Source organism: Protopterus annectens, chromosome 13.part0 (assembly GCF_019279795.1).
Source record: "Protopterus annectens isolate FY-2018-M chromosome 13.part0, PAN1.0, whole genome shotgun sequence".
NCBI classification, from domain to species: Eukaryota; Metazoa; Chordata; order Ceratodontiformes; family Protopteridae; genus Protopterus; species Protopterus annectens.
Window position 1 is genome coordinate 846,789,561 of NC_056747.1, and position 144,179 is coordinate 846,933,739.

A 144,179-nucleotide genomic window follows, 5' to 3' on the forward strand; every position below is an offset into this window, starting at 1 on the left:
AGAATGATACCATAGTACAAAAAGAAAATGATGGATTTCAACAATTGGCAAGTTTCTGGTGACATTCTAAGGGGATATAGGACCTGCTTGGGCTGATATGATTGGCACACCTCAATACTTTGCCAGAGATAGCCTGCATTTGGTCTCCCCTGGGCTTCCAGATACTGGCCAAGGCACCCGACACCCCCTATCGTACCTTTTTTTAGGCAGTGTTCCAAAGACCAAATTACTACCGTAACAACTACAAACAAATGCAATCTGAGGGTCATGCTGCTCAATGCTAGAAGTCTTTTTAAATCTCAAAATGCACTCACTCAAAGCACTCCTTAAAACAGAGAACATCGAGATTTGTGCTGTAACAGAGACCTGGGTCAAGGCAGCAGAAAGCACCCCTACACTACCAGGGTATAACTCTTTCTACATCTTTCGGCCCTAGAACTTGGACCGAAGCTACAAAGGTGGTGGTGTTTCCATATTCATAAAGGATGCACACCTCCAGACTGGTAGCCTAGCATAACACATCAGAGATACTTGAGGTGCAGCTAACAATGGGTAAGACAGTGATTCATGTTGTAGCCTGCTATAGGTCCCCAACCATGTCCCAAGACTCACACTCCACGTTCCTATGCACCCTGGAAAATATTAGGGTCTGACTTCAACCATCTTTCCATTAACTGGGAAAACTACTCATGTACCAATACACTTGCCCAACATTTCCCAATGTTCATTAATTCCAATGCCCTGGACCAGTTCATTCTTACCCCCACTAGGGATAGCAACATCCTTGACCTAGTCATTACTAACATGAGTCACCATTGCTCTATACCAATAGTCAGCTCCTCCCTGGTTAGACCTGACCAAAAACTAACCACCTTGGAAATTCACAACCCCCACACACAAAGGTAACCACCATGAAAAACTTCTCCAAAGCTAACGTTGGGCTCCTTAAAAACAGCGGTGGCTAACTTCACAGCACCCATGCAAATGGAGAATAGATGCATGACCGGAGTCATACACCAGTGCACTGTACATACACGTACACAAATGCATGTATCTTGCCATACCCAATAGAACCAAGACACTCTCCTCCACACACACACAAAAAAAGCCAAGCTGGTGGTCCCCTGCCATAAACAAACTCTACAACAGGAGGAAACTGATACCAAATAAGGTGAAGTTCCAAGACTGGAAAAACTCCCTTATCAACCTCAAGAAAAAGTTGAGATCCCTCACCAAATCCTCTAAAGCTAGCTATGAAAACAGAATTGCAGCAGATAGTAAAGACAACCACAAGGCCTTCTATCATTATGTAAGGCATCTCCATGGCAATACCCAGATTTGCTCTGAGCTACTCCACAATGGTACCTCCCATACCGAGCCAACAGATATTGCCAATATACTGGCTGACAGATTCATGGCCAACTTTATCCCTCCGCCCAGGACCAATAGATTGCCAGGCACCCAGTATTACTGCTGCAGAGTTTAAAACAGCACTATCCAAAGCCAAGAGTACAACTTCGATGGGACCTGACAATATCCCTGGCTGTGTTCTACATAAACTACAGAGTGAAGTGGCACCTCACCTGTGTGCCCTGTTTAATCACATCCTCACCTCAGGCTTTGTCCCTACCGACTGACGCACTCCTACAGTCATCCCTCTCCAGAGAGGAGTGACTACAGACCCTGGGATCTATTGCCCCATTAGCCTGATATGGAACACATCATCATGGACCTAATAAACAAGGATATAGGGAATCTCCAAACTCTGGATCCAACACAAGTTTGTTTTTGTGAAGAGCAGATCATGCCTGTTCAACTTGGTTGACTTCGAGTCAGTCACCAGAGCTGTGGATGAAGGCTAGGTAGTTCATACAGCCCTACCTTGAGCTGGCTAAGGCCTTTGATACCATTCCCCACTCAGAAATCATAGAAAAATTCACTAAGCTAGGCATCAACCCCTATATCACTAAGTGGTTTGCAAACTGGCTCACAGATAGAGCCCACAGCATGAAAGAAGCTGACTCCAACTCACAGACTGCCAACTTGTCACGAGTGGAGTCCCACAGGGTTCAGTCCTGGGTCCTCTCCTGTTTGGTATCTACTTCTCTGAAGTCCAGGCCAACAAGAAGGGACTCTGGCTGACAAAGGTCACTGACAATTGCAAGTTGGGAGCTATTTTTAACTCCACAAGTGATGTTGACATCCTACAGAATGGCCTCACTGAGACCAATGACTGGTGTCAGAACCATGGCCTTAAGCTCGATGCCAAAAAATGTGTCGTCATCCCCTTTGGGAAAACCCCAGTTCCCATGAATTACCACACGGATGGTAGTTTACTCAACAAAGAAGGCATTCTAAGAGATCTGGGAACACAGGTTGACAGCAACCTCTCTTTTGATCACCATATTGCCACCGTGGTCAGAAAGTCCTTCTAAGTGGCACATCTCCTTAATAAGGGTATTGTATCCAGGAAGAAAGAGGTCATGGTCTCCCTCTATTCTTCCCTCATTAGGCCAATCATAGAGTACAATGCCCCATTTGGCATGCACCTCACTAGGCACCTGGAAAGACCACAAAAGTACTTCACAAAGAGGATCCTAGGCCTTAAACACTTGTCCTATATGGAGAGACTCAATAAACTCCAACTATTCTCTGTCTCATATAGTCTACTTAGAGGCAAGCTCTGCTTGACTTACAAAGCCATGTCTGACCCAGCTCTGCTAGAAATGCTATATCTACAGAAATCCTAATCCCTCTGGATCAGATGCTCCAGAGACCTCAACCTCATTACCACAATCAACAGAACATACTGGAGGGACAGGTTCATAACCCACAGACCATCTATGCTACGGAATAGACTTCCCATACATGTCAAGCAGAGCACCCTGCTGACCCTCTTCAAGAGAGATCTTGATGAGTGGATGGGAAATAGAAAATTCACCCCAGGGATAACTCCAGTGGCTCTACTCAACAGAGGCACTGGGAACTAAGGTCAGGGTAATCCTATGGCCAGGCTTGTAAAGGTCCCAGGGCCATCAGCCTAGTACACACCTATGAACCTAAATAAACATGTTTTTGTGAGTCTCTGTGTGCAGCTCCTGATCTATGTAGAGATATTTGAGAGTACTTGCATATTTATTTGATCACACTGTGTGGGCAACTCCCAAGAGCCTTGTTCTTGGTCAAACTACCATTTGCATTAATATTAGTATTACACAGTAGGACTGGACATCCTTTAAGAGCCTTAAAGTAGCTGATAAGGAGCGACGAGTGGCAGTAGAAAAGTACAGTTTTGTACCTACCATAAATGTAGATGTCCGAGAGGAATGCATCTGCAGTCTTTACAAATGGGTTGTCCTGTCGTCAGGCAGCCCTTCGGTCGGCCGGATTCCAAAGTCTGGGTCTGGCTTTGGCTGGTGTCGCACTTCACCCGACGTCATTGCGGCAGTTATTCGGGTATAAAGGCATCAGCCGACGCCATTTTCCTCAGTGTTTCTTGCCCCAGATGCCAGGTGCCCTCTTGGATGGCTAAATTTGGATAAATGCCAAAGTTTCCAAATAGTAGAGAGCAAACACATAAAATAAGCATGTATGTACATATATACAAACAAATACACCATAATAGATCCCCCCAAGCTAGCTGTAGATTGGCAAATACCCTAGGAGTACCTCAGAGGGGAAGGAGGGTGGGTAATCCTGACTGCAGATGCATTCCTCTCGGACATCTACATTTATGGTAGGTACAAAACTGTACTATGTCCTTCAAGGATGCATCTGCAGTCTTTACAAATGGGTAGAATACCATAGCTAAACTAGGGGAGGAGGAAAAAAGAAATTATGGTGTAGTTAGGATCCCTTGCAAAACAGCAGTGGCAAACCCTGCTCGGGATCTAGAGTATAAAGGTAAGTTATAATGCTTGGCAAATGTATGCACGGAGGTCCAAGTAGCAGCCTCTACAATGTCCTTGGTAGCCACTCCTCTTAGGAAAGCTGTGGTAGTGGCTGTAGCCCTTGTAGAATGAGGCCTTATGTTCTGTGGAGTTTGCTTTCCATGGTAGGAGTAGCAGAATCTGATGCAATTTTCTATCCACTTGGAGATTGTCTGTTTTGAAATTGCTTTTCCTTCCCTTCCTGTTGCATATGCTACCAGAAGCTGGTCAGTTTTTCTATTGCCCTTGGTTCTGTCCAGGTAGTAGCGTAACTGTCTATGTACATCCAAAGTATGCAGCAGTCTTTCCCCCCTGTTCTGTGGATTGGGGAAGAATGTAGGTAGGTGGAAAGCCTGGTTTAAAGACACTCTGGATACCACCTTAGGCATAAATGTAGGATTTGTTCTCATGGACACTCTGTCTTGATGGAAGATTAGGAAGGGTTGTACTGCCATTAAAGCCTGTAGCTCAGAAACCCTTCTTGCTGAGGTAATTGCCAGCAGGAAAGCAGTTTTCCAGGATAGGTGTTGAAGTTCTGCTGTTGCTGCTGGTTCGAAAGGGGGGAGTGTCAATTTAGTTCAAGTCCCATGCTGGCAATGGTGGTTTCCTAGGAGGTTTTACATTTTTAATTCCTCTCAGAAACTGCCTGAGTAGAGGATGCGAGAAGACAGGGGGATCGAAGCTGTATTCTGCAGAAATAGCTGATGCATGTATCTTGATGGAGGAATAGGACAGGCCTGTATGGAAAAGCTCTGCCAAATACTCCAGAATGTTGGCCATGTCTACCTTTGACACATCTTTTCCCCTTTCAGTACTCCAAATGAGAAATCTTTTCCATTTTCCTGCATAGTTCCTTCTTGTTGAAGGTCTGCGGGCCTCAAGGATAATGTCTTTAACCCTTTGGGATAAATCTGGGTTAGTTGTTCTTATGTAATGTTCCAGGCAGTCAGCTGCAGAGTTTTCGGGTTTGGATGCAGGGTGTTGTAGCCGCTCTGAGTTAACAGCAATGGAATCAGGGGTAGTGTCCACATTTGTCCCCGAGACATGCTCCTCAGTAATGGGTACCAATGTTGTCTTGGCCAGTCTGGAGCTATCAGAATGATCCTTGGACGTTCCTCTTTGATTTTTAATAGCACCTTGTGCATCAAAGGAAGAGGTGGGAATGCATATGCTGTCAGGCTTTTCCAACTGAAGGATAGAGAGTCCACCTTCCAAGCAAGTGGGTGGTACGTTCTTGTGCAGAATTTCTTGAGCTGGTGATTGAGCGGGGATGCGAATAGGTCTGTTTGTGGTAGTCCCCATTTCCTTGTGATGGCCTTGAAGATGTCCGGGTGTAGCATCCATTCGTGAGCATCCGAGGTAGTTCTGCTTAATATGTCTGCTAGGATGTTTTCTTTTCCCGGTACAAAAATTGCTTGTAACTGAATGTTGTAGCTCAGAGCCATATTCCATAAGTCCAGTGCCATCCGGCATAGAGGGTATGAATGAGTGCCTCCCTGTTTGTTGATGTACCACATGACTGTGGTGTTGTCTGTCCTTAACTGCCCTTCTTGGAGGAATGGTCTGAAATTCTGGATCGCCAGTTTTACTGCCAGCATTTCCTTTTGATTTATGTGCAGGTGCAGCAGATCTTGAGTCCATAAGCCTTGTATGCACTTGTCCAGCATGTGGGCCCCCCAACCGAGGTCTGAGGCGTCCGTTGTGATGGTTTGGCTTGGTTGAATGCTGTGGAAGGGCAAACCTGGGTTTGACTGACATGCCTGAGCCCACCATAGGAACTCTTGTTTCAGGCATGGGATTAGTGGTATTTCGGTTTCTAGGCTGTGCCTGTGTTGAGACCATAAATTCTTCAGGTACCACTGTAGCTTTCTCATATGTAGTCTGGCATGAGGGACCAGGATTATGCAGGATGCCATGAAGCCCAAGGCCTGCAGTACTTTCCTTGCTGTTAGTTGGTTCTGCTTTGTTAATGCCAAGAAGTAGAGAGGAAGTTGTTCTTGTTTTTCTGCAGTTAGGAATGCCATCTGTTTTGTTGTGTCCAATTCTGCACCTAAGAAGGTTATTCTTTGGGATGGAATCAGTCTTGATTTTTTTATATTGACTGTATATCCCAGGGCTTGCAGTAAGTAAATGACTCTTTGTAAGTCTTCTGTTAGCTTGTTTCTGTTGTCCGCTTGTATCAGGCAGTCGTCCAGGTATGGATATATTTGGATTCCCTGAAGCCTGCAGTGAGCGATTACTGATGCCAGGCATTTCGTGAACACTCTGGGCGCAGTAGATAAGCCAAAGGGCAATGCTGAGAATTGATAATGCTCTGATCCTGCAAGAAATCTGAGGTATCTTCTGCAATTTGGTCGTATGGGGACGTGCAGGTATGCCTCCTTGAGATCTAGAGTCACCAGCCAAGACTCCTTGCCCAGCATGGGAAGAAGTTGCTGTAGGGTCAGCATTTTGAATTTTGGAACAATGATGAATGTGTTTAAAGCGGACAGGTCGAGAATAGGCCTCCAATTTTTCTCTTTTCTTGGTACCAGGAAGAGTCTGGAGTGAAATCTCTTTCCTTGTTCCATAGATGGTACCCTTTCCACAGCTCTTATTTTTGCTAATTGAGCCATTTGTTTTAGAGCTTTTGTCTTTTGATTTGGTGGTAGGTTTGGCATTCCTCTTTTTGCTGGTAAAGTATGGAAATGAAACCTGTAGCCTTGGTCTATAGTTTGCAAAATCCACTTGTCTCTTGTGATGCAGTGCCAGTTTTTTGAAAATAAGGCTAACTTTTCGCCTAAGGGTGCTGCTATTTGTTCCCTGGTAGGCGGTGCCAGAGCCAAGTCACTGTGATTGTCCTGTTGCAGTGGTAGTAGTTGTGTCTGTGCCTCGCTGGTTGTTACCTTGCCACTGGCGTCCCTGTAGGCACCTCCTCTGGATTGGTTTCTGCCTCTTGAACGCCTATTCCTGCCTCTCTGTGTTTTAGAGGAGTCTGGAAAGGACCAATTTTTGGAAGGCCAGTTCCTGCTAAACCTTGGAGGCTGAACCTGTAAGAAATCTTTCACTGTTTGTACAGATTTTGCCTTCTCTTCCATTTTCTTCAGTACCTGCTGAGCAGGAGAACCAAATAAATTGACCTTATCCATAGGAGCATCTAATAGTTTTGCTTTAACATGATCCGGCAAGACCTGTTCTTTCAACCATGCATCCCTTCTGATAACTGTGCCAGTCATGGCTGATCTAAAGGAAGCCTCCAGTGAATCATAGCCACATTTTAAAGAATGGTTACTAACCTGCTGAATGTTATGCACCATTTCTAGAACATATTTCTTATCTAAAGAGTCATCAGAGGACAGTTTCTTAGTTAACTGATCAAGCATAAACTCCTGGTATTGGATCATATGAAACTGACAGTTCAATGCCCTAGCTGAGAGAGTAGCAGAGGTGTATACTTTTTTACCCCATCTCTCTAAGGACCTGGATTCCCTTTCAGAGGGGAGGGGATTTTTAACTGAGGTCGAAGCTACTGCCTTAGGCCCCTGGGAGATAGTCTCGGGATCTGCAAAAGGGGCCTTGTATAAATGGTGATGTGTGTCCGGGACCCTGTTGAACCTATCGGGCTTAGCAGGGGCTGGAGGCAAAGTATCAGGAGCAGTGCAAGCATCATTAAATGCATCATCTACAACAGAAAGAACTGGAGGTATAGCTAAAGGCCTATGTTGTGGTAAATGCAAAAAAGTCCTAAGCCTTTTCCTTGAATCTGAGAAATCTTGCCCCTGCCATTGAAATTGCTCCCTCATGGCATGTAAGGTTTCCCCAAAGGAAAATTCCTCTGGTGGAGAGGCAGAAGGAATCGATTCCTCAGCATCGGAGTCTTCATAAGGAAAAAAAGGAGCCTCTGGATGGTCTGTATTGTCTGGAGAGGCAGAAGGAATCGATTCCTCAGCATCGGAGTCTTCATAAGGAAAAAAAGGAGCCTCTGGATGGTCTGTATTGTCTGAATCATCAGAAGAATCATCTGAGGACACTGGCTCAGGGGGCTCTGCTCTAGGTCTCTTTTCTGGAGGAGGTTGAGAGGCCCTGTCTGATGAGGTTGGGATCCCCTTATTAAAGAGATGAGATCCTCTGCCAGAGTAAGCATTTGGGAACTGGAGCTGGGCCTGTGAGAGGGGGGCTTAACAGGCACAGACTTAGAAGTTTTGGCTGCTTTAGCCCTGGCAAAGGCCTTTATGGACATGGCTGCAGGAGGCCAAGCAGCACCACGTGCAGGGGTTGAAACATCCAAGGGGATGGTGTCCGATAATTCTTGTGAAACCACAGTAGCAGGTTGGATTTCAGAGGCCGATTCAACCAGGTTAGAAGGGGCCTCGGTAGTAGTCATGGATTCGGCTGAAGTTAGAACCGCTTGCTCGGTTTCGGCCGAAACAGAGACACGGCGGTTTGCTTAACCGCGGTTTCGGCCGAAACCGCGGACCGCGAGTGTCGGTCCTTTTCTTTGCGTTTCTTAGCAACTTGTGAAGTCAGAGGATCCGACGGCATAATGTACGCGAAATCTGAGCCGAAAAACTGTTCAGCAAACTCCGACCGACGTCTAAGCGTCCGTCGGTTGAAAGAAGCACAGGCTAAACAAGCTGCTACGTCGTGGTCTGGGCCTAAACAAGGTAAGCAGTAAGAGAGGAAATCTTTATGAGGTATTTGTTTCCTACAAGTTAAACAGTTATTCACTTTTTCCTGACATCAGCTGAGGCAAGAAAGAGTCCCCAACGGGGTACTTAGCTTTTTAGAAGTCTTCGAAGTAGTATTCGGTAGTAGTAATCTCTGGATCTGACCGACCGGCACTTGCGAACAGCTTCTGCTTCGGGCGCCACGCGGCAAGAAAGACTGGGGAAAATGGCGTCGGCTGATGCCTTTATACCCGAATAACTGCCGCAATGACGTCGGGTGAAGTGCGACACCAGCCGAAGCCAGACCCAGACTTTGGAATCCGGCCGACCGAAGGGCTGCCTGACGACAGGACAACCCATTTGTAAAGACTGCAGATGCATCCTTGAAGGACATCTACCTTACAGTCTGCACAGGAGGAGGCATAGCTAGTAAACTTGTGCCAGCCTTTCCCAGGTGTGTGTAAATCAAACCTCAAAACGTGTGTGTCTCAGCTGCTTGGGCAGGGAGATGAAGCACTGGTTGGATAGACATGGTGCTGGAGGTCTTGGCTTGATTGCTCAGCTAAGATCTCAACTCTGGAGGCCAAAGAAAATGAGAGACTGAGATGTTTGGAGGCTGAAGAAAATGAGAGGCAAGATGAAAAGAAGATACTGACTCTTTGCCAGGGTCATTGAATAACCAAACCCCAGAAGCAATAAAGGTCAGTATACTTCTTCCACAATTTACAGAGTGATAATTTTATTCATATATTTGAAGGATTTGTAACCAATATAATGCTGACCAAGTCTCTGGGTATGGTGTCTGACTCCCTTACTCTATGGTAAAGCTGCAACTCCTGCTCTAAATTGTCCAATACTGATTGCTTAAATTATAATACAGTTAAAAATTGGTTATTGGAATGCTTTAAGTTTAACACCTGAAGCTTGTAGAAAAAAAGTTTCATGAGCCTAGACACAAGGCAGATGAAAGTGTGTGAATATATTGCTAAACTAAGCACTTATTTTTATAGGTGGGTGAGTGGGTGTCAGGTCACCACTTCTGAAGTGCTGGAAGACCTTTTGGAGAGGGAATAAGCCCTTAGCACTTTGCCTGAGGGCATGAGAATTTGGTTGGCAAATAGGTAATGCATGATCGCAGATGAGTTGGGGGGAAAAAGCAAGACCTATACCTAGCAAGCTGGGCATCACTGCACTGGAAGGGGATACCCAGTGCTGCTCACTGGTCTAAGAGAACCCAAGGAAGGCAGCCTAAACCACCCCCAATAGAGTCCACCAGTAGCAGGGGAAGCAACTGGTTCAGGTACATGGCCAGGATAAAGAAGTTACGTACCTACCATAACGTTCCAGGTTAGTTGCCTTCATCTCACCTTCCTTCTTGCTGGTTGGGATCGGAGCCAATCCTCAGCTCAGACTCAGACATCTTCAATAGCTCGAGAGCTGTTTACTGGCTCAAGGCTACCCCTTATCCCATAACGCCTAGCAATAGCTACCCAGATCTCATTTGAAATAGCTAACTCCAGACATAACAGAATAAACTAGTAAAAATAAAAATCAGTTGACTATACCTGCCATATTCTCCAAGTCAATAGAGGAAACGAGAGCAGCCAGTGAAACAGAAAAACTCCTCTCTGTCCACTAGGACAGGGGGACGGAGGGTGGAAGGTGAGATGAAGACAACTAATATGTTACATTATGGCAGGTACATAACTTCTTTATGTTAAGTTGTCTAGCTCACCTTCATTCTTGCTGGTTGGGACAGCGTCCCTAGCACCTAAAAATCCTGGGTGACTCAGTGGAAGACTCTTCAGAAAGTACAGTTGTGTACACTTACCATAAATGTAGATGTTAGAGTGTCTTCACTGTTGCAGTCATGACTGTAGGGTTCTCCTCTGCCAGCAGGCAGTCCTCGGTCGGCCAGAATCCCAAAGTCTGGGTCCGGCGTCGGCTGTTCAGCCATGCTCCCTGACGTCAGAGCGCCAGGAGTACAAAGCTGACAGCCAACTCCATGTTCTCCAGTTTTTCTTGCCCCAGATGTCAGGAGTTCCAAAATGAGTAAGATCCCATACCCTTTGCAAATACACCTCAGAAGAAGGGTGAAAAAAGGAACCACACAAAAGAAAAAATAAGAGGGAACAGGAGGGAGGGAAACCCAGACTGCAACAGTGAAGACACTCGAACATCTACATTTATGGTAAGTGTACACAACTGTACTATGTTCATCGTGTTTCACTGTTGCAGTCATGACTGTAGGGTCGAATCCCAAAGCAGAATAAAAGGGAGGTGGTCATAAAGTAGAGGGGGTGGCTAAAAGGCCCTGCAAGACTGCAGATGCAAAGCCTGCCCTAGACTTAGAGTAAAGAGGTAGATTGTAGTGCTTAGAAAAAGTATGCACTGAACTCCAAGTTGCAGCTTCCAAAATGTCCTTGGGAGGAACCCCTCTGAGGAAGGCAGCAGCTCTGGTAGAGTAAGTCCTTATAGTCCCTGGGATTTGCTTTCCATGGTGTGAATAGCAAAATCTGATTCCATGAGCAATCCATTTGGAAATGGTCTGTTTTGAAATAGCTTTACCTTGGGAACTTGAAGCATAAGAAACAAACAATTGTTCTGATTTCCTGATGTCCTTGGTTCTGTCCAGGTAAAAACGTAGTTGTCTGTGTACATCCAAGGAATGCAAGATCCTTTCCCCCTTATTTTGAGGAGTGGGGATAAAAGTTGGCAAGTGAATAGTTTGATTTAAAGCCACTTTGGAAATCACCTTAGGCATGAAAGTAGGATTAGTCCTTAAAGACACCCTGTCTTGATGAAAGATAATATAAGGTTCCACAGCCATGAGAGCCTGCAACTCCGAAACTCTCCTGGCAGAGGTCAGAGCTAACAGGATAGCTGTCTTCCAAGATAAAAACTTGATGTCAGATGTGGCAGCAGGCTCAAAAGGAGGTAAGGTGAGTTGTTCCAAAACATAGTTGAGATCCCAAGCAGGAATGGGAGGAGATCTAGGGGGCCTTAAGTTCTTAGCTCCTCTAAGAAACTGTCTCATGAGCTGGTGGGAAAAGATTGGAGGGTCTGTATTATAATGAGCAGAAATAGCAGAGGCATGCATCTTTATGGACGAGAGAGAGAGACCCTTATGTAAGAGGTCTGTCAGGTAAAGTAAAATCAGAGGAATGTTAGGAATAAGAGGATCAAAATCCTGAGCCTGCATCCAGGAACAAAATCTTTTCCATTTTCCTGCATAAGATTTTCTAGTGCTAGGACGTCTGGCTTCTAAAATGACATCCATAACCTGCTTGGGTAGGAGAGAATGAATCAAAGACCCTGGATTAACCAGGCCTCCAGGCTGAGAGTTTTGACATGGGAGTGCAGAACCTGACCCTGGCGTTGGGACAGAAGGTCCAGAGTCTGTGGTAAAACCCAAGGGGGCTCCAGACAAAGGTTTTTCAGTGTTGGGTACCAAAACTGTCGAGGCCAATTTGGGGCCAGCAAGATTATCATGTTGGGCTTGTCCTGTTTGATCTTTAATAATACCCGTGGAAGAAGCGGAAAGGCATACCCAGAGAGGTTTCTCCAACTGAATGATAGTGCATCCACTTTCCAAGCTAGTTCGTGGAATGTCCTGGTGCAAAAAATCTGTAGTTGATGATTGAGGTGGGATGCAAAGAGGTGTATGTGAGGACATCCCCTGACTGCTGTAATCATCTTGAATATTTCAGTGTCCAGCATCCATTCGTGTGGGTCCGATAGGTTTCTGCACAGACTGTCTGCCAGGAAGTTTTGCTTCCCTGGTAGAAACTGAGCTTGAAGGTCCAGTTTGCAAGCTAGAGCTGTGTTCCAAAGATTCATGGCTAGTCTGCAAAGGGGATGGGAATGAGATCCCCCCTTGCTTGTTTACGTACCACATAACTGTGGTGTTGTCTGTCTGTATCAGTAGTTGTCCTGGTTGTAGAAGATTCCTGAAGGCCAATAGAGCTTTCTGAACGACTAACATTTCCTTTAAATTGATATGCAGGTGCTTCCGATCCTTTGTCCAAAGGCCCTGCAGACAGTTGTCCTGAAAATGGGCTCCCCATGCATAATCCGAGGCGTCCGTGGTTAGTATCGGAGTGGCAGGAGGCAGACAGAAGGGTTTTCCTTTGTTTAGAGTACATGCCTTGGACCACCAAAGGAATTCCTTTTGAAGACAAGGCAGGACAGAGATCTGAACTGTGGCAATGCTGAGACCATACACTTTTTAGGTACCACTGTATTTTCCTCATATGTAGTCTTGCATATGGTACGAGAAGGATGCAGGAGGCCATGTAACCCAAAGCCTGCAGGAATCTCCTTTCAGATAGCCGAGTTAATGTTGCCAAGGTTTTGAAAGTTGAAGCCAGCTGTAATTGTTTTTCATATGTCAGAAATGCCATCTGGGTTGTTGTGTTTAGAGAAGCGCCCAGAAAAATTATCTGTTATGAGGGTGTCAAATTTGACTTTTTTATGTTTACAGTGAATCCCAGGAACTTGAGAAGATTCTGAACAAACTCTAGATGCTGGAGTAAGGCATCCTTCCTGTCTGCCTGAATAAGACAGTCGTCCAGATAAGGGTAAATTTGAATTCCCTTGAGTCTGCAATAAGCTACTACTGGAGCCAGGCATTTGGTGAAGACCCTGGGCGCAGTAGACAATCCAAAGGGCAGCACAGAGAAATGATAGTGCCTCGATCCAGCCTTGAACCTGAGGTATTTTCTGCATTCCTGCCCGATGGGAATGTGTAAATATGCCTCCTTTAAATCCAAAGTTACCATCCATGCATTTTTGGTCAGCATTGGAAGTAGCTGATGTAGAGTAAGCATCTTGAATTATGGTGTTCAAGACTGACAGATCCAGAATAGGTCTCCATGAATTTTGCTTCCTGGGGACTAGAAAGAGCCTCGAGTAAAAACCTTGTCCCATCTCTGAAAGTGGAACTAGTTCTATGGCTTTCATAGCCAAGAGAGCTTCCACCTGGTTTAAGGCCTCTAATCATTGATGTTTTGAAAGATCTGGCCATCCGCTTGGTCTTGGTAGGGTATGAAAATGGAATTTGTAACCTCTTGAAACCACATCCAGAACCCACTTGTCTTGGGTTATACGAGTCCAATTTAGGTGAAAAAGAGAAAGTTTTCCTCCGAGAGGGGCTTCCAGGCAAGAAGTTCCTGCAGCCCCACAGAGGGAGTCATTGAGTCTGTTTTCTATGAGCTTGCGACCTGTCCTCTCCTCCCCTAGGGGTGGAAGCAGTCCACTGTCTTGGTCTATAAGAGGCTTGCGTTTGAGGCCTTCCTTGGGAGCATCAGTATCTACCTCTCTTGAGGCCTGTCTGAATTGGGAAAGGACCAATTTTTTGTAGGCCAATTCCTACTAAATCTGGGTGGCTGTACTTGTAAGAAATCTTTAACTGTTTGCATGGATTTTGCCTTGTCCTCCATCTTCTTTATCACCTCTTCAGCTTTAGATCCAAACAAAACCTTATGCTGAACAGGAGCATCCAATAATTTAGCTTTTACTTGATCTGGCAAATTTTGTTCCTTTAACCATGCATGCCTTCTAATGACTGTGCCAGAGGCAGCAGCCCTACAAGAAGCCTCCAAGGCATCAAATCCACAGTGTAAACCATGCTTCCCAACTTGTTCAGTGGCATGCATTAAGTCATGTAATTCCTTATCTGCACAGGCGGAAATGGAAGTTAGCTTTAGTTTTAAAACAGACAGGAGAAATTGCTGGTATTTCAGCATATGAAACTGACAGTTTAAAGCCCTAATAGATAAAGTAGCAGAAGTGTACACTTTTTTGCCCCATCTTTCTAAAGATCTGGAATCCTTCTCAGTGGGAATGGGGTTTTTAGCAGAAGCGGCCTTAACCCCCTTAGGACCCTGAGAAATGGTTTCAGGGGCAGCAGTAGGATTCTTGTATAAAAACTGGTGGGAATCAGGAACCCTATAATATCTGTCTGGCTTAACAGGAGCTGGAGGAAGAGTCAGGAGTTAAGTTAGCCTCCAAAAAAAGCATCATCCACAATATCCAAAATAGGAGGAATAGCCAGGGATCCATGTTGGGGAAGAAGAAGAAAATCCCTTAGTCTTTTCTTAGATTCCGAGTACTCCTGTCCTTCCCAGTCAAAATGTCCCCTCATTTCATGCAAAGTTTCCCCAAAAGAGAAATCCTCAGGGGGAGAAGCTGAAGGAATGGATTCCTCAGCATCAGAATCCTCACAAGGAGGGAAAAAATATTCCTGGTCAGAAGAAACAACTGAAGAAACAGAAGCCTGATCAGAGGAGTCGCAATAAACTTCCTGCCTTGGCCTTTTATCAGGAGGGGGATGTGAACCCCTAATCATAGTAAGTCCTCCGCCATCAAGTAACTGTTTCTGAGACTTGGGTGCTGGATCAGAAGAGGCCTGGGCTGCAGTCTTTGTTTTGGAAGGAGTCTTTGGCTTTGCCTTTATTAGAAGCTGAGTAGGCCTGAAAACCCCTTCGGAAGCCGGTACCTGCACAGCGGCTGCGGACCCATCCGAAGGTCCTGCAACAGAAATAGGCCTAGTTGGCTCATCGTGGGAGTCCGTTTCGGCGATCGGTTCAGAAATGGCCGACGACAGGGCCTGCAAAAGCACCTCACTGACGACGGCCGAACCTGAAGCTGGCTCTGCTTGTACAACATCGTCTGATTTGGACCTCTGAGGCCTGTCTTTATCCTTGCGTCATTTGTGAACTCCGGTAGCCGGAACCGTATCAGACGACATTTTATAATTAAAACGCCTACCGAAGTAATGAAATGCAAAATCGTACCTTCGTTTAATCGTATGTTGATTGAATCTAGCACAAAACCGCCAACTAGCTACTTCGTGGTCAGGGCCTAAGCAAGGAATACAGTAAGAATGAAAATCCTTATGAGGTATTTGCTTCCCACATGAAATACAATTATTAACTTTTTCTGACATCGGACTGGAGCAAGAAAAAAAAGTTTCCCCAACGGGGTACTTAGCTTTGAGTAGGAGAAGAAAGTCTTCGGACTGAAGTAAGTTTATAAAAAATTGCCAGGAGTCAGCCGGCCGGCACTTGCAAACTGCTATCACCGCACGGCAATAAAGACTGGAGAACATGGCGTCGGCTGTCAGCTTTGTACTCCTGGCGCTCTGACGTCAGGGAGCATGGCTGAACAGCCAACGCCGGACCCAGACTTTGGGATTCTGGCCGCCCAAGGACTGCCTGCCAGCAGGGGAGAACCCTACAGTCATGACTGCAACAGTGAAACACGATGAACATCAGTGGAACCAAAGTCAGCTCTGCTCCTGGAGACTATATCCAACTTGTAATGAGAAATAAAGGTATGAGGGTTTGCCCACGTGGCAGCTGCCCAGATGGAATCCATGGGCAACCTGGACTGGAAGGCTACAGAGGTGGCCAAGGCCCTAGTAGAATGACCTTTCGGTTTAATAGGTAACACTTTGTTCCGTAACTGATAAAAGAAAGAAATAGTGTGCGACAACCATCTGGACAAGGTTACCTTGGAAACTGGGAGACCTTGTTTGCCTAAGGCATAAGAAAGGAATAGTTGGTCCGACTTCCTTACTTCTGTGCAGGTAAAAACGCAATTGCCTACGAACTTCCAATTGGTGTAGTTTGTACTCTGCCTTGTTGGTATGATTAGGGAAAAAACACAGGAAGATAGATTGGTTTAAATTGTTTTCTGAGCAGACTTTAGGGAGAAACGAAGGATTAGTCCTCAAAGCAACCCTGCCCTTATGAAAAAACAAGTATGGAGGACGAACACATAGCGCCTGAAGTTCGGAGACACATCTGGCTGAAGTAATAGCTACCCGAAAGAGTGGCTTTCAAAATAGAAACTTGATAGAGCAGGACGCTGCTGGTTCAAAAGGGGGCAGAATTAAGGAGGTTACGACTAAATTAAGATCCCAAGGAGGAGGGGAATCTCTCATCGGAGGCCTAAGAAGAGTTGTCCCTCTCAAAAAAGCTTTACAGAGCTTATGAGACAATGTTAGAGTTTGAAAAACCAACATGAAAGTTAGAAATGGCCACCATTTGTACCCTGATCGTAGCAGAAGCGGACCCAGAGTGAAACAGTTGTGCTAGGAATTCCAGGATTTCATGGACTGGGGCTGAAAAGGGATCCACATTCCTAGCCTTTGCCCAACAAGAAAAACGTTTCCATTTGCTAGCATAAGTTTTTCTCATTGTAGACTTGAGAGGAGACTATAATGTTACAGACTGCTGGGAAGCCTGGCTAAGGTTGGAAGTGGAGCAACCAAGCTGTGAGCTGGGGAGTTCTAGGGATTGATGCAACCCGCCTGACTGATGAACCAGGAGGTCTGGAATTGGGTCCAGGGTTGATCGAGAAGGTAACAGTGCAGGAACAGGAACCATATCTGTCAAGGCCAGTAGGGAGCAATGAGGATTAATTTTGCAACCCAACGATATTGCTTTCTGTATAGCTTGGGTAACAGGGGGAAAGGCATAAATAAGTCCCTGGGGCCAATCGTGGACTAGAGCATCTCTGGGAATGTGACGCAGGAGAAGTAGTTGCTGCATTTGCTGTTGAAGGGGGTGGCAAAGAGATCGCGGCAAGGCTGTCCCCATTTGCAGAAGAAAAGATTTGCAACTTCCTGATTCAGAGACCACTCGTGAGGCATGAGGATAGCTCTGCTGAGCCTGTCCGCTACGATGTTGGATCTCCCAGGGATGTAAATCGCAATCAGAAAACATTGGGAGGAAATCACCCACTGCCAAAGTATGAGTGCTTCTTGACACAGGGGGGTAGGATCTGGTTCTGCCCTGCTTGTTGATGTACCACACCACTGACATGTTGTCTGTTTGAATAGCAATGGTCCCAGAAGGAAGAGAGTATTGAAGGGCTTGTGCAACACCAGGAGCACAGCTCTAATTTCCAGGACATGTGTGCAGATGGTACTCATGAGGTTGCCACGTGCCTTGGACTGTCCTGCCCAGATAATGCCCCCCACCCTATCAGGGAGGCATCTGGCATCACTGTGGCTACTGGAGGGGGTTGTATGAAAGGTCTGCCCTGAGTGTAACTAGTGGGGAGACCATCCACCAAGAAAGATGTCTTTTGCATGCATCCGTGATCATGAAAGTCATGGGTAGCTCTTAGAAAGACCACTGCGTAAACAGAAGCCACTTAAGAATTCTCATATGAAAGCACACCAGTGGGATAAGGAGAATGGCTGCTGCCATGGAACCCAGAGTTTGAAGGATGTACCTGACTTGGATTCTTTTGCTCTGCATCAGAACCTGTACCTGCTGACGGATTGCAGACACCCTTTTTAGTGGTAGCCTTGTGTCTAAGTCTGCTCCTGTGTAAGTGATAGATTGACAGGGCAACAAGGCAGAATTTTCAAAATTTATTGTAAGGCCGAGCTGGGAGCAGATTGTGTAGTCCTGTGCTTGTATGAGTTGATGCCAGGTGGTAGCAGTTAAGGAGCCAGTTGTCTAGATACGAAAACACCTGGAATCCTTGACACCTCAGGTGAGCCATGACCACTGCCATACATTTGAACACCCTGGGGGCTGTGGTGAGACCAAAGGGCAGAGCTCTGAACTGACAATGACTGGCCCCCAGCCAGAAGCAAAGATATCTCCTGGAGCGCCTGTCCATCTTTATATGGTAGTACGCGTCCTGAAGATCCATCTAGCACATCCAATTGTCCTGAGCCAGAAAGGGTAGAATGGACTGTAGAGTGACCATCCGAAACTTTGTTCTTTGCACAGACCTGTTTAGTCTGCTGAGATCCAGAATCGGACTCCAGTCCCGTCTTTTTTGGTACTAAAAAGAACCTTGAGTAAGTTCCGGATCCGTGCTGGTCTGCCAGGACTTCCTGGATGACTCTTTTTCTAGCAGTTTTGAAACTTCTATTACTGCTTGCTCCTTCAGATTGGGTAGAACATCTGGAAGGGTCTTCCTTGACTGTAAAGGGGGTTGATGGAGGGGAATTTTGTAACCTCCGGATATAACTGACTGTACCCATCTGTCTTGTGTTAAACTTTGCCAGGCTTTTGGGTACAGCAAAAGTCTTTCCCCGACTGCCTCCAGAGTTGAGCAGCCGGGCAACCCTTCAGGGATGCTAGAAGGGCTTATCAGAAGGATTCTCTGTTGCCCTGGTTCTGCGGACCCCCTCTGCCATGAGGGCAGCGTCTATTATTATTGTTGTTTCCCCCTCTGCCTCTGGCAGAAAAATCACTACATGCGTCAGGCAAGGCTCCCTGAGATTTACGGAACCGCATCTTCCCACTCTTCTGACCCTTGGGGTAAGGTCTAGAGGGAGTGGAAAAACGGACTCCCACGGCAGAGAGAGTCTTGCCTTCTTGCTCACACCTAGTCAAAGTGTCTCACCTGTGGTCCAAAAAGAAAGGAACCACCAAAGTGAGTGTTGGTGAAGGACGCTCGAAAGGGTTCCACAAAGTTACACAGCCACATCCACGCATGCCTCCTAAGGGCCACCCAGGTACCTGCGGCTCTACTCGCCCCATCGGCTGCACAGGAAATGAGCCTCATGGAAGAGTTAAACACAGAATTAAGCGTCGCTAGCTGGGAAGCTACCTTGACTTGTGCTCCCTCAGCTGTTGGATCTTGGAGGGCATCTCCGTGCTCTTTAAGGAGATCCCTTTGAAGTTGGGTAAAATGACACAGGTAGTTCAGTGACCTCATAGAGAAGGTTGCTGAAGTGAACATTCGCTTCCTGTCTCTGTCCATCGTCCTAGACTCCTTATTAGGGGGATGGACAGACGAAGAGATCTCCACTAACTATTTTTTGGTGGCTACTGCTGCTACCACCATAGCATCAACAGGGACACCTTTCGAAAGGAACTGCTTATCCTGGGGTGCTGTAATGAATTTACTAGGTCTCCTCGGAGTTGGTTCCACTGTATCCGGAGCTGACCAAGCCTTTCGAGCCATCACCGTAATAAGTGGCTCGAAAGGCGGAGACACCTAGGAGGTGGAAGGTCGGGAACCGAAGGCATCCAGAAATCAGACTCATCCCCAGAAGGGGCTAGGGGATTCCAGTTCCCCCTCTGCTTAAGCATTTCTAGGATGTCAGAGAAGGAAACCTCTTCAGAGGGGATGTCTGGGACCCTTCCAAATCATCCAAGTCTGTATCAGAAGTGACAGACTCGGGGGAATCAATGTGCTTCCTCTTACACTTTTTATTCTGAGGGGGCTCTTCTGAGTGATCAGGAGAGGCCTCAGAAGAGAAGGAAATACCCAATGGGGTGTCCTGGAGCATTGGTTCCCTACGCTTAGGGTCTAGAGAAGGGGCAGAGGTTGGCACAGGCACTACAGGGGACGGAGCCGGTGGGGCTGATAGTGGAGCTGACTCAGGGGACAGCACACACCGCATGACATTGAAGGCGTCCCTGCCACGATGCAGAGAAAGCTCCAGTTCCGAAGAAATAGGAATCTTTCTCAGCACTGAGGGGGACGGCTCCAAGGCCAATGTTGGAGCCAAGCTCACCTGCGCCGAAGCTCCAAGAGAGAGAATGGGGTCGGACAAGGGTCCGATGCCACTTGCCCCCTCAGAGCAGACGAGAGAGCCCCGTCGCCCAGATCCCTCAATGGAAGGTACCACCGAGGGGGTCAGAACCGCAGGAGATAGAGTAGTGGAACTGTCGGCTCCGATAATTCTAACCCCAACGAATTGGAGTCGGAGGAGGAACATCGACAGAAATGGATGGAGCCAGACACCTGTTGAGGACTGGACAACAATTTATCTAGTGCCTGCACCTTTAGTAACCTACTGACCACTCTCTCCACATCATGATCAGACAGTCTAGAGGATCGAGAGGGAGTGAGAGGATGGGTGACTACGCTCGCTCTGAAGTAAAGGAGACCAAGGAGTCGAATGCACAGACTCTAGTGAAGGGGGCCTCAGCCTCTTGTGGCTCCGCAACAGCTCCGAAGCCTCTGATGGAGCCGACGGGGAGAATGTCTTGTCGGTGCCAGCCGGAACCGATGTAGAAGGTAAATCCTGAACCGAAGACAACTCCGAACACAGAGCCGATGGCTTAGTGGATTTAGGGGATTTCACTGGCTGTGAGCTCTTGGCCGGTGAATCCTGGGGTTTTGAAAAGACCCCTAAGAATCAGCTTATTCTACCGCTCCTGCAGGACTCTTGGACTAAAGGCATGGCAAATAGAACAAGAGTCCTGCAGATGCACAGCGCCTAAACAATAGATGCACGAAGTGTGCCCATCTGTCAGAGACATTTTCTGACAGCATGAGTCACACTTCTTGAACCCAGAAACCTTGGATTCCTTTGACATACTTTATAGTAGAAAGAAAACCAATTATGACAACAATAACTAGAAGCAATATACAGTCTACAAAAACACACCTACTAGAAAGACTATAGCTAAAGGTTTTTTTTTTTTTTTTTTTTTAAAAGATAATAGGAAAGCCTCTAATTTAAACGGCTAGCCTAGAAGAAAAAAAAAACAGAAGGAAAGCCTCCAACTTTAACAGCTAACCTGACAAGAAGAGGAGGGGGGGGGGAGAACTCTCTAAGTTAAACATGTTCTATAAAAAAAGGGATACTATAAGATAAACAATTATCTATCACAGAAACAAAACTATCGCTAATAATAAAATACTAGAAAAGTTAAATTCTAGTGAAAAAGTTACACAAAAAACTCTATACAAGCCTGAGCCAGAAAAACGACACCTCACAGCTGAAGCGGCAAACGAGATCTGGGTAGCTATCGCTAGGCATTACGGGATAAGGGGTAGCCTCGAGCCAGTAAACAGCTCTCGAGCTATTAAAGATGGCAGAGTTGGAGCCAAGGATCGGCTCCGATCCCAACCAGCAAGAACGAAGGCAAGATAGACAACTTAACATCAAGGGTTAAATGTTTTAAATGTAAACCAGTGTAGCCATGTAGCATATAGACGTCCACAGAGGCAAGGTAGGGGGGGGGGCAAGCATGTGGGAATGACAGAATGCCAGGGTACCAAACTACCACAAGAGGTTATATCCTATCTTAGTAGACGGGAAACAGGCCACGACAGAGACAGCCTCTTACCTAACCATTGTGAAGCTTGCAATGGTTGAAGAGGAGCACTACTTGCTTTGGCAGTCTACTCCAGTCAGAGCTTTAGGAGGACCCTATTCCAAATACCTTTGGCTACGGTTCACCTTGAATGGGAGGGTGGAAAAGGAAACAAGCAATTAGTTGTGTTTGAGGATATTCCTGCAGATGTCCTACTAGGGAATGATTTTGATAACTGCATGCACACAAGGTACAGCATTACACACAGTCAGGCTTGGAGGCAGGCATGTGGGTCTGGTAGCCTGGGGGGACCCAGACAGACCACATACGAAGCCAGGAGTGGTGAGGTGGCTACTTCATGAAGGGAGCTATCCTGTAGCAGTGAGACTCAAGGTGAGTCACAGTTGCTTGTGGGTACTGATATTCATTTGGATAGAGTGACTGCAAGTGCAGAGGTGAGTAGTAGCACCCAGGCTGACAGTGAGGCACTGCTGTCAGAGGATATTAGACTTCCCGTGGAAAGGGAGCGGAGAAGGGTTACAAAGAGAGAGTTGAGACAGGCTCAGCTCTCAGCCCCTACATTACAAGGCTTGAAGGAGGTAGCCAAGGAGGCACCTGATTCTCAAGGGAAGGGAGAATCTCTATACTGGGACAAAAGTTACTGTATACAGACTGGACCCCTGAGGGAGGGATAGTGGGTGAGAGCATACAGCAGTTGGTAGTGCCCAGAGCCCATGACATTCCCCTTTTAGGTCATATGGGAATAAAGCATACAATGCCATGCTATTACACAGAACTTTTATTGGCCTGGGATTTCCAGGGGTGTAACAAGGTACTGCAGAACATGTGAGCAGTGCCAAAAAGAAGGCAAGGCGGAAGACAAGGTCAAAGCTCCTTTGATCCCTCTGCCTGTGACTGAGCTGTTTCAGAGGGTAGCTATGGATATTGTAGACCCTGAGTACCCCCAGTTCCACAGGAAAGAAGCACATCCTAGTGGTAGATTATGCTACCAGATACCCTGAGACAATGGCTCTGCCCTCCATTAAGGCAGAAAAGGTGGCAAATGTTTTGTTAGAGATTTTCAGCAGACTAAGTTTCCCAAAACAGTTACTGGCTTGTCTGTGGGAGTGCTGTGGGTGAAGCGCCTAAAGACCACCCCTGCCACCCCCAGACAAATGGTCTGGTGGAGAAGTTAAACTCTACACTAAAGACCATTCTACTGATATTTGCAGATGAGTTTAAGAGGGAGTGGGACAAATATTTGCCCCATATGTAGTTTGCTTACAGAGAGGTGCCTCAGAAATCCACAGGTTTTTCACCCTTTGAGTTGCTGTATGGGCATAGTGTGAGGGCACCTTTAGATTTGATTAGGGATGAATGGGAGGGCAAGTGTGAATCCCACAAGGAGTCTGTTGTGGCATATGTCCTAAACCTCAGAACAAGGCTCAGGAGAATCTGGCAGAAAATGGTCTGGTATGACAGGAATACTCAAGCTAGAGAGTATGCTGTGGGACAGGAGGTTATGGTTCTCATTCATGTCAGATACAACAAGCTGCAGGCAGCTTGGGAGGGACCCTTCTAAATGGTATGGAAGGTCAGTGATGTTAACTACATGGTAGAACTGCTAGGCAGGGGCACAAACTGTGCCATGTTAACATGATGAAACCTTACCATGATAGGGAGCCCCGGGTGCTAAGTATTTGCGGCAGGAGGAGTCTGAGGGCTACAGCAAGCCAGACAGCAAAACCCAAATTACTATGTTGGAGCCTAGGGTTGCATATTATATGACAGTGCAGCACTGTAAAGGGGTCAGAAATGCCAAGGCAGCTGGGATCTGAAGACAGGAAATAGGGTAATGCATTCCCATACAGGTTCATCCTTCTCAAGCAACATTAAGGGTCACTTGAAAAACTAGCTCAACTCTTTGAAGGGGAGAAGTGTGACAAAGGAGGTACTGCCAGCACAGCTTGCTGGAATTTTGTAAATTATATGCAATTTGTGAACAACATGATTTACATAAGATGTTTGTGTTACAGCTATATTAGAACTGTATATCAAACTGGTTTGTACAGACGTGCGTTGAAAAGGTAGTTTATAGTGTTCATGTTTGAAATGCATCCACAGTGTGCCCTACTTGAACAGAACAGAAATGTACATGCACTATTGTAACTGTTTAAAAGTATATGTTAACAGAGGAAACTGGAAGGATAACCAGTCCAGCAAACTTTAGACAAAAAAATGAAATGAAATTACTTTATGGCTAAGCCATAAAGTATGGAATCTTTCAGTTTTCAATGCAGCAAGAGACAACACTGCCTGTACTAGGAAATGTTCTGTATTGTTTTTAGAGTTAACTATTTACTAGTCTTGAAAGCATTAAGGAATGCAATTGTTTTAGGACTTCCAGCTTCTGCCAAAGATCTGAGGTCTATGTATTTTACAGGCACATGCTAAATACTGACAGCTTCATCAATACTTGTTTTGCCTAGAAACTAGAAGTCAGATGACAAGAAGTAATGTCATTCTGTAAGGTATCCCCCAGCAGTAATATTTTAGATATTATTTTCAGAAGTTTCTTAGTGAGACAGCATTTTGTATTCTGTCTTGAACCTGATTAACTAGAAGATCCATTCACTACATCTGCCTTGCTCTGTAAGATCTTAAAGTTACAGTAAAATTCTCAGATTTAGTCAGGAATAAAGTGAAGCTTAGTTTAGATATTTTTATTTGAGATTGTCCTGTAATGTTTTAAATATTTCCTGTGGTTTTGAACTCTGCTGTTACTGTGAATATATATTTAGTATTGTTTTGCCCTTTTATTATTAAATATATTTAAATCTTTCATTGTGGTGGATCTGTGTAGAGATATTTAAGTTTTGGGAGTACTTGCATATTTATTTGGTGACACTGTCTGGGCCACTCCCAAAAGCCTTGCTCTTGGTCAAACTACCGCCTGTATTAATATTAATATTACACAGTAAGACTGAACACCCTTTAAGGGCCTTAAAGTAACTGATAAGGAGTTACAGGTGGCAGTAGAAACTACCTTACAGTCTGCGCAGAAGGGGACATAGCTAGTAAACCTGTGCCAGCTTTTCCAAGGTGTGTGTGTAAATCAAACCTTAAAGAGAGTGTGTCCGCTACTTGAGTAGGGACACAAAGCACTAGTTGGACAGAGAGGGTGCTGGGGGTCTTGGCTTGGTCACTCAGCTGAGATCTCAACTCTATAGTTATGCCAGTGGGGAGTCTTATTATGGACTTCGAGAAAGAGGGAGAAACTAGCCCCAAACTGACTGTATGCTCTTAAGGGAAACTGCACTGGATGCAGAGAGCTGCATCTGGAAATACTGTGTGTGCACCTATCATCCTACCAGTGAACATCCCCCACTGTTGCCAGTGGTGAGGATTGAGCCTCCTTGATTACTGGTTGCCAGTGGAGGGTTGTCACATCACAGATCAGGTGCATGGGAGCTGTATGCAGCATGCATGCTATCCGTGTTACTAAACTTGCATTTGGGACTGTTTTTGAAAGACTTCAGGAAGCACGGGCATCCATTACATGGCGAGCCTGCTGCTTTCTTGGCTTTACCAGATAAAGACCTTGCTCACTATTCTGACACAAGTACTGCAGGTGTGGTAAGGGCGCAGTTTTTTTTTTTTGGAGACTCGTGACTTCCTAAACTAAGAAAGCCTGTCTGGTGGCAATTTTGCCTTCTGGTTCAGTGCATGCATCTGGCAACTAATGGATCCAGATGGGGATTTCTACACTGACAATGATCCCCACAGACGGAACAAATACTTGCTGTGAGAATTTTCCACAGAAGGTGCTGCCTTGAGCCAGTTATCCAAGTAAGGGAAAGATCTTAACTCCTAACACACTGCAACTGAAACCATGTATTTGGTGAATGCCCTGGTGGGTGGGAGAGTACAAATAGCAGGGCTTAAAATTCGTAATGACTGGAAACACCTGAACACGCAGGAATCTCCAGGTTGGCTTTGCTATTTTGATGTCTAGGTACACATCTTGGAGACCCAGAGAGCATATCCAGTCTCCTGCCTGTAGATAAGGTAAGGTGGACTGTACTGTGACCATACAGAATGACTCCTTTCCACATCAAATCAGGCCGAGGATTGGTCTGAGGTTCTGAGTCTTGTTGGGCATCAAGAAGAATAGAGTAAAATTCAGACCCTCTCTAGACTGGTAGAACCTCTTAGATGGCCTTTTTTTTTTTTTTTTTGAAGGAGGTTGTATACCTCCTGTTTTGCTGGCCTCCTCTGAAGCAGGTGGAATTTGTGGTGGATGCAAGGATGTTTGTTTGAGCAGTGCTAAACAGTACAGAGTAGCCTCTGGATAAAAGGCTCTTTTATCCACTTGTCCTGCATGACGGACAACCATGCAGCCAGATACTGAAAAACATCTTCCCAAACTGCCTCCAGAAGGGGAAGTTGGGTAACATTTCATATAAAAGAAACCCTTGAACTCTTGCTGGTGTGAGCTACCTGTAGGGTAGCAGCAAGATGAGAATTCACCTTTATCATGGGACTCTCTCTTGTACTTCATTTTTGGATACTTTTTGGTTTCTTTGAAAGGACTTTTGCAGGGCTGAAAACTGAACTACAACAGCCGATAGCATTTTGCCCTTTATTTCATGTTGCAACAACTTATATTTGATGTTTTGCTCAAACAAGGAAGTTCCATCAAAGAAAGCACTGACAACAGCTGTAGTGAAGTGGTCTACAAAGTCAGACAGGCCTGCCACTGCATTACAATGCATGAGCCCACCACTCCAGCTGCTCTATTCATTGCAGCATGAATCAATCTAAGACAAAGACGAAATGGTTGCTACCTGGGTCTTGAACTATGATCTCATCTCAGTTGCATGCAACTGCTTCAGAGGATCAGTTTTTTTCCCCTCTCTCTCTCCACCAAATCCCTCTGAAACCAAACCATATGCACCAAGTACTTCAATGCCCTGATTAAGATGATACTGGATGCATATACATGCTTTCCCAGTCTATCCATTATCAAGGATTCACTTTTAAGAGGATGGCTATCATAAGCATTCTTTCAGAATGAAAGCTTTATGACAACAGACACCACTACAGAATCTACAAGTGGTCTTTTACTCAAAAACACTGCCCATCTTTGTGGATCCACAGCACTATCTAGTTTTCTGGGAATTGGCTCAGCTACATCCATTTTTTTCCATACTTTGGGGCACACCATATCAACAAGTTGGTCTGAGAGTGGCACGACCCAGGCTGCTAGGAGAGCAGATTTTACAGGTTTCCTACAATTTCCTCCTGCGTGGTGGGGTCTTTACTGGCCAGGATCTCCTCTTCCTGAATCTCTAGGATTTCACCAAATAGGGTGTTTGTATGAGATTTTGGGGAATTTCTCTTTGTTGAGACCCATGTCTGGGTTGGAGGAGGACTCTAAAAGGGGGAAACATGTGCTTCCTTTTGCACCATCTCTTCCTTGGAAGGCTCCAGTGGGGTAATTATCTGACCTCTCTTGGGAAGATTTGTACTCCAGACCTCAGTAATTCTGCCCTAAGAGATTCTGTGTCCTGAGGAAGTTAGGCTGACATACAACTGAGGGTTCAGACTCCACGGTGCCAGGGACAGTACCAATGGAGCTGGTACCTGCCACTACAAAGAACCAGCCTCAGATCTCTGGGTTGATATACTGAGGTATTTGTGTTTGAGAGTACTGAAACAGATTGCATCAAAGTTATCATAAGATGTATACTGCTTCTGAGTGCCGGCACCAAGCTCTCTGGAGCAGAAATGTGAATGTAACATTAAACTTCTGCACTGTGTGGCTCATGTCCAGACAGCAAGCTAAAGTGTAGAAGGAAGAGAGCGGGTTGAATACTGCACACCTTTGCAAACATGCTCTTCAAATCAAAAGTCCACCTGTATCCTGTTACCCACCCAGTGGTATAGAGATGGGCTGTTATGATAAAGTGCTAGTTGCAACCATCTGGGCAGTTGTACAACTACTGTAAGTAGCAGTATCAGTGTATAACAGACACTGGGAAAAGGATAGGGTATGAAATAGAGTGCAGCACACACAGTTCTGACTCTAAAGTACCCCTTCATCTCTCCCAACTACGGCCTCACCACCCAGGTCTTGGCAGTTAGGAGAAATGTTTTCACAGTCTCTTGAATAAAGACCAAACTATGTCTGTACACAGTACATAAGAATTAAAAGTAGTGACCCTCAAGTCAAAATGAAAATAAAAAAGGAATAGTACTGTTTCCTCTCTACTATACTAAAAGTAGAATATTGCCAGAACTCCCAAGACTGACTAAAACTTTGATGAAAAATAAAGTTCTTGCTGCTTCACAAAGAAATCAGAGAAAGGGAGCAAGAATAAATTCTCTTTCATGGAAATCTGTATCCAACTGCGGATTCAGAAATTGCTGACAGCATGTTTCACTTGAGATGTTGTTTAAGAGATTCAGGGATGCTTTTTACTTATAAACAAATTCAAAATGCCTGAACTGTGAATAACACCATACAATGCCTCCTATGTCTTTTTTTTTTTTTAAGCTCACTGTCTCAATGTCTGTAGATAAGCAAAAGTGATTTCCAAAATGCATACTAAATGAACAAGCTTTTTCCAAATGTGGTACATGCGATCCAAAATGAATAGTAGTTGGAACTGAAATTCCAATGCATGTTTTCTCAGCACTTTTAGCACAAAGCATACAAGCAAAATCAGAAATTCAACTTTTCAGTTAAATGTGTTTTGTCCCCCCCAAGAGCTATGACATTTACAACTATCAAAAAGGAAGCATGCCATCTTTAACTGTGGTACCTTTTAAAAATCTGTGTCTGTTGCGAAAAGCCCTGGACAACAATAATGCACATTATAATGTTGTTTGTGGATCCAAGTACAGGATAGTGCCCACCTGAACAAATTTGCAGTTAAACATTAAGCAAAAGCAGAGTCATGGAAATATGTCAAATTATTTTTACAAACTGTATGCCATCATGAATGAGTGTTTTTCACTGCAATCACATCCAGTGCAGCTCTTGGCCCATCAGAAAAGCAAAAAAGTAAAAAAATACTAAAAGTTCTGCAAATTCCTTGAACCCAGTGTAACGGTTGCCTTTAGAGAAACGTATTTGCACTAGTCAGATGCACAATAGTGTCACAAAAATATGGCAAGGGTTACAGTTCTCTCCAACAAACGGGAATCAAAAGTCATCATCAGACTCAGTTGATACTGTGCTAACATCTGGAGGTTCAACTACTTTCAGACACTGGTCTGCAAGTTCCACGAATAATGGTTCCTGCATGGCAGCTTTCATTATATGATCCTTGTCCTCAGCCTGGTCTACATCTAGCAACACCTGCCTAAGGTGAGGGTTGTGAAGCAAGGCTTTCAGTTTTTTAGACTGTCCTGAAAAACAAAAAAAATAGAGATTATACATGGTTCAGGTTATTTTCAAATGTGCACGTTCCGAGGAGCAAAAACAAAACAAGCAAAAGGACAGGTTGATCTACAGGTAAAATAAGGATTTGGTGAAAATGTTCTATCAGCTCAAAATGTCCCTAAGAAAAGTCCCTTAAGATTTTTCCAGAAAAATCACAACAGACGCACAGACAGAACATTTAGTATTTCTGTGTAATGTGAAGGCTCACCAGCTAGTATTTGTTTTCTACTACAAACATGGAGATGTTAACAGTTTTTATTATCAAAACCATTTCTCGTTCACAAATTGGATTTATGCCTGAAATGCCAGCATCCCAACACTGGAAATGGACTTCTTTTACTACCAGAAGGAACACTTACTGGAAGCTTGTCTTCCTAAGGAGAGGGCAGGGTGCACATATATACTGCTGTGAATCATAGCAGAGCATGAAAGTAGGCTAGTAACTTTTTTCATCACCATATTCTCTGTGTCAGAGAAAGGCAAGGGGAAATGGAAGCATTGTACTCTACCTGGCAAAGGACTAGCAATCGGTGACCTTTAGCCAAGGTAACAGAACACAGCACCTGCCAATACCTGCTAGAGACATACAGCTTCAAAGCCCACTGCAACACAATTGAAGGTTGCACTCATGAAGTAGAGGATCCATTAGAGAAGCAACATAATTGGAAATTGTAGTCAAAATCACAAAGCCCTAGAAATAAAACATCTGTGACAAGAGTACAGCATCTGGTAAGTCTTACAGCAGCAAAAAAGGCAGGCAACTAGACTTAACTCTTCTGTGACCCTACAAAAAATAATCCTACAGTGTGATGAGACTAAGATTTTATGTTACTTTGGCTTAAGATTTACATTACTTTCTAAAACTAAAGCTACACCTTCTACTGAGAAAAGAGGGTGATGGGCTGGAATACTGCCAAAATTTCAGAGGACATAAGCAACATTAAAATGGTTTTGTTTATATTTTTATGCAAGTAAAGCAAAGCTAGTTGGGAAACTGACCACCCCACGTTACTTCACATTAAGTGAAGCAAACCAATGCAAATTACACAGGGATACCCAACAAACCACAATAAAGGGTGCTAAAGACGAGGACCATGCTCCAATTATAGTTACTAATTCTCCATCTCACAGATATCCATTATTCCTTAAAGGCCTCTGTAAAGATGTACATAAAGCAATAACTGCTAATGTGGATAAATCACAATATGGCTTCCATACTATGAGCCACCATTTAAGAATGCATTTTATCAAGTGTAATACATCACATATCAACATTTTTCTCATACGAGTTTGAAAACAAAATTGCATAATGTCAAGCAGTATATTCTCTGGCTGTAAAATACACCACAACATATTTTTCTTTTCCAATTAGCTAAAATGATCTGACCAGTCCATTTTCTCTCATCCAGACAGCTTCAAAAACTCCTCTCTCCACAGGAAGAATAAAGATGAAAGGGAAAACATGCAATTAAGAATAATCCAGGAATTTATTCTGAGTTAAATGTTTAAAACACAGATCAGCTAAAATAATATTAGCAGGGTAAATGCACACTCCTGTACTCATTAATCCACAAAAGAATGCTGATCTTTATCAGGTAACTACTGCTGGCCTTTTTAGAGAGATATCCTTCTAGCCACCACTAGAGGTTTCTCCTGCAGCACAAACTCACATGCACAAAGGAAAACTACTTCAGCTATTCAGTTTTAACTTAAATTTGGTGACTCACCGGTGCCCACATTACCAATCAAACCCAGATCAGCAGCAACATAGATTCACATAAAAATCAATCACTTACTCATCAGCCATATGTATTTAATTTTTTTTTAATTTGGAAACATACCTAAAAGTTTCAGGACACGTAAAGGCACTCTGTCAGATTCCTCATCTTCTGACTCCTGCAGAATATCATCCACAGACCAATCTCCTTCTAGATAAAAACAGAAAGGAAATATAACCTAATACCCATACATATATTTATGCATTACACTCACAGCATGTTAGCACCCAAGCTCCCCCATCACTTACCGAAGGAAATTACATCACCTGTATACTATGCTCTTAGTCTAAGGTGACAGACCATGTGTACTCCCTACAGGGATTTGAGACCTACTTCATCATATCACTTCAAAGAAATTTCTTAAGCTAGCCTTTGGCTTCACAACCTCAAAACAGATCACATCATTTAATAGGGTGCAAGGTGTTGGATAACTAACCGTATCATGTGCAGCTGTCTTTTTAATGTGTTTTAACTGTTTTACAATCAGGTCGATGCAGGATACTTATATACTAGGCATCCTTGAATGTACAACTGAAACGTACAATACAAGTTCTGCTACACCAAGGAATATGATCAGGGATGGTTACCCCAAGTGCTTAGTACATGCAAGGTACATTCAATGCACATGAACACCTTGTTTGGCTGAGATATCAGCATTTCACATGCCTAGTTATGGAAAAGGGTCATGACAAGAACTCTTGGAGCACCTAAAGCCATTTGCCATATATTAGTAAATAACGTAGATGCCTCACAATAGGCGGCCATTAATTACAGAACTATAAAATGAGTGCGCTTTCTAGTTTTAAAGAAAGTCAGTATGGGACATGCCTGTTTATGTATGCGAAAATGCTGCCCAAAATACGTGTACAAATAAAGCTGCAGATTTTACACAAGGGTACAATGTCCCCTGCATGGGAAGTATGTGGGGGTCTTGCTCACCACCCCAATGTCACCAAATTCTGTAAATACCTTTTACTTTCAAAATTTGATAAAACAGGACATTAAAAATGGTTCCCAAATTAGTGTATCATTATCTGCAGCATGCTTACCACAATCTTAAGTCTTCCTGCCCCCCCAAGAGAAACAGGGAATCTTTACACTGCAGACACCTGTGACAAAAAAAAATGTATCCAGTTGAAATCCTGCTATTTTAGTACAAGTAAAACTACTTTCTCTGGGAATGGTTACCTGTCTCCTAAATCTCTGAAGGTGTACGAGTACTCGTGCAAGTGTACTATTTTACTGTAAACTCATTTACTACTTTACTGTAAAAGGTGAAGGATTCCCTTCTTCTCAGAAAAAAAAAACAGCTGTGCATACTTGGCAATTTCCTCTAGTAGACCCACTCCACAATAGCTACTACCATTAAAAGGTAAGAAAAGCCCAATAAAAAGTAGTATCTATTCAAGTTCTGACACACATAATTGACAGAAAAGATAGAAAAACATTTTCACACCTGATGCAGGACTTCAAAACAGATTATGTAAAATGCCTAACAAGAGGAGCCAGTCTCATCACAGACAAGTCTAAAAAGGAGCCACAACTGGCTGATCTTCCACAGAGACAATATGTTACCACTGTAAGATATCTGGTAAAAAAACAAATGGTACACAAGATGCACTAAAATGGGTAGTGCTCAGTCCCAATTAGAAAGGAGATGAGTTTACCATATTTCCAAATCACAGACATACCAGAGTATGATCCATTATCACCTATTCAGCAATCATGCAGCAATAGGGAAAGGACCGATTGATCCTCATTTTGAATTTCATGTACAGGATTATCCTTGATGAATCCATCTGCATGCAGGACAGAGTTACAATCCCAAGCTCTTTAACCGGAGACAGGAGAAGCAAGTTGTTTTTCTCACTTACATGATCTCCAGCTCCTACCATAGCAGTTGAACTCTAGCATATACCAAGTTCTCCATTATTGGTAGTACAGCACCAACTACTGACACAAAAACAGCAAATAAAATAACTTTACACAAATACAGAAGTTTCACAGTACTGATATGATACAGAGAGGATTTAAATGCAGATTAAGTTAGAGCAGTTTTGAAAGACAGCTCACATAAAAATGCAGAGAGACCACCACTTCTGACCCATCATGTTCACTTCAGTGATGAAGTCAGTACTGTGGAGCACCTCCTCTTCCTACACCTGTCCCAGACACCTACAAATGAAAGGTGTTGAGATGGAATCCTTGTCAACAGCAGCAGTAGTACAGCAATGAAAACCCTCAATACTACCGCCATGAACTGAAATTTTCCAAAGTCAGTCTTGTGTACATTTATTCCTCTTTCTAGTTGCCAGTAATTGGAAGAGGCTGTACATTTCAACGAAGACAATGTCATTAAAACCAAACTCTTCAAAAACTGGTCAAAATCACATTAAACCAAGCAGCATTTTGCTATGGAATTTAGTGACATTGGAATTAAAAGTTAGATTAAGATACAGATGGTTTACTTTTTGTGTATTCCAGTCCAAGGACAGAAGGTTCATATACAAGTAGTAGGCTACCTGCCCTTATCAGTCATTTTACTCATGGCAAATTTCCCTTGGTGAGAATCAAACCATATGCCTCTTACTTATGAGGTAAATACCTTAACCATTATGCCAAATCCCAAACATCTACCTGACACTAAGGAAACAAACTTACCATAATGAAGAGTCAAAAGTCACACCAAAATCACAGACACAAGTCAAGGCTACTGCAACAAGTTGTTCACTGCACATATCCAAACCACCAGAAATACACCTACCTGCAAAGATCCAGAGGTGAAGAAAACCTCAAGTGGTATTCCAAGCAGTTCCAAACCAGCACAGAGACAACCAGGCTGCAAGTCCAACACTTGTTACAAACCAAGACTCTCAAACTCAATATTACAGTTTTAAAGCAATGTTGGAGGGACAAACCCTGCTATCCCTTCGCAGAATGGAGAAGCTGTACCCACACTAACTGCACATGCTAACAATGGGGATCACTGTACCTTAGATGAGAGAAATGCTCCAATAATGTTACACCATGAGAAGACATTCACTGAAACAGCCTCATCATTCTGAGTATCAAAGTTACAGTCCTCCGAATTACAAAGTGGAGTCACTTCACCCATCCCTGCTAAGGCTAATGAACTCTACCATGTCTCATGTAATCTAGCAAGGTGCACACAGTGATGCAAGGTCTGACCATGAGCCAAGACAATCCATTCATGATCAGACGTGGTGTCAGAATTCTCCCTACCAGGAAAAAATGCAAGAAAAAGTGCAAAATATTCTTGAAAAAAGACACCAAGAGGCCCACCAAACCATCCTGGACTATAGGACTAACACATTATTCCCAATTCTTTAAAGTACCAAAATGTTAATACTACCATTTCAGTGTCCGAAATATTGTCCTTTCACATGATCACCTTTTAGTCATACAGAATGCTTTTTTAAATTTAATACTTCCTTTTCTAACTTGGAAACAAAAACTTGATACAAATCCTCTCTACTCTCCCATTTTTTATTTTTGTCCCTCCTGTTCTTTAATTTTGCTAGACATTGTCGAGCATACAGTTTATATTCAATGTGCTACTTTTTGGTGTAAATTTTTCATTCACGTATCAACTACCCACTTATGTCCAGTAAATGGTTGTGGTGGAAGCCAGAACCTATACTGGCACTCACTAGGTACAAGGCACAGAAATAATGCTGAAATGGGTACCCACAGATGAGATGTCTCAACACAAACACACCCACTCATCTGTCTTGTATTTAAAGCATATCCATGTATAACTGGAGGTTTGCCAATTCACCTACAACATTTGTTTTCATACAGAATGATCCAATAAAGACGGACAATGGCATAATGGAGGAGGACATGCTGATTCTGCACAGAAAACATCCCACATGAGACCACAACTGGATAATGCAACTGTTGTGAGGCAGTGACACTAACCACTGTGTAAAGTCTCTCTAATCTAGCATATATATTTTTAACACCCCTACAACTTTTAGTATAACAATGGAGTTTTTCATCCACAAGACAAGGCTGCATTCAATGATGTGGCTTCCTTATTAATGCTCCTGCTTAATGTGACGATTGCTGTTGCTAGGCACTATGTACTGAAGATCACCAATAGTGTAGTCTATAACAAAGTCGAAAGGGTATATAAAATTACGTGGTTATTTCCTGGACCGTCACTGTGTACAGGAACCGCCAATCCTCAAAAACAGACTATAATTTTGTTAGCAGTTCACAAAGCCCATCAGTTATTTCTATGCAGCAGAGGGTTAAGACTATCTGAACTTAGAATCTTACTTCACAAAAATCCTCAGAGCTCCTTTTTCTAACCCGTCCTCTAGTCTCTTACCCATATCTTCAGTACATCTTCAAGATTATCTCTACTAAACATACTGTGTGGACAACCATCACATAAAACAGCCCAAGGTGGATAGCAAAACAATAAAGCCTCAGGAACGAGCGATAAAACAGTTTAATGCACACAAACAAACGTTGCACAAATACGTTTTCATTTATACACTTAATCAGATGTGGGTCTAACTGCCATTATCTTTCTATTTATAACCTTTCTATTTAAAAGCAGCCAATGACAAACATATTTTAATTAATTTAAGTGCTTAGTGGGTGGAGCTTCATTAATCAGCAACGCATTTTCTCCTTTCCTTTGAAAATACAGTTTCAGTACATTAAACTAGTATGGAATTTGATAAAATTAATATGATGCATGTTAATTCTAAACAATTCATTATAAATTTATAAAAATACATGTTAAAACTTTTATTAAATGTGTAAATATATAAAACTGTATTAAAATGTTTAAAATCACCCTAAGTACTATTCAGTAAATTCTACATAACATTGGTTCCCTCTTGTGGTGAAACTAGGAATCACATTCAAGCTGTTCATTATTACAGACAGGGTCATTGATAAGAAAATAGTAAAATGTTATTTTATATTATTTAAAATAACTAAAATGACTTCTCCAAGGTAAGAACGGGTGGAAACATAAATTTAATGTAAACACCAACAATTCATAATGTTTCCATCCTATCACAATTTTGCTGCTCTTAATTTCAATAGTGAACTAATGGAGATGTGATCATTTAAACCCTGGTTTTCTACTAGCCTCTAGGGTTAGCTGCCACCAAAGTTCATAAGCACTTTCATTAAAATATGTTTGTCATTGGCTGTTTTTAAATAGAAAGGTTATAAATAGAAAGATAATGGCAGTTAAACCCACATCTGATGAAGTGTATAAACGAAAATGTATTTGTGCAGCATTTATGTTTGTGTGCATTAAACAGTTTTATCACTCGTTCCTGAGGCTTTATTGTTTTGCTATCCACCTTGGGCTGTTTTTTCTTGGTTTTGGCTGCCCAGTTGGTGCTTTGTTCATCAACAACCATCATATGTTACTACCGGCTATACGTTTAATTGTATGTCTAAATCTCTATGCTTATGATGCTCATGTAAATATCTTTTGTATTTATTTTACATTTGTTTACCGGGAAAGTCCGACTGGACACAGGTCCATTTTCAGCGGAGGCCCGGGGAGAAAAGCTCCAAATACCAGTACAATAAAATAGAGACACAATTAGTCAACATATAAGAAAATATCATACATAGTAATAATACATTAGAGCATAGAGAACAGAGATTAACAATATCTAAATATTCCATAAAAAGCCATATCCATAGATATAAGAATACATGAGTGTGGAGTTACTTATCCTTAACATATGTATAGTTAAGTTAGCATTTGTTCTGGAGCTTTTCTCCTCTGGCCTCCGCTGAAAACAGACAGCTCTGTCCAGTCGGACCTCCCCGGTAAACAAATGTAAAATAAATAAATATGCCCCATTCTCCACTCTGCTTGCCTTTCTCCTCTCATGATATCCTCTCCATTTTGTAGGCACAAGAGTTATATCAGCCTAATCTTCAGCTTCTTCATATTTTCCTCATCTAGCAACTAAACATTGGTCAAGGTTTCTTACTCTCACCCAACAGACTCCAAATTATAACAGCATTTTCTTATATTCATTGTTTAATCACTCCTTAACACGTACCTTTTTATCCCCTCTTATGCCCTTCTTGCCTCATTTTTAGCTACATTAGCTTTCTCATCTTATCGCAGTACATTTCAGATAAATTAGGAAATCTGGAAAAAGTATGAAAATGCAATACATACCAAGAAGAAAGATAAAGAGGGCAAAACCATGAGCTCCACCCATTTACAGTTTTTATTTTTCCGTTTAACCTTCCTGCATTCAGACCAGTGGCCACTTAACAAATCCAGAGCATTACCTACATGACTCAGACCCATTACCAACACGTTTTCAGATTTTTCTATAAAAAGGCATTCTAATAAATGGCCAGGGAAGGGGAGCTAGCCTCTAAATGAAAACATGTTTTTCTTCTTAAATTTATCACCTCCAAAAGAACAGCTGGGTTCTGTGAAGAGATACAATATGCATGTCAACAACCTAACGTCTTAATTCAAGATGGACTCCTGTTCCATCATGTAGTACACCCTGAACAAGTCTGAGACACTGTGGTACTAAACTGTAAACAAATCAAAACATTCCGAGCCAGGATAAAGGCCACATGGGAGATGGCGAGTGCCAGAATAGGCTCAGAGTACAACAGAAAGACACTAATCCCACTCAGGACACCAGTCTATCTTTCACAGAAGTAAACAACCATGGCATTCACACCAATGGGCAAGTTAGAGGATCTACTACTCACCTATGGCATGTATTAGGACATGGAAGAAATACAGAACATCCAACAAAAACCTACAAAGGCACAAGTGCATACAGACTCTCCAAGAAAGCTCCCAAGCTGAGAACCAAACACTGCAAGGCATTAATGCTAGTTGCACCCCCCCCCCCGCAGACATGACATTATGCCCTTAAGTGCAAGCATCAGCAAGCCTGATGCTTCAAGTCACTACTATTACGAGTTATACCTTTGTACATCACCCTACCCTATAATGTAAAACGGGTTCTAATTGATCACAAAATGGGATACGATTGGGACCCCCCATAAAAAAATCAATGGAATCTGGTAACCAGGAAGACTGGTCTTGGCCCAAAACATGCTAAAGTAAAATGAGCTGTAACACAAAATGTAACCCTCCACATGAGGTACTAAGTTTATTACTGTGTCAGCAACAAAAAGCAAAGCATTTTTTATAGAAAATGTGTAACAGATTTGCAAAATAATTGCTTCTAGGGCAGCATAAAAGAACAAATATCAAATATGGTGACACTAAACAGTGGATGAAAAAGAGAACAAAAGTCCATAAAATTTGACAGTTCCTTCTCTAAAAGCCATTTCAATTTCTAATGGCCATAACAAGCCAGTTACAACATGGCAAAAGCTCCAAAAGCCATTACTTAATACAGCAACCAGTATAAATGGACAAGTCATAATGAACTGAAAGGTCTAAATCCTAAAACTGCAAAACAAAACTTCAGAGAGTTTTAGAAAGTCTCACAGAGCACTCACTCACTGTAATATTTCAAAAGGTGTAAGGGACAACTCCCAAAAAGGACACTAAAAGAAACACCAATACATACATATCATCGTAAGTTATATGTTTCTCCCACAAAGTCATTCCAACAAGATGAAAATAATGTTTGAGACAAAGCCTCATACCATCAGCAGCATCCCTTACACTTGCTCCAATGGCTGCATACCAGGGGAATGCCAAGTGAAAATGCCAACTTCAGCGACAAGGCCTAATCTGCACTACAGTATTTGCACAAGCAGCCAACTAAAAGGCATTTAAAAAAAAATCAAACGACTAGAAGCACAACACAACTCTGCAGATACGGGTTGCCAACTAAACAGCTATATTTCTGTTTGGCACAGGCACACAAAAATGTAGCTAAAAGTTTTATTTGCATGAATATTCAGTGCCAAGTGCTCCAGCCTTACATCCTTGGGGAAATAACCATGCTGCACTTTCAATGTAAAAAGCACTGCACTAATGCACAAATGCTGCACACGACAGCTCATGGTCTTGTTAGTTTAACAATATTTACACTTTAATTAGAATTTAATAATACAGTTTGAAGAAAGTGCAAAGTAATTGCTGTAACACAATTTGTAAGGGGGGGGGGGGCAGCTGTTCCTTACGTAGTAGGAGGAGTGTTCAGGTGGGGCACCAATCTCCCTTAGGTTTTCTGTAACACCATTTGGGGTTTACAGACACTGTTGAGAGGGGGATAGGTTTATATTCAGAACAAGTACACATGCATGCATTGTACTAAATGTGCAGTGAGCACAGCCTAGCATTCTTTAAGCAGTGGCCAGACCTTGATGTGCCTTATTGCAAATATGCCGAAAAATCCACAGTGCATGGTCACGTGTTTTTTTTTTCCTTCAAAGTGTGCCATGTGAAACCTCAGTTCACTCCTCTTACTAAAATATGAGATTTTATACTTTCCCTTCACAGTACACACTTAAAAATTGCTCCATCAGGCTGCTTATTTATGGCAGTGATAACCACTGAAAACCCTATAAAGCAGAAACTGCTTCATCAGTAATATTATCACTATCTATGCACTGTATATAATGCCATGACTATATACAGTATGCTTTCCTGTGGGGTTAATGCCCAATGATCTCACTAGAAACGGACAGAGTTCTGCCTACTCGGCTCCAAGAAGGTCATTTCAGAGAAACCAGGTATTTTACTCCTTCCCCAGTCAGCCAATGCATAAAAAAAAAATAATAATCCAGACAGGGTGAGTGGCAAAGGTCCACTTCAATTTCTAGAAGGTCCAAGGAAACCACCCATGCAAGGTTTATGTAAACAGTATACAATAAGTCATTAATACATTCATAGTTAAAATGGTCAGTTATGTAACCATGTATAACCTATAAATACATATGCAACCAGTCTTTCCATCTTGTGGCTATATAGGTTTTATACCAGTGCACTTAACCGGTTACAAATGCAAACTAGCTAATTAGACAAGACATTCTGATCAGGAGTGATGGTAATGTTGTACTTCCTGCTGAATTTAAACAGTCACAAAACAGTTTTCATTTAGAAAGCATGTGAGAAGACTCCTTAGCTCTCCCAAATCACAAAAGCACTACCAATTAATGATGCTACACAGCCACTGGTTGTGGTGGTGGTGGTGGTGGCAGTGATGGGGTCTTGTACACTGTCATGCTGAAATCACTCCGATGTCAAGATATAATTAGATATCTGACCACTCACAAAAGTTAAGCATTTTCCTGGTCCGACTCCAAAAAAGAAAGACCCCCGAGACAGAACTTAACGAAAAGTACAATACAGAATGAGAAAATGAACACCAGTGTCCGTCTAAGAGCTGATGTGTCATGAAAACTATCGAGTATGAAACACTGAAAAAAACAGCTATGGGCAGATAACGTTTTAAGACTAAGCCATTTTGCTGTGTATAAAGTGCTGTATTCATCTTGGACAAAAAGGTCAATTTAAATTCTGGGCACATTTAAGACACCCATGTTCTGTGGTAGCATTTATGACCAAATTTGCAGGCATGACTTGTGCTTTATATTCTATTTCCAAAGGGATACACTGTCCCATTACATGAAAAATACAAAAACAAGAATCCACATCTTACCGCATAAAAACAAGAGGTATATACAACTCAAATGCCAAGATGACACAAACTTAAAAGCAGACCCCCCCCACACACACATTTCAGATCCTGTCCAGAGGTGTAGCCAGGTTTCTGAAGTTTGTACTCCAAGATCTACCATTGCTACCCCTCAGTCATTCTGCAGCCTTACCCCCACCATTTATTCATGCTGCCCCCACCCCCAAAAGGCTGTAGAGTCCCAGATATGTCCACATTAGAACGTAAGCGGCATTTTGCAACTGTGATATAATGCAACAAGACCCTATCAAGGTAGCCAGTCCCACCAGGTCCACTTACTCCAAATATCACATACACTACAGCTCACCTGAAGACTTATTTCCTTTTTGACTAATGGCAGAGCCATTTGGTATTTTGGTTTTGGTTCACTTAACCATCCAATGCAAGCAGTCTCCTGCTTCACTTAAAATAGTAACATCACATTAACAACAAGCAGCAACTTCCCATTCTAAGCAAAAACATAGCGACAGAATCCATTGTCTAAAAGGCTGAAACTCAAACCTGTAACTAATGGGAGGACAGATGTCTTGTGCTATGGTTTTGGTTCATTTAATAACATCCCAAACCATCTGCAGCAAGAAGACCCCCTTTCCAGTCTAACTGGAAAGCAGCCCAAATGGGGTTTGTAGCAATAAAACTTGTTTGCCATTTCAGTTATTTTCTTTAGAGTTAATATGCAGATACAAAAATTACTTGTATGCCTGTATAAGGTGTAGTGCTTTCAGATTACTTTGTCAAAAAGTCTGCATACATTTATTAAACACACACATTTAGTTAATTTATCCTTTTGTTGATGAGGCTAGTAGTCTCTTCAGTGGTAATCTGAGGTGGTTTTCATACTGATTAGGGGAAATTTGGCCAAGGCATTTGAGAAATCTCCCCTAGTACTTTAGATAGGAAATGGTGGGATGATGTGCGGATAGTGAATCGTGAAGTGCAGTGCATTAGCAAGGAGGAAGTAAGGATAGCTATGAAGAGGGTGAAGAATGGAAAGGCTGTTAGTCCAGATGACATACCTGTGGAAGCATGGAGATGTTTAGGTGAAATGGCAGTGGAGTTTTTAACTAGATTGTTTAATGAAATCTTGGAAAGTGAGAGGATGCCTGAGGAATGGAGAAAAAAGTGTTCTGGTACCGATTTTTAAGAATAAGGGCAATATGCAGAGCTGTAGTAACTACAGAGGGATTAAACTGATCAGTCAAAGCATGAAGTTATGGGAAAGAGTAGTGGAAGCTAGGTTAAGAAGGGAGGTGATGATTAGTGATCAGCAGTATGGTTTCATGCCAGGAAAGAGCACTACAGATGTGATGTTTGCTCGGAGAGTGTTGATGGAGAAGTACAGATAAGGTCAGAAGGAGTTGCATTGTCTCTTTGTGGACTTAGAGAAAGCATATGACAGGGTGCCTAGAGAGGAGTTGTGGTATTGTATGAGGAAGTCAGGAGTGTCAGAGAAGTATGTAAGAGTGGTACAGGATATGTACGAGGGTAGTGCGACAGCGGTGAGGTCTGCGGTGGGAGTGACGGATGCGTTTAAGGTGGAGGTGGGATTACATCAAGGATCAGCTCTGAGCCCTTTCTTATTTGCAATGGTGATGGACAGGTTGACAGATGAGATCAGACACGAGTCCCCGTGGACTATGATGTTTGCAGATGACATTGTGATCTGTAGTGAGAGTAGGGAACAGGTGGAGGAGACCCTGGAGAGGTGGAGATATGCTCTAGAGAGAAGAGGAATGAAGGTCAACAGGACTAAAACAGAATATATGTGTGTGAATGAGAGTGAGGATAGAGGAATGGTGAGGATGCAGGGAGTAGAGGTGGCGAAGATGCATGAGTTTAAATACTTGGGATCAGTAGTTCACAGTAATGGCGAGTGTGGAAGATAGGTGAAGAAGAGAGTACAGGCAGGATGGAATGGGTGGAGTAGAGTGTCAGGAGTGATTTGTGACAGACTAGTACCAGTAAGAGTGAAAGGGAAGATCTAACAAGAGGATAGTGAGACCAGCTATGTTATATGGGTTGGAGACAGTGGCATTGACAAAAAGGCAGGAGTCAGAGCTTGACCTGGCAGAGTTGAAGATGTTAAGATTTGCACTGGGTGTGATGAGGATGGACAGGATTAGGAATAAGTATATTAGAGGGTCAGCCCAGGTTGGAAGGTTTGGAGACAAAGCCAGAGAGGCAAGACTACGTTGGTTTGGACATGTGCTGAGGAGGGATGCAGAGTATATTGGGAAAAAGATGCTAAGGATGAACCTGCCAGGAACCAGGAAAAGAGGAAGGCCTAAGATACGGTTTATGGATGTGGTGAGAGAGGACATGCCGGTGGTTGGTGTGACAGAGCAATATGCAGAGGACAGGAAGAAATAGAAACAGTTGATCCGCTGTGACGACCCCTAACGAGAGCAGCCGAAAGAAGAAGACTTTTGATAGGAACTCTTTTGCATCCATGTGAGCTACCACCAACTCAAGCAGGTGGGATCTTTATCATCTCATCTGAAAGATGACACAATCAGGAGGTACAGCACCCCCTTATGCTGCATTCCAGTGTCAGCAATCCATCTACTTTGTGTGGGAATGGAACCCACAGCCTTCTCCACCAAAGGTGAGTGTGCTGCCTTGTTGCCCTACTGACACGGCATGAAGCACAGTATGAGAAACCAGTAATAACCCTCCTCCAAATTACCATAACTATACACAGTTTGACTTGGAATCCCTTAAGCAGGTGAAGCACACTATAAGAAACCATTCCTGACAACCTCATCCCTAAAGTACTCATTCACTACATACATCTGGTTCATGAACTTCCAAACATTTTAATCCATTCAGGATTGTTGTCATAGAACAAAAACAATGCAGGCTGCACATTTAAAAGGTGTATTCTGAAGGACTGTAACCTATTCAGAAATAATGAGCTGCAGAGATAAGTGGAAGCATTTACTTATTCATATACCTCAGTATGTACTTCAGAGAGAAGTGGAAGCATTTACTTATTCATATACCTCAGTATGAAATTCAGAAAAGCCAGTAATGGTTCTTTTCATACAGAACACGTTTTTTTCTTTTAAATGTGCAAGCCCCAGAAGTGTTCAACAGCTTTATATATACAAGTCCAAAACTTTCATGACTGCAATGAGTCAGTTTGAGACAGAAATAAGGGAGCAAACCAACACAGGAAAAAAACAAGCTGTGGTGAGTCAAGACAAACTTGAAAAAATATTTTGACAGCCAAACAAAACAAATGAATTACTGCTACATAAATAAAATTTTTTCAATCCTTAGCAACTCGCTCCTGTGTAACTGGACTACATGAACAACCATAGTTTTTAAAAATTAGGATTTAGAGTGAGAAAATGTCTAAAAAAAGTAGTGGCATTGTTCTGGTACTAGATGACAACTACTACAAAGTTCAACTACACTGTATTTCTTTGATATTATGTTTGACTGTGAAACATACCACCTAAAATGACATTAAAGATACTAATTAATTTAAAAAAGAATTATACAACGACCCCCCCATTAATATTCAAAACGTGCACGCTGAAAAGTCAGCGTGCACGTTGTAAATCAGAGTTATAGTAAAGGAAAAAGTTCCGGTCACCCGGACTTTTTCCATTACTATAACTTTTTTTACAGCAACGGAGAACGCAAGATCTCCGTTGCTTCACACTGTCTCGCTATGTTAAACTCCTTTAACATAGCGAGACAGTTTGTAAAAAGCAAGGTAGATCTTGCTTTCTCCGTTGCTTTTTTTAAAGCTGTCTCACTATGTTAAACCCATTTAACATAGCGAAACAGTTTGTAAAAAGCAACAGAGATCTTGCTTTCTCCGTTGCTTTTGCCCACAGCTCTGATGTACTGTGTAGGCATACGCATGCGCAGTACATCAGAATTGCCGCAGAATACCAGACAGCTGCGGAAGGGCAGCAAGGAGGCATTATACAATGCCATTATTTAAGAAAAGTAATTATTTTTTTTTTTAAATAATGTCATTGTATAATAGCAATAACCCATGCCTGGGTGTGGGTAATGCTGGATTTACCCACGGTTGGCTTTGTTTGGCCACTCGGGCCTACAGCCTAGCACTTGCTCAGACCTAATAGCAAGCACTAATATACCCTGACACTTGATTGCCCAAGCAGGGCAAGGCTCTTTATTCACCCCTCACCAACCAAGCGACTAAGTAGCTCAACCTACTATTCAGGCATGACCAAAGGGCAATTTCAGGTGTACTCTCCAGTCCAGCTGATGAATCTGGGTATCCTGAGGCAATGTTACAACTGCCTCATGTACACAGATAACCCTCTCCTCCTACCACAAAACACTAACATATGCGAGAGATGCAATTATACAGCCAAAGTGGAGGCTAAGCTGTCTCCACCCTCGACTGGAGCAGACAGTCAGGAGGAGAAGGTTAACACTTGCACCACACCTCCAGCCGCACATAGACCTACTAAACCAGCACTGGCAAAAAATACACAAAATCATACTCGGAGGCTTTAAATAAAAACCTGCAAAAGCAGAGAACTCCAAAGCAGACACCCAAACAACCTGCACCTCCCGTCACAAACCAGACAACACATAAAACACAATCATTGTGCCACACAATCACATCCCTTAAGGTGAAATAACATACCTAACACACTAGTAATAGGTGACTCTATAGTCAGGCATACTGACGTCCCACTCACTAGGCTGGATAAGCAGAAGGTTACTGTTAGCTGCCTGTCAGCAGTCAGAATCCGCAACATAACACAAGCACTCAGGTCACTCCAGAACAAGCACAAATATGACTCTGTCATTGTTCGTGTTGGTGTGAATGACCTGAGATGCACCTCCCTGGACTACATGAAGAGAGACATGGAAGAGCTCTCTGATCATGTAGCCCAGGCTGGTAGGACCCTGACCCTGAGTAGCACCCTGCCCTCACCAAGAATGATACCTCAGTATTAAGAAAAAATGTATCAGTTTCAACAATTGGCTAAGCTGCTGGTGTCATTCAAAGGGTTCCAGTGTCTGTCAGCCTGGGATGACATGCTCAACAAGCCTCGTTGCTTTGCAAGAAACGGCTTGCACATGTCAACCCCTAGGCTTTCGAATACTGGCCAAGGCTCTTGCTGCCCTCATAGTGCCTTTTTAGGCAAGGCTCAAAAGTCAAACCTACCTCTGTAAACAGCACAATTAACAAAAAACTGAGGGTTATGCTACTCAACACCAAGAGTTTAAATATCAAAATGCATGCGCTCGAAGTACTCCTCAGTATGGAGAACATCAACATCTGCGCGGTAACTGAAACCTGGTTCAAGGCTCCAGAGAGCACCCCAGCACTACCAGGCTACAACTCTTACCACAAGTTTCAGCCACAGAACACAGACCGAAACACAAAAGGAGGGGGTGTATCCATATTCCTCAAGGATACCTACACCTCCAGGTTAGTGGCACCGCATGATACCTCTGAGATCATCCATGTGCAACTAACATCGGGCAAATCTGCAATGCAAAATTGTGGCCTGCTACAGATCACCCTCCATGACCCAGGACTACCACTCCACCTTTCTGGAGACACTGGAAAACATGAAGGTCTTACCGAAAACCCGGATATTGGGCGCTTTCAATTACCCTACCATTAACTGGGAAAACTACTAGAGTACAAACTCCCAGGCCCAGCGCTTCCTGGAATTCATCAACTCAAATGCCCTAGATCAGCTGGCAAACTCCCCTACCAGAGGTGAAAACATATTGGACCTAGTCATCACCAACATGGGCGACAGGTGTTCCACACCGGAGGTCAACCAGTCAATGGTTAGATCAGACCATAAACTAATCACTCTGGATGTCCACATCCCACCACCACCCCCAACTAAGGAAACCACAGTAAAAAACTTTTCTAAAGCAAACTTCACCTCACTTAAGATAGAGGCGGTAAGTTTCACAGCCCCTATGCTAAAGGATAACACTGCCCAAGATGCAGAAACCTTTACAAATGCACTCTATGAGCACCTACAAGGATGCATGGATCGTGCCATCCTTTGCAAAACAGAGACTCACTCCTCTAAGAGAAGGAAACCAGTCTGGTGGACCCCTGCCATAAACAGGCTATACAATAGGAGGAGGAAACTAGTTCAGAAAAAAAGCAAATCCCAAGAAGGAAAGACCTCCCTGATCAGTATCGGTAAGAAACTAAGGTCCCTCATAAAATCATCCAAGGCTAACTTCGAAAGAAAAATAGCCAAGGATTCAAAAGATTACCACAAAGCCTTCTTTAGCTATGTTAAGAATCTAAGTGGCAACTCGCAGATATGCATTGAACTAGTGCAAAATACCACAAAATATACTAAACCTACTGAAACTGCCAACATCCTGGCAGATAGATTCAGTGCAAAACTTCACTCCCCTCTCACCCCCAAAAGGGCCCAAAGCAATACCGGAAAAGTGTAGTGTCCCAGAAATCAGACGCACAGGTGAAAACAGCCCTTTCAAAAGCCAAAAACACAGCATCAATGGGGCCAGATGGTGTCCCAGGCTGCGTCTTGCATGAACTACAGAACGAACTAACCCCCACCTAAACACACTGTTCAACCTCAGCCTCTCCACAGGCTACATGCCCACAGAATGGCGCACAGCAACAGTTATTCCACTCCACAAAGGAGTGGTCACAACTGACCCTTGTAACTATCGCCCTATAAGCCTGGTTTGCAAGGCTATGGAGCGCATTATCATGGAAATCATTAACAAAGACATTGGGAACCTCCAAACACTTGACCCGACCCAGTTCGGCTTTATGGGCAGCTCATGCCTACTAAACCTGGTTGACTTCGAGACCGTGACTAAGGCCATAGACGAGGGAAAGGTGGTTCACACAGCCTACCTTCATCTCGCCAAGGCTATCAATACCATTCTCCACTCTGGTATTACAGAAAAACTCACCAGCCTGAACACAAACCCCTACGTCACGAGATGGGTTGCCAACTGGCTTAAAGACAGAACTCACACGGTAAGAATAACGGGCTCCAGGTCCGACTCTAAACCAGTCACAAGTGGTGTCCCGCAAGGCTCGGTCCTGGGACCCCTACTGTTCAGCATATACTTCTCAGAAGTACAGGCAAACACAGGAGGACTATGGCTAACCAAATTCGCCGATGACTGCAAACTGGGAGCCATAACTGACTCTCCAGCTGACACAGACATCCTCCAAAAGGGCCTTACTGAGACAGACATCTGGTGTCAAAGTCATGGCCTCAAGCTAAATGCCAAAAAAATGCATAGTCATCCCGTTTGGGAAAACAAAAGACCCATGAATTACCACATAGGTGGCAGCCCCCTTAATACAGAAGAGGTAATAAGAGATTTGGGGATCCAGGTAGATAGTAATCTCTCCTTTGACAATCATATTGCCAAAGTAGTTAGGAAATCCTATGTGGCCCATCTAATTACTAAAGGGTTCACATCCAGAAATAAAGAGGTTATAGTGCCCCCTCTACTCGTCACTCATCAGACCCATCAGAGAGTACAATGCCCCATTTGGGATACACCTCACAAGACACTTCCAACAGCTGGAAAGACCATAAAAGTACCTCACCAAGAGGATTACTGGCCTCAAATATATATCCTATGCAGCCTGACTGTACTCAGTGGCATAATCGCTTACTCAGAGGTGATCTCTGCCTGATTTACAAAGCCATGTCCAACTCAGAGGTGATGGACATGCTCCACCTAAAGAAATCCAAGTCACTGCGAGCCACGTGCTCTAGTGAGCTAAACCTCGCCACAACAATAAACAGAACATGTTGGAGGGATAGATTCCCGTCACATGCTTTGGAACAAAATTCCAAACTACATTAGGCAGAGCCCCTCACTAACACTCAAGAGAAACCTTGATGAGTGGATGTGTAACAGAAAATACACCCCTGGGATCAGTTCATTGGCTCTGCTTGACAGAGGATCAGTTAATTACTCAATGGGGCGGTGAAAGCAGACACACTCTGGCTAGGCTTATAAATGCTCTTGGGCAGATAGCCTAGTATCTACCTATGAACCTATAAACCTATGTATTCCTTCAGTGTTTTTGTTTATTTTAAAAATCGGCTCAGAGTACATTTGGCATTTTTTCCTCTAGATTACTGCAAGTCACGTCTTGCACTGCTTTTTGCTTAACAGCCGCAGAATTCTTCTCAGTCAGCGTTTTTTCCCCCCTGACCTGTTGTGACTGATTTTCTTTCAGGTTTTCTGAATTTCTGTTTTGCTGGCATTTAGGCTGTGCACTTACTATCCAGTTACTGAAATTTACCCCAAAATTTGAGTTTACTGGCCGTCTCTTCTGAATTTCTATTTTCACACTGCGAGAGATGAAATTAAGCTGTTACTCAATGTGCAGCCACCTTGGAAGTCCATGTTTCTACCTGTAGCTTTGTCTGGATCATTTTCAAAGTATCCTGCTGAAAAGGGACAATCAAGCTCATTAGGGCCATCTCAGTCAATAAATGGAAATAAATACACCAATGAATAGATACAAAAAGAACACAAGTCATGTCAAATACTCCTACCATTAGCAGGCTGCAATTCCAAAAGTATTAAGCTGGGTGCTGTGCATCAGATGAAATGTCAGCTGCCTGGAAGTAGAAAGCAGCCGAGCTTGTTGGTGCAAAGGGAAAATTCCTACATGTGAAACTGACATCTTGGGTTTCATTTAGTGGACGGAATGTTAGTTAACTTCTGATGGAAAGGCTGAGCAGCAGAAGGCAAGCTTTCCTTAATCAGAAGGATGGTACGTAGTTTGCTTGTTACACTACTCCCCCCTACTTAGATTTGAGGGCTAGCCTCAGCCAAAGAGTGGTTACTTTATCTGCTTTAGTTGGCAAAGTATATGAAAAATGCTGCAGCATGACAAGGCATGTCACCCTCTTGGAAGTTTCTGGGGGGGGGGGGGGGACCTCTACGTAATGATGGTCAAACTAAGTGACTCAGCCATTCTCCTTACATGTATTTTCAGAGACAGATCACCTTCTCTTCTTTCAGCTGTTCCTGCTATGGGGTTGCTACAGAAGATAACCATTTTCCATTTTTTTCTTGTCCTCTGCATCTTCCACTATCACACCAACCACATGCATGTCCTCTCACCACATTCATAAAACCTCATCTTAGGTCTTCCTCTTTTCTTCTTACCTGGAAGCTCAATCCTTAGCATCCTTTTCCCAATATGCCCAGCATCCCTCCTCAGCACATGTCCAAACCAACACAATCTCACCTCTCTGGCTTTGTCTCCTAACTGTCCAACCTGAGCTGACCCTCTGATATACAGATTCCTAATCCTGTCCATCCCCGTCACACGCAATGCAAATCTTAACATCTTTAACTCTGCCACCTTCAGCTCGGACTCCTGCCTTTTTGTCAATGCCACAGTCTCCAACCCATATAACATAGCTGGTCTCACTATCCTCTTGTAGACCTTCCCTTTCACTCTTACTGGTACTCCTCAGTCACAAATCACTCCTGACACACTACTCAATCCACTCCACCATCCTGTAGACTCTTCACTTCTCTTCCATACTCACCATTACTCTGAACGGTTGATCCCAAGGATTTAAACTCCTTCACCTTTGTCAGATCTACTTCCTGCATCCCCAACATTCCTCTGTCCTCCCTCTCATTCACACACATTATGTCTTAGTTCTGCTGACCTTCATTCTTCTCCTCTCTAGAGCACATATCCACCTCTCCAGGGTCTCCTCAACCTGTTCCCTACTCTCACTACAGATCACAATATCATCCACAAGCATCATAGCCCATGGGAACTCCTGTCTGATCTCGTCTGTCAACCTGTCCATCACCACTGCAAATAAAGGGCTCAGAGCTGATCCTCGATTTAATCCCATCTCCACCTTAAATGCATCTGTCACTCCTACCGCAGATCTCACCACTGTCACATTACTCTCAAATATCCTGTACCGCAGTTGCATCCTTCTCTGCCATTCCCGACTTCCTCATACAGTATCACAACTCCTGTCACGGCACCCTGCCATATATATGCCTTCTTTAAGTCCACAAGACACAATGCAGCTCCTTCTGACCTTCTCTATACTTCCAACACTCTCAGAGCAAACATCGCATCTGTAGTGCTCTTTCCTGGCATGAAACCATACTGCTACTCACTAATCATTACCTCCCTTCTTAAAACTAGGTTCCAGTACTCTTTCCCATAACTTCATGCTGTGACTGATCAATTTTATCTCTCTGTAGTTACTACAGCTCTACACACCACCCTTATTCTTAAAATCAGTACCAAAACACTTCTCCACTCCTCAAGCATCCTCTCACTTTCCAAGATTTCATTAAACAATTTGGTTAAAACCTCCACTGCCCTCTCTCCTAAACACCTCCATGCTTCCACAGGTATGTCATCTGGACCAACAGCCTTTCTATTCTTCATCCTCTTCATAGCTGTACTTACTTCCTCCTTGCTAATCTGTTGCACCTCCCGATTCACTATCCATACATCATCCAACCTTCTCTCTCTCTCTCTCTCTCTCTCTCTCTCATTAATTCATTCATCAGCCCCTCAAAGTAATCTTTCCATCTGCCCAACACACTCTCCTTGTTGTGAGTACACTTCCCTCATTATCCTTTATCACCCTTACCTGTTGCACATCTTTCCCAGCTCGGTACCTCTGTCTAGCCAATTGGTACAGGTCCATTTCTCCAGATCACCAATAATGTAAATTCCATCTGGAAATTCAAGACACAGTGCAGATATTGTGCAAACCCTGTTCCAAATTTCTCTGCTGCAAGAATGAAAACCAAAATATCAAGAATGGCAATGAACAGAACAACTGGCAAGCATACTTTCCAACCTCTTGGTGTAAGAATTCTGTATAAAGCCAAAATAACAAAAAATTAGGGGCAGACTTTAAATATTGCTCTGATAAAACTCAAAACATTGCAGGACTAACAGGCTTTGCATTTGTACGCACTTTCTAAAAGATGTGAAGTCTGAAACTCAATGTATTGCATTATTAAGAGACTTTAATCCTCAATAATTTGCTAGAAAACACATTTTATGAGGGACAGACCAAAATATGAAACAAAAATCTGGGCATTTTGCAAAACTCTGCCAAGGAAAGACATATGATGTGAATGGTCATATTGTTCAGAAAAAATGAGCTGATCATCAGTACATTTATTAAATAAATGGTTTCAACCCATCAAACTGCTGTAACCAATTACTGATTGGATTTGTCAGTTCATAACCTTGGTACCATTTATGCTGTTGTCCTGACTTAGTCTACCTTACCAACGTCAAATAAATGCCAGTTATTCATCCTTCCCCCATGTTATCAGGACATTTAATTCATCATTTACAAAAAAAAAAAAAGCTAAGAAATGAGGAGCGTTTTTATTTATTTATTTATTTATTTTTTAACCCAGGGCAGCAGCAATTTACAGTGAATGGATGTGTTACAACTGTAGAGGTCTTTGAGGTGTGACAGTTTATCACCAACAACAGAAACAGTGGCACTCAGACCTATCATAATTAAAAGCACAAGTCATTATACTTGTGCTACCATTTAAAATAAAGCCCTTCCTACTACACCTGTTCCAATCACCTGATGATCGTGACAGATCGCAACTTTCGTAATACTGGATCACAAACACACTGCATAAATGGGAAAAAAAAAAAAAAAAACAAAAAAAAAAAAGTATATATATATATATATATATATATATATATATATATATATATATATATATATATATATACACATATCTATATCTATATACATATACATTATATATATATATATATATATATATATATATATATATATATATATATATATTCATTCTTCTGCTATCTCTCATTGTCAATTACTTGTGCACTATAGTGTACATTTGCTGACATCCTTGCTCCTGCCCATTTATCAAGCTTTACTCTCTGCTTGCTCAAGTGCTCCACTCTTTCCTCAAGAAAACAAGGGGCCTAACTGCCCATTTATTCCTCCTAGGGGTGGAGGGTCATCAGTGGAGGTGGTGCAGTCACCTGATCTCCTGGACAGGGTTTTTGTGGATTAATCATGCCTACCATACTATGAGGCTTGAACATCTGCTGTAGAGCGGCAGTGTCACTTGCTTCTAAAAGCTGGATTTACTTCACATCATCACATTTCCAGGAGATCGAACACCAGAACATAGAGACCACAACAACGAAAAACTACATTATTGCAAGTTTAAAACACAGAGTTCCAAAACATCAAAAACAGGAATAAAACTGAAACGTAGCACATCTATCCTCCTCCACTTTTGCGGAGGGAGTAGGTTGGGGATGGTGGCTATTCCTCCTGCACCCCTCACACCTCCTGCAAATTAAATATACCAACTTCGAGATCGCACTACTTTGAAGAAAAGAAAACAGTCTAGCAATCAATAAGCAACCACACTACTTACAAAACTGGAATTCCTTAACTGTAAAGCTCCATTCTAAATTAACAAATACAGCAAAAACTCAAACAACTTTTGTTTTTTTGTTTTTTTTAACCTTACATAGGTTCATAGGTAAGTACTAGGCTATCGGCCCAAGGGCCTAAGTAAGACTAACCAACAAGGTTCCCTGGCTTACACCACCCAAGAAAGTTATTTTCCTGTGCCACTATCGAGCCAAGCCAAGCCACAGAAGTGTGGGTGTATTTCCTATTTTCCATTCACTCATCAATATTTTTCTTGAAGAGTGTAAATGAGGAACTTTGCTTGACAAAGACTGGTAGCTTGTTCCAGAGTATGACAAGTCTCTGGGAGAGGAATCTATACCTCCAGCATGTCCTGTTTATTGTGGTGACAAGGTTTAGGTCCCTAGAGCGTGCAGCTCGGAGGGATTGGGATTTCTTTAGGTGTAGCATGTCCAACAGCTCTGGGTTTGACATAGCTTTATATGTTAGGCAGATATCACCTCGGAGTAGGCGATATGCTACGGAGTAAAGCTGGAGTTTTTTTTGAGACTGTCAGTGTAGGACATCTGTTTGAGGCCAGTAATCCTCTTTTTTGTGAGGTACTTCTGTGGCCTTTCCAGCTGCTGCAGATATCTTTGTGAGGTACATTCCAAAAGGGGCATTGTACTCTATAATGGGTCTAATGAGTGTCGAGTTAATGAGTGTCAAGTAGAGGGGAACAATGACCTCTTTCTGGATGAGAACCCTTTTGTGATGAGGTGGGCCACGTAGAGGGATTTCCTAACTACCGTGGCAATGTGATTATCAAAGTAGAGACCACTCTGTCCACTTGGGTCCCAAGGTCTCTTATCACACATTTGAAGTTACGTAGACTGCCGCCTATGTGGTAGTTCATGGGAACAGAGTTTTTACCAAAGGGGGTGACAATGCACTTTTTGGCATGGAGCTTGAGGCCATGGTTCTGACACCAGGCATCTGTCTCAGTGAGGCCCTTCTGTAGGATGTCCACATCATTTGGGGACTCTACTATGGCTCCTGGTTTGCAGTCATCTGCGAACTTCATTAGCCAGATGCCTTCTGTGTTAGCCTGTACTTCAGAGAAGTAGATACCAAACAGGAGAGGTCCTAAGACTGAACCCTGTGGTACTCCAATTGTCACTAGTTTGAAGACAGATTTGGAGTCTGCAACTTTTACAGTGTGGGTTCCGTTGGTGAACCAGTTGGCAACATCTTTTAAAGTACCTAGTTTAGTGAGTTTAGCTATAATTCCAGAATGGGGGATGGTGTCAAAAGCCTTGGCAAGGTCAAGATAGGCTGTGTAAACCACCTTACCCTCGTCTACGGCTTGGCTTTGGTGACTGCCTCAAAGAAGTCGATCAGGTTCAGGAGGCATGATCTGCCTTTCACTAAACTGAACTGGGTCCAGAGTTTGGAGGTTACCAATGTCTTTGTTTAAGAGTTCCATGATGATACGTTCCATGGCCTTACAGACCAGGCTCGTCAGGCTAATAGGGTGATAGTTCCTGGGATCAGTGTTGGCTCCTCCTTTGTGGAGTGGGATAACTGTTGCTGTGCGCCATTGAGTGGGCAGAAAGCCTGACGTGAGGCTATGATTGAACATGGTGCTTAGGTGGGGAGCCAGCTGGTTCTGAAGTTCGTGTAAAACGCAGCCTGGGATGTTTTAGAGTGTGCAGCTTTTACCTGCGTAGTTGGGATTACATATATATATATGGGCCCTTTAGGGGCTGGGGGGGGGGGGTAAAGTTAGCACTGAACCTATCTGCCAGGATGTTGGCAATATCAGTTTATTCTGTAATTTTCATGCCGTTGTGCTGTAACTCAGAGCAGATCTGGGTGGTTCCATTGAGATTCTTGACATAGCTATAGAATGCTTTGTGGTTGTCCCCAGAATCAGTGGCGATTTTGTTTTCATAGTTAGCTTTGTAAAAGGATCTCGGCTTCTTACTGAGGCTGACCAGTGAGCTCCTCCACTCATGGGATTTTACTCTTTTCAACAGTTTCTTCCTTCCTTCTGTTGTAGAGTTTGTTTATGGCAGGGGACCACCAAATTGGCTTCCTTTTTTTTGGAGGATAGCATCTTGGTGCTATTTGGGATAGCACGATCCATGCACTCGTGTAAGTGCTTATAGAGTGTATTTGTGTAGGATTCAGCAGTCGTAACTGTATTTTCCATCTGCATGGGTGTCATGAAGTTTGCCACTTCTGTCTTAAGAAGCATGAAGTTGGCTTTGGAGAAATTTTTTACCATGGTTTCCTTAATGGGTGTGGGATGTGGATATCTAGGGTGATTAGCTTATGGTCGGATCTGATCAACGAGGAGTTGACTTCAGGTGTGGAACACCAGTCACTCATGTTGGTAATGACTAGATCTAGGATATTGTTGCCCCTGGTGGGGGGGGGGGGTGTGGATAAGTTGATCCACGGCATTGGAATTTATGAATTCCAGAAAGCATTGAGCGAAGGAGATTAGTACAAGACTAGTTTTCCCAGTTAATGATTGGGTAGTTGAAATCATCCTTTATTAGGGCGTTTGGTTGAACCCTAATATTTTCCAATACATCAAGAAAAGAGTGGGAATCCTGGGGCATGGCGAGGGATCTGTAGCAAGCTACAATTTGGATTGCAGTTTTGCCCAGAGTTAGTTGCACTTGGATAACCTCAGATGCATTATGTTGAGCAACTAGCCTGGAGGTGTGGATATCCTTAATGAATATGGACACACCTCCACCTTTGGTGTTCCGGTCCAGGTTAGGTGGCCGAAATGTGTGGTACGAGTTATAGCCCGGTAATGCAGGGGTGCTCTCTCTCGAGCCTTGAACCAGGTCTCAGTCACTGCACAGATATCTATATTCTCCATTTTAAGGAGTGCCTCAAGGGAGTGCATTTTTAAGATTTAGACTTCTAGCATTGAGTAGCATTACCCTCAGTTTTTGCTTGCCTGTTCCTGTTATGGTGGTGAATTGGTCATTTGAAACTTGCCTAAAAAAGGCACTATAGTGGCGGCAAGAGCCTTGGTCAGTATCCGGAATACCAGGGGCGACAGGTGCAGGCCATCTCTGGCAAAGCATAGTGGTCTGTCGACCATGTCATCCCAGGCAGACAGATACTGGATCCCCGTCTCAGGTCATTCACACCATCATGGACAATGACAGAGTCATATTTGTACTTGCTGTGGAGTGACCTCAGTGCATGGGTTATGTGGCGGACCCTGGCACCAGACAGGCAGCTGACAGTAACCTTCTCCTTGGTTTAGCCTGGTGAATGGGACATCAGTGTGCCTGACTACAGAGTCACCTATGACTAGTGTGTTGGGTGGCACATCGAGTCTGTGGGCTGTCATTTGGGTCGTGTTGGGGGGTGGAGGTTGCTTGAGTTTCTGCTTTGGAGGTCTCCGTTGCTTGAGCAGATTATTACAGAGAGCCTCCACGAATGCTGTTGTGTTTCTGTGTGTGGATTTTGGTGGTGTAGGTTTAGTGGGACTATGTGAGGAGTGTGGTGTGGTGCAAGTGTTTTTCTCCTCCTGACTGTCAAGTTCAGTCTTGGTTGTAGAGAGCTTACCTCCAGTTTGGCTAGATAAGTGCATTTCTCACAGGCTGTAGTGTTGGGTGGTAGGAGGACAGGGTTGTTGGTGTACATGAGGCAATTGCTACATTGCTCCAAGATATCCAGATTCATCAGATAGACAGGAGAGAACACTGGGAGCTGACCCTTGGATGTGAGGAAAGTGAGTACAAGAGATATTTTTCTCTAAGCTAGTGAGGAAAGCAAGTACAAAAACTGTTTTCCTCTAGGTAATGAGGAAGGTCGAGTGCTGTAATAATTTGTAGCTTATTTAGTGCTTACAACAAGTTCTGAACAAGTGCTGAGCACATATAAGCAAATTCAAGTGCTAAAACTAAGAATCTGTATCTGAACTAGACTAGTTACAGGAAAGAAAAGTGCAAATGCGGGCTTTTAAATCAGAAAGTTGAGAGATGGAAAACCTGCCCAAACGGCCAATAAACTACAATTTCTGGGCCAGAACCACTCCTTATGTTGTAGAGTGCTTACCACTCCCACTGACAAGCTAGAAGGCTTCCCTCCAACACAGAAAGGCTTGGGGGGCTCAGGAGCTTACAAACAGTCCTAGATACAGCAAATCTGTATCTGGACTAAGACTACCGTATTTCTTTGTAAAGAAGACCTAACCAGAGAATAAGGCCTAGCATGGTTTTCCAGGGTGGTCATGATATAAGCCCTACCCCAAATATAAGCCCCAGTTAAGATCGTCAACAACACACGACCGATGTGTTGAATTATAAAACAATATTTATTGACACCCGTTGACTGAGGTTACGCCATTTTCGGACCATTCGGACACCCAACTTCTTCTCTTTGCAGAAAGTCGTAAGATTCTTTCACTGGGAGTCCTCCACGTTTCTTATTGTAACCCTAATCTTCAATCACACTTGACGGTTGAGATCCTTGGCCCATAAACACTGGCAGGTGTACTTTGATCGATCAAAGTACAGATAATGCACGTAAAGCATGCGCACTTGATAACGAACGGCTGCGATCGTGTCTTCTCCTCTTAACTGGTGCCATTTTGTGTTGCCACTCCGGTCTCAAGTCTTCAATTAACCCCCCTTCAGACAAGACGAGTGCAAAAAGAAAGAGCTAGTCCGTTGAGTACAAGAAAGGAATCGTGGAGAACTCCCAGAATCAGACAGCTTTCTGCAAAGAGAAGAAGTTAGATCTCCGAATGTTCCGAAAATGGTGTACAGCGTACAATAACCTCAGGCAACAGGCCAACAAGGGAAATGCTAAGAAGTGCAAGTGTGGATCAGGTTGGCAACCATTATTTCCTGAGCTGGAAGACATCATTTGTGAATAGACTTCTAACAGGAGAGCAAAGGCTTTGGTTGTGCCAGGGCTGACATTCAAGCATTTGCCCTTGCAATGGCACCACAGTTAGAAATATCCCCAGAAGAATTCAAAGCATCACAATATTGGCTGGATGGCTTCCTTCAGCGATATGAACTGTCTCTAAGATGATCAACAACACTGTTCAAAAACAATGAAGGACAAGAAATGGATTAGGAAGGTTGTAAAGGCGGAAGGGACTACGAATAGTGCTGGGGTGGCAATTATAATCAAGAATCAGTTTCAAGGAGAAATTTTGGAGGACAAAATAGATAAAGAAGGCAGATGGTGTTTGGTGGTTCTCAAAACTGAAAGTTTCGATAAGCCGATAGTACTTTTATGTGTTTATGCCCCAAATGTGAACCAACATCATTATATAGCTTCAATTTACTCTATTCTACAGTCATATAACAACTGTTACATAGTGATGGGGGGGATTGGAATGCTTACCAAGATTCTAAAACTGATAAGTTGGGAGCTTGACTGCTTTTAATAAGCAGGCAATGGTAGCGTTGAAAGAACTGAAAACGGATTTCAAACTATATGACTCTTTTAAACACAAACACATACAAGCAAAGGCAGAAAACTTTACTTTCTATTCTAGCTGCCATAAAATGTGGTCAAGAATTGATTTTTTTTTTAATTCCAGAAGTGTTCATTTCACTTGACCCTAGGGTTTCTAATCAAGCTAGACAGCTCTCAGACCATTCTAAAATAACTTTAACTTTAAAGACCGATATTTTGAATACTAAAAATCATGGTGGATATAATTGGTCATTAAACCCATACCTATTAACCAAAGAAGATATAGTACAGGAAGTTAAGGAGATACTTAAACAATTAGTATACAATATACCCGTAATGAACATCCATTAGATATAGAATGGGCTACAACTAAAACTTTGCTAAGCGGATTATTTATTCAGACCGCCACTTATTATAACAAACTCCAAAATAAAGAACAACTGGATCTGGAAACTAAAGTACAATTATTGGACCAGGAGCTGATGAGTAACTACACTGAGCAAACAGAAACTGAGTTGTTAAGATGTCAGAAAGAGCTGTTTCTTATGCATAACAGAAAATTGACACTGTATGAACAAAGAAGTTTAGTTAAATATGCAAATCACATTCAAACTCCCTCGAAAGCATTAGCCCGTATTATTAATCAGACGAAATCGACACGATTAATTACCGAAATAAATCATAATAATACGTTATATACTGATAAGTCAGATGTCATGAAGATTTTTGAATCAATTTTTAATCAGATATATGGTGAGCAACAAACTCATGGGCATGATGAAGAGAGAAAAGAGTTCTTACAGAAAATTAATTTTCCCAAGATCGACGAGGATTCTCAGGGAGAATTGACTGCATTGATTACAGTTGATGAAGTTCTAGAGGCAATTAAGAAACTAAAGCCACATAAAGCCCCAGGACCAGATGGTATGACCTCTGAATTTTATAAATCTTTTAGTGGGATTCTGAGCACCGTACTTTCACAGACCTTTAATTATATCATTTCGAATGGCAGCAATGATCTTCATTTTAATGCCTCAAGAACAATTCTGTTATTGAAAGAGAATAGTGATCCCAAAAATCCAGACAATTATAGGCCCATATCATTGTTGAATATTGATATGAAAATCATGACATCTATTCTAGCTAGTAGATTAAAAAATAATAAACTTGATAATATCAGAAGAACAGGCGGGGTTTATAGATGGGAGACAGACTACAGACAATACATTAACTCTTCATACTTTAATATCTTATGCAAAGTATAAAAATATGAACATATATGCTTTAATAATTGATGCTCAAAAAGCATTCGATAGAGTTAATTTGGCTTATTTATTTGAAACATTATCATATTTCAATATACCTCAGCTTTTTATTTCTATGTTAAGAAATTTATACAAGAATGCATACACTAGTTTATATATAAATCATGAATGTTCCAAAAGGATTCAAATTAAAAATGGAACTCGACAGGGGTGCCCATTGTCTCCCATACTGTTTAATCTGTATTTGGAACCTTTATTTCTTCATATGAAACAAAAAGTTTTTATAATTCTCCTGTACTTCTTGGGATAAAGGTTAGGATGGCTGCTTTTGCAGATGATTTAAATATATACAGTACCACACGGTGTCAGATACGGAAAAATACTAACAGCAATACAAACCTTTGAGAAAATTGCTAATTACAGACTAAATTTTAAAAAAACCAAAATATTCCCTCTAAAGACACCTACACCTTTTTCAATGCTACCATTGATAGGACGAATAAGGACAGAAGAAAGAATAAAATATTTGGGGATTGACTTTTCAACTGAAAATAGAGAATTTTTTATCAACAATATTAAGGCAACTGGAGACCGAATAACAATGGATTTGAAAAGATGGAGTAAGTTGAAGCTACCGATGATGGCAAGAGCAGCGATAATAAAAATGAACGTTCTCCCCAGAATGCTATATATTTTTAGAGCAGCACAACTTAAAATCACGAAATCCTTTTTCAAGCAATTTCAGATAGGGTTGGGGAAATTTCTGTGGGAACCCAGAAAAACGAGAATATCCTATGAAAAACTGATGGCTCCTAAAACGAGGGGGGGGTTGGATTTACCAGATTTTGAGATGTATTATACAGTGATTCAGGCCAATAGGATTTTAAGGGTGTCTTACTTGGATAGTGAAAATAGAAAATGGATACCCAAATGGGTACTGCTAAATTATAAACATATAAAAGGGAAGAGAATTAATGTTAAAGCTGTACCATTTTTGAATATAAAAACATTGAGTAAATATGAGTTAATGGAACTCATCAAGGTATGGGCAGTGGCGACTCAAACTCTGTTTGCCTCCTTGAACCTTTTAAAATATATGATGATGTTTCAACCGTTTGATGGAAATCCTAATATAACTATTGGTAATCAACTGATAGACTTAAAGAAATATCCATTTATTAAGGAATTAACTGTAAGGGATTTATACCCCTTCCTAGGAGTAGCGGTACATGATATCTTAAAAGAGATGAATCTTCCCATCTCTTATTTAATTATAATGAGGCAGTTAAAAGATTTGGCCATAAATTATTTTACCAGTTCTGAAATAAAAAAAGAGGAACTAGTTATTTCAGGTCATCTGTGGGAAGCATTGCAACAAGATAGAAAATATATATCCTCAGCGTATAAAATGGCAAAAGAGAGAAAATATAATAATCATATTCTGTTATCCAAATACTGGAGAGAGAAATTGCCATCCCTAGGCGACAGTAAAATAGTAGAGGCGTTTAACTTAACATTAAAATCCGTATCACTTCAAAAACTGGTCTTTACTCAATTGATGATATTTAACAATGCATATTATACCCATCTTACACTTCATAAATTTGATTCAAAAAAGTCACCTAAATGTCCACAGTGTGTAGATCAGACAGCAGACCTGTTACACATGTTCTGGAGTTGCAAGTGCATTTATAAATTATGGAATTATTTAAAGTTACAACTACAAAAAATGGGTTACCAAAACTCAACACTCTCCTGGGAATTTCTGATTTTACATATTCCACCGGAGAATTTGGACAAAACAAAAAAGATTGTAATTATGAATATTAGTTTACTAATGAAATTATATATAGCCACAAATTGGTTGAACCCAGCACAGGTGTCGTGGCAAAATTTCAGACCGTTAGCGATTAAGCATATATTAGCGCACAAATTGTTAATTAGAAATAATAAGAAAAGTATAAACAGCACAAAAATTTGGGAACAAATCTTTAATATTATTTTGGCGTAGCAGTTCCTATCCACTTTCCGTCAGGACATTCTGTATGTGTACCAACACATTCTTGGATTAGATAGAAAATGTAGAAATAATACAAATTATTGGCTTGAGTTGGTTTATAATCGTCTATTGTAGATGCTTTTATGTTTAATTTTTTGCGATTTTAATTTCCTGTACTTGGTTAAAATGATATTTATTCTTAATGTATTATAGGGAAATTCAAAATGGAACTAAAACATTGGAAGCAATATTGTACATAATGTAAATAGTGTGTGAAATGTATAATGGTTTGGCAAAACAATAAAAATGAGTATTGAAAAAAAAACAACACTGTTCAAGCTGGAAGATACTGAAGTTATTAAACGTGCACTTGCTTTCAAAGTCCTTTGTTGACGGCATCGACTTTTCTAAATACCAACTCTCCAACATTATTGCTATGGATGAAACTGCAGTGTTTACGGGCCAAGGATCTCAAACAATCGATCAGAGGGGTGCCTCGTCAATCTACATTCCCTCCACTGGTTACGAGAGTGCACGTGTTACCTGTATTTTAGTAAGTCGTCTAGATGGAAAGAAAACCCCACCTCTAATCATTAGTAAGGGCAAGAAATACAAGATTGAACATGTTTCAGGCATTTACATTCTTGAAACCGAAAAAGCCTGGTGCACACAAGCAGTTATAAGGAAGTGGGTCAATGTAATGTGGTCACTTGTTTTGTGAGGTGGCGAAAGAGGTCTGCTAGTCTGGGATTCAGCCAGCACTTACCATGCTAAAGAAATGAAGAAATTCCTTGCACGGAGAAGAATAGATCAAATAATGATTCCCACAGGAATAACTGCCCATCTCCAAACTCTTGATACTGCAATAAACAAGCCATTCAAGGACCATTTGCACATGGAACTCAATGACTACATTGAAAATAGAATGTAGAGAAATCAGCATGGGAACTTTGTGAAGCCTAGCCTGCAAGAGGTCATGACTTGGATAAAAAATTCATGGGATAAAATCACTGACAGCTATGTTGCCAATGCACTACCAGCAGGCTATTTGGACAAGCAGTGCTCGTTTAAGGAGAGCTCTATTGCTAGGCATGACAGATTGGGGCCAATGGTTCTACAGGAAATGGAGTCGCAAGAAATTCAGGCCGGAATTCGGGGGTTGGAGACTTAGGACAATGTTCCAGAAGAAGATGACATGATTGTATTTGAATAACTTTTCCATTATAGGGGCAACAGAATGGATTGCTTCTGCTTTCAGTTTTATTCCCCTCCTCCAATACACATGCATTGAGATTTTTCTGCACTTTCTGTTAAGCATGAAATATTGCACTGTGAAAGCCAAGGTGTAGAATCTAAAGTTGAAATTTCTATTGCACTGTTTATGTAGAATTCTCACACAACTGTTAACCCGTTACTTAGAACTGTTGTCCAATAACAGAAAAGTACCAAACAAATGTCAATTTGTGTACAAGAATAAATGTCGATTTTTGTACATGTATAAATAAATAAATGTAAATTATTGTATTATTGGGGTAAATGCATCCCCTGATAATAACATCCAATGCGTATTTCGGCAGGGGAAAGAGTACAAGACCCGGTCTTATTTTCAGGGAAATATGGTAGTTACAGGAAAGGCAGGAGACTAGCGTAATTTGTTTTGTTACAGTTAAGCAGAACACAGGGAGCTTCTAGCAAGTTTTTTTTTTTTGTAAAGGAAAGGGAGAGAGGAGAAACAGAAGATAACTCAAGGTTAGGTAACTAAGTGGGTTGGCCTTCTCAATGTTCTCTCTGTATTAAGTTAATGAGCTAATGACACTAGACTGGGAAGAGTGTCCCAGATGAAATTTACAGTAGGGGCAGGCAACTGCTACTAGCCTACTCTTAGACAGTAAACACTACAAAAATGTTTATCACAGCAGAACAACAGTAGTGAGCCACAAAATGAAAGTTTTAAAACAGATAAAGGCGCCAGGAGACCCTACATAATACTTTTAACTACAAACAAATCAGTTATATGATACACCCCTTGGCAGGAAATCAGAACAAACAAATAGGTGCTTAACAAGTACAGAAAAATTCCCGTTAATACTTTTCACACAGTGAAACTAGCTAAGCTTTACAAACAGTGTGACAGTAAAAACCTTACTTATCATGCCCTGTAAAGGCAGACAATTTTAGTTTAACCATGCAGATTAGTTAATAGCAATAAAATACAGTAAAAAGTATAAAGCAGTATATACCAGAAGATACAACCTTAAACAACTTTTTTTTTTTAAAAAAGCTCAAAAGAACCAATGAGTGCTTACTCCAAGCCCTAGACCATCCAACCTCCACCAACCAGCAGCCTTGGGAGAGTGGCCTAATGGTTAACGTGTTTGCCTTATAAACTCAAGATGAAGGGTTTGAGTCTCACAAGGGATAATTGCCTAGGCTTAAAATAGCTCGCAAGGGCAGTTAGCCTAGTACTAACCTATGAATCTATGAATATACACAATCCTGCCACAAAGGTAAAGGAAGGCCTTTGCTAATTCACATGTACCCAAACTTCTCCAAAGGCAACAAAACCATGCGACGTTAACTCGGCCATAGTTTTTAACGTGCTTACTATAAACCCAATATCGCACTACTAAATCACTGACCCTTTCATCTTTCAATTACAGTTCAATATTTTGCACTACTATCTGCTGAACTTGCAATGATGTTTTTTTTGTTATTGTGGTCTCAATGTTTTGATGTTCGATCTTCTGGAAATGTGATATTATGAAGTAGATCCCGAAAAGCCACAGTGCCTCAGAAAGCAATGCCCACCTCTTGAAGAAGTGCCTCAATGGGGTTTCTGCTCTCCTGGGGATTCTACCATTGGACCTGCACCCTGAACACTAGTACCACCCCCTTGTGCCTTCATGTTTTGTCTAGTCACTCACCTCTCCCCTCTCACCATTCCCACCATTGCCCAGACTGCTATTTGACCTGGGCGGTAGTCAGGGCTTTAAAAACCTCACCTACTTTCATGATGCAAACACAGATGCATGTACTAAAAACAAACAAAACATCCAACATCACAATTACACTGGCTCAAAAGGACCCCTTGACCTTCCACTGAAATGTCATTTAAATCAGTTGCTGCTCACATTTATTTTTTTCTCTCTCAGTAACAGTTTTCTGTAGCTCATACTGTGTCTGAGTTTGCAGCTTATAAACAAGGTGACTGTCTAGATCTAGGGATGTCACTGTCCTTTACTTAGCCCTCGTTAGGCCAGAAATTTATTATAAAGCCTCCTTTTGGCATGCATCTACCCAGACACATGCAACAACTGGAATGCCCACAGCGATACCTTACAAAGTATACAAGGCCTAAACAGTATGTCCTATGGACCAACTCAAAGTGCTGGTCATTATATTCTGTATCCTACAGACAGACAAGTGGCCCATGTCTGGCACACAAGACAATCTCAGACCAAATATTGATAGACCTACTTCACATCAGCAGGTCAAATGGCATCAGAAGTATTTGGTCTAGAGATCTAAATGTTTTCTGTAACATCAGCAGAATGGCTTAGAGAGAGAGACAGTTATACTTTGCAGAGGATACCACTGCTCGAGAAAAGAATCTCAATCCACATAATACAAAGTCCATCCCTGTCCATTTTCAAGATGGGATATAGAAAATTTTACTCAAAGGCTGCCAGCTGTACTACTAATGGACAGAGGCGTCTCCTAAATGTTTTATCCTACACACAGGTCCCCTCAAATTATGTATGGTATGATCCGATCCACTTATTTTCACTATGGGTAACATAAAATTATTGGCCATGGGATACACAAGGCCAATCTAACACCAAACAGGATATGTTAATTCAAGCACAAAAATGCAGGTCTATCTTATAGTATCGAAGTTTTTAAACTTAGAATGCTATATCATCGACCCGTTTTTGTTGAAAACTCAAAATAGTGAAGCCACGGAACTTCGAAATCTTACCTAGGGTAAGACTTTGGTTGTCCGTTCCATGGCTTCGCTATTTACTATACTGTGGTGGGAAGGTTATGGACCGGGGTAAGGTAAGTATGTGAACGGAGGTTACGGACCGGGATAAGGTACGTGTGGGAATAGATCGGGGTAAGGGGAGTGTCCGATAGTTGGGGACATTAGGGTGAGTATGGTGAGTGCGCGGTAGTTAGGGACTTTAGGGTTAGGGTTGTGTTAAGGTGAGTGGATAAGTAGTAGTGTAGGGTTAGAATTATGGTTTTGTTAAGTGTATATGTGTATGGTTTATTTATTTTGGTGTGCTTGTATTGTGCGTTTGTGTTTCGAAACAGCAAAGTTTTTCCCTGGGGAAAAATTAGCTGTTCTGTATGTTCAATATTTTGTGGTTTAGATATTTTAGGTACGAAGAAATAGCGTTCGCTACTTAAATCGTACGATAGGGTAATATAAACGCCCAAAAAGGAAATGGATATGGATTAAAATGGCCAAGAGAGTCAGTTAGCCCAGTATTTGTGAACTAATCTTCTCAATAAAGAAGGCACACCTGCTTTTCAACCATCCCTCAAACTATTATTCTAATACAGAACACAATACTCAAACTTGACAAATGGCTAGGACATGAGCTTAAAAGCAATGAGAGACAGCCATAAAATGTTCACATTTAATGTCAGATGACTACTGTGAATCAAACCTTCAAAACTCTTTCCATGCGGAGGTGATGAATTTTTCCAAACAGCTGGCTTTGTCTTGGGAGTACATTCATCTGTTACACACACACAAAAAAAAAAAGAAGTCTTTATTAGTACAAAAGAAAGTGACAACCACCCAATTTCCACCAAATGATTTAATAAATCCTTTACAACTCATAACACAAATGAAGCAGGTTTGTCTTGGCCCTGCTCATCGTTCAAGTGGCAGTTCTGCAAGACATACTAGGAAATCAATACACTGGTTCAGACTCTATACTGAAAATTGACTATTATGATACTACACAGCTGATGCATGAAATTAAATGTGGTAATTCTTAGGCAAAACTGGATTGGAGACGCACCAGGAATTGGAGAAGCCTGATATGGCATTGATCTACAAAACTATTTCCCTTTGAAAATACTAATGCAGAAAAACATAAAAATGGCAAAAGTTTATGAAAAATTAACGGAAATAAGAGTATTACTAAAATAGTCAGAGCTCCTTTCAAACTCAAAAAAGACTACACAAAAATGCATCAATGCATTATAGGTCTGAACACTCAGACACGGATATCCCAAATTCAGTTCAACCTCAAAAACTGAAAGAAAACAAAAATCTTACCTGATTCTGGTGAATTAGTCTATGGCCATAGACAAGGGTAAAACAGTACATACTGTCTACCTTGACCTGGGCAAAGCATTTGACAAAATTCCTCACTCGGGCATTATAAATAAACTCACAAAAACATGGCATAAATCCCTATGTCACCAGATGGATAGCCAACTGACTCATGGACAGGACACGTGTGGTTAAACTGGGTGAATCCAGATCCAGCAAAATGCCAGTTACTAGTGGTGTGCCACAGGACTTTTCTGAAGTCAAGGCTAATGTGGAAGGCCTCTGAGTGACAAAAGTGTGCCAATAACTGCAAGCTGGGGGCAATCACTGAATCACCTAAAGATATAGATATCTTCCAGGAGGTTCTACATCAGACAAATGATTATTGCTAGAACCATGGCCCAAAACTAAAAAGAATGCATTGTTATACCCTTCGGGAAGGCAAATCCCCTGGAAATTACAACATCAATAGCAAGCCCCTTATAGTGGACTCAGAGGTGACAGATCTAGGTTCACAGATTGATAGTAGCATCAGCTTTGACTGCCATGTGCCCAAAGTGGTGAGGAAATCCTTTTATGTGGCACAATTTATTAAATAAAGGTATGGCATCCAGATCCAAGGAGGAAAAAAAAAAAAAAGAAAAAAAGAGAGAGAGTTATGTATTCACCATAACGGTCCATCTGTGTTGTCTGTTCAGTCTTCATCAAACCTGTGGGACAGAGTCCCCAGCTACACAGACCTGGGAGGCCTATGGAAGGATATCCTGGAGTACTGCAGAGCCAAACACAGCCCTATTTCTGGAAATTATATCAAGTTTGTAATGCAAAATAAAAAAGTGTGGGAACTTGCCCATGAAGCAGCTGTACAAATTTCTTCCAAGGAAACCCTAGCCTAAAAAGCCTGAGACATAGCTATGGATCTCGTGGAATAAGCTCCGACTTGCTTAGGTAAAGGAACATTATTCAAAGAATAAACATGAGAAATACAATCCCACAACCATCGGGCAACAGTAGCTTTGACAACAGACTCTGAGAAGGCCACAATAGTCAGATTTTCTGATATTTTTCATTCTAAAGTAAAAGTCCAACTGTCTATGAATGCCTAAAAGGTGCAACACATATTCTCCCTTATTTTGAAAGTTTGGGAAGAACACAGGGAGGTTAACGTTAATGGACTGAGAAGCGACCTTTGGTTGGCCGCGGTGGTGCAGCGGTTACCGTTGTTGCCTCAAAGCATGAGGCTTGATGGTTCGATTCTTGGCTGGAGTGCCTCCTGTGCAGAGTCTGCATGTCCTCCCTGTGATCAACTAAACTTTAAAAAGACATGCAGGCAGGTGCGCGAGTGTGTGCCTTCTCTGATGGCTGAGCGGTGGGCTGGCAACTTGACACCGTAAAATCTACTGCCAATCATAAGTGGACCTGTGATCCGCTATGGCTACCCCCAATCGGGAAAAGCTGAACGACTACTGAAACGACCTTCGCTAAGAAAGAGGAATTAGTTCGTAAAGTAACTCTGCCTTTATGAAAAATAAGATAGGAAGATAAAGGTTGAAGCTCCGACACCCTTTTGGTAGAAGTAATGGCTACTAAGAAAGCTGTTTTCCAAGACAAAAATTTTAAATCTACCTTTGCAATGGGTTCAAAGGGAGGTAAGGTCAGAGCTTGAAGAACCAATGTGAGATCCCATGGCAGGGTAAGATCTTAGATAGGGGGACGAAGAAGAAACATGCTTCTAAGAAAAGCTCTGCAAACCCTAGAATAAGCTAAGGATGCAGCATTTTCTCCAATATGGCCATTACAAATGGCTGCCAACTGAACATTCGATAGTAAAAAAAAAAATGGCCCCCCCAAATAAAACAGGCCAGCTAGCAAGTCCAAAACTGCTGAAATGGGTGCCATGAGTGGGTAAATGTGATGGTGCTGGGCCCAAGTGAAAAACCTCTTCCTCTTACTTTTATAAATCTTCTTGGTAGACGTCTTATGGGAGGAAATCAGAATCCTCTGAACTAGGGAAGAAAGTCTGGATTGTCTAGCCATCATTGGAACTGGAGAAACCATGTGGTTAATTTCAGGTTGCGAGGATCCGGATGGAGTTGCCCTGAGGGGTGAGACAGACGATCTGGATGGAGCTCCAGCATCCATGGAAGCCAAATCAGATGAGTCTACTGGAAAGGGAGAGACTTGTCAAAGCCAAAAGGGAGCAATAAGATCACTTTGCTCTTCAAACTGCATGCTACCTGAAAAAAACTTGGGAATCCAAGGAACAGGTGGGAATGCATAAAGTAGACTGGGAGACCAAGCATGGACTGCAGCATCTCTTGGTGACCGTCCCTGTGGAGGGATAAGGGCAAAGCATCTGCTGCATTTGCTTTTGAGGGGAGAAATAAAGAGGTCTCAGCAAGGTTGACCTCCTTTGAAGAAAATCCTCTTTGCTACTGACCGATTCAGAGACCACTCATGGGGCATCAATGAGATTCTGCCAAGCCTGTCCTCCAGCATGTTGTGCTCCCCCAGAATGTGTGTTGCAACTTGAAAGTGATTGGTAGCGAGAGCCCATTGCCACACACTCACTGCTTCTTGACAAAAGGGGGCAAGACCTGGTTCCACTTTGTTTGTTGATATACCACACAGACATGTTGTCCGTTTGAATAGCAATTGAGGGAGAAGGGAGTGAAGTGCTTGCAATGCTAGAAGCACTGCACTCATCTATAGGATGCTGGTCTCCTGGGGAATCCATGTGCCTTGAACTGTCCATCCCAGATAATGCCCCCTCCCAACTGGGAGACATCCACGGTCAGCATGGCGATGGGAGTGGGAAGAACGAACGGTCGACCCTGTCTCTTCTGGATTGTGAAGCCACCACAGAGAATTTCCACACACCCGAGACAGTCTTATAAGATAATTCGTTGATTGATGCAGAAGGGACCATTACACAGACCATGTCCACTGAAGAACTCTCATGTGTAAGCAACCTGTGGGTAGTAATGGTATAGTTGCAGACATGGAGCCCAAAGCCCTGAAAAGATTTGCTGGAGGAACTGGCACCACTAGCATTTGTTTGATGTGCATCCCTAGTGCATCCCTAGTGAAAGAATCCTGTCTGGTGGAAGATAGGCCAGGATTGTGTGTGTGTCTAGGCGGGCTTCTATAAAATCTATCATTTGCACTGGCTGCAAATGAGACTTCTGAAGATATATAGTGATCCCCAAGGTTGGGGCCAACTGTAAGAGAAAACCCCTAGCTTAAATCAGTAGACGTCTAGTTGGTGAGACTAGCAGCCAGAGGTCAGCTGTAACTACTATCATGCATTTGGTGAATACCTGGAGGGCTGCGGTGAGAGCAAATGGAAGCACAGGGAATTGGTAGTGACTGGTTCCTTGCCTGCAAGGGAGGCACTTTCTGGAGCATCTGTTCATTTTGCTATGATGGACCTGAAGGATGCGTACTATCGAGCACATCCTGTTATCCTTCTGAAGAAGGGAAGGATGGACTGAACCGTGACCATCCTGAATTTGGTGTGTTTCACTGATTTGTTCAGGTAAGTTAGGTTCAGTATGGGCCGGAGATCCCCCGTTTTCTTTGGAATTAAAAAGAATTGGGAGTAAATCTCTGAATTCAATGGTCTGAGGGGTCCTCCTGGCTGACTTTTTTGAGCAACTTTGAAATTGCCAAAGATGCTGTCTCCCTCCGATTGGGTGGAACATTAGGGGAGGTACTGTTTTGGCTTGGGCAGGTTTAAAAGGGAATGTAGTAACATCTGGATATAATTCCTTGCACCCATCGGTCATTTTGATGGCTAACCAGGCTCCAGTGATGGACAGTCAGGCAACGCTTCAGGGATGCTGCAAGGATTTCTCTAAAGGAGAATCACCGAGACCCCCGATTCAGCAGACCTCTTCTGCCACGAGGGTGGTGTCTATCACAAATTATTCCCCCCTCTGACCCTGGGGGGGGGGATCTCCCCGAGCGTCCTGGAAAGTGGGTGTTTGAGCTCCTGAGACAGAAGCAACAGCTGGAGAGGGAGAGGGAACAAGGCCCTTAAGGACCAGCTTGTTTCTTCTATCTGCAATGGCCCAGGGGTGGAAGGCCAAGCCACCTTGATGTGGGCATGACCCAAACAATATCACACCCCTGTGGGCATCAGAAACGGGGACCTTGTACCCAAAGGAAGTGCTTTTTTTTCAATCCAACAGGCTTCTCAGATTTCTCTGACATGGTAAAGGAAAGGGAAAGAAGAACAGAAGACAGAGAACAAAAACAGTGCAACGACAAACATGGTAAAGACAAACTACAATAAAAAGACTTTTTTAAATTTTAGAAACAAAAAGTTAGTGTAGGTTTTTGAAGAAAGACTGGCCAAAGGCCACTTATGAATACTGAAGAAAAAACGCTGGCAAAAACACCCACTGAGGAGCTCTAACCAGTACCTGCTTTGCTGATGCATGGCAAATGGGATCTGAGGTATCTGTGAGGACTGATGCAGTACGGGTATGGTGGGAGGATCTCTAGCTTGCTAAAAGCAGAGTCAGTTCCACGGTCAGAACCAAAACCTACAGGTTTGAAGAAGAATGAACAGACATCAGATCTACAGTTCCACTGTACTCAGCCCTCAGACCAATAAATTGAGCATAGTACACCATTTGTCATGTACTTGACTAGGCACTTAGAAGTTCCTCACAAAGAAAATATAGGGTGTAAACAACATGTATTATGTGGACAGACTAAAAGCCCCGGCCCTTTACTCTCCTACCGATTATTAAGGAGTGACCTATGCCTGACCTATAAGGCACTCACAAATCCAGCCCTGATGGAGCTGCTACACATCCTCAAGTCAAGCAGCATGAAGGTTACCTGATTTAGGGATCTAAACTTGATGACGCAACAAAAACATGCTGGAGAACAGGTGTGCGTCTCAGACTGCCCCTTCTTTGGAAGAGACTTCCTATTTACATTAGAGAGAGTCCTTCCCTGGCACTCTTCAAACGCAATTTGGATCAACGGATGGGGAACTGAATTGCAAATTCACACCTGGTGTAGTGCCTGTGACAGGTGCAGTCTGCAAGGTACTCAATGCACAGGCACAAATCCATGCCATCCTCTTGCCTCTAGGGGCCATATATGGGGTACAATCAGGTTATATTGGCTAGGCTTGTAAGGGCCCTTAAGTCATTAGCCTAGTAATCTCCTATGAACTTAAGTTACATTTTTATCTCATCCTTACCTGCAATAAAAAAAACAGAAATGCGCAAAAAATAAAATGAATGAATAAATAACCGATTCAATACCATGCTCTAATGATAATGCAAATCTCCAATTAGATCTCCAATCTGTTCCAACCCACAAATATGCAGAAAACTCTCAAATTTTTTCCTAAGATTGATGGAATAGCAATTTATATGGCCGAATCTCACTCTTCTGTCCATTTTAACTAGTTAAACTGCATACATACATTTTAATGTTGACAGCTAGGTATATTAATAAACACATGCATTTTTAACTCTCTCACACAGATGTGTGCCTCAGTCAACAGTGAAGACATACCTTATTAAGTAAATGTGGACAGTGGTCAGTTTTCGACTTTTAGCGATTTTTCTTCTGTCCTGCAATCATCTATCCCATCTTCCACCATAAAACCATTTACCCTCCCCAAACACTTTTTCCCAGCATCCATAAAAACCTGGGTGAAAGGGCAAGAGAGTCAGACAGCACAGCAATCTTACAGAAGGAAGCACAGTTTGCAGATACTAAAACAATACTACTAACATAATGGGAAGATGCAATCTGCAAAACAAGCAGCTTACCAAACATACAAAAATGACTGAGAAAAAAGCATAACAAAAACATCCAAACGACAATGCAGTGGTACACAATTATCTTACCTTTATGCTTCTTATAGCAAGCAACAGAACAGCTGAAAAAGAAAAAAGAAAAAAAGATTACAAACAAAAAGACAAAAAATTAATATTAATTTTTCTCCCCTTTTGCCTGGAGAACAGCCCTAGCACCTTAGGAAACTATGACAGAAGCAACCATTGATTTGTGGTTATGTCCCTGACAGACATGAGCCTCATATCACCATGAAGGTTATGTCCTCCACTGGCATGCATGGGCTTCCACATCCACACGTCTACAAGGGTTGCCATCCTTCCACTGAACTGTCAAAATCCACATCCCCCAGTCCTACAGTCACAGCTGTCATGCAAACCTCTCCTTGTGTGAAAACACTAGGGCCACCTGGGAAAACCACTCCCTCTCCCGTGGATGGGAGAGCCAGAATAAGCCAATCTCCTGACTGACTCTCCCTTTGCCCGAGACATCAGTTGAACTCTGGTCATCTGGGTTGTAATCACCTCTGCATCACACAGTGCAGCAAAAAATCAAGTGTGATACAGCAACAATACAGAGAATGATATAGCTTTATTTTTTGTAAAAACGTTCGAACCAGACTTCCTGGCAGTCAAACCACTACAGCACCTAGAATTAGAACTTAAAGAATAAACAGGATGGATAGACAGAAGGGCACTAACAAGGGAAAATGTAACTGTTTGTTTGTTGGCAAACAACTGGAAATAATTATTCACGCTTATAACATTTATGCAAGTTAAGTCTATCAGGGCAGTACACACTTCTCTAATTAGCTTTCCCTAGTGGATTAGTCAAGAATAGTACAACTTAGCAGTTGTACATACCTACATTATTCTTTACAACTCTAAATTACTCCATACATGGTTGGACCTCATCCAACTGTTGGCTGTCATGACCCCATCCCCACTGCTGGCTATAGCTTAGGTTATGAGTAGTGGCCTAATTGGTCACATTTTTTTTTTACAAAGCCTTACACTAAAGCTCCTCAGCAAACTGGAATTTCAATAACCATAGCAGTTGCACACAAACAGAAAGGCAGGTTGTTGGGTGTGTGATACAGATACTACATTACATCTAAACATTCACAACAAGCACATCACGTCTCAAGCCTAGGAGTCATAATTAATTTTGCATTGTATTCATTTGTTAACCGGATTAAAAACTCCCCTTTACAGGGTTGAAGCAAAAGCAAGGACTGGTTAAGTGGCATGCTGACAGTCATTCAGTATACAAGGGGAAGCAGGGAAAATCAAACTCATGACTACAGAACGAAGCCCATACAGAATTCATAGTGAATAGCCTTAATTCTATTTGTGTTAATATATTGCCAGAATCAAGTTTTATAGTATATTCAAAATGTGCAACATATTTACTACTTTTAGGCTGTACTATAATTTTAATGTGACCTAAAATTATATACACTAGTAACTTGCACACACACGTGGGTTTCGCCCGGGTGGTGCTCTGGTTACCTCCCACATCCCAAAGACATGCTGTAAGTGGATTGGACATTAACTAGCCCTAGGTGTGAATGTGTGCCTTCTGTGGACGGTTGGGCGCTGGGCTGTCAACTCAACACCGTAAAACTCCACTGCCAATCATGAGCAGACAGATTATCCGTTGTGGCGACCCCTAACCAGAAAACGCTGAAAGAAGAAGAAGCGACTTGCACATATACGCTCTACTATATACTGCAACAGTGAAGGGAAAGGGTTGGTGCAGAGAAAGTATACCCATACAGGTATATATGGTCAAATCAGTTTTCAAAGTTATTTCAGGAGACAAAAAAAAAATCAAGCAAGGTTCAAAAATCACAGCATTCATTGCATAAATTCTCACCTGTGGGAGGCGGGGCACAAATGGGTAAATATGTTCTCCTGGCAGGTGCATAGGACTGTTAAGGTGTTTAGATGCATTTGTTTCTGGTATGCCTATGTAGGTATGTATATTACTATACTGTAAAAGAGGCAGTAGTGTCCGGCTTCTTGAATGTGTCAGTCATAAAGAAGTTATGTACTCACCATAACATTCCGTCAGAGTTGTTGTTCTTCAAACTGTGGGACAGAGTCCCCAGCCACTAAACACCTGGGCGGCCCTCATGGAAGGATATTCCGTAGCATGGTGGAGCCAAAAGATGCCTTATTCCTGGACAGGCTGTCCAACTTGTAGTGCAAAATGAAAGTATGTGAAGGTGGCCCAAGTAGCTGCAGTGCAAATGTCATCGAATAAAACTCTACACCAGAAGGCAGCTGAAGTAGCCATAGATCTAGTGGAATGCAGGGGTAAACCTCTGGCTGAATATGCCAGGGTAATGCACTGGGAAATCCAACAAGAAATGGTGACCTTTGACACTGGTTTCCTTAAAAAGGGCTTAGAATAGGAGATAAAGAGCTGGTCAGACTTCTGGAAAGATTTAGTCCTATGTAGGTAAAAGCGTAACAGTCTATGTACATTCAACAAGTGCAGTTTGCACTCTGTCTTATTCTGAAGGTTTGAAAAGAAGACAGGGAGATTGATTACCTGATTAATGCTGTATTCCAAAGCCACTTTGGGAAGAAAGGAGGGGTCAATGCACAGACATCCTGTCCTTATGAAAGATCAAATAAGGAGGTTTGACTGATAATGCCTGAAGTTCCAAGACCCTTTTAGCTGATGTAATGGCAACCAAGAAAACCTTTTTCCATGACAAGAACTTTAGCTCCACAGAAGCTGCAGGTTCGAAAGGGAGTGAGACCAGAGCTTGCAGAACTAGCACAAGGTCCCAAGGAGGGGTTGGATCCTTATTTGGTGGCCGAAGTAAAAAGGTACCTTTCAGAAAGGCTGTGCAAAAGCTTAGAAGAAGCCAGAGAAGCCGTATTATTGCCTACATGAAAATTAGATATAGCTGCCAGTTGAACTTCGACAACAGAAAAACTGGCACCTTTATGAAAATGGCTTGCCAAAAATTCTTGGACCGCTGGAACTGGAGCAGTAAAGGGGTCGAGATCATGTCGAGATGCCCAAATTGAAAAAAATGCTTCCACTTGCTGGAATAAATCTTCCTGGTAGAAGATTTATGAGCCGCAACAGTATCTTTTTGATCGGTGAAGATCACCCGGGAGTCCTGATTATCATGGGAACTGGAGCAGCCAAGCTGTGAGCTTCAGACTGACCAGGTCTGGGTGAGGTATCCCTGTGGTATGAGAGATGAGATCCGGAGCCAGATCTATTGTCCAAGGTGGACACACTACATAAGACCACAGAGAAGCGAACCAGACTTGGCGAGGCCAGAATGGGGCAATGAGGAGGACAGAGCTCCCCAGCCTGTGAACTTTCTGAAGGAATTTCAGGATTAGAGGCACAGGAGGATAAGCATATAGGAGACTGGAGGGCCAAACATGACCCAGAGAGCCTCTGGGGGCTTCCCCCTCTGGGGGGTTCACAGCAAAGAACTTGCTGCACTTCGTGTTGTAAAGAGAGATGAAAGAGATTGCAGCAAGGCTGACCCCCAATTGAAAAAGACCCGTTTCTCTACCCGAAGGATTCAGAGACCACTTATAAGGCATCAGGATAGACCTACTGAGCCTGTCCGCTAGGATATTGGAACTCCCCGGAATGTGCATTGCCACCAGAAAACAGCTGGTGGAGACTGCCATCTCCCACACACTCATGGCTTTGCGACAGGGGATAAAGACCTGGTTACCCCTGTCTGTTGATGTACCAGACAACGGACATTTTGTTGGTCTGTATGGCAGTTGTCCCGAGAGGAAGACGGGCATGGAGAGCTTGCAATGATAGCAGCACGGTCCTCATCTCCAGGACGTTCACATGCAACAGAGTCTCGTGGGGAGATCACGTGCCTTGTATTATCCTTCCCAAACTATGCCCACCCCTCCCGAGTAGGGAGACATGCATGGTCACTGTAGCCAAAGGGGCAGGCAGAATAAAGCGGTGACCCCAAAGATCATCCAGATACAAATCCACCATAGGAGAGAATCCCTGCATGCCTGGAATATGCAAATAGGGTGAGAGTCAACAGAATATCTAGCAGTGACTACTGAACTGCAAGGGTCCACTGAGAATCCCTGCATGCCTGGAATATGCAAATAGGGTGAGAGTCAACAGAATATCTAGCAGTGACTACTGAACTGCAAGGGTCCACTGAAGTCCCCTCATGTGCAACAGGGCCATGGGCACAAGGTTAATAATGACCACCATGGAGCCCAATGCCCGCAAGACCAATTCTGCTGTCAGCGATTGAGCTTGAAGGATACACAAGACGAAGTTTCAGAGACTGGATTCTGTCTGAGGTTAGGAAAACCTTGGTTTGAGTTGTGTCCAACCGAGCTCTGATGAAATGTAGAACTTGAACCAGAGTCAGTAGGGATTTGTTAAAATTGATGGTTATAGCCAGCTGGTGGGCTATTTGAAGAAAGGAATCCCTTGTTTGACAGAGTTGATGCCTGGAAGGGGCAGAAAGGAGCCAGTCATCCAGACAAGGGAAGACCTGGAATCCCTGCAGTTGCAGGTGAGGCGCTACCACTGCCATTACTTTGGTGAACACCCTGGGGGCTGTGGTGAGACCAAAGGGGAGCACTCTGAACTGATAACTGGCTTCCAGATGGAAGTGGAGAAACCTCTGAGAGCTCCCATCCATTTTTATGTGGTAGTACGCATCCTGGAGGTCGACCGAGCACAACTAGTCATTCTCCTGTAGGAAGGGCAGGATGGACTGAAAAGTGACCATCCGGAATTTTGTCTTGGCAACTGACAGATTTAAGGTGGTTTATTATGGCACTAAAAAGAATCTGGAATAGATGCCTAATCCAGACTGGTCTAGGGGGACGGGCTGGATGACTCACTTTTCTAGCAGCTTTTCAATTTCCAGTGCTGCCTACTCCCTTTGTGCAAGTGGAACATCTGGGAAGTGTTTAGGCAGGAGTGGTGGTTGAATGAAGGGGACTGAATAGCCTCTGGATATGATCTGCAACACCCAATGATAGTCTGAGATCGACTCCAAGGCTGTTTAGTGTAGTGAGAGGCGTCTCCAGACTGCCTCCATAGTCGAGTAGCCGGGCAATCCTTCAGGGCTGCTGCACAGGTCTGTCTGAGAAAGACTCTCAAGACCTGTGATTCCTCGGGCCCCATGCGTCAAAAGCCCCTCTGCGGGAAGGTGACTCCTGAGCATCCTAGAAGTAGCCCTGAGGTTCCCGGAACCACATCATCTTTGCCCCCACTGATTCCAGATTCCTTGAAAAAGTCCGTTGAGGGGGCGAGAAGCGGATTCTGATGGCAGACAGAGTCTTCCAGTCTTTCTCACTCTGGACTGGAGTGTCACATACAGATTTTCAAAGAGGCTGGAACAGACAGAGGGCATTACTGAATGACACCTTAAAGGGCTCCGAGAAGGCACAAAGTCAGAGTCAGGTGTGAAGCCTGATGGCAACGCCTGTCCCAGCCGCTCTAGCGATGCCCTCGGTAGCATGAGAGAGGAGCCGCATAGAGGTGTTAGCAACTGACGTGAGGGCATCCATCCAAAAGAAGAAAGCCTCCTTGTCCTCTGCCGACATGGACCCGGGGATAGACTCAGTAATCTCTTCGACTAGGTCTCGCTGAAGTCTAATTACATGTGCCATGTAGTTCAGAACACGTACAGAGAATGTTGCTGAAACATACACCTGCTTCCCAAAATGGTCCATCGTCCTGGACTCTCGGTCTGGCGGATGGACAGTGGAGCTGTTCATCGCAAGCTCCATCTTGGTGGTCGCTGCAACCACCATGGCATCAATGGGGGATCCCTTGGTCCAATAAGGTATTGAATACACCAGACAGGACTTATCAGGGAGTTTGGGGATTGGCTCCACCGTAGTCGGGCTCTTTACACGCCAGAGATGTAATCGGACCCGAATACTCTGAAGCCAGGAGTCGGATTGGAGAAGGAGTGATTGGGATAAAGGCAGACTGCATGTCCCCAGCCCTGGAGGGGGAGGGGCAGGGAAGACTCCCATCTAAATCTGTGTGTGAATAAACCTCCACAACATCTTGTCCACCTCGGCTTCAGAGAGGCTGTGGGTGGACCTAGAAGAGGAAGCCAATGACACCAGTCTCGAGAGACAGTGGGGTGTAGCTGAAAGCAGTGAGCGGATCCAAGATACCTCCGGCCCTAGAGAAAAACAAGGCGAATGGAGCAAGGTAGAACTCGCTCCGGCAGCTGACCGGTATTTAGCCAAGGGCTCCACTGAGGAAAAGCAGTCAGGGGACCACTTCCTTGGTTAGTCTCGGTCCTTGTATTTCTGCTTCTCTCAATCCCCAGTCCTCTTAGTGGGAGGCCGAGTCCCAGAGGCCAGGGCAGAGGAAGCAGAAGAGGTGGCAGAAGCCGCTGAAGCAGCTGGGGCCTCCACTGCGTTGGGAGGAGACCCTTCAGGATGAGCTTATTCCTCCTGTCGATCAATGCGCGGGGAGTGAACCCTGCGCAGATCGAGCAGGAGGAATCAAGGTGAGCTATCCCTAAACAAATTATACAGAGTATGGCCATCAGCTGGTGAAAGCTTGTAGCCACACTCCATGCACTTTCTAAAGCCAGGTTTGGATGTCTCAGCCATAAGGGAAGAGCACTTGCCCAAACACAGATCTATATTAAAAGACCGAATGTTTAGGTGATCGAACACTTAAACATTGATCTACTAATATCGAACCGCACAATGTCGAACTTCCCAGGGAAACACGTCCCTCGGCCAACACACACAAAAAAACATTAATTTTACATCTAAATTAAGTGGGGGGCTTCGCCCCCACACCCCCCTAACTAAATATACCAACTCCGAGATCACTCAACAGTAGGGAAATAGCAAAATCCGGCGAATGGCCAAGGGAAATCTTTCGCTGCGTGAAAATCGGCCATTCGTGTTTTCTTTTGATATCAGTAGATCGATGTTTAGGTGTTCGATCACCTAAATATATAGACCCCCCCCCCCCAAACGCACACAGCCTGAAGAGGAGGAGGAAAGCGGGAAAGTTTTTTTTTTTTTTTAATAGGAGTACCCAATGCCAGAAAGGTGAAAGGGGGAGATAGCAAAGTACAACTACAAACTTACCCAAATACGGACGCTTAAGAGCCCGGACCACGATGCGAAGGTTAGCGTGGCAAACAAGATCTGAAGGAGAAGGGAGACAGGGGCATTATGGGTGGCGGAGAAGCTCTGAGCTCGGATCAGATGCTGGAAATGCAGCAGAGTCTGATCTGTGCCGGATCAGAATATCTAAATGTTGAAGAGCAAATGAAGACAACTTCAGATCTACAGTTTAGTTAAACATAAAATTTGTATATTTTTGTTTGTCCAAGACATGGTTGTACAACTCACCACACACAAAATTTAGGACTGCAGTTCAACAACAAATAGAAGACAATTCAGTCTGAAACCAAGCCAGAGTTCCAACCTTAACACTGTTAATGAGGCTTCTCCCCAACCAAAAACACCAAGCTTTTTTGCTCAGTTTCCTTCCATACTATACCTAAATTCATGTAAAGTAACATTCCAAACCTCTGTAGCAACTTAACCAAAATATTGCCTATTTTTTTTTTGCACAAAACACATTGCATTTTTCCATAGCCCTGGTCTTTCCTAACAATCATATCACATAAGATTTGCAAAGCACAATTATCTACATACATCGACATAAGCATCAATTACAGCTACTGCTATAACTGTGAATATCTCATGATCTCATGCAATCAATCAAAGGAATACATACCAAATAGCCTAGAAATGTAATTAGCTTGCTTCTAACAGAACCACACAATGCAACCCACTGCAGCCCCTATGCTCTCTTAGCTTTGGATCTTTGTCTTTGAATCCTAAGTCAGGGACACATTTTAAATATTGCTCTTACACACCAAGTTGCTAGCAGAACACATTCTGCATTAGCAAGCATTTTCTAAAGGATACAAAGTCTGAAACACATTCGTTATTAATGATGTAATCCATAGCAATCTGCCAGAAAAAAAATGCAAATTTCTTCTAAGCGCAGACAATCAAGCTGCCAGAAAAACCACAAATTTTACAAAATACCTCTCTTTTCAAAGGCTCAAAAAGGACATATTTTAACTTGTTTACCAGGTAAGCCCACTGGACAAACTGTCCCTTTTGTACGGTGAACTTAAACACTGTCCTAGTAACTTGCTCAAAGTCACACACTAAAATGGAGATGGAAAGGAATCAAATACGGTACCCAAATGACTGGATGAAACTCATTTACAGCTCAGAGGGTTCATCCTCTGCATTAAATTGCCACAGCACTCCAAATTCACTTGCATTATATTCTGGCAGACAAATCACATATCTAAAATCAACTATAAATCAATATTTAAAAGGTTACAGAAGATAAACACAACTGATCCACCCCAATATCAGACTGTACAAAATTATCAACTACTTGCTATTTGGCATGACTTGTTTGATTTCAATGGTCAGTACCAGAGTTACTTTGTTCAACAGTACTGTACAAGTCAAACATCTCTCTTCCTGCATTTACATTTTTCTCATGCTTTCTAGTGAAGACACTTGGTATCATCCCTGTCTTAATATCTACAGAATACCTCACATAGGTTCATAGGTAGGTACTAGGCTATCTGCCCGAGGGCATTTATAAGCCTAGCCAGAGTGTGTCAGCTTTCGCCGCCCCATTGATTAAAATTAACTGATCCTCTCTGTCAAGCAGAGCCAATGAAGTAATCCCAGGGGTGTATTTTCTGTTAACCATCCACTCGTCAAGGTTTCTGCTGAAGAGTGTTAGTGAGGGGCTCTGCCTGATGTAATTTGGAATTTTGTTCCAAAGCATGGGGAGTCTCTGACAGGAATCTATCCCTCCAGCATGTTCAATTTATTGTTGTGGCGAGGTTTAGCTCACTAAAGCGAGTGGCTCGCAGTGGATTTCTTTAGGTGGAGCACGTCTATCAATTCTGAGTTGGACATGACTTTGTAACTCAGGCAGAGATCACCTCGAGTAACGATATGCCACTGAGTACAGCCGGAGTTTTTTCAGTCGGGCTGCATAGGACATAAAATGTTTGAGGGCAGTAATCTTCTTGGTGAGGTACTTTTGTGGTCTTTCCAGCTGTTGGAAGTGTCTTGTGAGGTACATCCCAAATGGGGCATTGTACTCTATGATGGGTACAATGAGTGACGAGTAGAGGGGCACTATAACCTCTTTATTGCTAGATGCAAACCTTTTAGTAATTAGATGGGCCACATAGAAGGATTTCCTAACTACTTTGGCAATACGATTGTCAAAGGAGAGATTACTATCTACTTGGGTTCCCAGATCTCTTATTACCTCTTCTGTATTAAGGGGGCTGCCACATATGTGGCAATTCATGGGTGTTTTGTTTTTCCCAAATGGGATGACTATGCATTTTTTGGCATTTAGCTTGATGCCATGACTTTTTGACACCAGGTATCCGTCTCAGTAAGGCCCTTTTGGAGGATGTCCGTGTCAGCCAGAGAGTCAATTATGGCTCCCAGTTTGCAGTCATCAGCGAACTTGGTTAGCTATAGTCCTCCTGTGTTTGCCTGTACTTCTGAGAAGTATATGCCAAACAGTAGGGGTCCCAGGACTGAGCCTTGCAGGACACCACCGGTTTAGAGTGGGACCTGGAGCCCGCTATTCTTACCGTTTGAGATCGGTCTCTAAGCCAGTTGACAACCCATCTCGTGATGTAGGGGTTTATGTTCAGGCTGGTGAGGTTTTCTGTAATACCAGAGGGGGGAATGGTGTCAAAAGCCTTGGAGATGTCAAGGTAGGCTGTGTGAACCACCTTTCCCCTCGTCTATGGCCTTGGTGACTGTCTCAAAGAAGTCAACCAGGTTTAGTAGGCATGATCTGCCCGTAAAGCCGAACTGGGTAGGGTCAAGTGTTTGGAAATTCCCAATGTCTTTGTTAATGAGTTCCATGATGATGTGCTCCACAGCCTTGCAGACCAGGCTAGTCAGGCTTATGGGGTGATAGTTACCAGGGTCAGTTGTGGCCCCTCCTTTGTGGAGAGGAATAACCGTTGTTGTGCACCATTCTATGGGTGCATAGCCTGTGGAGAGGCTGAGGTTGAACAGCATATTTAGGTGGGGGGTTAGTTCGTTATGTAGTTCATGCAAGACGCAGCCTGGGACACCATCTGGTCCTACTGATGCTGTGTTTTTGGCTTTTGAAAGGGCTGTTTTCACCTGTGCATCTGTGATTTTTGGGACACTACACTTTTCTGGGATTGTTATGGGCCCTTTTGGAGGTGGGGGGGTGAAGTTTGCACTGAATCTGCCAGGATGTTGGCAATATCAGTAGGTTCAGTATATTTTGTGCTATTTTGCACTAGTTCAGTGCATATCTGCGAGTTGCCACTTAGATTCTTAACATAACTAAAGGCGGCTTTGTGGTGATCTTTTGAATCCTTGGCTATTTTTCATTCGAAGTTAGCCTTGGATGATTTCATGAGGGACCTTAGTTTCTTACGGATACTGATCAGGGACGTCTTTCCTTCTTGGGATTTACTTTTTTTCTGAATTAGTTTTTCTCCTTCTGTTGTATAGCCTGTTTATTGCAGGGGTCCACCAAACTGGTTTCCTTCTCTTAGAGGAGTGAGTCTTGGTTTTGCTGGGGATGGCATGATCCATGCATCCTTGTAGGTGCTCAGAGTGCATTTGTAAAGGTTTCTGCATCTTGGGCAGCGTTACCCTTTAGCGTGGGGGCTGTGAAACTTACCACCTCTGTCTTAAGTAAGGTGAAGTTTGCTTTAGAAAAGTTTTTTACTGTGGTTTCCTTAGTTGGGGGTGGTGGCGAGGTGTGGACATCCAGAGTGATTAGTTTATGGTCTGATCTAACCAGTGACTTGTTAACCTCAGGTGTGGAACACCTGTCGCCCATGTTGGTGATGACCAGGTCCAGTATGTTTTCACCTCTGGTAGGGGAGTTTACCAGCTGATCCGGGGCATTTGAGCTGATGAATTCCAGGAAGCGCTGGGCCTGGGAATTTGTACTCTAGTAGTTTTCTCAGTGAATGGTAAGGTAATTGAAACTGCCCAATATCAGGGTGTTTGGTAGGACCTTCATGTTTTCCAGTGTCTCCAGAAAAGTGAAGTGGTGGTCCTGGGTCATGTAGGGTGTTCTGTAGCAGGCCACAATTTGCATTGCAGATTTGCCCGATGTTAGTTGCACATGGATGATCTCAGAGGTATCATGCTGCGCCACTAACCTGAAGGTATAGGTATCCTTGAGGAATATGGATACACCCCCTCCTTTTGTGTTTCGGTCCGTGTTCTGTGGACGAAACGTGTGGTAGGAGTTGTAGCCCGGTAGTGCTGGGGTGCTCTCTGGAGCCTTGAACCATGTTTCAGTTACTGCACAGATGTCGACGTTCTCCATACTGAAGAGTGCTTCGAGCATGTGCATTTTGAGATTTAAACTCCTGGCGTAGAGTAGCATAACCCTCAGTTTTTTGTTAACTGTGCTGTTTACGGAGGTGGGTTTGACTTTTGAGCCTTGCCTAAAAAAGGCACTATGGGGGCAGCAAGAGCCTTGACCAGTATTCGAAAGCCTAGGGGTGACAGGTGCAAGTCGTCTCTTGCAAAGCAACGCGGCTTGTCGAGCATGTCGTCCCAGGCTGACAGACACTGGATCCCCTTTGAATGACACCAGAAGCTTAGCCAATTGTTGAAATTGACAATTTTTCTTTATACTGAAGTATCATTCTTGGTGAGGGCAGGATGCTACTCAGGGTCAGGGTCATACCAGCCTGGGCTGCATGACCAGAGAGCTCTTCCATGTCTCTTTTCATGTAGTCCAGGGAGGTATGTCTCAGGTCATTCACACCAACATGAACAATGACAGAGTCATAATTGTACTTGTTCTGGAATTACCTAAGTGCTTGTGTTATGTGGCGGATTCTGGCTCCCAACGGGCAGCTAACAGTAACCTTCTGCTTGCCCAGCCTAAATAAGTGGGACGTCAGTGTGCCTGACTATAGAGTCACCTATTACTAGTGTGTTAGGTATGTTACTTCGCCTTAAGGGCTGTGATTGTGCGGCACACTGATTTTCTGTTTTATGTGTTGTCTGCTTTGTGACGGGAAGTGCAAGTTGTTTGGGTGTCTGCTATGGAGGTCTCGGATGCTTTTTCAGGTTTTTATTTAGAGCCTCCGAGTATGATTTTGTGTATTTATGTGTATTTTTTGTCAGTGCTGTTTTAGTAGGTCTGTGTGTGGCTGGAGGTGTGGTGCAAGTGTTAACCTTCTCCTCTTGACTGTCTGTTTCAGTCTTGGGTGGAGACAGCTTAGCTTCCAGTTTGACTGTATAATTGCATCTCTCGCACATGTTAGTGTTTTGTGGTAGGAGGAGAGGGTTGTCTGTGTACATGAGGCAGTTGTAACATTGCCTCAGGATACCCAGATTCACCAGCTGGACTGGAGAGTGAACCATGTCTGCTTAGAACTACATAAAATGGAAAAAAAAAAAAACCCTTTCTTAATGTTTTTGTATAAAAAAAAGAGTAGCCCTGGCCTTGTAGTAGTACTGTGCGCAAAGCCACGTCAGAATACTTTCCCTACTCCGAAGTACACCCATCTGACAGTAAGTAGCATAACTATGGGACAAATAACAGCCAAAATTACAGGTGCAAACTCCATCTAAAACACCACCTGAAAGGTCTAATACTGAGTTTTGCAATTCACTGCTTCAGATTGAATCTGAAATCCAGTTTATTTTTCCAATAGTGAGCCATGAATAACATTCATTCCACTACTGTTTCTAGTGAAGAACTGTGAACAAGTCAGTGATGGCATACAGAAATGCATGCCTTCTGAAACAGTAAAACATAACATTAGGGTTTTAACCTGCCTACATTGTCTTCATCCTGCTTAGCTTTTTACACAGCAGTCCCTTATTCCCTATACGGCTTATGCTTAACCACTTCCCACCATATACAGAAGCTTGCCAAGTGGGTGGGGCAGTCTTATTAAAGCAATGTTGCTGAACAGTTTTAAGTTCTAATGCCCATTGGCATCAACAGTGGAGCATTTGCAGCAGCAAAATGGCTTGCTCTTAGTTCACAATTTATTTCGTTCATAGCTCCTTAAACTTCAATTTTCACAACTTTCTGTGCTTACAGATTTTTTTTTTTGCTTTTATCCCCACACATACTAGCATTGAAGCAGTCCCAGAAACAAGAAAAAGCAGAACAGAATTGTTAACAGGAGCAATGCCACAATTTCCAAGGAAGGTGCCAATTCTTAAAAGAACTCCCAAACATCAACAAAAATAATTTGCTAAAGTACCACATTTCACCTGACTGACCACAGTGCACCAAAAGCTAATACTCGTGACAACTTTGTTAGTACCCACGTTGGTGTCCCAGAGACCTTGCAAAGATCAGACAATTCAACCTCCGAGGAACCCAACGCATTTCACTATCCCAACACTAATTCGGTGTTCAAAATGTTTCAGTCCTCCTTGGAGTACAAACACACTTTTGGTTCATAGCTAAGTACTAGGCTATCTGCTTAAGGGCATTTATAAGCCTAGCCAGAGTGTGTTGGCTTTCGCCACCCCCTTAGATTAGTTCCCTGTGCCTCTGACCAGCAGAGTCATTAGTTTCCTGCGCCTCTGTCCAGCAGAGCCACTGCAGTGATCCCTGGGGTAAATTTTCCGTTTCCCATCCACCGTCAACGTTTCTCTTGAAGAGTGCTAGTGAAGGGCTCTGTCTGATGTATACTGGAATCTTGTTCCAAAGCATGGAGAGTCTCTGGGTCAGGAATCTATCCCTTCAGCACGTCCTATTTACCGTCGTGGTAAGGTTTATATCCCTAGAACGTGTGGCTCTCAGGGATTTGTTTTTTTTTTTTAGGTGGAGCATATCAATCAATTCTGGGTTGGACATGGCCTTGTATGTCAAGCAGAGATCATCTCCGAGTAAGCGGTATGCAACAGAGTACAGCTGGAGTTTCTTTAGTCGGGCTGCATAGGTCCATCTGTTTGATGGCCAGTAATCCTCTTGGCGAGGTACTTTTGTGGTCTTTCCAGCTGTTGCAGCTGTCTTGTAAGGTACATCCCAAATGGGGCGTAATACGTGATGACTAGAGAGACACAATAACCTCCTTTGTTCTGGATGAGAACCCTTTTGAGATTAGGTGGGCCACGTAGAAGGATTTTCTAACCACCTTGGCAATATGATTATCAAAGGAGAGATTGCTATCTACTTGGGTCCCCCAGACCCCTCATTATTTTTTCTGTATTTAGGGGACTACCACCTATGTGGTAGTTCACGGGTACTTTGTTTTTTCCAAAGGGGATGACTATGCACTTTTTGGCATTCAGCTTGAGGCCATGATTTTGACACCAGGTATCCGTCTCAGTGAGACCCTTCTGGAGGGTGTCTGTATCAGCCAGATAATCAATTATGGCCCCTAGTTTGCAGTAATCTGAGAACTTGGTCAGCCAAAGTCCTCCTGTGCTTGCCTGTACCTCTGAAAAGTATATACCGAACAGGAGGGATCCTAGAACTGAGCCCTGGGGGACGCCACTTGTAACTGGTTTAGAGTCAGACCTAGAGTCTGCGACACTGTGTGAGTTCTGTCCGTGAGCCAATTTGCAACCCATCTCGTGATGTAGGGGTTAATGTTCAGGTTGGTGAGTTTGTCTATAATACCGGAATGGGGAATGGTGTCGAAAGCCTTTGCGAGGTCTAGGTAGGCTGTGTGGACCTACTTACCCTCATCTAATGCCTTGATACCTGTCTCAAAGAAGTCCACCAGGTTTAGGAGGCATGATCTGCCCTTAAAGCCAAACTGGGTGGGGTCCAAAGTTTTGAGATTCCCAATGTCTCTGTTATGGAGTTCCATGATGCATTCCATAGCCTTGCAGACCAGGCTAGTCAGGCTTATAGGGCAATAGTTCCTGGGGTCTGTTGTGGCTCCACCTTTGTGGAGTGGGATAACTGTTGCTGTGCGCCACTCTGTGGGTACGTAGCCTGTAGAGCGGCTGAGTTTGAACAGTGCGTTTAGGTGAGGGGTTAGTTCATTTTGGAGCTCTTGTAAGACACAGCCTGGGACACCGCCCGGTCCCATTGTGGCTGTGTTTCTGGCTTTGGATAGGGCTGTTTTAACCTGCTTTATGGGCCCTTTAGGGGGTGAGAGGGGTGTGAAGTTTGCACTGAACCTGTCGCCAAAATGTTGGCAATATCAGTCGGTTCAGTGTATTTTGTGTCATTCTGCACCAACTCAGAGCAGATCTGAGAGTTTCCACTAGGTTCTTAACATAGCTAAAGAACGCTTTGTGGTTATCTTTGGAGTCCTTGGCAATTTTTCTTTCGAAGCTAGCCTTAGATGATTTAATGAGGGATCGTAGTTTCTTGCCAATACTGATCAGGTACGTCTTTCCTTCTAGGGATTTTGCTCTTATCTGTACTAATTTCTTCCTTCTATTGTAGAGCCTGTTTATGGCAGGGGTCCACCAGACTGGTTTCCTTTTCTTGGAAGAGTCAGTCTTGGTTTTACTTGAGATAGCACAATCCATGCATTCCTGCAGATAATCACAGAGTGCCTTTGTATAGGTTTCAGCAGCTTGGACAGCATTGTCCATTGGCGTGGGGGCTGTGAACCTTTCCACCTCGGTCTTAAGCAACGTGAAGTTTGCTTTTGAAATGTTTTCACGGTGGTTTTCTTGACTGGGGTTGGGGGCGGAATGTGACTATCCAGAGTGATTAGTCTATGGTCTGATCTAACCAGCGAGGGGTTGACATCAGGTGTGGTCGCCCATGTTGGTGAGGACCAGGTCCAGTATGTTGTTCCCTCTGGTGGGGGTGTTGACCAGTTGATCCAGGGCGTTCGAGTTTATAAATTCAAGCGTTGGGCAAGGGAGTTAGTACTCGAGTAGTTCTCCCAGTTAATGTTTGGGTTTGCCCGGGAGTATTCCAATACAGCTCAAGAAACAGGAATAAATCAACAAGCATACAAGACAGTTCAAACCTCAGACTGACGTGGGTCCATGCAGAGAACATCTTTGTAGGTATCTGCAAAAGTTTAAGAGGGGAAAAATGAGAACACCTTCTCCTGCTTTCTCTAGCAAGGATGAAGAAGATATTTTAAATGATGCATATTCATTTTCCTTCTAGTCGTGATGTGGACACCAGCAGGAATTCTCATCACTCCTCAGGACTTCCATCATAAACGTCTTTTCTGGATACAATGAATTATATGGGAACATTTTTTTTAAACAGGCCTGCACTTGACAGGATGTACAACACACAGCTGAACAGATAGCAGGATTAAACTTGACTTGACTAATGTGCTGTGTACATCCTACTATTCATCTGCAGTTAAAAAGTGAAAAAAAAAAGTGCCTTTAGCAACCTCATTCTTGCATACAGACCCATGATTATTAAATAATTATGGGGAAGAGGTTTACATATCTTGTACTTATAACAGTTAAAGCACTTATTTTAGAACACAGTATTTTATTCCGGAACAGAATGAAGAGAGCCCGAACTTGCATTACATTCCTAGTAGCTATATTAATAACAGGATAGAGAAACTGCTTGTTACCTCAGACAAAACAGGAGCACATACACTAAAATGTACAGTGCTGCTGATGTTACTTTAAGGGCCAGCCACGTCAGAAATTAGATTGGAACCTTTTATGTTAGGAGGAGAGTGCTGAATGATCCTGCAGTATATTTATTTGATAAATGAGCAGATAAGATACACAGTCTCTCTCTTTACAGAAAGGCCACATCAAATCACTTTGAAAGATGCTTACGATTACACTCCAAATAAGCCATTTTATATGGGCTTTCTTCCCAGAATAGAACAAAAGCTCTACAACGTGAAAAGTCCATCAGGAATTCAAGCTCCTTTAAGTAGATACAACCAAAGATCTTCACAATGACTACCACCCTGTTCCCGGCCCTGTATCAGTATCCCAAGAAGAAAAAAGTTCCTGCTTGGCAAAGATTTACTACAAACATTTTAAGAAGGTTATTCAACGCTGTTCATATACCAAGCTTGCACCTTGTTACATAAATATGGTATACCTCATCAGGTACTGCAAGTTCTACAAAAATTACAGATCAGCTTTTGTCGACTTACACAAATGCACATTTACACTAATGTCATCAAAGCTTTTATTCCAGGTTCTTTTATCTCCCCAAAAATATACCACCTCAAGACAAGTTGTTTGAGGTCTAAGCATTTTGTGATTACTTGAACTTTCAGGATGGTAACCCCACACAATGCATTACGATGAATACAAAACTTAACATGGCAACTCTGGACATGACAGATGCTCACACTTGTATATCAGCGTGACCTTCTCGCAAAACATCTTTCAGATTTCAAATGGTACAGTACCATTTCAATTTTCTCGTCTGTCATTTGGATCACCCACAACCCCTAGAGTATTTATAAAATGATTAACTCCAGTGTTTGCACACCTCAGAAAGCAAAACCACCATCTCCTCTCTCTGGATGACTGCATGAGAACTTGAAACTTTGGTGCTTTTACACAAAGCACCAGATACAACAGCACCAGATACAACAGTCCTGCAGATTTTAGGTTTGTTCTTTTAAAGAATGTTGATATGTTTTATGCAATAATTTTACCAAGTCAGTCACTAAATAATCAAAAACAAACAGGAGACTAGACAGTATAAACTGATAAAACCAAGACCCATTCATATGCCAGCTCAAATAGGAAAGTCCAAACAGGAAAAAAAAAGACAGCCATGGGCCACCACACACAAGTAGATTCTGCAGCTGCAGGAGCTTGATAAGTAATAAAAGCTTGCCGTTTTAACGGTTCTAGGAAACTAACGACAGCTACTATGAGATAGAGCAGGAAGCCAAACATGGGAAGGCACAGCTCTTCAGATTAACTCTGGGGCACACAAGAGTGGAGAAAAAGGCGACTCCACTGTCGCTTAATGTAGTTTCGGAAAACTTGCTTTGCTGTTTTCATGTCTGCAGAAACTAACCGTGGTAACCTGCTGTGGTCCCACCAGCAGTCTGTGCAGGACGTGTGTAATATGTAGGTAACAGGTACTCTTATGCACCCTTGCCAAGGAGTTCCTGCCTGCTCAATCTGGTGGACTTCTTTGAGAAAGTCAACAAGGCCACAGATGAGATTAAGTCAGTGTACACCACCTACCTTGACCTGCATATGACACCCCACTCGGGTATTATAAACTCAAAAAATTGGGCATAACTCTCCAAGTCACCAGATGGTGAGCCAGATGGCTCACAGATGGGACACATTATTAGTGTGAGGAAATCCAGCAACAGGCCAGTCACCAGTGGAGTACCACAGGACTCAGTGCTGTCCCGACTCCTGGTAGGGATTAAACTTCTCAAGACAGCAAAACAAATGTACATAATGAGTGGAGAGGGTAGTAGAGAAAAAGAAAAACATTTTTTTCGCCATCAGCAAGGCAATGACCACATAACCACTGCGTTTGTTAACTAGGCTAGAGCAGTTCAGTGTGCTTATGTCTGATAATACAGCGGGGTAAAGAACAAGTTCAACACCTTCACTAACAAAACACAAAGGCTGGGCAGCCATGTTCCATAACAGCAACGGCAATTCATGACTCAGACAATTATCTTCACCAGTTCTTAGGTACCCAATAAGCTAAGGAGCACTTCTTATTCACTCAACAGCCAAACAAGCCTCAGCCAAAATACTGAGAATAAAAGCATGCCATACTTAAGGGATTCAGTTATCCGTCATTATGGAAAGCTTGCACACAAATGTACAAAAATATCTATTTCATCTACTGCTGTCACTCCAGGTAGCACAACAGCAAATAACCACCAATCCTGTCTAGTTAAACCCATTTAACATAACGAGACAGCTTTAAAAAAAGCAACGGAGAAAGGAAAATCTCTGTTAGCTGTCTCGCTATGTTAAACTCCTTTAACCTAGCGAGACAGTTTCTAAAAAGCAACGGAGATCTTGCGTTCTCCGTTGCTGTAAAAAAAAAAAAAAAGACTTGTACTAATGGAAAAAGTCCGTGCGACTGGACCTTTTTCCATTAGGACAAGTCTTTGATTTACAACGTGCATGCTGACCAATCAGCGTGCAAGTTTTGGAATATTAATTGGGGGGGGGGTCGTTGTATAATTAGCCTTCCTGAATAATGCCGACTTCCTAATCAGACTTGTCACCTACTCATGACTGCACTCTGGAAATTAGGAGGTACAACAAGCAATACAAGAGCACACACCATTATAAAAATATGCAGGTGTATCTGAATTTGTGTGCTAAAACATCAAACTGCATTTTATTTTACTCCATTATTTTTTTATACATGTGCTGAGCAAACCCACTGGACACAAGTGCCCCTTATCAGGGACAGCCCAGGAGCAATGTCTGCTTAAAATGATTTGCTTTGAGTCACACAGTAGACAAATGGATGTGTAAAGAATCAAACCCTGCACCCAAAACTACAGACAGCAGCTCTAACAGCTTGGAGCTGTAATCCACTGTGTTAGCAAGTCTATCACCTTCCACATTCTTTAATTACAACTCTTGCAGGCTGGCAGTGGTCTGAAATATACTACTGACAAAGGAAATTGCAACATACAATAAAAAGATGCAAGGTCCAACCCCCTCAATACTTGCAATCAAATAACCCTTTTAGTCATGTCCAAAACTTTCATATCCTTTCCAGTGGAAAGGTCACCAAAATTACTCTTGCTACCTCATTTTACAACTGCAAAGTCCACATACTGAAGGTGCAGAACTACAGTCCCTACTAATTAAGACAATAATTCATCAGAAATATTCCATTTTCCAACCACCAGAACACCTTCATCAGGGTCTTGGAAAACAAATTTCAAAATAATCAGAGAAATTTAGAAATTTAAGCAAGCCTCTCTCTAGTTTTTCTGCCTTGCAGTAGACATGTTCACAAATTTGAATAAAATAGTAAAACTCACGTCCACAGAGGGATTATTCATGTCCATTCCTTCACAATGCTTTAGTAAAATATGAATGTAATTAACTTCGTGTTCTGTAACACTACCCAATCATTATGCATACACTCTGCCTATTACTCCCATTAGCTTATTGCAAATCCAAGTCAACAGTATAACATTTTTGGTTTATTCCTCTCACCAAACATAAAATCAGTTGCCCCCCCCCCCCCATATGTCTGAGGCGAAGAACTTATGTTTTTGCTGCTTGCATCTTTCTCAGTGAAGTGATATGCTGAAGAAGGGCTTGTGTCAAAGCTGTTCCCTATTCCATATCATAATTTATCTAGCTCAAGGGCAAGGGAAACAGTATTATTTTTAAATGTCCTCTCTGCTCTTATTAAAATGTTCGCTACCTACTCAGACAACACAAATACACTTCCCAAACGAATAATTAAACGTGAATTTAACCCAGATGAAAAAACAATTAGACAAAGAACACCAAGGATACTGCAATTACACCACTTGCACTAAAGCTGAACGAAGACATGTAAGCAACACTAAAACTCTGTTTAACTCCTATCCAACATACTACAAGAGAAATCAACTGTTAGAAAAGATTCCAAATAAAAACAACGATATGTGATAAAGGGCTGCCATTTGTAGTTTTCAGTTAACAAAACACCCAACCAGTGCTTACAGCAACTACTCAAAAAGCAAACTTCAGACTTACAGCAGAAACTTTTCATGATGCAATAAGCCTGATTAGTTTTCATATTATCACATGGGTGCAAGGCCATATCTCTCAACTGTCTCTAATTTGTAGGAACACCCCTAATTTATACTCAGAATTTTGCCCCATACCTACTAAAACTGGACATTTTTGAGAAGTTCTAAATTAGCAGGATCAGTGTTCAAGTGTCCCTAATTTGGGACCTACTAACCATACCCCTCAACTTGTTTGCTCAAGATTTCTGAACAAAGCCAAAAATAATGGTGGGGACAAATGTCCATAGCCAGGAGCAGAGATGCCGGGATAACAGTCAAAAACTAAGCTATGTGCAGGTGAAAGTACTCTGTACAGGTTTAACCATATTGTTTCAACTTCTTTGCTCCAGCATTCTGGACAAACCCAAAAATAATGGTAGTGACAAAGGCCCAAAAAAACAGGAACAATTTAAAATTTTAGCTAAATCACTTATAAAGTTAGTAAAACAGTTTTTGCAACATGTATTTTCTAAATGCAACAAGCAGTAAGAAACTCTGATGCCCTAGATTATTGACCAACTTGTAATCCTCAGCAATTACTATGAAAAAAAATTCGAAGGGAAGGCAAAAACATGAAGCACAATTGGGAACAGTTGAAAAGTTGTATTTTTTTAAAGCAAGCTTATCTATAATAAATATCAAACAAGGAAATATGATTCTCAGGCAATAATCAAAAGTTTCAAAATTTGTATTGTTATAAGCATGTTATAGTGTTAGACAACATGATCTTAATTGTGTATATATAAGCAAAAAAAAATTTTTGCAGTATTTAGTTTTCTAAATATATAGTTTAATGTTTTAATAGTGCATGTTAATATTTGTACTGTTACAAATTATCATTAACAGGCCCCAAATTATGATGCCACTGTGGGTTCAGGTGGTGTCATGTGATCATACGGTTTATAAACTTGAGTTTGTTGTTTCAAACTTTTCTTCTGATGAAATCCTGTTTGTAGAAGGATGAAAGCACTTAACAACTACTATATTCAAGTGTGCAATACTCAATTAATGAGGCAACTCACAGAAGACCATACCAGTAAATATGCTGATTGTTCAGCAACTAGAAAAATCTGAGGATAAAGACTTAGTCCTGCAGTCTCTCTCTACATTCCAGGAGACCCGGTAATCACACAGTATGTGCACGTGCTGGAAGAGAGAATGGACAAACAAGGCTATAAAGGCCTAAGTTCTCTGTCAGTGGATGCACCTTACATGGAGTACTCCTACACTTTTCCACAGATTCACAACTCCCAGCATAAGAGAAAGAGAAAACATTTTACTAAGTAGACATAGTATACTACGCCCAAGAACGTGAGATAAAACCTACAATATTTACAGCTTCAAGTAAACAGAAGTTACAGCAAGACCATATCTACCTTGCCAGTACCCGCCCTTAGGCCTTACCTCTCTTTTCAAGGATAGCCACAACAGTCATACCAGGGGTGAATTTATGAATACCCAGACTGTCCACCTCCTTTTTAAAGGCAGACTGCTTAACCTGAAGAGGACATTGTTCCACAAAAGGGGTAGCCACTGCAAGACAAATCACTGTCATTTATTTCTTGGAGCAGACTTAGAAGCCTAGCCTTAGTGCTAGCAGAACTGTTGGACTTACTGAGATACAAGACATCTAGAACTACTCAACCCCTTATGGCAATATAAGTAAAGACTTGGGTCGCCCCTAAAAAATCTACATCAAACTTGATACAGTAGTTCAGATCTTTCAGGGCTCCTTATAATTTTTAGTTACAAAGTTAGGAGAGCTTTCCATTCGATTTATATACTTAGTAAAATACATCCAAAAGGGTGCAATGTACTTAATGGTCTACCCAATGCAGAGGAGAGGACATCTTTTGATATTGAAGACCTTTTATTACGAGCTGTGCAAGGTAAAACTATTTCCTAACCACTGTTGCAATGTGATTGTCAAGTGTAAAGCAGCTGTCCATTCAAGTACCCAGGCCTCTTAACTTTTTCGTTTTCAATTAAATTTACTGTGCTACAAGATGGAACTAGGAGGTGCTTACCAAATGCCACAATGTTGCACTTTTTGGCATTGAGCTCGAGACCATTTTTAGTACACCAGCTACTGACAAGTGTAAACACCAGATGGAGTACATGTAATGTTGGGAGGCGGGGGGGTCTTTACAACAACTCCCAGGTTACAATTGTCCTCAAACTTTGTCAACCAAAGATCCTCGTTTGATAGTGGATACTTAAGAGGTAGAAGCAGAACAGTAGAATTTGCAGCACAGATTCCTGTGGAACTCCACTGGTCCCATTCATGGTCTCAGAGGATGGGTCCCCAACTCTTATAACGAGACCTGTCTCTATGCCAGTTGGCTAGCCACCTAACCATATATGGATCAATTTGGAGCTCCATCAACACTCATATTATACTTGCATGTGGCATGGTATTAAATGCTATGGCGAGGTCAAGGTATACTAATGTTGTCCACAGTCTAAAGCCTGAGCAACTCTTTCAAAGAAGTTCAGAAGATTTATTAGACAGGATCTGCCCTCAACAAAGCCAAACTTCTGGGGTACAGTCGGATAAGATTTTCAGTATCACACTAAATTAGGTCAGTTACGATACATTTCATGGCCTTGCATGCAAGACTTGTTGGTTTGATGGGTCTGTAATTCCTGGTGTCTGTGGAGGTACCACCATTCTGGAGCGGCATCACACAGTATGTGCACGTGCTGTGGGATACTCCAGTGGGACAAAGCCAATGGCTACACTCAGGCTGAAGAGACACAGGAGTGAAACCACCAATACTTGCTTACTCCTATTAATTATACAGCCATATATGCTGTTGGGCCCCATGGAAGGAGTAGCCTCTGTTTTAAAGTGTGCCTTCACTGCGTGCTCTTTTGTGATGGTTGGCAGCTTGATTTTATCAGGGATAAGTGGGTTTCGAATAGATGTCTCTGGAGGGAAGCTGGAACTAAATTTGCCTGTATGTTGGCAATATTCACTGACAAGGCATGTTATCCGGATAGGCAAATCTACTTCTTGCAAATAAGTTAATTTTCATCTATAAAATCCGAGTGCATATTATACACTGTCTTGTTTACAAACTACGGATTTCATGCTCTCTTATCCCTGCTTGTCAGTCTGGTTATGCAAAGTTTGAACATCTTTGTGTCAATGCACTGAGAGTAAACTCATGGCAACTCATATTCATGGCCAATCATGACCGTACCTTATGAAGGTTTAGGAGAATGCGGCTGTTTTCACACCACTTCCTTGCCCCAGAAATCAGTAAGGAAATGAACCTGCAGGGAATGAAGTCTGGAACTTTACTTTGAATCATTATCTGCCCTATCAGAACACAGACATTTCCACTTCCGATAAGAAATTTATTACTAGCGGTGATAGATTCGTATCTCACAGGCTCTCTCATCTATGGAATAAACTTCCAATCTTCATAAAAGCAAAGCACACCCCTCACTCTCTTCAAAAATAATTTGTATAAATGGATAGGGAACTGTAAATTCACTCCCAGAGTACCGCGCATGTCCTTTATGGACAGAGGCAGTCTGTGAAATGACTCGGGGCTCCAACACCCAAAGACCCATTACCCTGATACTACCCCATCCCATATCTGTGGAATTAAGATATGGGCAACATCATTCTAATATTATGATATCCTGGGTATTACTGTGTCATTAGCGTATTAATCATCTATGAACCTATGGATCACAGTAGTTAGTGCCACTCCGAATAAGCGCTGAGCTTTTTTCCCCCTGGCATAATTAGAGAAGAATTTGTAGTTGTATTTGGCTTCTGTAGCTAGTCTGAGATCATGGTGATACTTTCATTTTGTATGCTTTTTTAGTTTGTTTAATGTGTTCCTTAATTTAGGTTGTCATTTACTCTGCTATACTAGTTTAGGAGTTTCTTCGGTACTTGCACATTATCGTAACTACTTTTCCCACAGGGAAAACAGCTGTTTTCCAAGCTGTAGTCGTGACGATCAAAGTAGTAAAAGTTTCTAATGAGGACAATACACTAGCCCTTACGACATCTTTCTGCCTTTCTGGCAGGGTCTGATCAACCACAAACACCACCACTTTGGCTAAAAAAATTTACAAAGGACATTCTGACATGGTTTATACTAAAGACACATACATACACTTCAATCGCCTGCTACATTTAGAATATTAGGTAGTGAGTCTGGAATGTGGTTGCAATAATATGCATGTACTGTTTCTTCCTTTTATTTCATAATTTATTAATGCCAGAGGACCACCAAGCTGGTTTGCTTTTATTCTCTCCATTTGCTTGGATCTAGTTGGAATTGCTAATTTAATACATTTGCCCAGATGTGAGCAGACCTTTTCTGCATAACTCTTTGCAGTATCGACATTATGGGTAAAACACAATTACACTCAAATTTAGAGACTTCCCCACTGAATTGTACATTTAAAGTCCTTGAACTCTGTAATACTTATTTCTGACAGTTTGGATATTTTGATGGAGGTGGTTACTAATTTCTCATCTGACTTGATCAATAAGGGGGGTGCCTTGGGGTCTGTTACATACAGATGCTAAATTTGTTAAAACCAGGACAAGTATATTCTTTTCACTAGTGGGTTCTTTAATAAGTCTGGTCCACAGAGTTTTTATGTATAAAAAAATTCAAAGAATGTTTGTACATATCCTATGTTGGTGGCATAAGCCCCCCAGTTTATCACAAAGTAGATAAAATCACCTAGGATAACAGTGATCATATTCATCCAGAATATTAAGGAAATATTTAAATGGAAGCATGGACTGTGTACTAGAACATACTATGAACAGACAGCTGATATTATTTGCTTGACTTTCTATAAGCTCCACCTGGAGGTCCAGTTTCTTAACAAATATTGTTAGCCACCAGTGCCCATCGGGTGCAAATGAGTGGTAAGCACAAAACGCGGGTAATACAGGAGTGCTCACTTACACTATTTCTGTACCAACACATAAATGAATGTGCTCCAAATGCAAAAGGGTCTCAAGGTCTGGCAATCTGTTACTCAGACTTAAAGCACTCAGCACAATCACCTTGACATGGCCTAACGCTTGACTGGTTTTGGACATTAGGTTGGGAGGGTTATCAGCTGGACTGGTTTTGGACATTAGGTTGGGAGGGTTATCAGCTGGACGTTGCCTTAAAAAAAGTTCAACTGGGGCTATAAAGTTTTCACCAATACGCCGAAGCCCTGGAATGAAAGTTGCAAACCATCACTATCAAAGCAAGAGCGACTGTCAGCCATGTCTTCATATACAGACACCCTACTAGATCCCCATAACGACACAAAGCCAATCTTCTCATTTAAACCTCGGCATTATATGGTGATGGAAGGATTCTACAACTTAGATGCTCGCTCTCACGTGACTATACGAGATGTTTTAATGATACAATTGGTCATCACAGTTAGTTTATTTCTACGTTGTGCTTCTGTAGATTTTTCTCCCACCAGTGCTCCTCTATAAAAGTTCACACCCACCCAGGCGCGCATGTGGGCATTTCCAGTTAACAAATATAAATACATACATAAAAGATTAACGTGAAATTGTTTCCTGCCAAGTCAGCTGTTCTATAAACTCACAAGACAACTACTTTTTCCGAACACTAAAATCTGGAACTTTCAAAGCCCCTGAGTAACCACAGCTTCCGACACTGCACGTACTAAATCTTAAAACAATTATGCAGCAAGTTAACGTAAGTTTTTATTTGGGTGGGTTGCTTTACTCCTTACGTAACCAGAAGGAAAAATCCCAGTCACAGTCTTCTGCAATTCATACAGTCTCTCACTCGCTCATACTCAGCTACGGTGCAACTGTAACAACTGATCAGTTACTACTTAACTTACTATTTTATCTCGCAGGCCGGACAACGATATTTTGGAGAACCCGACTTACAAACATTACAAATCTGCATAGTAACTACCAAAGTAAACAGCTCCACATTAAAAAGTATTCCATGTGTTCTTTACTCTGTGTAGAACACAGCTGCAGATCATCATCGTCGTCAGACAGACATTGCTAATCCATTTCGGGCAAAAAAGGCGTGGCAATATTGTATCATAGTACTCCCCTAACGTTGGTTTGTGCTGAAGCGGGCGTGGCCTGTGTGATTGACGGCAAATGGCCGTGATGTCGTATGCAAATAATGCACGATTGACTTGCCATGCAGATTTTCCAGTGACATCATGCATACATAGGTGGTTGAGACATATGGAACTGGCCCCTGTACATAGGTTCATAGGTTTATACTAGGCTATCTGCCCTAAGGCATTTATAAGCCTAGCCCAAATTTTTGTGGCTTACGCCACCCCTTATATGAAAAAATACTGTGCCCATTAGTTTGTTGTGCCTCTGTCCAGCAGTGACACAGAGATGATTCCCGGGGTAAACCTACGATCTCCCATCCACAGGTCTAGATTTCTCTTGAACAGAGTCAGCGAGGTGCTCTGCCTCACATGGACCGGGATTTTATTCCACAGCATAGGGAGTCTCTGAGTGATAAATCTATCCCTCCAGCACGTCCTATTTATATCCGTGCTAAGGTTTAAGTCGCTTGCTCTAGTGGTTTTGGTGGATTTGGACTTTTTGAGGTGGAGCATGTCCATTAATTCCGGGTTGGACATGGCCTTGTATGTCAGGCACATGTCACCTCTGAGCAGACGGTATGCGACTGAATAGAGCTGGAGTTTCTTCAATCTGGCAGCATATGACAGATTTTGGAGTCCCTTTATCCTTTTGGTGAGGAACTTTTGGGGTCTCTCCAATTGCTGCAGATGTCGGTGGGATACATCCCGAATGGGGCATTGTACTCGATCATTGGTCTGATAAGTGAAGAGTACAGGGGACAATAACCTCACTAGATCTGGATGTGAATCCCTTCATGATCAGGTGGGCAATGTAGAAGGTCTTTCTAACCACTTTAGCAATGTGAGTGTCAAAGAAAGGCCACTGTCAACCTGGGTCCCCAGGTCCCTGATAACCTCTTCTGTGCTTAGTGGATTGCCACCTATATGGTAGCTTGGGGTTACCTTGTTTTTCCCGAAGGGTATGACTATACATTTTTGGCGTTTAACTTCAGGCCATGGCTCTGGCACCAGCTATCTGTTTCCGTGAGTCCCTTCTGAAGGATATCCGTGTCTGATGCACTTTCCACTATGGCGCCCAGTTTGCAGTCGCCTGCAAACTTTGTCAGCCAAAGTCCTCCTATGTTGGCCTGTACTTCTGAGAAGTAGATGCCAAACAATAGGGGGCCAAGGACCGAGCCCTGTGGGACACCACTTGTGACCGGCTTGGAGTCTGACACAGCGCCAGCAACTCTAACCCTGTGGGTTCTGTCCTTAAGCCAGTTTGCAACCCATCTTGTGACATATGGGTTTACATTTAAGCTGGTAGTTTTTCTACAATACCGAGTGGGGTATTGTGTCGAAAGCCTTGCAAGGTCAAGGTAGGCTGTATGGACTGCCTTTCCCTCAACAATGGCCTTGGTGACTGTTTCGAAGAAGTCGACCAAGTTCAAAAGGCATGATCTTCCCTTGACAAAGCCAAACTGGGTCGGGTCCAATGTCTGCAAGTCCCCTATATCTTTGTTTATGAGCTCCATTATGATCCTCTCCATAGCTTTGCAGACTAGACTTGTTAAGCTTATGGGGGTAATTACCAGGGTCCGTGAGGCGCCGCCTTTGTGGAGTGGGACAACAGTTGCCGTCGCCACTCCTTGGGCACGTATCCTGTGGTAAGGCTGAGATTAAACAGCTGCCTTATGTGCGGGTTTAATTCCTCATTTAGCTCGTAGCACACAGCCGGGGACACCATCCGGTCCCATTGATGCTGTGTTTTTAGCTTTAGAGAGCAGCTTTCACCTGCGCATTTGAGATGTCCGGGAGGCTACACTCGGCTGGGATAGTTATCTCTCCTTTAGGGGGGGGGAGAGGGGGGTGAAGTTTGCACTGAACCTGTCTGCCAGTATGTTGGCAATGTCTGTGGGTTCAGTGATTTTTGTATCATTTTGGACTAATTCTGAACATATCTGGGAGTTTCCACCCAGGTTCCTAACATAGCTGAAAAAGGCCTTATGATTGTCCTTTGAATCCATGGCAATTTTTCTCTTAAAATTGGCCTTAGTTGATTTTATGAGTGCTCATATTTTTTTACTAATAATGATCAGGGGTGACTTCCCTTTTATGGATTTTGTTCTATCATGTAATAGCTTTCTCCTCTTACTGTAAAGTTTGTTAATGGCTGGGGTCCACCAGACTGGATGTTTGCCCTTTGTGGAAAGAGTCTTGGTTTTATTTGGGATTGCCTGATCCATGCAGTCCTGGAGGTGTTCATAGAAGGCATTTGTAAGGGCTTCCGCAGCTTGGGTTGTGGTTTCCACTGGCTCAGGGGCCTTGAAGGATACCACACCAGTCTTGAGTAGTGTGAAGTTTGCTTTAGAGAAGTTCTTCACTATGGTCTTTTGTTTGGGGTGGGGGCGGGATGTGGATTTCCAGTGAGATTAGTTTATGATCAGATCTCACCAATGAGGGATATACTTCCGGTGTGGAGCATTTTGTCCCCATGTTTGTGACAATGAGATCTAGTATATTTTCTCCTCTCGTGGGAACAGTGACTAGCTGTTCCATGGCATTTGAATTTATGAACTCCAGGAACCGTTGGGCTAGAAAGTTAGGGCTTGAGTAATGTTCCCAGTCTATATTCGGGTAGTTGAAGTCACCCAATATGATGGTGTTTGGAGATACATTTATACCCTCCAGTGTCTTCAGGAAGGCTGTGTGGGGTTCCTGAGTTTGAGAGGGTGACCATGGCCTTGGTGTTTTTTAAGTCCTCCTAAGTCCTCTTTAAATAAATAAAAGTTGCTTTTCTTTGTTAGGCATTAATTACATAAGCTGAGGTATGGCTGGCCCTTTAGACATGTCATCCTTTCCGTTTTTATGAAGGTTTACAGTACATCATTCCTGTGTGTCGTCATTTTTATTTAGGATTACTGTACAATTTGGGATATTACAGTTTGAGCAATGCAGGTCACTATATGGTAATCTCATATTGAATTTCTTGGCAGTATTTTTTTTTTACATTTATAGAGATGTTGGCAATGTTTGTAAATGCTGGACAGCAATTTTATGAAAAACGAACCAAAAATATAAAACAAAAGTCTGTACATTCTGCGAACATCTGTACAGTTGGGAAGTATGATTACATGAGAGGCCATGGATAAGTTAAAAGATAGGGTAGGATACAAATACTAATCTTAAAAACGGACCAAAAATATGAGGCAAAACTATGTACATTCTACGAAAATCTGTACTGTTGAACGGTATGAATGAGAATCCGTGGACAAAGTGAAAGGTAATGTGGGATACAATTACTAAATTATTCACTGTTAGCATAGGTTCATAGGTGTGTACTAGGCCAACGGCCCTGGAGTCTTTACAAGCCTAGCCCATAGAAGTGCCCTAGCATCATGCCGCTGTTACTTCCCTGTGCCTCTATCGAGTAGAGTCAGTGGAGTGATCCCTGGGGTGAACTTTCATTTCCCATCATCCACTCATCAAGATTTCTCTTGAAAAGGGCCAGTGAGGTGCTCTGCTTGACATGTATGGGAAGTCTATTCCAGAGCGTGGGCAGTCTCTGGGTTATGAACCTGTCCCTCCAGCATGTTATGTTGATTGTGGTAATGAGGTTAAGGTCCATGGAGAATGTGGTGCGGAGGGATTGGGATTTCTTTAAGTGTAGCATTTCTAACAGGGCTGGGTCAGACATGGCTTTGTAAGTCAAGCAGAGATCACCTCTTAATAGACGATATGAGACAGAGAAAAGCTGTTTTTTTTAGTCTGTCCATGTAGGGCATGTATTTAAGGCTTAGGATTCTCTTCATGAAGTACTTTTGTGGCCTTTCCAGCTGTTGCAGGTGTTTAGTGAGGTGCACGCCAAACTGGGCATTATACTCGATGATTGGTCTAATGAGGGAAGAGTAGAGAGAGATTATGACCTCTTTCTTCTTGGATGCAAAACCCTTGGTAATGAGATGTGCCACATAGAAGGACTTTCTGACCACAGTGGCAATGGGGTGGTTGAAGGAGAGGTTGCTGTCAACCTGTGTCCCCAGATATCTTATAACACCTTCAGAGTTCAGTGGGCTACCATCAATGTGGTAATTAGTGGGAGCTGAGTTTTTCCCAAAGGGAATGACAATGCATTTTTTGGCATTAAGCTTAAGGTCATGGTTTCGACACCAGTCGTTGGTCTCAGTGAGACCTTTCTGTAGAATGTCTGTATTACTTGGGGAGTTAATAATGGCTCCCAGCTTGCAATCGTCAGTGAACTTGGTCAGCCAGAGTCCCTCTGTGTTGGCCTGGACTTCTGAGAAGTAGATGCCAAACAGGAGAGGACTCAGGACTGATCCCTGTGGGACACCACTCGTGACTGGTCAGCAGTCTGACTTCGAGTCTGCTTTCACATTGTGGGTTCTATCTGTGAGCCAATTTGTAACCCATTTAGTGATATAGGGGTTGATGCCTAGTTTGATGAGTCTATCAATAATTCCTGAGTAGGGAATGGTATCAAAGGCCTTGGCCAGATCAAGGTAGGCTGTATGAACTGTCTTGCCCTCATCCACAGCTCTGGTGACTGACTCAAAGATGTCAACCAGGTCGAGCAGGCATGATCTACCCTTCAAAAATCCAAATTGTTTGGGATCCAGAGTTTGGAGATTCCCTATATCCTTGTTAATTAGGTCCTTGACGATGTACTCCATAGCCTTACATATCAGACTCGTCAGGCTAATGGGGTGATAATTCCCAGGGTCTGTAGTCACTCTCCCTTTATGGAGAGGAATGACTGTAGCAGTGTGCCATTCTCTAAGGACAAAGCCTGAGGTGAGGCTGTGATTGAACAGGGCACACAGGTGTGGTGCCGGTTCACTTTGTAGTTCATGTAGAACACAGCCAGGAATATTGTCGGGTCCCATGGAAGCTGTATTCTTGGCCTTGGACAATGCAGCTTTAACCTGTGCTGCAGTAATGCTGGGTGCCTGGCATTCTTCTGGTATTGTAATTGGTCCTTTGGGAGGGGGGGTAAAGTTTGCATAGAATCTGTCGGCCAGTATGTTGGCAAAATCTGTTGGCTCAATGTAGGAGGTACCATTGTGCAGTAACTCAGAGCAAATCTGGGTATTGCCGTGGAGATTCTTGATATAACTGTAGAAGGCTTTGTGGTTGTTTTTAGTGTCTGCCACAATTCTGCCTTCATAGCTAGCTTTAGAGGTTTTGATGAGGGATGTCAACTTTTTGTTGAGGCTAATAAGGGAGTTTTTCCAGTTTTGGGACTTCACCTTTTTTTGCAACAGTTTCTTCCTTCTGTTGTAGTGCTTGTTAATGGCAGGGGACCACCAGACTGGCTTCCTTTTTTTGGAGGAGAGCATCTTAGTTCTGTTGGGTATGGCTAGTTCCATGCATTTATGTATGTGTTCGTACAGTGCATTGGCGTATGATTCGGCGGTCATGCACCTATTTTCCATTTGCATGGGTGCCATGAAGTTAGCCACCTCTGTTTTTAGGTCCCCGAAGTCAGCTTTGGAGGAGTTTATCATGGTGGTTACCTTTGCTGATGGTGTGGGTGAGATATGGATTTCCATGGTAATTAGTTTGTGGTCAGATCTATCCAGGGAGGAATTGACTATTGGTGTTGAGCAATGGTTGCCCATGTTAGTAATCACCAGGTCAAGGATGTTGCTTCCTCTAGTGGGGGTAAGAATGAGCTGGTCCAGAGCACTGGAATTAATGAATTCCAGGAAGCATTGGGCAATTGTATTGGTGCATGAGTAGTTTTCCCAGTTGATGGAGGGGTAGTTGAAGTCACCCAGTAGGAGAGTGTTGGGTTGGACCATAATAGTTTCCAGGGTGTTAGGAACGTGGAATGAGAGTCTTGGGACATGGTTGGGGACCTATAGCAGGCTACGACCTGAATTGCCATCTTACCTACTGTTAATTGTACCTGAAGTATCTCCAATGCGTTATGCTGGGCTACTAGTCTGGAGGTGTGCATATCCTTTATGAATATGGAGACGCCACCAACTTTGGATCTTCGGTCCATTTTCTGGGGCTGAAAGGTGTGGAATGAGTTATAGCCTGGTAGCACTGGGGTGCTTTCTGCTGCTTTAAACCAGGTCTCTGTTACAGCACAAATGTCGATGTACTCCATTTTGAGGAGTGCTTCAAGCGAGTGCATTTTGAGATTTAGACTTCTAGCGTTGAGCAGCATGACCCAGACTGCATTTATTTATAGCTGTTATGGTGGTAATTTGGTCTTTGGAACACCACCTAAAAAAGGCACTATAGGGGTGGCAAGAGCCTTAGCCAGTATCTGGAAACCTAGGGGTGACAGATGCAGGCCATGTCTGGCAAAGCATCGAGATCTGTCAATCATGTCATCCTAAGCAGACAGATACTGGATCCCCTTAGAATGACACCAGAAACTTAGCTAATTGTTGAAGTCAATCATTTTCTGCTTGCACTGCGGTATCATTCTGGGTGATGGAAGGATGCTGCTCAAAGCTAGGGTCATACCTGCCTGGGCCACATAATCCGAGAACTCCTCCATGTCTTTTTTCATGTAGTACAGGGAGGTACGTCTCAGGTCATTCACACCCACATGGACAATGACAGAATCATACTTGTACTTGTTGTGGAGTGACCTGAGTGTGTGTATTATGTGTCGGATCCTGGCACCCAACAGACAGCTGACTGTTACCTTCTCCTTATTCAACCTAGTGAGTGGGACATCAGTGTGCCTCACTATTGAGTCACCTAAGATTAGCATACTGGGCAAGCTGTTTTGCCTTAGGGGCTTAGGTTGAGGGACACACTGTGTAGGTGAGATATGTGTCTTGTGATTTGTGCTGTGTTGTGGTGGTCGAGTGCGTTTCTGATTTGGAGGTCTCTGCTTTTTGGGTAGATTTCTATTGAGAGCTTCCATGAAGGTGGGTGTGTAGTTTGCGTTTTTATGTGATAGTTGTGATGGTGGGAGTTCTGGAGGGCTACGTGTTCTATGTGGTGTGGTGCAGGTGTTTACCTTCTCCTCTTGACCACCTATTCCGGTCTTGGCTGGAGAGTGCATATCTTCCAAGTCTGAGTGTTGGGAGGTAAGAGGAGAGGGTTGTCTGTGTACATGAGGCAGTTGGTACACTGCCTCAGAATGCCCAAGTTCATCAGGTTAATAGGAAAAAGCACAGGGAACTGACCTTTAGACATGCCGGGAAGGATGGTCATTATTAAAAAGTACTGGAGCTGTTTCCTTATAGGACATTTAGTGCTGTTAGCACTTTTGTGTGCTACAATAATTGCTACAAGAAACCAGATGAAGTGCTAGGCGAATAAGCTAGTTAAATGCAAGAGAGAAGAGAACTAGCAAGATCTAAGGAAAAAATTGAAGAGCAGACTTTCTGGCACCAATAATAGTTTATCCTAGCTTAGTGGTGCTACACTGCATGCAAACCCATGCAAGCATGAGCTTTTAAAGCAGAAAGTTGAAAGGGAGCTAGAAACCACTCCTCTTGTGGTAGATAGGCTACCTAGTACTTACCACTCCCACTGATAAGCTGAGAGGTTTCCTTCTAACACAGAAAGGTATGGGGAACTCAGAAACTACAATACAGTCCTGAATACAGCAAATTTATATCTGGACTACTCTAGTAACAGGAAATGCGGGAAAACAAGCTACAACTTTTATTTTTAATATAACAGTAGCAAACGAGCAAACTGATTTAAACAAATTAACCAATTAACCAATAAAAAAGCTCAAACCTAAGCTCTGTTCCAGCAGTCTTCAATCAGACAAGCTCCAGCTGCACACTCCTGTCATTAGGGTGCAGTGGAACCTTCTCCAAAAAAAGATGGCCTGGATTAGTGCTCAAGTTATACAAACAAAGCTAGATTCAGTAGGTCTGAATCTAGTCTATGCTACAGCAAACAAGGCACAGTAATTTCAGAAAGTAACAGTTCAAATAAGCAGGCACAATAAGCCTTTAACCAGAAATTCCCAGCTCAGAAGGACAGAATCTACCCTCTCCTTCCACAAGAGTGCAGACCACAAACCTTCTTAATGTAAAACAACTGGCCTAAAGCCCAAGTGCTTAAACCAAAAGGCTTAGAATAACAGTTACAGTTTAATCAGGCTACTAATAAGCAGTAATAAATGTAGCAGAATAAATGCAATTGAGTACTTTTAAGAATAGGCAGCAAAAGCAAAATAAAGTAATAAAGTAGGAAGAAACACAAATACAGTAAAAGCAGATGACTAAAGTGCATTTTTTTAAATATAACAGAAGCAAATGAGCAAACTGATTTAAACAAATTAACCAATTAACCAATAAAAAAGCTCAAAACTAAGCCCTGTTCCAGCAGTCTTTAATCAGACAAGTTCTAACTGCACACTTCTGCCACTAGGGTGCAGGGGAACCTTCTCCAAGAAAAGATGACCTGGATTAGTGCTCAGGTTATACAAACAAAGCTAGATTCAGCAGGTCTGAATCTAGTCTATGCTACAGCTAACAAAGAGCACCAATTTCAGAAATAAACAGTTCAAATAAGCAGGCACAATGAGCCTTTAACCAGAAATCCCCAGCTCAGAAGGGCAGAATCTATCCTCTCCTCCCGCAAGAGTGCTGACCACAAACCTTCTTAATGTAAAATAACTGGCCTGAAACCCAAGTGCTTAAATCAGAACTAAGGCCCTTTTAGAATAACAGACACTAAGCCTTCAATCAGCAACTCCCACCTTAAAAGGATATAAGCTACCTGTCCTGCCACAAGAGTGCAGACCACAAACCTTCTTAATATAAAACAACTGGTCTGAAACCCAAGTGCTTAAACCAAAAGGCTTAGAATAACAGTTACAATTTAATCAGGCTACTTACAAACAGTAATAAATGCAGCAGAATAAATGCAATTGAGTACTTTTAAGAACAGGCAGCAAAAGCAAAATAAAGTAATAAAGTTGGAAGAAACACAAATACAGTAAAAGCAGATGAATAAAGTGGAATTTTTTTAATATAACAGTAGCAAATGAGCAAACTGACTTAAACAAATTACCTAGTTACAAAGTCAAAAGGAATTGCTATCACCTTAGCGTATGAGCAATACTGTATTGTAGTACCCCATCCCCAGCTAACGTGCTGAATTCCTGATGAATAATCATGAGGCCAGTGAAGATATCTTCATGAATATTCATTCATTATTTGTACACATAACCAGGTGTTGGATAGTTGGCAGGTGTTGGGCGAGGTTTGCTACTGCACATGGTGGGGTGGCAAGGGTCCTTTATCGCGCACACCAATACCTTTTAACCTTTTAGTGCAATAGTTAGTAGAGCAGCAGGTTTTGCAATTTCTGAAGGAAATTGTGTAGGAAACCAAACCTTTGTTATTATTTAGTAACTTAAATCCTCAATGATTTGCTATAAAACCACAAATTTTATGAGAAACAGACCAAAGATATGATGACTAAATCTGGACATTTTACACAGCTGAGAGATATGCGTCCACCATGTTTAACAGCAGGGGTGTAACCAGAGTGTTTATTGCTGCCCTAACCCACCAACATACATCTCAACCTCTTTGCATAAGAAATCTGGACAAAGCATAAAATTATGGGGGTGGGGGGGTTATGACATAGGCCCCAAAATAGGGACAGCTTTTATAAGTTGCTCTTATAAACTTAGAAAGTTGCTAGAATTATATGATTTGTGTTCTCATGCATTTTCTGAAGGATTTAGTAACTTCCATCTTCAGTGATTTGCCAGAAAACCACAAATTTTATGAGGGACAGACCAAAAATACGAGGCAAAAATCTGGACAGTTTAGAGGTAAGCCCACCAGGCATTCAACAAATGGACAAATCCCTGGAAAATGTTGCCACCCACCAGCACTTAATAAATTATGTGGCTCATTTCAGCTGTTCCTTCAAAACTATTATGTATATTATTTTCAGATTAGCAATCTCCTCTGTAAGCAAGGCGTATACCTCTTTAATTTAGACAGTTGCACATAAAAATAGCCTAAAAAAGACACATGGGGGAATTCGATAAAGCCTACATGGAGTGATTTTCCATGTAGGCAGATTGGCACAGCCCCAACATGAAAAACGGCAGCCATGCGATCCAGTAAACAGAGCAGAGGAGTGTGCACGAGCATGCGGACACAGAAGTGTCCGCAGAATGCAAATCAGCTCATAAAGAGGTAAATTTCATACAGATGAGGTCAAATGAGGGTTCTGGAGTGATCCAGCAAGCAGATAATTAGTCGTGCAGACCCTGTGTTGGTGTCTGAAGTGTACATGGAAAATTACCATGTACAAGAAAGCAAAAATTCAACAGGAGCTGTAAAAGCCCATTTATAAGGTCAGGGATTGCATATTAGTGACATATGTGTAAAACTATGCTCTGTATGTGCAAAAAATAATGCAAAATAATAAAAAAATAATTTTTTAAAATAATCCTATCACGTTTGTGCGCCACACAGCGGTGTGCAAACATGCCGTTATGCAAAAAAAAATAAAAATTGTAAAATCCAAAAACAAGACATATGTGAGAATAATGCATTATAGGGCCCTGCAAGCAGTATGTACAATGGTAGATTTCAGTGGTTGCTAAGGAGGCAGGTCCTGGAATAGTGAAGTATCCAGGCTGTGTGCATGGATCAGTATGCAAATGAGCTGGGGTTTCTGAACAGCAAAAATGGACTACTGTGTCTGCATATAAAACTGGTGTAGCCCCTGAACCATGTTGGTGTCCACAGAAGAGGTAGGGGACATCAAAAGGGGTGTATCACATTATGTTTAAGCGGATTGGAGCTCAGCAGCACCCTTTGCACACCGCTCAGCTCAGCTAAGCAGGGGTGTGTGTTTAGTGCTGCTAAGCTTTGTCTAGCTGTGGGGTGCATATTTTAGCTGGTTTAAGCTATGCTGAGCATGCTTGTGCATGGGGGTGTGTCCAGATTGGTGAGCATACCTCTCAACCTCTTACAGCAAGAAATCTAGACAAAGCCATAAATAATATGGGGACAAAGGTCTATAAATAGGGGCAATTTTTAAATATTGCTCTTACAAACTTAAAAAGTTAATATAATTACAAGTTTTACATTAACATGGATTTTCCAAAGGGTATGAAGCTTGAAACTCAAATATCTATCATTATTTTCTGACTGCAATCCATAATTATTTCCCAGAACACCTACATTTTATGAGGAACAGACCAAAAATATGAGCCAAAAATCTGTACATTCTGCAAAAATCTGGACAGTTAAGAGCTATGCTGTTGAGCAGTGTTTATACTAGTGATGCGGGTTTGCACACTACACCACAGTTGTTAGCACATTTATTTGCCCTGCAACCCTGAGGAGAGGGCCAGTAGTATGCATCTCTTCCACCATGTAGCACACTACCTTGAGAGTGAACTGGGTGCCATAGACTGGACTTATGTGCACATCAAAGCACCGCCCGGTGAGGAGGGCACAGTCTCCATCAACTGCAAGGAGTATCACTCCATCAACTGCAAGGTCATGTGCAATGTCCAGGGCATTATCATGAGTGTGTGTGCCGTCACCCCTGGCAGTTATCATGACTCCCATATCTGACACGCTTCACAGCTGTACCAGACATTTGATGGGGGGGGGGGACATCCCATATGGCCATCTACTGGGGGATGCTGGCTACGCACTGGAACTGTGGATGATGACACCCATCAGAAATGCACACATACTACCAAAGAATGCCATAATGAGGCACACGCACAAACTAGGAACATCATAGAGCATATGTTTGGGCTGTTGAAATCACGGTTCCACTGCCTCAATATATCTGGTGAAGCTCTGCAGTACTCTCCAGCCACATGTGCACAAATGTTCACAGTACTGCTCAGACAAGCTCCACGTGGGTTTACAGAGTGGTCCTAGCAGCAAGGAACTCGAAAAAGCGACTACCTTCTGGATTTAAGTATATTTACTTTTTTTTCACTGGAAATAGCTTCTGTTGCTTACTTTAAACTAGCCTGAACTGTTTTTTTCTGATTATTGCATTTATTTTTAAATCTGCACTTAAAGTTACATTTAGTCGAATTTAATCGAAAGTTTGCTTGTTTGTTTGTTTAATTTAACTGTGGAGGCTGCCCACTAAAGTGTGCTAGACTGTGTAACTAATTTATCAGTGTCTCTGCATTTTCTGTGTATTTCTACAAAAAAAAACAAAAAAATAATCCTTGTTTTCCCGCCTTTCTCAACTAGTTTAGACCAGTATACAGGCATTGCTGTATTCTGGGCTGTGGTGTAGTTCCTGTGTTGTCCATTACCTTACTGGGATAGGAGGAAGTTTCTTTGCTCACCAGTGGGAGTGGGGAGCCTTGAGCAGCCTACCTGTCCTTGGGGGAAGTGACCCCAGCACAAGAAGCTGTAGTAATTGGTTGTTTGGGACCATTCCTAGCTCTTTTGTAGTTCACTGCTTAAAATCCGCCTTTGCACGGCTTTGTGCGGTCAGCGCCGGTTAAACAAGGTTAAACTTTTTCTGGCTCCGCCAAGTCTGCTGTTCAATTTTTCCCTTAGAACTGTTCTACTTGCAATCTAAACAGCCTATACTCTATCTGAAAAGCTCAGCACTTGCTCCTAAAGCATTTTTATACAGGTAAAGCACTCTTAAACAAAAGAAAGTACTTCATTCACCTAAATTCTGTTGAGTACACATCTCCCTATAGGTCCTTTCTGACTCAGTTACACAGCAATCTTTTTCACTATTTCTAGCATGTCGAAGGGTCAGTTGCTGGCATCCTCTCCTGTTCAGCTGGTGAATCTGGGAATCTTGAGGCAATGTTACAATTGCCTCATGTACACAGACAACCCTCTCCTCCTCCCAACAAATACAAATATATGCGAGAGATGCAACTATATAGCCAAACTGGAGGCTGAGCTCTCTCAATTCAGTACTGGCAAGACCAGTCAGGAGGAGAAGGTAACCACGCACACCACAAACCCAGTCTCACATAGAACTATCACAACAGCAAACCAAACACATAAACACACAAAAACATACTTGGAGGCGCTGATTAAAAATCTACCAAAACAACAGAGGCCTCCAAAGCAGACACCCAAGCAACCACCACCTCAAGACATAGCACATGCAACACATAGTTCACAAAGTCAGTGTGCTAAACAGTCACAGCCCTTAAGGCCAAACAACATGCCAGACACACTTGTAATAGGTGACTCCATAGTCAGACACACTGACGTCCCGCTCACCAGACTGAACAAGGAAAAGGTCACAGTAAGCTGCCTGTCGGGAGCTAGAATCCACATAACACAAGCACTCAGATCACTACACAGCAAGTACAAATATGACTCAGTCATTGTACATGCCGGTGTGAACGACCTGAGATGTACCTCCCTGGACTACATGAAAAGAGACATAGAGGAGCTCTCTGATTATGTAGCCCAGGCCGGTATGACCCTGACCCTGAGCAGCATCTTACCCTCACCAAGAATGATGCCACAGTACAAAGACAAAATGATCAGTTTTAACAATTGGCTTAATTACTGGTGTCATTCTAAGGGGATCCAATGTCTGTCTGCTTGGGATGACATGCTTGACAAGCCACACTGCTTCGCAAGGGATGGCTTGCACCTGTCACCCCTGGGCTTCCGGATATTGGCCAAGGCTCTTGCCACCCCCATAGTGCCTTTTTAGGCAAGGCTCAAATGACAAACCTACCTCCCTAGAAAACACAAGTGGAAAAAAACTAAGGGTAATGCTGCTCAATGCCAGAAGTCTAAACCTCAAGATGCACGCCTCGAAGCCCTCCTCAGTATGGAGAACATCGATGTCTGTGCGGTGACTGAAACCTGGTTCAAGGCTCCTGAGAGCACACCAGCACTATCAGGTTTTACCTCATATCATGCTTTCCGGCCCCAAAACTTGGACCGAACCACAAAAGGAGGGGAGTATCCATTTTCATCAAAGATACCCACACCTCCAGGTTAGTGGCAACGCACGAAGCATCGGAGACTATCCAGGTGCAACTAACCATAGGCAAAACTGCCTTACAGTTTGTAGCATGCTACAGACCACCCTCTCAAACTCAGGAACCCCACACAGCCTTCCTGAAGACACTGGAGAGTATGAATGTCTCCAAATACCATCATTTTGGGAGACTTCAACTACCCAAACATAGACTGGGAACATTACTCAAGCCCCAACACCCTAGCCCAAAGGTTCCTAGAATTCATAAACTCAAATGCAATGGAACAACTAGTCACCATTCCCACAAGAAGAGACAATATACTAGACCTGATCATCACAAACATGGGGACAAAATGCTCCACACCGGAAGTATATCCCTATTTGGTAAGATCAGACCATAAATTAATCTCACTGGAAATCCACATCCCCGCCCCACCCCCTGCACAAAAGACCACAGTGAAGAACTTCTCAAAAGCAAACTTCACACTTCTTAAGACTGAAGTGGTATCCTTCAAGGCCCCTGGGCCAGTGGAAACTACAACCCACACTGCTGAATCCTTTGCAAATGCCTTCTATGGGCACCTTCAAGAATGCATGGATCATGCAATCCCAAATAAAACCAAGACCCATTCCCCCAAAGGCAGGCGCCTGGTCTGGTGGACCCCAGCCATAAACAAACTTTACAACAGGAGGAGGAAGCTACTACATGACAGAGCAAAATCCCTAAAAGGGAAGGCGTCTCTGATCAGTACTAGCAAAAAACTACGATCACTCATAAAATCATCCAAGGCCAACTTTGAGAGAAAAATCGCAAAAAGACACAAAAGACAATCACAAGGCCTTCTTTAGCTATGTTAGAAACCTGGGTGGAAACTCCCAGATATGCTCAGAGTTAGTCCAAAATGACACAAAATACACTGAACCCACTGACATTACCAACATTCTGGCAGACAGGTTCAGTGCAAATTTCTCCTCCCCCCCCCAAAAGGAGAAATAACTATGCCAGCAGAGTGTAGCCTCCCTAACATCTCAGATGCCCAGATGAGAGCCGCCTCTCCAAAGCTAAAACACAGCATCAATGGGACCGGATGGTGTCCCGGCTGTGTGCTACATGAACTCAAGAGGAACTAAACCCACACATAAGGCTGCTGTTTAATCTTAGCCTTACTACAGGATACGCACCCAAAGAGTGGCGACGGCAACAGTGGTCCCACTTCACAAAGGCGGTGCTTCTACGGACCCTGAAATTACCGCCCCATAAGCTTGACGAGCCTGGTCTGCAAAGCTATGGAGAGGATCATTATGGAACTCATAAACAAAGACATTGGGGACCTACAGACATTGGATCCTACCCAATTTGGCTTTGTCAAGGGCAGATCCTGCCTTTTGAACTTGGTCGACTTTTTGAAACAGTCACTAAGGCCATTGATGAGGGTAAGGCAGTTCACACAGCCTACCTTGACCTTGCAAAAGCCTTTGACACAATACCCCACTCGGGCATCATAGACAAACTCACCAGCTTAAATGTAAACCCATATGTCACAAGATGGGTTGCAAACTGGCTCAAGGACAGAACCCACAGGGTCAGAGTTGCTGGAGCTATGTCAGACTCTAAGCCAGTCACAAGCGGTGTCCCACAGGGCTCAGTCCTGGGACCCTCTTGTTCGGCATTTATTTTTCCGAGGTACAGGCAAACATAGGAGGATTGTGGCTGACAAAGTTCGCAGATGACTGCAAACTGGGTGCCATAATTGATACTCCAGCGGACACAAACATCCTTCAGAGAGGCCTCATAGAAACGGATAATTGGTGCCAGAGCCATGGCCTTAAGCTGAACGCCAAAATGTATAGTCATACCCTTTGGGAAAAACAAGGTACTGACAAATTACCACATAGGCGGTAATCCATTGGCACGGAAGAGGTAATCAGGGACCTAGGGACCCAGGTTGACAGTAACCTCTCATTTGACACTCACATTGCCAAAGTGGTTAGGAAGACCTTCTATATTGCCCACCTTATCATGAAGGGTTTCACATCTAGATCAAGAGAGGTCATTGTGCCCCTGTACTCTTCTCTTATCAGGCCAATGATTGAGTACAATGCCCCATTTGGGATGTATCTCACCCGACACCTGCAGCAGTTGGAAAGACCCCAAAAGTTCCTCACCAAGAGGATAAAGGGTCGTAAACATATGTCATATGCCGCCCGACTGAAAAAACTCCAGCTCTATTCAGTCGCATACCGCCTACTCAGAGGTGATCTGTGCCTGACGTACAAGGCCATGTCCAATCCTGAATTAATGGACATGCTCCACCTCAGAAAATCCAAATCCATCAGAGCTACGAGAACAAGTGACTTAAACCTCAACACAGAAATAAATAGGACGTGCTGGAGGGACAGATTCATAACCCAGAGGCTCCCTACACTCTGGAACAGAATCCCAGTCCATGTTAGGCAGAGCCCCTCACTGACTCTATTCAAGAGAAATCTCGACAAATGGATGGGAGATCGTAGGTTTACCCCGGGGGTCATCTCTGTGTCACTACTAGACAGAGGCATAGTAAACTAAACCCTAAAAGGGCGTAGTATTCTCATCCTAAGGGGTGGTGTAAGCCACATACACTCTGGCTAGGCTTATAAATGCCTTAGGGCAGATAGCCTAGTACGAACCTATGAACCTATGTGCCATGCTACACTATATGATCCCTTGGAAACAGCTGCAGCAGGAACATCACAGGGAAAGGACACACAGCCTCCCACCAGTGCCAAGGTCCCCACAACCACAGGGGGACCTCAGAGGAGGAACCCTCTGTATGCCCTGGCCTTGGCAAACAGGCACATGCACTGATAACCTAGGGTCCTAGGGACTGACACCTCACTCCGACTCACATACATAGTAAAAAGGATGCCAGCCACACCACACAACCTGTACCTTACCATGTATTGGCTGTGTACTGTGTGCATCCAACAGAGTCAGCTCTGAAGCACTGTTATCTCGACTGCTGCAGGCACAAGGTAAGTCACTCTTCTTTACAACAAATATATGGGGTACTAGGCTATGGTAGCATATGTATGGACCTGCTGCATGTATGCAAGAGAGTAGAGAGGGCTGCTGAGCTACCTGTAGAGAACTGACAGCTATGTGGTACAACAGGAACTCTGTCCAATACTGGCTGCCCCATAATATGCAGTAGGCCACAAGGCAACAAAACCCACTGCACTATGTGAGGGAATTGCCAAACAGTGGGGTCATAGGGCAGACACATGACTGTCAATGCTAGAGTCCCCTACCCCAACACAGCCGTGTTCCCAAACAGCTGCAGTAACAGTATGTTTGCAAAGTTATAGCAGCAGACCACGCAATCCCAGGGCTCTCCCAAACAACCTGGTGACATGTTCTATGTCCTCAATATGCAGGAGTCAAAGTGTATGTCTGATGTTGATAGTGTTAGGAATTAAACCTCACTTTCTGGTGGCTGGTGTGGTTTAGAGGAGTAAGTACATTAGCTCGGTTGATGGTGTTCATGGTTTAAAGCTGGCTGCATCTACAATTTTGCATGCGAAGTACTTCTATGGTAGGAGTCCCACAGACTGTCAGTATCTCACTGTTTGTTACTGCAAGAAAGCTGGACAAAGCCAGAGATAATGGAGGGACAGGAGGCCACAACTATGGACATTACATATGCTCTGAGTAACATAGAAGGTGGCTAGTATAACAGCAGGTTGGAACAAGTGAGAGTAGCAGCAGGATGTAAAGGCCTTCATGTAACTGTGTCAGTACCTACAACAAGTCAGTGGGCACCATGTAGTAGTATATTACCAAAAAAACACAACTATCTGAGGAGGAGAGCAGACATATGGGGTGGAATGCTGGACATTCTGCTAAACATGTACAGTCAGAGGTATGAAGTCTGTAACCCTGTGTGTGCTGTTACATCATGTACCCAGTCACAGCATACCTACAACTACTTAGAGCAGGAAATATGGACACAGCTATTAGCAGGAGTGGGACAGGCCCATATATAAGGAGAAGGACTAACTACTGGCCAGACAAATGTAGAAAGTGCAGAAAATAACAGGTTGTGCAGTAGCATGGGTTCCTGCTGTGTATGCAGTCAGTAACTGAAATGTCTCTCATCAGTTCCTAACATCAATCTATAATGATTTGCCACTGATGTACCAGAAAATCACAATGCTATGTAATACATTCAGACATGATGCAAAACCCTGTACAGTGTATTACAATCTGTACACAGCCTAGGTATGACTCAGATATTATATGCAATCTGTACACAGCCTAGGTATGACTCAGATATTATATGCAGCTCACAGCCGGGGAATCCCTTGGGCATAATATTAGCGATGTGTTGGAATGTTGAATCAGGTGCAGCAGACAATTGGCTGTAGCATAAAATCACAGACTGGAGTACAGGTATGTCTGGCCTGGAGTAACCTTGGACTTACTGATGGTCACACTGGGCATGCTTCTACACCAAGTTAGTTTTTCTTTCCCTGCTATCTACCTGGCTATGTAGTTAGTTTTAGTGGAGAAAATGTCCAAAAGCAGGGTTTAACTAAGCCAGGAGCACTATGTCTGTAGTAAAATATTTAATGGCATGCTGATGCCTGTTACTTGACAAAACACCATTACTACAACCAGAAATATCTTTGAATTTTAAAGGAGATATAAATAAGAGTTATTACCCTCATAGTTTAAGTATGCAAGACTGCTGCACTAACTTTGGTTGGTTTTACAGATGTGACAAAATATCAGGATAAGATAACTTGCTGTGGTTGGGGGCCCCCAGGGAACAGGGGGCCCCCAGCGACCGCAGGGTTCGCTGGTGCCTAAAACCGGCTATGGTCCTAGGGACTGACACCTCACTCCGACTCACATACATAGTAAAAAGGATGCCAGCCACACCACACAACCTGTACCTTACCATGTATTGGCTGTGTACTGTGTGCATCCAACAGAGTCAGCTCTGAAGCACTGTTATCTCGACTGCTGCAGGCACAAGGTAAGTCACTCTTCTTTACAACAAATATATGGGGTACTAGGCTATGGTAGCATATGTATGGACCTGCTGCATGTATGCAAGAGAGTAGAGAGGGCTGCTGAGCTACCTGTAGAGAACTGACAGCTATGTGGTACAACAGGAACTCTGTCCAATACTGGCTGCCCCATAATATGCAGTAGGCCACAAGGCAACAAAACCCACTGCACTATGTGAGGGAATTGCCAAACAGTGGGGTCATAGGGCAGACACATGACTGTCAATGCTAGAGTCCCCTACCCCCAACACAGCCGTGTTCCCAAACAGCTGCAGTAACAGTATGTTTGCAAAGTTATAGCAGCAGACCACGCAATCCCAGGGCTCTCCCAAACAACCTGGTGACATGTTCTATGTCCTCAATATGCAGGAGTCAAAGTGTATGTCTGATGTTGATAGTGTTAGGAATTAAACCTCACTTTCTGGTGGCTGGTGTGGTTTAGAGGAGTAAGTACATTAGCTCGGTTGATGGTGTTCATGGTTTAAAGCTGGCTGCATCTACAATTTTGCATGCGAAGTACTTCTATGGTAGGAGTCCCACAGACTGTCAGTATCTCACTGTTTGTTACTGCAAGAAAGCTGGACAAAGCCAGAGATAATGGAGGGACAGGAGGCCACAACTATGGACATTACATATGCTCTGAGTAACATAGAAGGTGGCTAGTATAACAGCAGGTTGGAACAAGTGAGAGTAGCAGCAGGATGTAAAGGCCTTCATGTAACTGTGTCAGTACCTACAACAAGTCAGTGGGCACCATGTAGTAGTATATTACCAAAAAAACACAACTATCTGAGGAGGAGAGCAGACATATGGGGTGGAATGCTGGACATTCTGCTAAACATGTACAGTCAGAGGTATGAAGTCTGTAACCCTGTGTGTGCTGTTACATCATGTACCCAGTCACAGCATACCTACAACTACTTAGAGCAGGAAATATGGACACAGCTATTAGCAGGAGTGGGACAAAGGCCCATATATAAGGAGAAGGACTAACTACTGGCCAGACAAATGTAGAAAGTGCAGAAAATAACAGGTTGTGCAGTAGCATGGGTTCCCTGCTGTGTATGCAGTCAGTAACTGAAATGTCTCTCATCAGTTCCTAACATCAATCTATAATGATTTGCCACTGATGTACCAGAAAATCACAATGCTATGTAATACGTACCAGACATATGATGCAAAACCCTGTACAGTGTATTACAATCTGTACACAGCCTAGGTATGACTCAGATATTATATGCAATCTGTACACAGCCTAGGTATGACTCAGATATTATATGCAGCTCACAGCCGGGGAATCCCTTGGGCATAATATTAGCGATGTGTTGGAATGTTGAATCAGGTGCAGCAGACAATTGGCTGTAGCACATAAAATCCCAGACTGGAGTACAGGTATGTCTGGCCTGGAGTAACCTTGGACTTACTGATGGTCACACTGGGCATGCTTCTACACCAAGTTAGTTTTTCTTCCCCTGCTATCTACCTGGCTGCTGTGCGTTCTGTTTGAGTGCTTGTCCTACACCTGGTGAACCTGTACATTCAGTACCAAGATACCAGCAAGTCATTCTCCTGGAAGTCTTTGGAACTAGTCTGGACTCTTTAATTACCCACCAGCTCCTTGAGAGGCCAGCTTATTTAAGACAGTGAAACCTGGTGAACCTGTACATTCAGTACCTAGATACCAGCAAGTCATTCTCCTGGAAGTCTTTGGAACTAGTCTGGACTCTGAAATTACCCACCAGCTCCCTGAGAGGCCAGCTTATTTAAGACAGTGAAACCTGGTGAACCTATACATTCAGTACCTAGATACCAGCAAGTCTTTCTCCTGGAAGTCTTTGGAACTAGTCTGGACTCTGAAATTACCCACCAGCTCCCTGAGAGGCCAGCTTATTTAAGACAGTGAAAGTATGTGCTATTCTATATACCAGAACTTTGTAGCAATACTTCAGGTTTAGAACCCTGCTACGCTAGGCAAGTTTCCCATTCAGGATAGCCAGCAGCCTATGACCCCCCCCCAACTATATTTTTCTGTGCTTTTAGCTAACGCTCATAGACAGCCTATACTCTCCTTTTGTATTAAATAGCCCAACTCCCTCTTTCCTGTAGCCTACCACCCTTGTATGTGAGGGATTTGTGACAATTAACTCACTGGCCACTAGGTGGCGCCTTACCTTTACTGCTCTGTATCTTAGTCTCTACAACTATCTCTCTACTAGATCTCCCAACCCTATTTTTTGTTCTGTTTTCAGCTTCTCCTCTTCTTAGGGCTTGTTCTGCACCTCCCTGCCCTTGTCCCAGTGTACACCTTTTACTACACCCTATCTCTCTTACATGTATATGTACCTTACACTAACCTGTTAACCTACTTCTGCTTTCTCTCACTTTCAAACTTACCTGCATATTTATCCCATTCTACAGATTGTCTTCCTGGTTGTCCACTCTCTTGTCGCGGATATCTATCTTTCCTTCCACCCCCTATAGCTCTCATACCCTTGATATCCCTCCCTCTCCTACAGTGCTCAATCCCCTCTCCTTTACTCCTCATCCTTGGACTACATCCAGCCGTGTCTACTATTCCTCACCCACTCCTATACTTATACTTCTGGGTTCCTCCCACTCACACTACTCTTTCCCCTTCATTACACTCCTAACTTTCCTTATCTCGCGGCTTCTACCCCACACCTCTACGCATGATTCACTCCCCTCCCCCCTGCCCTCACGTCCTTGTTCACCTTATAAATATACTCCTTATTCTAGGACGCCATCTTTCTTCCCCTGCTATCTACCTGGCTGCTGTGTGCTCTGTTTGAGTGCTTGTCCTACAGTAAGTTTACCACTGTTCTTTATTTTCTACTGAAGTGTGAATACCTGCTTATTTCTACATGGATAACTGCTGTTGTTTAGAAAAGAATACGATGTAAATGTTCCTGTTGTTAACAAAGCTTTCGTTGATATCATTGTCTCCCACAAAGCGTTTGCATGTGGGATTGTATCTGGAAGCTTGTTATAGGGTTATTGTTGTAATTATGTGGCCTTATTCATGCTCCACAACTGTTTGCTGTGCTTATTAAATGTTGTTGTCTAACGCTCTCACTACAAAAGCTCGCACACAAATAGTGCTGACCATGCGTGTTCGCTCATAAAAAGTTGGCTACTGTTGAAGGGATTTCCTCTTGCTTACTGCCCTATATCTCTACATATTCTTTTTTAAGTCAACTTGCTGTATATATTACTTGTTTCAGTTTAAACGCTGACTCTACCAACACTATCACCTACACAGAGCCAAGCATGTGGGAATGCTTCTAATGGATCGGCAATTGCTGTCGTACGTTAGCTGAGAGTATCGCACTGATATTTTATACTTTGCCATTGTAAAAACTAACTGGCAGCACAATACAATTAACGATCACTAAGCCAAGAATAACACCAGTTATCCTTACTCGCTCCAATAGATAACCCTGTGATTACGTTACTGCCTAACCCATACAAGTAAGCATAACTGATTTCACTTAGATAGCAACGACATATAACTATATCGCTAACATAGCTCTTTCCAACCTGGCTATATTTACGTATTTTAGTTGAGTTTTTAGAATAATAACAGTACCTGTGTTGTTTTATTGTACCCTCTATATGTTTAAATCGAATGAAGTTCTTTACTGTTTAGATGTTTTAGAACAATTTAGGGATTTCACTGTTTTGTGTCAAATATATGTAGTTGTGACTGTACAACTGTTTTCTATTGACTGCAATTCCTAGTATTATCTACCTCACTACATTCTCTCTTCCTACTTTTACCAGCCTGGTGAACCTGTACATTCAGTACCTAGATACCAGCAAGTCATTCTCCTGGAAGTCTTTGGAACTAGTCTGGACTCTGAAATTACCCACCAGCTCCCTGAGAGGCCAGCTTATTTAAGACAGTGAAAGTATGTGCTATTCTATATACCAGAACTTTGTACCAATACTTCAGGTTTAGAACCATGCTATGCTAGGCAAGTTTCCCATTCAGGATAGCCAGCAGCCTATGACCCCCCCCCAACTATATTGTTCTGTGCTTTTAGCCAACGCTCATAGACAGCCTATACTCTCCTTTTGTATTAAATAGCCCAACTCCCTCTTTCCTGTAGCCTACCACCCTTGTATGTGAGGGATTTGTGACAATTAACTCACTGGCCACTAGGTGGCGCCTTACCTTTACTGCTCTGTATCTTAGTCTCCACAACTATCTCTCTACTAGACCTCCCAACCCTATTTTTTGTTCTGTTTTCAGCTTCTCCTCTTCTTAGAGCTTGTTCTGCACCTCCCTACCCTTGTCCCAGTGTACACCTTTTACTACACCCTATCTCTCTTACATGTATATGTACCTTACACTAACCTGTTAACCTACTTCTGCTTTCTCTCACTTTCAAGCTTACCTGCATGTTTATCCCATTCTATAGATTGTCTTCCTGGTTGTCCACTCTCTTGTCTCTGCCCGCTCCGTTCGCCCTTCAGGCTCACTCTGCTCCCCTACCCTGCCCCAATTCCCACCCACCCCCAGTGCTCCTACATTTATAGCACTAGTGACCACACCCCTATCCTAACTTCCCCAATCAGATAAGAACCTATCATATACTCATTCAACTTTTCTACTGAACATCACACCCACTAATTAACTAACCTACCTCCTCCCCTATTTACTTAAAGTCAAACTACTACATCTCCTCTAGAACTACAATCTACCTGTCTCCTCCTTGCTCACCTCCCCAATAATTAAAATGTTCACAACACTTATCCCTCCACAATGTAAACTGCTTATCTGCTTATCACTTTTTTCTTCTCTCAGTACTACCTACCTCTTAACCTTCTATGAATACCCACTTTACTCTACTCTTCCTTTTCCATCTAAACATACCTCTACACCTATATCAACTTTCTCTCATACCTTCTTAAATCTCACTACTATACCCAACTACCTAATAGCCAAATACCACAGACTAACATACTTCAAATTAAGTAAACCAAAATCTAGGAAACTAATTGACAGCTTTCACAAACTTCCCCAGCCAAAAGATTTTAAACTCCTCCACTTACTGTTGGATGGAGATATTAATCCTAACCCTGGCCCACACCATACCAATACCAATACCTACAAAAAACAAGACAAAACTACTTCTCTATCATCTACCATACCAACCAACTCTCTCTATTGCCCATCTCAATATACGAAGTATTTGTAATAAAATCACTCAAGTCCATGCCCTTCTAGAAATCCATCAATTTGATATTTTATGTTTAACTGAAACATGGCTAAAGCCTACCATCAAAGACAATGAAATCACCCCACCCGGGTATAACATCATTAGACTCGATCACACTGCAAAAAAGGGAGGAGGGGTAGCAATTCTCTATAAAGCACAATTCCAAATTAGTATTATACATCAGACTCTTAGCCTAGATAATCATGCAGAGGTAATCAGCTCCAAACTTCAAGTCAACAGTAGTAAAGCCATAAATATCATATGTGTTTATCTTCCCCCAGGAAATAACATCAACACACTCGAATGCATTCTCAGTTCACTCTCCACCTCCCTCCCTCAAGAAACACTAGTCCTAGGCGATTTCAACATTGATTGGTATTCCTGTAATAGTACAAACCCCACCTCCCATATAAACCTACATGGCTTTATACAACTCATTAATAGTCCCACTAGAACTAATAAAACCAACAACAATGAAGCCACCTTAGACTGGATTCTTACTAATACTCCTCAACAAACCTACCAATCAGGTACCCTCCCAGATGATCTAAGCGACCACTCACTTACTTATGTAATTAGACATAAAACCAACCTAATTTTACCTACCACTTACAGAACACTACGTTCAAAAAAGCAATTTAACTCTGAACATTTTCTAGCTGAATTAATACAATGTAATTGGTCCCCACTAAAATATCTCCCACTTAATGAAGCAGTAGAATACTTCAATTCCACATTCTTAGCTATCCTGGATCACCATGCCCCTAGTCGAACTATTAGAACCAAAGCTATAGCAGCACCCTGGCTGACCAATAATACTAGGCAAAAAATCATTCTCAGAAAAAAATCTTGGGCTAAATGGCATGCCACTAAAAATCTAACTGACCGCCAAAACTTCAGAGAGCTTAGAAACAGTACAAAAATAGCCATCCTGGCAGACAAAAAGAACTATTACCTTCAATTACAACAAACCTCAAAAAAGGAACCTAAAAAAAATCTGGGCCAGCATTAATAATCTTTTATCCCCAGACCAGTCTATCACACCTAACCCTCAGGACTCTAATCCACAAAATCTCACACAAATAGCCAATGACTTTAATTCATTCTTCACTAATACTATCCAAACTCTTGCTAGTCACCTATCTCCCGACACCTCTAAGCTACTCTTACCTACTTTAAATCCACCTCCTTCCTTTCACTTACAACCTGTATCTACCTCCTTCATCTTATCACTGCTCCAAAAACTAAGACCTACCACCTCCTCTGCAGACAAACTCCCTGCAGAATTCTTGCAAATAGGAGCCAAAGCGATTGCCTATCCCATTTCTATTCTGATAAATAGATCCATAAATGAAGGAATTTTCCCCTCTATCTGGAAGATATCTCACATCATCCCACTACAGAAAGGGGGTAATTCTAATGACTTCTCTAACTTTCGACCCATAGCACTTCTATCACCTATAGCTAAAATCATGGAAAAATGTATCCATAAGCAACTTCTTAAACACCTTCTGCAAAACAACCGACTTGCTAACTGTCAGCATGGATTCAGACCCTCCCACAGTACTACCACAGCATTACTCTCCTTTACCAACTCCGTCAACTATAACCGCAACAATAATAACCTATCATCTTCAGTTTTCATTGACTTATCTAAAGCTTTCGACATGGTTAACCATAAACTTCTTCTACACATACTAAAATCTCTCTCACTTGATCCTCCTTCCTTAACTTGGTTTACATCTTACCTAGAAAACCGTCAGCAAGCAGTTCTCTGGAAAAATGCACTATCTAATCTCCTTCCTATTTCTTTAGGTGTACCTCAAGGCTCTATCCTAGGCCCCCTTCTATTTTCTATCTTTATTAATGACCTCCAATCAGCTATCCCAAACACTACCTGCATACAATATGCAGATGATTCTACTATAATCTGCACTGCTAATTCACAAACTGAACTCCAGTCACTCACACAAAAAGCTTTTACCACTGTCGAACAATGGTTCTGTGACCGTTGCCTACTCCTTAACCCTAAGAAAACCAAATTGCTATTGTTCTCACCTTCCCGTAAATCTGCCCCACTCAACTTCACTCTTACTTCCGTTGATAGCACTCTTATTTTTCCAGATTCAACTACTAAACTTTTAGGAATAACTAAAACTAGCAAAAACCACAACAGAAAGACTGCTCCTGCAGTAAGGAAACCAATATAGTAAAATCGCAAAGTCCAGAGCATGTACAGGAGCAAATAGGCAGTCCACCAATGCATAAATAAGTAATGCAATTCCAAAATACCAGAACGAACTCAAAAACTGGTACAAGTATAAAAAACACATTTTATTCGAACAACTAGTAAGCGCTTTCACCCTAAGGCTTCATCAGACTACAAATCAGCAAAATCTTCTTGTCCTTATAAAGGGAGGAATGCAACTAATTAAACAATTAAACTCATAAAATCATTAAATACAATTAAACATTTAAAGCAATAAGCATACACATCTAAAACAATCTATGTGCATACATAAAAACACTTTCATGATAAATAGTGATACCTTACACAAATAAAATCAATTCAAAGACTAAACCAAAACATTATGTTTAGGTTTGAATAGTCTTCTCTTACGTAAAAATGGATGTAAGCATACTTTGTCATTCAATCCTGATGGTTTATCCGCTCTACAGCGGATAATCCAACGCATTTCACATTCCTCAGTATAGTTAGTTAAATTACCCCCTCTACCACTAGGTGCAATGCTTTGCATGACAAAAAACTTAAAATTATGTAACGGCCCATATTGTTTATAATCTCAGCTTTGACTCTCACATCAACAACACAATAAAATTAGTGAATAAAAAAATCAGATCCCTTTACAGAATCAAACCCTTCCTTACACCTGAAGCAAGGACCACCTTAGCCAGATCTCACCTCATCTCTACTCTTCTATATGCTTCCCCCATATACACACATCTCTCCAAAAACAACCTCAAGAAACTATCAACATCTTACTATAATATTGCTAAATTTGCTACAGGATCCCCATTTAGAACTCACCACTGCCTGAACCTAAGACAACTACGTTGGCTTGAACTTCCAAACCAACTCATACTTCAACAGTTCTTAATAGCTCACAAGATCTTATACCAACCAATTAAAATACCTATACCCTCTAACCTCATCACACCATACAATAACCTGAAACATTTACGCTCTTCCAACAAACTACTGATTAATATAACCAAACCCAATAACTCTGCAGGTGACTGTCTCTTTTCCAACTCTGTTGGAAAAATGTGGAACAAACTACCCTCTGATATCTTATCTTTGTCCTCTCTCCCACTTTTTAAAAGACAACTGAAAATTCATCTCAATAAACACTGGCTATGCCCCTGCAATAACCCGGATTAACTCTGCTTCTTCCTCTCTATCTTTTCTTCTTCCATAATTCTTACAATCTCTGCTCCCTATACCCTTGATAGGTATACCTTTATATAACATCTATATAGATATATGTTATCTCTTACATACTGTATGACTATTGTAACAAAAAAAAAAAAAAAATTTATAAGACATTTGTCTATTATACTTTTGGTTTTTGCTCTGACTATATTGTGTATATTGTGTATTAATTAGCTCTGTCTTCGCATTTTAGTATTATATAGTCTATCTCTGTTTAACTTGTTATAACCATTGGAGCTTTTCTCCCCGGGCCTCTACTGAAAATGGACATATATCCAGCTAGACTAGCCCGGTCAACAAATGTAAAATAAATAAACAAAATAAATAAATAAATAGTGTCGTCTCATGTCTAATGCCTCTGCCTAAAGTACTGAGATGTGAATATATCTCTGTGCATACAGACAGCTATGATATGTATCTGTCTCTACCTATCCCCCTCAGACATGATTACCCTAATCTATTAGTATGTGTCACATATATATATATATATATATATATATATATATATATATATATATATATATATATATATATACACATATATATATATATATATATATATATATAGATATATATATATATATATCTATATTTATATATATATATATATATATATATATATATATATCTATATACTTATATAAGAAATATTCATGGAATTGTTATGGCTAGGCTTGTATAGGCCCTAGGGCCGATAGCCTAGTACCAACCTTTGAACATAAATATATATATATATATATATATATATATATATAGATACATATATATATATATATATATATATATATATATATATATATATATATATATATATATATAAATAGTGCATATAAAAAGTGTACACACCCCTGTTAAAATGCGAGGTTTTTGCTATATAAAAAAAGTAGACCACAATAAATAATTTCAAAACTAATAATTTCAAAACTTTTCCCACCTTTAATGTGACCTTATAACCTGTACAATTCAATTGAAAAACCAAGAAATCTGTTTGGGGAAAAATATAAAAAGTAAACAATGTACAAGAAGCTGGTTGCATAAGTGTGCACACCCTTAAACTAATACTTTGTTGAAGCACCTTTTGATTCAATTACAGGATTCAGTCTTCTTGGGTAGGAGTCTATCAGCATGGCACATCTTGACTTGGCAATATTTGGCCACTCTTCCTTGCAAAAGAGCTCCAAATCTGTTAGATTGTGAGGGCAGCTCTAGTGCACAGCCCTCTTCAGGCCATTCCACAGATTTTCTATTGGATTTAGGTCTGGGCTCTGGCTGGACAATTTAATCTTCTACTGGTGAAGCCATTATTTTGTTGATTTGGATGTAAGCTTGGGGTCATTGTCATGTTGAAAGGTGAAATTCCTCTTCATCCTCTTCATCTTTGGCTTTCCAGCAGACACCTGAAGGTTTTGGGCCAAAAGCGACTAGTATTTGGAACTGTTCATAATTCCCACCACCTTGACTAAAGCCCCAGTTCCAGCTGAAGAAAAGCAACCCAAAGCATGATACTGCCACCACCATGCTTCACAGTGGGGATGGTGTTTTTTGGTGATGTGAAGTGTTTTTGCACTAAATGTACCTTTTAGAATTTTGGCCGAAAAGTTCAGCCTTGGTCTCATCAGACCATAACACATTTTCCCACATGCTTTTGGGAGACTTGCTGTATTGTTTTGCAAATTTTAGCTGGGCCTGGATGTTTTTCTGTGTAAGAAAAGGCTTCCATCTTGCAACCCTACCCCATAGTCCAGACATATGGAGAATATGGGAGATTGTTGTCACATGTAGTACACAAACAGTACTTGCCAGAAATTCCTGCAGCTCCTTCAGTGTTGCTGTATGTCTCTTGGTAGCCTCCCTGACCAGTTATCATCTTGTCTTTTCATCAATTTTGGAAGGACGTCCAGTTCTTTGCAACGTCACTGTTGTCCCATAGTTTCTCCACTTTTTGATGACTGTCTTCACTGTGTTCCATGGTATATCCAATGCTGTGGAAATTTTTTTGTACCCTTCTCCTGACTGATACCTGTCAACAATGAGATCCCTTTGATGCTTTGTAAGCTCTCTGTGAATCATGGTGTTTGCTGTAGCAGGCAACTGAGTAAATGTCAGGAAAATCCTACTAGGACAGCTGAACTTTATTTGGGGTTAACCAGAGTCTCTTTAATTGATAGCAGGTGTGTACCCAAGAAGACTGAATGCTGTAATTAAATCAAAAGGTGCGTTAACAAAGTATTAGTTTAAGGGTGTGCACACACAACAAAATATTAGTTTAAGGGTGTGCATACATATGCAACCAGCGGATTGTACGTTTTTTTTTATATTTTTCCCCTAATAGATTTGTTTGTTTTTCAATTGAATTCTACTGGTTATAGGTCACATTAAAGATGGGAAAAGTTTTGAAATGATTTATTGTGATCTCATTTTTTTTATATCACAAAAAACTGGCATTTTAACAGGGATGTGTACAATTTTTATATCCACTGTATGTATATATATATATATATATATATATATATATATATATATACATATATATACACACACACAGACACATAAAGGTGCAGAGTGATGTAGTGATGCAGCCACTTTTACACCAAATGTAACCGGTGGTGCGTGCAGCTAGTACTGTGACCTGTAGTGTGTAATAATAAGTAGGTAGGGGCTCTAATCTGACATCAACCACCATGTGTGTGTGTGTGTGTGTGTGTGTGTGTGTGTGTGTGTGTGTGCCTATGTAGCTATTATCCATACAGCAGTACAGACATGTCCATCAAGCCTATGTCTGTGCAATGGTGTATCATTTTATGGTCCTGTGATTAGCGTCTTCCACAACAGTGGCCTCCCTGGCAACATCAGCTGATGTCATCCACGTTAACAGCAGTGGCAAACACTTCCAAAGCACATAAGCTCCATGGCGTATGTGATAAGTACTTAGTGCTATAGTATATCCTAGTAGATAGGTTGGGCTTCTAAACTAAAAAAGGGCAACTCTGTAAGTGTGTGTGTGTGTGTGTGTGTGTGTGTGTGTGTGTGTGTGTGTGTGTGTGTGTGTGTGTAAATGTATCCCTTTGCAGCAGTGTGCCTGTCTCACCTATCTGTGTGCAATGGTTATACATTTTGAAGTCCTGTCAACCCCCCATTGGCCTCCTTTACAGGGCCTGCTGATATCATCCACCATAACAGCAGTGGCAAACACTTCCAAAATGCATAAGCTCTGTGGCGCAAGCGATAAGTACTTAGTACTGCAGTATGTACTACTAGATAGGTAGAGGTTCTAATCTCAGAAAGGGCAGCTCTATGAATGTGGGTGTAAATATATCCCCTTGCAGCAGTGTGCCTATCTGTATGCAATAGTTATACATTCTGAGGCCCTGTCAACTCCCCATTGGCCTCCTTTACAGGGCCTGCTAATATCATCCACCCTAACTGCAGTGGCAAACACTTCCAAAGCACATAAGCTCCATGGTGCATGTGATAAGTACTTAGTGTTATAGTATATATTACTAGATAGATAAGGGTTCTAATCTCAGAAAGGGCAACTCTGTGAGCATGTATATTTGTAATTATACCCCTGAAGCAGTGTGCCTGTCTTAACTATGTGTGTGAAATGGTTATATATTTTAAGGCCCTGTGAGTACCTGCTACCCCTAAATAGCCCACATCTACCTAGGCCTAAATGCAATCTGCTGCTACCTACATTCGTAGATACAGAACACCCAGGTGACAAGTATCAAATGTGCCATGCCTTGTCATGGGGTATGCATGTAGGATTACGCTGTCTGCCCCATTGTCCCTGACACACTGCTCTACACAGACGTACCTAGGTAATCATGCACATATAAAGCCTTACCTTGTTGCTGTCATATTTCTGCTTTGCTATCATGCCATCCTGAGCCACTGTATTGCCACTAAGTCTCCATAGCATAGCACTCAGACCCCTGCAACAGAAACATACAAAGTTCTCAGAGACACCTGTCAGTCTGCGACACCTCCACCAATCTAACATCATGCAGCAAAGGAACAAACACATTAATGTGTACTCATGACACATGCCAGCAGACAGCACCTGCCATGGCATAACAGAACCACAGTAAACAATGTTATGTGATGTACTATAGTCACTCTGTTCATCAGGCACATATTTGCATGTCCCTGCATCAATGGTATAGATGACAGGGATGTGGAACAGGTATCATCACTTGCACAGGGTGTGGTGTGGGGGTGCCAGAGGCCTAGGCTGTGCCAAACAGTTGACATCATGTGTGGGAGTCAGGAAGGGGTGGTGGTCAAGTGGGCCATGGAGAGGTGCCATGTGTGTGTGTTGGTGAGTTGCATGTGACAGTGATGTATGAGTATGTGCATGTACACAATCAAGCCATGTGCTAGCCCTACAGATGGGTAAGTTGGACAGCAGTGGACCATACATTGCAGACTGGACAGTTCACCATCTCATATCACCAACATGGGAACTGGCAAGTGGCACTGGCACCACCATGCCCAGGGTCAAATGTGGTACTAGTCGCTGATGGTGACTGGTGTCTGCTGGGGCTGTGTCCATCATTGGACCACGCAGGCCTACATGCCCATGGCCTGCCATGTCATGGTGTGGACAGTACCCTCCCTTCTGTAGTGCTGGAGGTACTGCCACTATGGGAGCTTGAGTGTGCATGGCCACGTGGACTCTCAGCAGATTTTTTTTTGACTTACAGCCACATGTCTGACGCCCTATTCCCACCACATATTCTAGCACAGACAATGTGCGGTCAAGGACTGACAATGTCTCAGTTCACCATCTGTGCATTACATCAGTGAAATGATGCATGGAATCACCAATGTTATGGATGGAGTCATGGATGCCAGACAGTGATGCATCTATGATCCTGAGCATCCATCTGGTGTTGCGTTCGGAAAGTGATTGTGCCTCCATGATGGACCGAAACATGCTTCGAGTGATGTGTGATGTGACGCCTGTGACAGGTGGTGGATGGGCAGCAGTCCTCCTTTGAGCACCCCTGTCAATCTGCCTGTGTAGGACCTTGCCAGTTTTCTGGCTATGGCTAGTGTCTACAGTCACTGATGCCATAGTCACCACACTCTCCTGTTTGATGCTGCCACACTCTGGCTGTCCAATATCTGTGGCTGCAGGGGGCTGGGCATGTGTGGGCATACTGACTGTATGCAAGGACATTGGGGGAGGAAGTAGGATGTCAACCCATGGGACAGATTCAGCTCCCTACAACCCCACCTGTGCCTCACTATGGCCACCATCATCATCAGAGTCCGATGAGATACTGATATCAGGTTGTGAGGGGGACACTCCAACCTCCATGGTCCCCTGTGAGGAGGAAGACAACATAACTACATTAATACCGGCACTATTATGCCTGCTGATCCACACACACACACACACACACACACACACACACACACACACACACACACACACACACACACACACACACACACACACACACACACACACACACTTGAGGTGCCACAACTGCATTATACATACTATATCTTATTTCTGATCCCATGCACAACACACAAGCAGACTACAACATACACAGACAAGACAGGCCCTTAATAACATGCACTGCAGCTATGTCCATTTAATGTTGTCAGTACTATACACCTGTGAGATAAGTGATATATCAGTGTATGTGATAGACCTACACCTAAAATACAATGCACCTGTCTTCAATATACTATTACCCTCTGTATAGCAGACTGCATAGACCTTCATAAAAATATGTGCAAGTATGTTACAGCTCCTGCAAATACACTACTGTGATTACCAATTCAATGCACTGTAGTGAACCACTCCAAAACTGAGCATGCAAGTATTGTACTCTGGCTAAGCATAACAGTTGTGTCTACAGCAAATTGGCAGCCCTTAACATTCTTAGGGTATATATATGAGCCATTCCAAAACAGTTTCACATTCACTGGCTGCAGGATGTTGGACTCTGGCCACACCTTATGTACCTGTGGAAATGTGAGGGAGAGGTATTGTCAGCAAACACAAATGTGCTATTGTTACAGGATAATATGTACATATATCAACATGTACAATAGGAGCTGTGACACTGCCCACATTGCTGATATTCTGAGTATGTGTGCACAAGTGGCGTTACAAACAACCCCCACCCCAAATCAAGACTGACCTGACATCCGTGTCCTGGTATGTAGAGGATGCCACAATGACTGCTAACAGGCAGCTTACCTGGACACTGCTCTGCTGTGGAAGTGTGCACCCACCTCCACGATGTATGGGGTGATGGATGCTTGGGTTCTGGTGGTTGATTCCAGGTTTGCCAGGAACTCCTCTGTGGCTGAGAGTGGTTGTTCTGCTGCAGGCCCTCCACCTGTGGCAGCATGGTCTCTGGCCACAGCAGCAGCCCTTTGTCATGCAGCATTTATCATGCCAGTCACCCAGTGTCGGACCTACTTGTAGCTTCTTTCCTGTAGCCCTACTTGGTTTACTGATGCAATGAGGTCAGCCCACAGTGCAGCACATTGCTCCTGATTCTGGTGACTCCTGGAGAGGAGTATGTTGTGATGCAGTCTGAGGCCATCCAGGATCACGTCATTTTCGGCAGCAGAAAAGTGGTGGGTGCCTCAGTCTGTACATCGTTTCTGAAACACAAGAAGAGGGGAACACATCACAGGACCACATACATTGCTCTCCACTATGTACACACCCTGCACATCCAAATTGGCCTGCACTATCCTCTGCTAACTCCCACATCATACTCCACCATCTAAGTAATGGTTGAACTCAGAATGTGGGGAATTCGGCTGTCACATGCCAGAACCCTCAGGAAATAGTTATGCTACAGTAATATCTGTTAGTGTATTCATTACCTTGCTTTGCATGATCAATATGTACACTCTGTTGCTGAGGGCAGGCCTAGGACCCCCCACTACTACTTGCTATGACCTGAAGTCCTGCTGTAGGGGGTCACCAGGTATGATGGCCATAGCTTTCAAGCGATGAGATATGAATGTCGACTAAACAGTACCTAGCCAGAGTACACCAGGGACAGTCACGGACACCTGTACAATGTTTGAACTTTTCCTGTGTGACATTCACAGACTGAGAGGAGCTGAATTGCAGTACATCATGTGATATGCCAGCTGTGTCCACCATTACATACTGTCACTACTGTCTAACAGACAATCCAGTAGCCTTCATACTGAAGCCAACTGTTGTAGAAGAGACTGAGAGGGCCAGAGCTGTCATCTACATCACAGCAGGCAGAGTTGAAAGGCATGCCTGTAGGTGCTGGAGAGCAGACTATCACCAGCATGTTATTTCCAGAGATGTACTACAAGCCTACTGTTGTAATCCTTATTCCCCGTAACTGCATCCTCCCATCTGTATCCCATGAAATGGGGACTTCTATTACATACCTGGAAGAGTGCTGTACTCCTTTTTGTGCAGAAATCCTGAAGAAAAATGCTTCTGAAATCGCAGTCTGTCTTGGTAAAGCAAGTCACAAACCTGTTTACCATAGGCAGCTGTTTGCTTATTGTAGGAAAAGCTCATGAACAGGTGATTTCTTGTGCACCAATCCGTGGCTCAGATTTGCTAATTGCATCCAGAACAGCTGGGTTGCACTTTCATTAGCCAATGGCATGGCACAACAGTGCTATATTTAAGGCCTTCATGTAGGCCTTGACCCCTTTCCTAGTCTGTGAGATGGACATTATCGAGGTATGGAGACTACAGCATTGCAGAGGGTAGGTAAAAATACTGTCCACTGTTGGGATTTATGTAGTATGTCCACAGTTTTGCATGCTATGTTTGGCCATAGTGAAATGACTTTCCGATTATGTGGCAGTTCATCGTTAAACAATGTGGGTTGAGGTCAATAAGGGGGAAGACAGATGTGAGTGTCATACATCATATGCATCAGAATATGCATTCTGCTGCAGTAGCTGCTGGTCTATCAGCTATGTATGTTTGTAGGGGAATACTGTGACACATGTCCATGTCACTTGACCTTTGACCCCAACCCCTTTATGTACGGTGTTGCATGGATCCCTTGTTCTAGGGGATCGTGAGGTATGGTAGGTCTGCAGCAGGTAGATGAACATACTGCTGCATATGTTGCAGGCTGCAGCTGCTGTGTTTTTCCCTGGAGTCCTACTGAGGAGTGTGAACACATTGGAGGAAAGCAAGCTGTATGTTTCAGTGAAAGAGCAGTGTCATCTCAGTTGTTATGGCAGAGCCAGGGTAAGGGTACCCATAACAGTCCAGGTGAGGCATGTACTTAAGGGATATATGTTATGTAATAGTGTCATTCAAAGAGTGATATGTGACATTTAGGAAGCCTATACATATTTGTGCAGCATGTCCCTACCTACAGGCCTTTGACGTGCTAACATGGGTAGCAGTGAATGCAGTAGCAGCAACCTGTTCTGCTTAAAATTGCAGGACTGTCATTATTTGTTGTATTCTCAAGCAGGTCATTGAAGTGCAACACACTGGATTTAAACCCAGGACTGTGGGTCGCAAAATGTACAGCATGCTAGGAATTTAACAACTGCGCTATTGAGTCAATACTGCAGCAGGTGTATTTGCAAGATATATGTGCATGCATACACTCTGTTACACTGGATTCGCATAAGCATGTGGGTTCGGATGGGTATGACGTATGACACTGAACTGTTTGTCATGTTTTCTAACCTCAATCTGTACTGACTTGCCAGTAATTCAGCACACAGAATAGGTTTTGTGACAACTGTGCCAAAAGTAGGTGGTACAACTGTGGACATTCTGCAACAGTTTGTGCAGCTGACAGCTATACCTGCTATCCTAGGCCTCACATACATCCATCATTATTTATTTGGCTGTGTACTGCTTTGGTGTCTGCATCGCAGTGCCAAGTACACTGTCAATTTTCACATGATATGTACAAACAGTGTGTCATTGGCAATCAGGATATGTTCATGGAAACACCTGTTATACTTCAGAGCGGAGTGACCTAGAGGGCTAAAGCACTATGGTATAGTTGACAGGGGCCTGGGTTCATGACTTGGTAGGGTGATTATTTTGCAGATGTGCCTAACAGTGTCACAGCACCACTTAGCTCTGCTTAAACCTGTGCTAATTTAAAAAAAGGAAAGAAAAAAGTGGTGATAGGAAAGTGGTGAAATGGGGGCAAGCAGGGGGAAAACATACTAAAAGACAGGTAGGGATGTGCAGGATGGGTGTAGGAAAGGACCATCACTCTCAATTTCTTGTACAGCAACAGCTATGCAGGTTGTAGAGAATTTGGAATATAGAGCCTCACGCCCCAGAGAGAGGGGTGAGGGCAACATAACTGTGTGCATTAATTATTGTAATAATTGATTGTGTCCAGTGGACATGGGTGCAAAATGGAGAGCTATGTATGGGGCAATATTTTTTTTTTTTGGGACAGATGCCCTTTTTTTTAAGGAGAGAGTGGAATGTTAGGGAAGGGATATAGGTACGTGTGGGGATGTAAGTTGGGTAGGAGAGGTTGCATTTGCAAATAGACAAGACAGCATACAGGGGCAGTGTGTGACACATGAGGGAGGGTAAACACCTTGGACAGAGAGGGTGTTGTGAAATCAGAGAACCATGTGCCCCCAGACGGCAGCAGTGAGACTGAGCTCCCCACCCATGGGCAGCAATGTGGCTGTGCTTTGGGCTGGGCACCGGGGCCGCCTTGCCCCTCCAGGTTGGTGAGTCTACCCTCAATCCAGTGCAGGCAAGTCTCATAGCCATGATGCATGATCCTGCGCACCATAACTGGTAGCTGTTCTCAGGTGACAACCCCCTTCCTGCCCTCTCCCTGAGGTGGCAGGCCCCATCCCCTGTGGTGGTTTTGGTGCAGGGCCAGCAGAGGGCCACCACCAGCTTGGGTCCCAGACATGCTGGGACCCAGTGCTATGGTCAACTGAGGTAGGGTAGGCAGATTACCAAGAACTGGCCTACCCAGTCGAGCTATGGTGTTGAGGTAGTTCAAAGTGTTTAGGTTAGTAATGAACAGGACATTTACTTAGTTATAACAGCATGCCAGAACATTGCAAATAACCAAGTAACATAACATTGCATAACATATGGAATACAACAATGGGTGAGATAACAGTCCATATAGTAACAGCATACCAGTAACAGTTATGGCATAAGGCCAACAACATAGGTAATTCAACAAAGTATGTTAGTATGCAACCATTGTAATACATAACAATAATAAATCACAAGGCCCAACATAACATTTTGAAAACAACATATGTTAATAGTAAACCATAACCGATGTATAACAATAATAAATTATGATGCAGATAAGGGGTAGGGATAGAGAGAAATACTGTCCATTAATACCAGTATAGGGTATACATTTTTGCAACAGTACTCTTATATACTCTACAGGTCTGCCTTTTCTATATGTATACAAGTGCCCTATAGCTTCTGTAGCAGGTACATACCTCTCAAGCTATACGCATCGAACAGTATGGGCCAAGCTGTAACACCTACAGGTACACAACTACAGTGGGCTATTACATGTCAGGGGGACAGATATGTCTACCAAGGTGTACTGTAGACTGATGTAGTGTGACTGTACTATTAACATAAATCATGTCCATGATACATCTGTGACAGAGGGATTAGGCAACAGTGATCACAGTCCATGACAGCATGACACTTGAGAGACATGTATCGTGCACAGTACAGAGAGTTCATGACTATCATGCCATCCTTGCGAGGCATGGGGTTAGATTATCAGCAGACATTCACAGACACACTAGGCATACAGCCATACCAAGAGTACACATTTTATTTATTGTATTAACTTTTATTAGTGTTGTACTTGTTGCCTTTATTTTCTGAAGTTTTTTCACAATGCTGAAAGATGATAACACTCTTACATCTGAACACACAAATTCTTAACACATTCTAAGGGCTACTGCAGCCATTTATTTACCTGTAATTCCTGTGGGAAGAATATTTGTTAAAAATATATAAGTGATTCAATAATATTTACTAGTACTTGTCACTTGACTCGAACCCAGGTCTGTGTGTGACAAAATGTACATCATACCTAGCATTTATCAGCCACTGCTGCATAGTGATTGACTGATATTTGCCTAGAGCTCACCTGCTAACAAAATCTGACCTGGTAATAGAAGTAGATTGTTATACAAGACTGCACTAACAGTTGAACACACATGCACGAGATTCGTGCATGACAGAGATATTAGGTGAACTGTACATTAATACATAGAATGCAGGTGTACACCATATACCCCTAGTGGGTGGGAATATCTGTGATGTGTAGAAACCATATTGGAGTGCTGGAATGGCTACCTGACCCATATACAGTCGCAGATGTTATATTTGCAGTCTACAGCTATTAGAGTTCCATACTTGCCTGCAGCAGCGTACCTCAGAGAAGCTATGCATATAGCTGAAATGCAATGGTTAACACAAGACAATCCTGATATACACAATATACCTGGGGCATTCTTATTATTGCTTCAGATCTTAGCGCAGAAGAAATATTAGAATGGATTTATGTCTTTTAGTACAGCTCCAAATCTACAATTTAGCGGAACACTCTTTATTAGCTAACCTTCAGCCAATTAATGGTATTCTTTCGTGTTTTTAGTTTACAGCAGGTGTAATGCTCAATTTGATGAACAACAGCCACAAATACACATATATTGTATAACATAGCTTTATTAGGGGTGACTTCATGCAGTGAGTGGTATATTTTTACAGTCTTTATTGCAGAACAGTTCATATAATGCAGGTGTTTCAATACAGCTGTAATTCCACAATTAATGCAGTAGAAACTTTATTTCCTTAACATTTTCAGGTTTCAAGCTTTAATCTTTGTTAAACTATACCTGGCATTGCTCAGTTATTGCAGTCCAGCTCTATGACCATATTCATTGTAGTACAATCAAAACTGTATATACCTAATGGCAGTTAATACATTACTCCTTCTTGCTTATATGACTATAGATTGCAAGATGCATCTGTACTTACCACACTCACAGCATAACCTGGCCAGGAGCTCTGCATGGACCTCTAGGTTGTGAGCTTTCTCCTTGTCAGCTTTAGGGAAAGAAGCACACCATTATGCGTACCTGTCTATCACACATTCAGATTAGGTATTGGTAAAACAATGCAAACAGAACTTACAAACTTGTGGGGCATTCCCATCCCAAACATCTTGCACACAAGTGGCCAAGAGAGCCCCCTTACAATGTTTCAGTTCATCTTAATGATGATGCACCTGCTCACCTATGTGGGGATACCAGTTGCAGTGGTGGGATTGGGTGCCAACCAGTCCCAGGCCTCTGACTTGTACTCCAACCCCTGGTACTGGCCCTGCAGTAGCTGGACATCATGGTATTTAACAAGGAGTCCAACCATAACCCTGGATTCCAGAATGCCCCAATGCTGTGCACGGAAGTACGCATCCTCTCCAACACCTGCCATAGTTCCTGCCAAGTTCAAACTCCAACTTGTTCCATTGTATTCCCACCTGTTGCACTTTAATAAGCCTGTTTTCCTGCCCTTTACTGCCATTGGGCAATTTTTAAAAATGCGTCGCATTGCTTAGCACTGCACAAACCTGCTGATCTTAGCTGAGTAGTGTTAAACTGGCAATGCTTAGTGCTGCATAAACCAGATTAATGGGACTGAACAGTGCTTAAATGGGTATTGCTTCACAGTGCTTTGCACTGCTTAGCAATGCGCAAACCAGCTAAGCACAGCTAAAACATTCCTTGTTTAAGCAGTACTTGGCAAGGCTTAGCTGTGCTTAGTAGAGCTTAACCGAGTGCAGGAAAGCAGAACTTAAAAATACATTTTATAATGTATTTGAAACCAAAATGGTTCATAACATATCTGTTCATACATACAATATTCAGTCAATGGTTTACACATACTTCTCATAATGTGTATTTGCTAAATAAATTTAATAACCTGTCTGTGTAATCATTCAAATGTAATGGGGGGTTAACATTATTCTCATAATGTGTATATACAAAATAACCTGTCCCTATACTTGAACCCTGTACCTACTGCATATAAGGCTGTCACTTTAACCATTTGCCTACATGACCGTGTAGACTGCTGCTATACTTTCACATATATAAAACAATGTTTAAAAAGGTCACACAGGAAAACCAATTGGTTAAAAACACAAAAAGAAAAATCTAGCAAAACTAGAATTTCCACTGTGTGATACCTTAAACCTCTTGAATCAGAGGCAACATGGGCTATATGTAAATTACCCTTTAAGGATATCAGGTGTTTCAGCTAAATGGCAATTCTGAATGTCCATGACTTTTTTCTTTTACTTTTGTCTTTTTATGGACAATTTCAGGCCAATAATGACAAATCCCTCTAGCTATGGACATGCATGTTTCTGCCTTCTTATGACATCATCAGCACAGCATAAGAGGAATGTTTGACTTTTGGAAACAGGGTAGTCATACCCAACTGATATCCATAAACCTAAGGGTTTCTACAAAATATCTCTCGCCATTATGTTTGAGCACTGCTCACCACTGTGACACAAACCTGTTCAGCTATGCTTAAATTTGACCTTTGATTTCATAATTAAATGTATCTGGTTGCTATTTTTAGATGTCTCGCATGTGTCCATTGTTGCGTGGTATGCCATGCCATGCAAACACACACAAAAAAAAAATTTACTTTTTATTACTATGCATACATTGATATGGCACTTTGACAGATCAGTGGGTGTGTTACTCATCTCCAGACACAGTTGCACACTCCCTACACTGATTCAATACTGTGATACATGGTTCTCCCTCAGTAACGCGCCTTCATTAATATCCATGGCGCACTACAGAGGGGGTACTGCATACCTCGGCCATGGTACCTTCAGTGTAGGCTTTAAGCTATGCCTACACAGATTTAATTAAATCCCCAGGTGTGTGTTTTCATGATTATGATTGCAATCATTTTCACTTTATTTATTTGGTAAAGTGAAGTATTGTGAAGCTGATAATCAGCACACCAGCCATCTGTTGTTTGCATTGTATAATTATCTAGAATTTACATGGCTAGGATGTAGTTCTCTAAATGTTTTACTTCTGATATAAACAGTATGTTTTAAATAAACAAGCGAGAAAGTTCAAAATAAAAACTGTCCAAACTTTCTTGTCCCATCTGCTCCTTGAGGCTTAGATGCTTATATTAGATATGATGAATGGTTGTTTGTTGACACATTCCAGTATTCAGATCTCATTGAAAAGGCAATAGCTGTAAAAGCTTTTTTCTAAGTATTTCACTCCAATATTGTGGGTCTCAGACTGAAGAAAAGCCACATTTACTCTTTATATGGATTCAGGCACAGAACAGAGAACATTTTTTGGACCACTTATTCATAGTGATTTCATTTCTAGATTTTGTCAGCCTTTCACAGAATAAGAAAAAAACAGACCTCATCATTCTATCTCACTGTTTTTTTTAGTTATCATGGACATAATTCAAGAGAAAGACGTTCTAGTTAAAGAAAAGATCCAGAGCTTAGAACTCCTGTTTCAATGGATAATGTTATAACTTAGTATGTCTGCCAGGTACATTTTGACTTATTGAATTTTGACAGCAGGGGTGGTGTAATGGTTAAGGTGTTTATCTTATAAACACAAGGTGCCTAGTTTGATTCTCACCATTGAGGGAAATTGTCTAGGCTTAAAATAGTTCACAATAACAGGTAGCGTAGTACTTAGTTAACAATAATGCTTATGTTTTGGGAAATCTGCCAGCCAAGCTAATTATTCCATTGATAAGATACCCTTAAGAGTTGACCCGGTAGTCAGGGATCTGGGAACATATGTAGACAGTAATCTGGCCTTTGACCAACATGTGGCCAAGGTAGTAAAAAAATAATTCTATGTTGACAAACTTATAAGTGAGAGCATGGCATCCAGGTCCAAGGAAGTCATAGTAACACTTTATTCAGCCCTTATCAGACCCATCATGGAGTATAACCCCCCTTTGGCATGTACCTGACCAGACATATGCAACAGCTGGAACTCCTACAAAGGCTTTTTACCAGGAGAATCCAGGGTATAAACACTTTGTCTGGTACAGATTGCTTTAAAGATCTATCTCTGTACTCTGTCTCCTACAGGTTACTGACAAGCAATCTGTGCCTGGCATACAAGGCATCCTCAGATCCAGCTCTGACTGACCTTATGCACATCTGCAAAAAACAACATCAGAACCAGTAGATCCAAGGATTTACAATTTGCTTGTGACATAAAGAAGACATGTTGGTGAGACAGATATGTGTCTCAGAGGTACCCATGCTCTGTATCAGGCTTCCCATCCATGTGAAGCACAGTTCATCTCTAACCCTATTTAAGTGTAACCTTGACCAATGGATGGAAAATTGAAAATTCACCCCAGCATTGGCCCCCATGTCTCTGATAGACAGAGGCAGACAGTAATGCCAGAACTAACATATCCCCAAACATGACCTCTAGAAGCTTCCTAACATACCCCTTCCTAATAAACTCCCATGATACATAGGGTCAGATTTGGGTTGGATTTAATGGCTAAGCTTATAAAGGCCCTGGTGGTCATTAGCCTACTATATACCAATGAACTTATTAACCTGAGTCACATGTCAGCCAGCATCATGCTGGTACAGTATACCATGCTACAGATGTGGAAGTTTCAATAGATCCTGATGAAATTTTAGTTTAGGAACATTTTGAAGACCATTTGCACAAGAAAGATCCACTGATTCAAGCAATGGTTGAGGAACTCAGGTGGATTACAGCCTCTGCTTAGCTGAACATTTGCCATCCTTTCCTTCCTACCTTTTTATCAGTTTTAAGTTTGGATAATAAATACTATTAGTGCATGTTAGGTGTGCACCTGAAATCTTAGCCAGTTTGGTAGAATTGATAACTATTATAGATGCCATAATACATCATTTGATGTTAGGGACAAACCTAGCCATTAAGGCCCTCTGTTTTTTTTTTTGACTGGAGAGTTCATCAAGTGATAAAAGACAGCACAACAGTAATATGATGCATAAACAAATAAGGTGGCACACAATCTTGACAGTTGTACAGGATGGCCATACAACGTTTAGTGTTAGCCTGGTCTCTAAATATTTGACTAGTGCATGTCCATCACACAGGAGAAAACAATCTCCTGTGAAACTAGGTAAAATAGGCAGTGTGCATCTGGGTTACAAGCAGAAGCTCAAACCGAGCATCTACAGTCAACTTACATCAGCTAAGAGCTGCCAGAGGTGGACCTATTAACATCACACTTAAATGCTAGCTTCTGAGATTTTGGACAAAATGACAAAATGTGCTATAGTAAATATGAGAGGGGGAGCCTGCTCTATACATTTCCTCCTCTGCTTCTGACTTTTAAAAGCAAGAAAATGTGCACCTAATTCTTTTTGCTCTCTATTAAGCTAAGCTTACATCTCTGATGTCCGCTTCCTCTATTAAAATATGCAACTGGAGTATATGTAGTATTCATTGTGAGCTTGTTTTTTTGACATTGGTCTGAGTTTCAGTTGCTTGATTACATTTATGTCAAGTTCCTAATTTCAAGGATTTGTCCTAACACTTGCAATTTAGACTAATGCCCAACTTGTCTGGTTATCACCTATCTAAATTAACTGAGTCCAGTTACATATCGCATAATAATTTCTGCTTTGAGCACTCACATCTTTCCATTTGCTGTAATGAAAACATTGTTGATACTGATTTTGCAGAAGTGTTTCCTTGATTCTAGCAATTTTGCCAGCCGCTCATATAGACTCAGATCTAGTTTCTACTGAATTCTAATGAAGATCTTTTTCTTCTTTGACAGCGATGCTCCTGTAGAAGGACAGGAATGCTACTACAAGGGAATCTTATTTGTCTGA

At 42.5% G+C, this 144,179-nt stretch overlaps 1 protein-coding gene across 1 annotated transcript; it reads right to left on the bottom strand.

The window, feature by feature from the left end:
* Nucleotides 1–28,258: 28,258 nt before the first annotated feature.
* On the bottom strand, nucleotides 28,259–99,592 carry ZNHIT3 (zinc finger HIT-type containing 3). The gene is made up of 5 exons (XM_044054570.1): nucleotides 99,361–99,592; nucleotides 72,821–72,852; nucleotides 66,325–66,396; nucleotides 30,895–30,981; nucleotides 28,259–29,019 (listed from the first exon to the last, which is right to left on the bottom strand). The coding sequence occupies exons 1-5, from the start codon at nucleotides 99,426–99,428 to the stop codon at nucleotides 28,814–28,816; spliced, it is 465 nt and encodes a 154-aa protein (XP_043910505.1). The 5' UTR covers nucleotides 99,429–99,592; the 3' UTR covers nucleotides 28,259–28,813.
* Between the last annotated feature and the right edge of the window lie 44,587 nt (nucleotides 99,593–144,179).

What these genes read in the sequence shown, in the direction of transcription:
- ZNHIT3 (XM_044054570.1), bottom strand. Translation starts at nt 99,428, where the DNA reads ATGCAGATTTGTAATGTTTGTAAGTCGGGTTCTCCAAAATATCGTTGT. An exon ending in CCGGCCTGCGAGATAAAATA is followed by an intron (nt 72,853 to 99,360) that starts GTAAGTTAAGTA and finishes TTTCTTTTTCAG; the next exon opens with CTGTTCTGTTGCTTGCTATA. An exon ending in TTGCTATAAGAAGCATAAAG is followed by an intron (nt 66,397 to 72,820) that starts GTAAGATAATTG and finishes TGTGTGTAACAG; the next exon opens with ATGAATGTACTCCCAAGACA.